We start from the raw sequence: 143,004 nt of genomic DNA on the forward strand, positions 1-143,004 counted from the left end.
CTCTCAATTAAATATGCAACTTACATATACTACTGGCACTTGGTGCTTTTTCCAGGCTGCAGCATCTCTTCGTCGGGAATGTCCTTGACTGTCCTCGGCCTGTGCCCTTGCTCAGCAGCACTCATACAGCAACAAAACAGCCATCTCTTTCTGCCATGTTTTTTGCATCCATGGTGTTGGGATCCATGTTAGGATTTTTCCTTTTTTTTTCCTGTCACTCAGGGAATTTTCTCCCATTTGTTGCCAAGAGATGCTAACGACCCATACTTTAAAGACAAAAGAAGTGGCCGAAGTGGGGGGAAGGGTGCAGATGCATTCGTAGCTGAGAGGCTTTCTCTTGGAAGGGCAGAGATACCTCGAGATTTTGGTTGGGGGATGAGGGGCTGGGCTTGGCCCAGGTCGCACCCTCTGGCTCTGAGAATCGGAGGGGAGACAGGCTGTGGCTGCTGTGGGAAGAATTCACTACCACTGCGGAGTTCCATCTCCCAGTATTTTCCTCCTACCGTGAATGAGGCTTTGTTCATAAGAGCGGCCATTGAACTGAGACCCTACCTCACTGGAAAGGAGCCTCACCACCTAGTCGGGTGCCTCAGAGGAAAACAGGGTACCTGGAGCCCCTCCCCCCTCCCAGGGAGCCTCTCCAGCTGTGTTGGTGAGCCCAGCTGCCGCTGCCCGGCCCCACTGTTTTTTCTGCCGCTGCTCTGGGTTTTTTCGCTACACTGTAACCCAGCACACCGTGCCTGCTGGGGCACCCCGCGGCTCCTGCTACAGCTGCGGAAGGAGTTCTTGCTACCTTTTGTTTGCCACTCTGGCGTCTGCTCGCCTCTGCCAATCCAGTTTACTGCTTCCAAGGTTCCTGCTACAGCCCATCTGACCATCCGGAGAGGCACCAGGACTGACTGCCCCTGTGAGGCTGTAAAGGAAGCCCTTTTCCATCTCTCCCACTGGCTCGCCTGCAATTACCCACTTGAAGAGGTGGTCGAACTCGTGCTGCAGCGCCCCCTGCAGCCGCGGAGGAATCACTGCAACTGCCCGGCCGGGAGCCAACAACGCCCCTGCTGGCTGTGACCATAACTGCACCAAAGGGGAGGGTGCCGGACAGTCCAGAGCAGGCTGTTACTGGGGTTTTGGTTTGTTTGTTGTTGCTGGACAGTCCAGAGCAGGCTGTTACTGGGGTTTTGGTTTGTTTGTTGTTGCTGGACAGTCCAGAGCAGGCTGTTACTGGGGTTTTGGTTTGTTTGTTGTTGCTGCCATTGTTGTTATTTGTTTGCCTTGTTATACATATACATACTAGTAAATAACTCTTATTCCTTTTCCCATATCTTTGCCTGAGAGCCCCTCATCTTGGGGTGATGTTATGATAATCCTGTATTCCCTATTGTCTACTTTATGCCCAGAAGTGGATTCCTGTAGCTTTAAACTGCGTTCACCAGCTGGGAGAAGCTCTGCTGGTGATTTAGGGTAAAATAGAAATTACTAATGTAAAAGAACTAGAAGCTGGATAATAGTAATAATAATATTTTTGAACTGATTTAGAGAGCCAGAGATTGGATAATGATTTACTAAGATATGCCTGCTGCAGTCCATTTATTATTCACGTAATGAATTTGTGCCTACCTGGTATCGGGGAGGATGGAGAGAAGAGAGCCAAATAATTGAGAGAAACCATCTAGTGTAACCAAGCATCCCGCCCTTGGACCCCAGGACCGGTACAAGTTGGCTTTCAGGCTTGGACGTGGACCAAGAACCAAGGGAGCATGTGCAAGGGAACAGGGTGAACAGTTCATTGTGAGGAAGAGTATGGATCATGTAGTAATCAATCATTTGGGACCCTTGCCCACAATTAATCTGGGACACTGCGCTTGCGCAGGCATGTGGAAAGCTGGCTTCTAGAGAAGGGACACACCGATGTAGATAGATTGCTACTTAACAAGCCACTTCTTAACAATAGCCATATTCAGCCAACTATTAATTAGAGACCTGCGTCCAATCAGCGATCTAGGTCACCATGACTTTCCTTCAACATGGAGATCGTAGGAGCCGTCGAGAATGCGTTAATTGGTAGCAAATATGCAGAAATCAGGCACTATAGATAAACACAGATACATGTTAAGGCAAGTAGCCAAACTTAGGGCGTGGAAGTATATAACCAATAGTATTGTATGATTACAGAATATGCATGAATTAGTTAACTACACTATAAAACTGTATGCTGTAAATCAATAAATCAAAGCTTGTGGTAAATTCATATTGGATTGTCAAGCCTCCGTTTCTCAGCACAGGCATATTTAAATGAACTTTGAACTCATTATTATATGAAGTGGGGATAGATAATGAATATGTATAGGGGCTTTGTCTAACTTTATGCATATGTAATCTGTAACCTAATATAAACCTAGTGAAGTGCTGCTGTCGGTGTGCATGCCTTTGGAGGGGCCACCCCCCATGCACCGCAGCTGGAATAAACACATACCTACTTCATAACTATTTGAGTTGTGGAGTCAATTCCGTGCTTCACTGGTGTGGGTTGTTTCGAAACTCTCCCCCAGGTTTCTCAGCCTTGGAGCACAGGGGCGGTGAGGAACGGCATTCCTTCCTGCTTCCTGCTTCCAGCTGCTGCAGCGGTGAGAAGCTGTTTCCCTGGGACTGCTTCTTCTTCATCTTCTTTTTGGACCTTTTTTTTCAACTTGCTTTCTCGTCCAAGAGTCAGAAGTTCCCTGGGAGGACGGTAGGCAAGAATCCTCCAGGGAGCCACTGGAGCGACTCCGCCCAGCCCCTCGGGACTCCCCGGAGGGGGAAGCTATGTCCAAGGAAAAAAGGACACTAAAATCCATCAGCTGTTAATTCAGGTTTAATAAGTCCTTTTCCCTTTCCCTGTGTCTTGTAGGCATTTTGTTCTGTTTTGTTAAATAAACGGGTCTTTTCACTTTCCTCTAAAGAAATTATTTCCTGGTCCGGGTGGGGGAGGGGCTCACTGGAACTTTGGGAGCGTTCGCCCCCCTCCAGTTTGTCTGAAACCGAGACAAACTTTCTGGTGCATTGACCGGGAAAGTGAAAAGAAAACACAATAATTACAATCTGGTATTTAAATACTTTTTATTGGGGTACAGCAGTCAGTGATCACCATGCTGCTTGATATGCTAACATGTCTCCGATCTTTAGGCCTGTTCAACTATTCAAAGATAGGGGCAAGTTTGTGAGAAAAGGGGGGATTGAGAAAGGAGTAGTCAAATAGAAAACCCAAATCTATTTGCACTTCAACCATTCTTGTTTCTTTGAGCTTTTAGCCCTTCCACCAGCACGGCACCCGTTGGTTCTGGCCTTGTGGATTCCCTTAATCTTATCAAGATAAAAGGGAGCAAAAGGAATCCTTATGCCATTGAGCACAAGAAATCGCTAATAATATTAATGACTTATGAGAAGTAATTTGTATAACCAATCCTATCCTGAAGAATGTAATGAATATTCATGAATTTTACCTATAACACTGTGCCTTTGGAGGTACTGGTGTGTGTTTGGTGGAAACAATTCCCCACACATCCAGTGCACCGAATAAAGCAAATACCCACTTCTCTGACTTGGTCTCTGAAGTGTCTCTGAGCTCGACTGGGGCAAATCATTTCTCCCTGACATGTAACTTTTACAGGGCAGGGACCCGAATCAGGCTTGTAATATTGATGGGTCTGGTAGCACTGATTTACAAAAAAATAACAGAGGTACTGGGAACTGTTACAAAATGTGTGTACTCTGTTGCTTTCCCATCCTAGTTTCAATAGCTTGTTTCGGGGTTTTGTTAGTAATATTACCCAACCTGCTAGAGGGGAAGCAGAGGATGAAGCTTCCTGGTTTTTCACCTATTTCTTTCCCTTTAAATACGGTACATCACCTTTTGAGAATGTTCAGTTTCCCCATGATATTAAAGAGACCTGGTATTCCTGGTGTTTGATCTGGTAGGTTTCATCTATATAGTGTTCAGCTTGTCTAGGATCAGTACTGAGATTTCCAGAGAGGCTGACAAGACACCTGCCCCAGTCATGGAGAATGTTGAGTGGTGTGGAGTATGGGAAGACATTGGCCAGACGCTGAAGGAATTCTCTGCCCCGATAGCTTGGAACTTTCTGAACAAATTCAGAACCCAAGTGAGGTGGGGAAATACCTGAAAGAGAGCTGCAATGACAGCTCTACTGAGAAAAAGCTCATTGCAATATGCTGGGCCCTGGCTAATGCTTATCGCACACTGCTAGATACTGTAAGGCTGCAGGTACAGCTAGAGGGGCTGGAGCCTAAGCCAAGAGAGGCTTAGGCTCACAAGAGGGAAGAAACACAAGTTCAAAGCCGATCCCTAGCTGATGATGGGGGGGAAGGACCCTCAAAGCCAGCAACTGAGTCAGCAGTCATTGTTGAGTCCATGTCTGTGAGGGACCTTTGCGGCCTAAGAAAAGATTATGTTCAATCACCTGATGAATCTGCAATTAGTTGGTTAGTCCATCTTTGGGATGCTGCAGGTGATGTTACAAGTCTGGATGGTACCGAGACAAGGCACTTGGGGTCCCTGTCACATGATGCAGTTATCAGCCAAGGGATATTAAGCAGGGTTGACCCTTGCAGTCTCTGGAGACAGCTTATGAAAAGTGTGAGGGAAAGATAGCTATGCCCCAAGAATCTCTGTATGCAACAAACCCTGTGGAAGACCATAGAACAAGGGATTCAACACTTGAGAGATATGGCAGTGGTAGAGATTGTCTTCTCAGAGGACCTAGCAAACCCAGCACCACTTATGAATCCAGATGCAGTTAGCATGTACATCTGTGATGTGGTGAAAACTCGTACAACTTGGGCCACCAGAATACACTTCTGCTTTAGCAATAATGAAGCAAGGTGATGAGCATGAAACTGTGCTCGACATGGCAAGGAAGCTCCGAGCGTATGCAGATGCCGTGCATGGCAACAGATACCTGTTTCTATTGCAGGTGTGTCAGGAGGGTCACAAGACTTGACCCTGGTGGAACCTGAGGTGAGCCTGACTGGAAAAGAGTGGAAGAAACATCCCATTATCACTGGTCCAGAGGCTGCATGCATTCTGGGCATAAACTTCCTCCAAAATGGGTATTTCAAAGACCCAAAGGAACTCAAGTGGGCATTTGGGATAGCTACTGTAGAGACAGAGGGCATTAAGCAATTAAACACTTTGTCTGGACTGTCAGAGAACCCATCTGCAGTAGGACTTTTGGAGGGGGAAGAGCAACGAGTGCCAATTGCCACCTCGACAGTGCACCGCCGGCAGTACTGGACAAATTGAGATGCTGTGATTCCCATCCACATGCTGATCCGTGAGCTGGAGAGCCAAGGGGTGCTCAGCAAGACCCACTCACCCTTCAACAGCCCCATTTGGCATGTGCATAAATCTGAAGGAGAATGGAGATTGACTGTGGACTGTTGGGCCTTCAATGAAGTGGCCACACTATTGAATGCTGCTGTGCCAGACATGTTGGAGCTCCAGTATGAGCTAGAGTCCAAGGCAGTGAAGTGGTATGCCACTATTGACATTGCTAATGCATTTTTCTCCATTCCTCTGGAAGCAGAGTGCAGGCCTCAGTTTGCCTTCACCTGGAGGGGCGTGCAGTATACCTGGAACCGACTGCCCCAGGGGTGGAAGCACAGTCCCACCATCTGCCATGGACTGATCCAGAATGCAGTGGAAAAGGGTGAGGCTCCAGAACATTTGCAGTACATCAATGACATCATTGTGTGGGCGAACATAGCAGAAGAAGTATTTGAGAAGGGAGAGAAAATCACCCAGATTCTCCTGGAAGCTGGCTTCGCTGTCAAAAAGAGCGAAGTCAAGGGACCTGCTTGAAAGATCCAGTTCCTGGGAGTGAAGTGGCAAGACGGATGGCATCAGATCACCACTAAGGTTATCAATAAAATAACTTGTTGGTCTCCACCAACCAACAAGGAGATGCAAGCTTTCCTAGGAGTCATAGGCTTCTGGAGAATGCACATTCCTGAGTACAGCCAAATTGTGAGCCCTCTCTACCCTGTTACCTGTGAAAATAATGATTTCCACTGGGACCCTGAACAACAGCAAGCCTTCGCCCAGATCAAGCAGGAGATCCTTCATACAGCCCTTGGCCCAGTCAGGACAGGACCAGAAGTGAAGAATGTGCTCTACTCTGCAGCTGGGAGCAATGGTCTGTCCTGGAGCCTTTGGTAGAAGGTGCCTGGTGAGACTCGGGGCCGACCACTGGGATTTTGGAGGTGGAGCTATAGAGGGTCTGAAGCCAACTATACTCAAACAGAGAAGGAGATCTTGGCAGATCAGCCTGTGAAGGTGTCCAACCCACCTCAGAGTTAACTGGCACTGAAGCACAACTCCTCCTGGCACCCTGACTATGGGTGCTGCGGTGGCATTAAGATCCAGATATTAAGGTTCTTTGGAAATACCTCTGCCCAAATTAAGGTGCAAATGAGACCATATGCAGTCAATAGTATGGGTTTTATTTGATAGTAAATATGAGAGAGCGAGAGGAGAAGGGAGAGAATGAGAAATAGGAAAAGAGGTGGGGGGGACAGAAAGAGGGAGAAAGAAAATATCATCATCTGTGGATTCCAACAATGTCGCGCCAATCCTCTCCAGCCACTCTTCTCGGTGGTGATGGTCCCTCCGAAAGGCACAGAATCCCATGGGTTAATATACACTCAGGCCAGGTGGTAATGTCCAGGCATGTCCCCCTGGGGGAGGGGGCAGTCTCTTGCAGCAGACTCTGCTTGCATCACTTGCAGTCCTGTGGTGCAAGGCCTCTGGGGAGTGCTTTGGGGGGTCTTTGATGGATTGTGACTCTCCCTCAGCTGCCTCTCACGTGAAAGTCCCATGGATGTGGCTGGTGGGGTTGGGGATTCCACAGCTGGGCCAGTCTGTGTAATGGAGGATGGGTGTTTATTGCCTCTGACCAGAGGTTACGCCATGCACCCCAAACCTCCTCCTCCTCCTCCCTCCCCCCCAGCTGGGGGAGAAGTCTGTGCAAACCTGGCTTCTGTAAGCTGTGCTCTCCCCCCACCCCAAACTCTGCCAGTGATGATTCTCAGTGCAGCTGGTGGCTTTGGCCTTTGTGTATGCATACCTTTCCCTCAGCCTGAGATGACTGAACAATAGGTTCCCCTATATCTAATCTCAGCAGTTTGACTCTCAGTCCAAAGTCCCAGTCAGGTATCTTCAGGGAGGCTTCTTTGATTGCATCTTCTTTATACACTTTTCTGTTATAATGATCAAAACTTTATATCAATGTTTGAGGCATGAACTATTTCAGTCTCTGACAGGTGGATGTTCAAAGCAAAGGTTCCCCCTACCCACCATGCCACCAATGCCACATGGAGCAAATGGATTGCCCTCATCACACAGTGTGCCCATATGGGAAACCAGAATCGCCCTGGGATCTTGGAAATAATTACAAATTGGCCCCAAGGTGAAAACTTTGGTCTTACTGATGATAAGGAGCAAGAACAGGTGACATGTGCTGAGGAAGCTTCACCACACAACCAACTGCCAGCAGAAGATAAATGCTATGCTCTTTTCACTGACGGCTCCTGTCGCATTGTAGGGATTAAATGAAAGTGGAAGGCAGCTATGTGGAGTCCTATGTGACAGGTCGCAGAAGCCACTAAAGGAGAAGGTGGATGAAGCCAATGTGGGGAATTAGTTCATAGAAAAAGAACATACAGACTTAAATAAGCTGTTTCTTAACACTTAGACAAGCTGCTTCTTAACAATAGCCATATTCAGCCAACTATTAATTAGATGCCTGTGTCCAATCAGCGATCTAGGTCACCATGACCTTGTGCAACATAGAGGTTGTGGGAGCCGTGGAGAATGCGGTAATTGCTAACAAGAATGCAGAAATCAGGCATTATAGATAACATGTATCTATGTTTAAGGCAAGTAGCCAAACTTAGGGCGTGGAAGTACATAACCAATAATATTGTACGATTACAGAATATGCATGATCTAGTTAACTACACTATAAAACTGTATACTGCAGATCAATAAACTGAAGCTTGTAGTAAACCCATATTGGATTGTCAAGCCTCCGTTTCTAGGCAAGCCAACTCGCTGAACTCAAAGCTGTTCAGTTGGCCCTGGACATTGCTGAAAGAGAGAAGTTCTACCTCTACACTGATTCATGGATGGTAGCCAACGCTCTGTGTGATTGGCTGGAAAAGTAGAAAGAGGCTAATTGGCAGCATAGGGGAAAACCAGTCTGCACTGCTGAAGAGTGGAAAGACATCGCTACCCAGGTAGAACAGCTAACTGTGAAGGTCTGCCATGTAGATTCTCATGCCCCCCAAGAGTCAGGCTAATGAAGAATACCAAAACAACGAGCAGGTAGATCAGGCTGCAAAGATAGAGGTGCCACAGATAGCCTTAGATTGGCAACACAAGGGGGAATTGTTTCTAGCTCAATGGGCGAATGATGCCTCAGGCCATCAAGGCGGAGATGCCACCTATTAGTGGGCACAAGACCGAAGGGTGAATCTAACCATGGACAGTATCTCACAAGTTATCCACGATTGTGAAATGTGTGCTGCGATCAGACAGGCCAAGTGGGTGAAACCCCTGCGGTATGGGGGAAGGTGGTCCACATACACGTATGGCAAGATCTGGCAGGTTGACTACATCACACTGCCCCAGACCTGTCAAGGCAAGTGCTACATGCTCACAATGGTAGAAGCCACCACCGGATGGCTGGAGACTTACCCTGTGCCTCACGCCACTGCCCACTGTACCACCATCCTGGGTCTTGACAAGCAAGTCCTTTGGAGGCGTGGTACCCCAGAGAGAACTGAGTCTGACAACGGGACTCATTTCAAGAACAGCCTTATAAACACCTGGGCTAGAGAACATGCTATTGAGTGGGTGTACCATATCCCTTATCTTGCACCCGCTGCAGGCAAAGTGGAGTAGTGCAATGGATTGTTAAATGTGGCTAGCACAGGTTTTTCCCATGAGAAGTTTTCTTGTGTTTTGTAAATAAAGATAAAGTTTGGATGTTGTTGGAACAGTGTCCCAGAACTTGGGCAGTGCAAGCCTGGCCAATCAGGCCTGGGGGAAGGCTTCTGACTGACCAATCTGGGTGACTTTTGAGAACTCTATATATGTGATGAAATCAAAACAATAAAGGTCATTCCTTCTTGCCACTGAGAACTGATGCATTCATTACTCTGCTAGCTGCTCAACAGCGACAGTTAAAAACCACCTTGAAGGCACTGGGTGGGGGATCTTCCAAAAATTGGGAACGGCATCTAACAAAGGCCATCAGGTTAGTCAATATCCAAGGTTCCATAAACAGAACAGGCCCTGCCCAATCTGAGCCCTTGCATACAGTAGACAGAGACAAGTACATCAGAAGTTTGTTAGGAAGGACTGTTTGGATTAATTCTGACTTGAGTAGGGACATACCCATCCGTGGGGTTGTCTTTGCCCAGGAGCCTGGGTGGACATGGTGGGTAATGCAGAAGCGTGGAGAAACATGATTGTACCTGTTGATTTTGGGTGAGAACCCCGTGTAACATTAGGATGTCTATGTACCATTGCTTGCTGAATGTCACTATTTGTATGTAGCTATATGTATCTATGTATCTATGTATCTATGTATCTATGTATATATGTACAAATGTGTGTGTTTAGAGTTTAAATGTATTAGTTTGGGCATTAAGCTGACAATATGGAATAAGGGGTGGAATGTCTTGGGGTGAATGTTATGATAATCCTGTATTCCCTATTGTCTACTTTATGCCCAGAAATTATTCCTGTCCTGAATTATTACGCCGACCGCCGGCCTCGGGGACTCGGGATCCGCAGCATCGGGCCGCCGCACCCCCACACTGTCCCTTTAACCTGTGTTCACCAGCTGGGAGAAGCTCTGCTGGTGTGGGTTGTTTTGAAACTTTCCCCCAGGTTTCTCAGCGTTGGAGCACAGGGGCGGTGAGGAATGGCATTCCTTCCTGCAGCGGTGAGAAGCTGTTTCCCTGGGACTGCTTCTTCTTCATCTTCTTTTTGGACCTTTTTTTTCAACTTGCTTTCTCGTCCAAGAATCAGCAGTTCCCTGGGAGGACGGTAGGCAAGAATCCTCCAGGGAGCCATTGGAACAATTCTGCCCAGCCCCCTGGGACTCCCCGGAGGGGGAAGCTACGCCCAAGGAAAAGGGGACACTAAAATCCATCAGCTGTTAACTCAGGTGTTGGGGGTTGAGAATTTCTTCCCATTCCTGTTACTAAGCAACAAATAATCCGATGTTCAGAGCGATCAGGTCTTTTGTAAAAGACAAAAGCTAGGTTTGGGCAGGGCACGGTAAGGGAAGAGCCGGCCCTGGGAAGGCGCTCTCGTGGTTCGGATGCTGAGGGTAGAGGCTGCTGGCTCTTTGCTTTCCAGCTGCTACCAGAGGAAATCCAACTGTGCCCTGTTTCTCTTCTCTCCTGGCTGGGTGAGCTTTTTCTTACCACTGGGAAGGGCGCGTTTTCCCCGGGCTGCGTTTTCCCGCAGCTGCTGCCGGGAGAGTCCGGCTGCCTCTGCTGCCTGCCCCTGCCCTCTGCCACACGAGACCGCGGCATCTGCTGTGACTGCAGATATCTTTGCTACCTCGCTGCTAGCCGGGAGGGAGCCAGTGCCTGATCCTGCCTTCCTGCTTTCTGCCGCTCCGAGCTGCCTGGCTGCCTGCTCTTCAGCCTGTCCGCCATCATCCAGCTGCCCGGGGCTGACCTGACCCTGCGCCACAGCGCCACCTGCAGCCGCTCGGGAGTCATCACACCTGCCCTGCCCGGCCGGGAGCTCAACAGCGCCCCTGCTGCTTGCAACCGTGATTACACCACACGGGAAAAGGCTTGGCAGCTCCCAAGTTACCTGCTATTGGTTTTCTGGTTCTAGTTGTGGTTGCTATTGTTATTGTTTGTTTATAGATACTAGTAAAAAACTGATATTCCTTTTTTCCCATACTCTTGCCTGACAGCCCTTGATTTACAAAATTAAATAATTCGGAGGGAGGGAAAAAAGAAAAATCACATTCTCTGTTCTAAGGGGGGGTTTTCAACCTCTTTTGGGAGACACCTGTCTTTCAAACCAAGACATCAGGTTTAATAAGTCCTTTTCCCTTTCCCTTTCCCTTTCCCTTTTGTGTCTTATAGGCATTTTGTTTTGTTTTGTTAAATAAACAGGTCTTTTTCTTTTCACTTTCCTCTAAAGAAATTATTTCCGGGTCTGGGTAGGGGAGGCGCTCACTGGAACTCTGGGAGCTTTCACCCCCCCCCCCCCCAATTTGTCTCTAACCGACACACCCCTTAATTTCAAAGTTATAATAATTTGGAGGGAAGGAGGTCATATTTCCATTCCAAGGGAGGTTCCCACATTCCTTGGTAGACACCTGTCTTTCAAACAAAGATACATGGATTGTAAATCCTTTACAGAAATGTATTGCCAGCTCTTTTAGGATATAGGAAAAAACTTGGATGCTATCTTCCTTGCTTCCTGGCTCCTCCTTTTTTGGACTTGTCCTAGGTTGCAATATAGATGTAGTTAAGTATTCTATTACCAGCAGCTGTGGGCCGTTAGCTGCTATCACCTGCTAATGACCCACCCCGCATGACAGGCAATGGGCCATCAGGGACCCACTGTGTGACTCATGGACTTATCTCATCCCATTGTGAGATGCTCTGCCGAGGAGGGAGGAGCCAGGTGTTCCCATCTGGATATAACCTGGCCCTGGAACTGCCTGAGGGAGCCCTGTCTACTGGGTTCCCAGAGGACGAGAGCTACACTGGATCTTCAGCTGGAGACTAGACCTTCACAGGATCACCGCTTCAACTGGACTACTTCAGTCGGACTGCTACCACCACCCTAACAGGGTGTTAGGTTGTATCTGACTTTGTCAGTGCTTTTTCCTTGTATTATTTCACTTATTTTTAATTTCAATCTTGACTTGTGATCTCCCACTGGTTTGTTTTCAAACCAACACAGACTTCAAATAAAATTCTCCACTATTAGAATTACCTGAAAGTTTTAAACTCTTTTCAAATAGTAGGTGAGGTTTGCAGGTGATAGATTGATCCAAGAGTGAGACCCCAACAAAATTACAGGTGACTAACAACACCACCCTGAAAACTGGCCATGCAGACGAATTTCAAAGCTACATTTAAAGCTATATTTCAAACCTATGCGCAGTGTGATTCGTATCCTCCTATTTTCTTTTTTCAAGATGGGCAAAAATTTCTGTCAAGAATAAAACACTTGAGGCTTTCTGCAGCAGATTTCTGGCCCTGTGCAGTGCAGGGTCTCAGCATCTAAAATATCTGTGCAAGAATGGCTGGACCCTGGGGAACTGTGTGGCTTTTTTCTATAGCGAGCCATGAAGGCACTGGCTGGTCCCATGGGTTTCACTGTCCTCCAGCAGCTGGAGGGAGAAAAATTCATTTGAAATTTGCTTGGAAGAAATTTCCAGCCACAGAAAATCTATGGGGCTCAGCCTAATGTGAGTGTGGGGTAGGGGGTTAAAGAAGATGTTATATCCATCACCTTGGTTTTCAGAGGTGGCTACTACCCATTCACATGAGGTCCTAAGGTGCCACAGCTGGGCAGTGAAGCCCAGGGTGAAGAAGGACCAATAGATGCTGCCAGATCCATGTGGTGACTGTCTTCTACTTGATGTCTCTCTCCCCCTCTCCCTTTTTTTTCTCATCCCCCTGCCCACCTTGCTATTTCTTTACCTCACATTTACTGTTATAAATAAAATCCATATTAATGGCTTTCACATATGGTCTTGTTTGCAGCTTAATTTGGGCAGAGGCATCTGGCACTAATCAGATCTTAACAAAGCTCATGCCTGAACAGTGGCTTCAAGAAAGTTTGTGACCCTCTGCTCCATCATCCCATCTTGGCTGCAGAGGGAGAGGATAGCTCCAGCAGCAGCCATTGAGCTGTCCCCACACCAGCTTCCAGGCCAACAAGAAAGTCCCCTTTTTCAGCTAAAACTCTTACAGGGATACTTACTGGGAAAAGACAGGTTTCGGGGACAGGAGGCTTTTTCCAGCACAGCTGGAAGAAAACAGCTAGTTTTCCTGAGCTATGCAGGGGCAGGAAGCAAAGGCCATGAGAACCACGTCCCTGCTCAGGGCAGGTGACTCCAGCTCCATCTTTTGTGTAGCCCCACTATATAGTGCCTTAATGTGCATATTTGCAATCAAGTGCCCAAATCCTGCATTTTTCAGAGATAATGCTGCAGTGCATGCCTTTGTTTGCAGACATCACATTTTGATGCCATTAATTGTATGGTGAGGATTAATGAAACATAAAGTTTAAAGATGCCTAAATCACAGTGGGGGAGCTGATAATCTCTGCCAGCAATAATATTTGCACTTTATTTTCATTGTAACATCCAGCCATGGAGTGGAGCTTGGGCCAGGGAGCAGCACTACTGCAAATGGACAGGGTGATGATGGCACAGGGATCCCAACCTGCTCCTTGGGCATCATTTGGACATCCTTGGGATGCTGTGCCTGTGCCCACAGCTAGACTAGTGTTTTAAATCTAAGTTTATACCAGGACTGAGGCAGGGGAGAGACATGAAGTGGCCTTTCTGCTTGTAGAGGTGGTATCTTTGCATGGATGTGTCTGCCCTGCTCTAACAGCATATCCTGTGGCCAATCGTGGTCCACGCTCTGAGGACCCACCACCTGAGGGCATGTCCCTTTGGGATATCCCCTCTGGAGAGGGCGAATGGTCCAGGTCTCTGGTGCTAGGAGATTTGTGAACTACCAAAGGTGTAATTTGGCTTTTGCAGAGGCTGCCTGTGTCCCCCTCCCTGCTACACTCTCAATGCCAGTGACCTGGCTTGCTGGGGCACTACAGCCTGGCAGCCCCAGGGCTGAAATTGAGGCTGGAAATGTGCTGCTTCCCTGGCAGGGCTCTTTCGTCTCTATCTCTTTGCTGTCTAACAAGCATCCTTGTCAAAATAGCTTACTTCCTTCCAGAACAAAGTTACCTGAATACATTTGGAAGTTGTACTGCACTATCAGGGTAATCAGAATTTAATTCAATGCAGTCAAGGCTCTAAAAAGATGTTATCAAGAAGAACATCAAAGCTAGATTACTGCACTTGGAAATACAACTGGAATGCTTAGTCCAGATTTCTCATTTTATTGGAGACTTTCAAAATATCACTCGAAATGTGTTGGTTTTGCTTAGTCCAGTTTCTTGGGTTTTTTTTTTGGGGGGGGAGCACAAAGATGGATCCTGTGTGTTCTGTGTGAAGGTTCTGGAAGTTTTTGCCATGTCCAGCAGAGCCAGTCTCTGATGGCTCTGAAGATGATGGACATGCTGTTGGCCAAGCCTGGGCCAATTAGAGATGTTGGTTATGCCTCTGTGATAACATATTTAAGAAGAAATCAAAACAATGTGAGCAAGTACTTCTTTTTAGCCACAGAAGGAGGAGGAGGTAAAAATCTGCACGGGAAAACAACATGGAGACACCAAGGTCAGTGGAGAAGGTGGGGGAGGAGGTGCTCCAGGTGTGGGAGCCAAGAATCCTCTGTCAGCCATGGTGAGGACCATGGTGAAGCAGGTTGTCCTCCTGCAGCCCATGGGGTCCACGGGGAATGCAGAGATCCACCCACAGCCAGTGGGGAGGTGCCCACGCCAGAGTGGGTAGATGCCTGGAGGAAGCTGTGATCCATCAGGAGTCCCAGCAGAGGGAGAGGCCTTGCTCCCAAGACGAAACAGCCTGTCCTTGGAGGTCTGCACCCCGTGGATGAGAGACCCACGTCATAGCAGTTTTGGGAGGACTGTCTGCCCATGGGGGGAGGCTCATGTTGCAGCAGATTCAGGCGGACTATTGCTCATAAGAGTGAAACCATGCTGGAAGAGTTCACTGAGAACTGCCTCCCATGGGAGGAACCCCACGGCAACATAGAGAACGGCTCCTCTCCCTGAGCAGCGGAAGATGATCTTGGTGATGGATCAAACCAAACCCCATACCCTGTCCCTCTGTGCTGTTTGTGGGGAGGGGGGTGAGCAGAGAAATGGTGTCTTAAGAGCTTATTTTTACTTCTTATTATCTTTCTCTGTCTCTGTTAGGTTAACAATAAATCACTTTGCAACTTTAAGTTTCAGCCTGTTTTGTCCTCAGTGCATCTTCTCCCAGTTCGTTACGTCAACTCATGTGCCCTTTGTGTGTTAACTTTTCTTTTCCTCACCACTGCCCAGCTGTGGCAGGGGAGAGAAGAGAGAGCAGAGAGAGAGTTTGGCCAGGGTCAAACCACAACACCAAACAACAAAAAATTAATATTGAGAGTATTTGCAAATTAATGTCTTTTGTAGTTGAACAAAGGCCCACTTCCTTTGCATATCTGGGATAGTCTCTTATTAAATCTTACTAATTATACCAATTGCTGCATCTAATACTTTCTGCACTTGCAGAAATTAAAGCTGAACTTCATTTTCCTATATGTTGAACTGCTCTTTGGTGTCCCAATCCTGCAAAGTGAGGATGCTCCTACTCAAGAAAATGAGACCCTGTAGGTATGAAAATGGGATAAAATCTGGGATAGGGACCTGGGCTGTTTCTTTTGTGACTGTGTCTCTGTTACATCCTTGGGACCTCTTATCATTCCCAGCTCTTGGGATAGCTGGTGGAAAGCTCCAGCTCTTCTTAGTGAATGCAGTTGTGTGACAATTCCAGTTTTCATTTTCAAAGTACAATTTAAGGAGGAAGAAAAGTGCCTCTGGGTCTTCTGAGTGCCAGGAGGGTTGAAAATGTGACCAAACCATGACCCTGGAGATGGGATGCTCCTTTTTGGGAGGTTTTATTTGATGTGGAGTGACAGTGTGTTAGAGCACCAGCTGGTGCTGGGGTAGGGTGTGGTGGAGCAGTGCACTTGACCATTTTCACTTCAAACACCACAATTTCTGTGCCAAGCTCAGGCTGTTGGCTGCCCAATGTATGCCAAGCTGGTTGCAGGGTTGAGTGATGGTAGCCACTGCAGCCATCTCCTCCTTTAGCTCCTGTTTCTGCAGAGGCTGATCCCAAATGCCATCATCCTCTGCAGAGGGGACACAGGAGACAGCCCCAAACCCAGCTTCAGCCCTCAGAAATGTGTCAAGGGAGCTTAGGGGGAAAGGAGGCTCAGTCAACTTCATTAGGGAAATAGTACGGATCTTGTGTTCAAACCTTTGAAGTGTTAATTAAAAAGAATTATGCAAAGGAGCAAGGATTTGAAACATTCATTTGAATCTCAATAAGGCATCTGTATTAAAAATAGCAGTGGGATCAACTACAGATACAGCAGTTTTGGAGCAACACAGCCTGGGCATCCTTGTTGCTGCTGGGCAGAGGGCTGTTGCCTGCTCCCTGCCCTGGATGGAAGCTGTGGCACAGCACAGGAAAAACATTTTGTGCCTAATATTTAAAGACCTCGAGAACATTTTACTTAAAAAAAGACCCAGTCGGGTCTGGCGTGGCACTTAGATGTAGAGCATGGGTAGGCAGAAGAGATGTATGAGTTGGTATACTGGGTGCAGGGGTGGGATCATCCCAGAGGCACCCAACATGGGCCACTGGACACCCAATGCAGACTGGACCTCAAACCTGCACCCAGCACAGCCCCTTCCAGGGAAAACTGGGGGAAAGTGCCTCTCTAGGCCGGCTCTTAATTAAAACCCTCAGCATGTTCTGGTCCTCGCTCATTCCAATAAAACAAATCCAGGGTATTAATTGCCAGATCAGTGGATAACATTGTTAAGTTTACTTTTGCACTGTGTGAACCCTGTGGGAATGTCAATGCCTCCTGCCCTTGGCATTGGCACTGCAATGGTATGAGCAGGTGGGTGCCCCAACCAGCACTGTGGGGGGTGCCAGGCCAGCAGCACCACTGGAGTACCAGCACCAAGACCCCAGGCCAGCAGAGAACCGACACTCTTGGCTCATTTGTAGCATGGGAGCAGGTGGATGGTGAGGGCATGGGGACTTCAGTGGGGATGGCTTAGCCAGGTAGAGTGCCAGGGGGTTGCAATCAAGGGCTGAAAGCAGCCTCGAAGGGGAGAACAAAGAGCTTTGCTGGGGTTGCAGTCCCATGGGAAAGGGGACAACAGGCAAAGCTGGACCCACACTGTGAAATTCTGCAGTGATTTCAAAGGCTGAAGCTGTAACCTCAGCTGCGGATTTGATTAAAAATGGATGAATAACAGCCTGACCTTGGGCAGGGCTCAGGCAGGCACACACCCTAGCCTCTTGCTGTCAGGAGGAGGTGATCCTCTCAGCCATAACATGGCATGTGGATAACCCTGATGCCTGCCTTTCCACTTCACAGAGTGGGATTTCCATGGGTTGTGTCTTACCTGTCCCTTTACAATGCCTGAAGTCTGCAGAGGGGGACCAGAAACCAAGGGCTGGATTGTTGGCTCCCCCCGGGACATTGCTGGTACTCGTGTGAGTGTGTGCAGGATTCTCTATCTCTTCAACTCCTGAGCCAAAACCAACCCCAGTGAAATCAGCTTATGAAAGGGCCTTTTACTCCTGCCAGATGACATGAGGGTGGGAACGATGGGGGAAGCCAGAACATGGCAATCTCCCTGCTCTGCTCTCCAGGATACTGTTCAGAGGCTCTGGTTCAGTAGCACTTCACCGGCTTGCCATAGCATTGAAATAATTCAATGGACTACCAGACCAGTAGAAAAGCCTTTTATCTATTGCACTGGAGCAAATTCTTTGAAAAGTACAGCTTGCAAAAACAGCATGGCTGTGGGCACTTAGTGGGCGGTGAGGTGTGTGAGGTGCAGGTAGGCAGAGCAAATAGTCACTGCAAGCCATCGCTGGGCCCCAGTGGGCAGGGGATGGAGAGAAGGTGGGCATTTTTTTGGTATTTCTACAAATATATTTGGGACCAAAAACTATCAGCTCGAGTTTTGCAGGGAATCCTTGCTGTTTTTTATTCAGTAGCATATATCTTGCAAAAGAATTAACACTGCATTGGGCTGCCTTGAAGCACAGCTCTCCTTGTAGGAGCTGGTTTGGCTGGCATGATTGACTTGCTACAAATACAGCCCCAAACCTGGTGGTCAATTTCTGAGTGCAAAGTCTTGCTCTTTCAAATAAAAGTGATGGTTGGAGAAGCTCCTCCCCCCTCCGCAAGCCTCAAAGCCTCCCATCCAGTTATGCAGATCCCAGTATTTACTCCTATAGGCTTTTCCTGGTGTGATTTTTGCATCTCCCAGCCCTGCTCTGGGTGATGCCAGCCCCCTGCAGCCACACTGCTCACCAGAGACCTGCCTGGGAATGTGAGTTGGGGGTAGGCTTTCAGAAACATCCTGCTCTTTGATCTATAATTTAAAAACCATTTTGTTTTGTCTTGGTTGCTTTAACCAGCAATTTGCTACAGCAAAAGAACACAGTACTCCTTCGGGAAAGAAGAAATATACTCATTCTTTCAATTAAATTTCTCCTGACTTTACTAAAACTTTTTCCCTGTTCCCTCTTCTGAAGAAACAGCTTTACTTTTTTTTTTTCAGTTTTACTTTTGTGATCTCCAATTCCACTGAGACAGAGGAAATCAGCATATCAGAGAAAACAACGATCCTTGTGATGCCCAGCAGTCATTAATTAACAAATTATGTAAAAAAACTATTTCTGCAGATAGGATTGTTTTCTAGTGATGTTGCCTTTTCTTTTGTTGGCACTCTGGCAAGGAACTTCTTTATTGCTGAGATAGAACAGATTAAACCATTCCTCTCACACTGGATGGCTTTGTGTGGCTCATCCTTTTTGGTCCCCAAATAAAACGTCCTGCCCCCACTTTTACCCTGTTGTGATGGGTTCCTGCTTTGGTGGGAAAGAGGTGCAAGAGCATGTTTGAGCCATCACATCTGTCTCCCAGCTGCACCAGGTGTCCTTTTCATCAGCATGGGCATCCCCAGAGTGTGGGGGGGCTCAGCTAACCTGAGTGGATTCAGTTTCAGTGGAACATCTGTGGAACATCTGGAGTCTCCCACGAGATGGTCCACCTCCTCCCCGAAGCCACAGCCCCAACTGGCAACAGCCCCAGGGGATCTCAAGAGGCCCTGCTCTCCTTCCCACCATCTTCCCAGGCTTCTTCTCTAATTTCAGGATTATTTTGGCCTCTCCCTGTCCCTAGCTCTCGTACCCCTACTCAGGCAGGAGTAGGCTCTATTATTGAGCTGTTAGGACTGAGCTCCCTGTTCATTCACTGATAAGCAAAGGTGGCACCCATGGGTCTCTAACCTCATTTCAGTTCATGGTCTCCAATGGTGAGACTCCAAAGCCAGCTCATACAGAGCCATCCCTCAATGCTGAGCATTGGGGTCCCAGCCTTGTGACCAGCTCTGCTGCAACAAGGCAAAGGGCAGAAGAGTTCCCTGGGCTGTTGAAGCAAGCCAGCTGCTTGTCTTTGGCCAAAGAACCTTGGACTCCCTCTTTGCCAAGATCCCCTCCAAGGGCCAGCATCCTTTCGAAGGCTCCAAAAAATGATGCCTGCAGCCTGTTTGCAGTGGGGATGAGTTGAACACATGCTGGGGGACACTTAATTCCCCCAGTACAGACACCATCATGTTCCTTTGACTGATCAATAAATGGTCCCTTGGGGCTGCTGGCATTAGCCTGACTCAAGTATGGCTGCAGGCAGGAGCTCCATGCTACCCAAACCTTTGTCTGCTGCCATGGGCATGACAGGGACATAGCCCTCCTGGGAACCCTAGTGCTGCACATACCTCTGCCTGCTGCCATGAGCAATGTGGGGCCACAGTTCTTCAAGGGCACAGAGCAGGGGACATGCGGAGTCACAGCACAGGGTTGTTGTATGAAAATACACTTTTTTTCACCCTCTTTTGATAAATCATGCAGATCTCCCCACTCAGGGGCTTGGGTTGGCAGTGTGCCGGGGGAAGTGATGGAGGGCCCCAGCAAAAGCAGGACATGGAAATCTGCTTGTTCTGCTCAGACAGCTCCTCCATACTGTTCTTGGTGACCTAGTTAGATTAATTTCGGCGGGTGATTGTTTTTCTTGTGGGGTTCTGGCTTAAAAATAATTAGCCAAAAGATGCCCTGATTTCTTTCTTCCCAGTAAGATCTGTCATTTAATTTGTCAGCTAGTGTGTTGTCATGCACCATTCATGATCCCAGGCACCACAGGTATGAATCAGGGACCAGCTCTGACCACCCCAGTGGGACCTGTCCCGCCCTGAGGATTCCTGCTGGAAACCTACTGGGATTTGCTGGGCCCCTGTGCAACCCTCAGCCTATGGCCATGAGTGCAATGAGTTTGACAGAGTTGATGACATGTGGAGTGACACACATGAGGTGCTGGGTGCTTGCATATTGCTCAATGGCACAGAAAAGCTCCCTTCTATACTCCTCCAGAAACTGGAAAAAGAGTATTTTCCCTTAAAATTTTTTCTTCTTCCCATAGCCCTAGAGAGGGCAGATAATGGAGCAGCAGCCTGACACATGCTTCCAGGAAAAAGTGTCAGTACTTCTGAAACTTCAGAGGTTAAAACATTGTCAAATTATTTTTAGTAATTTTTCATTTGTTTTAATTTGCTATTCATCAACATGCAGCTAGGACTACAGAAAAGCATCGCTTACTCCTGGTGAGTTGCCTTCCCCATGCCAAGCTATGCTGTGCTACACCAAGGTGTGCAGACCTGAGCTGTGCGGGGACAGACTGTGCTGAGCTGAGCTGTGCTATGCCTCTGAAGCACCTCTGCTATGAAGACAGGCTGCAAGAGTTGGTGTTCTTCAGCCTGGGGAAGAGAAGGCTCTGAGGAAACCCTAGAGAACTTAGAGACCCTTCCAGAGCCTAAAGGGGTTTCCATGAGAGCTGGAAAAGGACTTTGAACAAGGGCCTGGAGTAAAAGGACAAGGGGGTATGGCTTCACGCTGTCAGAGGGCAGGTTTAGATGGGATATTGGGAAGAATTTCTTCCCTGTGAGGGTGAGTAGGCCCTGGCACAGGGTGCCCAGAGAAGCTGTGGCTTTTCCATCTTTGGAAGTGTTCAAGGCCACGTTGGATAGCGGCTTGGAGCAATCTCGTCTATTGAAGGTGTCCCTGCCCATGGCAGGGGGATTGGGACGAGATGGTCTTTGAGGTGCCTTTCAACCCAAACCATTCTGTGATTCTATGATTCTATGCCATGCCCGGCATGTCCCGGCGGACCAAGCCATGCCAAGCGATGCCAATCCATATTATACCATGTCAAACCGAGCCTAACCCAGCCGTGCCAACACCAACAGGTGGCGACACGGCCCCACGGCACCCCCAGAACCAGTCGCGTCGGGGACGTGCCGGGGACGCGCCCGCATGGCTCCGGTGCGTCTTGGCGCGTCCCCGGCGCGGCGTGAAAGCACTTCGCAGAGCTCGTCCCCGCCTTCACAAGCCCCCCCTCTCTGTTTTCGGGCTGGTTAATCCCGTGTGTAAATGGCAGCCAATGGATGCGGCCGTTGCGCGGGGCTGGGATTAGCAACGGGGCGAATAGCTGGCACTTTTACTGGGATTACAGAACAAAGAACTGCGCTCCCTGCCCGATTTGGGGTGTGGGGAAAAAAAACCAAAATCCCCCTCGGCTTCTTTTCGTTCCTTTAGGCCCCCATCGGTTTGTACCGGCTCCGCCCGGGAAGCGGCGGGAGGCGGCGGGAGGCGGCTCCATCCCGGCCTCCGCCCGCCCGCCCCCGCCGCTCCCGCCGCTCCCGCCGCTCCCGCGCAGCCTCGCCGGGGGAGGCAGCAGCGCCGCGCCCCAGCCGCCCGCGGTAAGGAAAAGTTTTGCCCCCCACACCCCCCTCTTGGCGGGTTCTCCCATCACCCGCGGTCACGGCCCTGGGGGAGCAGCGGCGGGGGGCTTGTAGGGGTGGTAGATGCGATGGGACGCAGGGGGATATTGAGGCTGTGGCAATGCTGGGGGGTGATAGGGCTGGGGGCGGGGGAATAGAGCTCAGGGATGCAAGGGTGCATCAAGGTTTGGGGGATGACTGGGAGTGTAAGGGCTGGGGGTGTGCAGGGGAGCATTAGGAGTCCTGGAAGAGGATAGTGCTGAAGGATGCAGTAGGACATTAGGGCTCGGGGTGAGTGCTGGGAGATGTAGAGGGGCAAGAGGACTGCTGTGGGGGTGATACGGCTGCAGGGGTGCAAAACGACATCAAGGAACAGGGGTTGTTAGTGGGCAGTAAGGTTGCTGGAGAGATAATAGGGCTGCGGGGTTAGGGGGGGCATTAGGGCGGGGGGCATGCTGGGCTCTTTAGGGCTGAGGGATGCTGGGGGCAATAGGGCTGCTGGGGGGATGCAGTAGGGCTGGGGGATTCAGAGGGACATTAGGGCTGGTGAGGGCTGATAGGGCTGTAGGGGTGCAGTCTGGCATCAAGGCATGGGGTATGTTGGGGACCAGTGGGGTTGTTCAGGGGGGATACTGAGATTATTAGGGCTGGAGGGATACTGGGGGAGGAATGCCAGGCTCATCAGTGTGGGGGAGTTCAGGGGGGTAATAGGGACACTGGGAGCTGGTGATGTTGGGGGATGCTGTAGGGCAATGGGGTTGGGGGATGCTGCAGGGCAATAGAGCTTGGCAGGGATTCTGGGGTATTAGGGTTGGGAGGGATATTGAAGAGCTGTAGGTCTTGGCGATGTTTGGGATATTAGAGCTGATGGGGGTGTTGAGCTTATTGGGACTGAAGAGTCATTAGGGCTGCTGGGAGGAATGCTGAGGGTGGTGATGGGCCTTGGGGTTGGTGGGGATCCACGGGGGCTGTGAAGGGATGCCAGGAAGCAATAAGGCTAGGAGAGTATTGGGGATTGGGCATGATAGTGCTGCAGAGAGGGATGCAGGGAGCAATAGAGCTAGGGGGGTTGCTGGAACAGTCGGATAGGGGATGTCAGGCTGGCCCTCAGTGTGCACCATCTCAGTGGTGGCTCACATCCCAAAGGCAGTTCAGGGGCCACCACCTGCCCTGGCTGCATCGGACAGTGCCAGGCAGGAAGGAGAGCTGGAAGCAGGGCTCTGCCATAGCTCGCCTTGTCTTCACTGGTGTGGGGATTGGTGGCAGTGCTGCTGGAAATAGAAACACCGTGTTGAGCTGACAAAACGCTTGGGGCTTCAGCTGGGCTGGTCACCGGTCTTGTCACTGTGGCCTATGAGCTGAAGGAACAAGCGTCCTCTACAGGGGCAAATGGAGGATTTTCAGTGCCAAGGGATGACCATGACAGGGAGAAAGTTGCTTCCTGAGGAGCGGGTGCCCTTGTCCTTTCAGTGCGTGGAACTGGCAGTGGGTTTATCTAGGATAAGCTGTAAATGGGAGTGATCCTATTAATGCGTCTTGTGCAGGAGTGAGCCTTTGACCTGGCAGTGCTGTGCAGGTAATCCTGGGTGTTTTCTGCGGGCTCTGGGCACAGCCAGGCAGGGCACTTTGGGAGGTGATGATGCACCATGGCAGAGCCGTGAACTAGGTGCTATGGATACTTTCGGATTGGTCACCCAGCCTACTGCTGCATCCATGACCCATCAGTGGTTACGGGCATTGGAACTGCGTGGGGATATCATCATATAGCTTTGTGTAAAGGGAGCCCTCAGCTTCAGGGTGTCTGCTCTTCATGCTGCTCCCACTGAAGGAGCTGTTGGAAGTGGTGCAGTTGGGGAATAATCTTGTCGATGTGAGAGCCTTTAATTCCACAGTCCCCAACAATGCATCCAGACCCATTAAGTTGGTTGTTGCCCTTCTGAGCCCATGGAATCCTCTTCTGTGGAAACTGCTGCAGCATATTCTAAAATGAGAAGGCAGTATGGGGACTACCAGCATGAGACCTGACCCTGCTGGCAGCTGAGGTGCTGGGGTGCTGAAGGCTGCCTTCCAGTGCCTCTGCCGCAGCCCCTGCAGGCAGAGCAGCGGACCCTGGCACAGCAGCACGTGCTGCCATTGGAGCAATGTCAGCAGCCAGTCGCGTGTCAGGGTCACATGTCAGGGCAATGTGGTTCTATGAACACCCGCAGGTCCTCTGCTCTTCTTCCTTTAGCTCTGCAGAGCCAGAGTCCGTGGGACTGCCAGGGTGGCGGTGGCCACCAAAGGACAGGGTGCCCTGCTTTGGGGCTGTGCCACTGGTTTTCCCATGCACCCTGGCTCTCCAAGCTGGCATTGTCTCTCTAGGCCACATTTTTGGGGTGAGACTTACCAGGGATATATCATCACTGTGTGGGCAGGAGAACGGATTGGGCAGCTGCCCTCACATGGTGCTTACAGAAGCCAAGTGATGATGCCAGGGATATGATCTGGTGGCCACTGCTGCCTGTTTCTGCTGTCCCTCCTGAGAGGGCTTTCCCATCTCTGAAGGAGCTGCTGGTGCTGACACTGGTCGCTGCTCGTTCAGGTTTGCTAATGAGAAGCTGGGACAGTGAGCAGGAAGCTGCTCAAGGACATGTTTAGCAGCCTGGCTCTGCCAGCCCAGGCGGAGACACAGTGCCCTTACTGGCAGCCCGGCACTTTCACAGGAGCCCAGCATGTCCTTGCGTGGGGCAAGGAAGTGACAAGGAAGGTGGGCTTTGGGGCCAGCACAGAGGGTACAGGTCTGGCTGTCCAGCATGGTGTGCATCACATATAACTGAAGTGATGGTCTGATTAAAGGAAGGAGAAAAATACCAGACCCCCAAAGTCCCAGGCCAAAACACATGACCTCTCAGTGCTGGAGTTAATGGGGGATTCCCATCTGCTGCTCCCACAGGAAATAGCTCAGATTTTTTTTGGCAATTATCAATGCCCTGTACTTTCTTCAGGAATTTTGGCAGCTGCACCCCAGCAGCCAGGCTGGAGGAATGCATAGGGACTGTGGCCACATGTTCACTGCAGGGCTGACCCCTGAGGTGGGTGCAGGACTTGGTGCTGGCTATCCCCATCTTGGGCAGTGGTGTCCTGCCCTGCCTGTCAGGGCGTGGTTATTCCGTGTTTTGCCAGCATCCATTTGCAGATGCTTGTGGTGAGTGGAGGTGGTGGTGGTTTGTCATGGAAGAATATGTGTGAATGAATCTTGAGGCTCCAGAATGACTGGGCTGAGGTGCAAGTGGTACATGATGGTTCGGGGAAGGGGATGATGAGTGGATGAAGGACTATGTTATTCTTGCTTTGCTCTTTCAGCCACGTGTGTGGCTGTGTTACACCTTGCAGGTAATGACAAAACTTCAGGTGTTTGAGGGGGGAGCAGAGGTTTGCCACAACCAGAGGCCTTCTCAAGGACAGGGAGGAGGAGAGGAAAGGACCTAGTGGGACCCCCTTCTGAGATAGAGATATCTATCCAGTAGCTAAATATGTACTTATTGGCACATTCGTTGGGAAGAGCCCAGCTGGGAGCTGTGGGGAAGGGCCTCTGGTGTCCATCTGAGTTGTGGCCAGAGTGGTGGGGATGGGGGCAGAGAGCAGCTCCAACTGGAGGTTTGCAAAGGAGGTGGCAACTCTTTGCAGACTGGAGTGCGGCTTCCCAGGACTTTGCTCTGCCCTGTGGCAGCCCATCTCTTCACAGGGCATGTCGTATTTACACCTCTTGAAGTGTTGTCTTTAAAAAGCAGTCAAGAGCTGCAGGAAGCTGCGGTGGCCCCAGGTGGGCTTTAGGAATTGTGGCCTTAGGCATTTCTAGCTTGCCATTTTGATGCTTCATTTCTTGGTGCAGCCCCCTTGGTTAAATTTGCTTCAAGCCCAAGAGTGGTGGAGTGGTGGGCTGAGCTGAGGTGTTTCTAACAGAAAGAACCCCCCCCTCCCCAACCCATCTGGGACATGTGGGACCACCTCATGTCCCTGGTCTAGGAGCTGCTGCCAAATACTGCCTTAGGTACTTAACTAGAACATAGCAAGGCTCTCCTTGCTGTGGGAGCAAGGGAAAAGCATCCATTTGAGGTGGGATGCTGTGGAGAAAAGCACTGGGTACATGGATCCCCTCCTTGGGAGCAGACTGTGCTGAGCAGTAATTACATTTGTCCATGCGAACGACTTCTGTTGGAATTTTTTGGCTTCATGTTGTCTTGTGTCTGCTCTATGCTGGTCTGGCTTAGTTTAAGAAGATAATTAATCTCGGTGGAATGAGCAGGGGACCAGTGAGGAGCATCACTCGGCTGCTGAACAGCCACGTGGATGTCATCGTCCTTTGCCAGTGTGTCGCTCCTCAAAGCCCATCTCCACTTCTTGCATTAGGATTGAAATGTCCATCTTCATTTTTTTTAAATCTCTAATGTCCAATGGAGCAAATGCCAGTGGGTAGGTTGGTGTGGACCAAGGATGGGTCCTGCAAATGTGTCATCTATTGTCCACCTGCATGCTGAGACTTCTGCCCCAGGAGATTGAAGGAACAGGCTCAAATGTCTCCTGCCCATGGGTGACATCCAAATGTCTCCTGTCACATGGGTGACATGAGTGTACTGGGGTCTGGCAGTGCCCCTGAGCCATCCCAGTGAGTGCAAACAGATGGATGCAAAGGCTTGTGGTGGGCAGCACAGACCTGTTGATCTGTTCCCACAGCCCCATGAGCAGATCAAAACCTGGGAGCCCAGAGGATGCTTTAAAGTGTAGATCCCTCTGGAGATGGCTGGGAAGAAAACGCGTGGGCAGGGTGTTTTGTAACCATTTTTAATTTTTGGATAATTTCTTGAACATTTTGTTGATGTGTGTGAATGCTGGTGGCTGCCAGGGTTGTGTGTCCTACTTGGCTTGGATGTACCCTAGAGGAGAAACTCCCCCTGCAATGGATAGACAGAGGTTGGAGGGACTGCGTGCTTCTGAGAGAAACACGTGGTGCCTGAGTCTTGATAGCCAGCAGCAGACTTTTCAGTCCCATTTCAAATCCCTGGACAAGGCAGGATAGATACATGGGATCCTGGCCATGGGTTGTGCCAATGGTGTGACTGTATAGGAGCCCTGGGCTTCCTTCTCCCTTGCTTAAAAAAAAAAAGGCAAAAAACCTTCAAAGTTTTTCAACAGGTAACTTATTTGGAAGAACATAGAGGCAGTTGATCTGGCTTAGGGAAACCTTACAGAGTGGGAGTCTTCCAGAGCAAGGTGACACTGGAAAATGAAAACATTGCTGTGGGTGAGAAAGGTCTCCATGGTTTTATCTGGTTGCTGTGCTGGAAGATGCTTCACCTACCTTTAAAAGGATGCATGCATCTCTATGCCCAGGTTTTGGCAGAGCTCACTTCCTACCTTTAGCTCCAGCTGTGTCTGTGTGGACATGTCTTCTGCCTGGGAAGCCACCTACTATTCAGTACCTGTGAGAAGTGACCTTGCCTTGGGGCACTGGCTGCCAGGTTGCTTATTTGCTTCTGGGCTCCAGCCTGGTAGCACCAGAGGGTCGGCCCTGGGCCGTGGAGACAGCTCTGGCCATTGCACCAACCTGGAGGTGGCTCCCTGTAGGTGGGCAGAACCCCCATGCTGACAGGACACACATAGATGAAAGGAACAAACTCAGCCCTGCTGCTAATTAGCAGCAGTCCTTACGCCAGAAATTAACCCTGTCTGCTTCAAAAGGGCTCAGCGCCTGGAAGCATGCATGGCACGCCAATGGCACAGTGACATCAGGACTAGTGCCAGTAAGGCAGGTGGTGCCCTTCCCTGCCTACTCACTGTCAGTGAATGCTGCAGCATGCTGAAAGGTTTTGGATGAGGCTTTAGACAAGCTGCTGGTCCATACCCTCCTGCAGTGCTGAGATCCCAGAGGGACATTGGTGGGAACGGCAGGGTTTTCCCTGGACGGATGCTGCTGCTTGGACTTTCGCAAGAGAAACCATGAAAGATGGGTTGCGTTCATGGTAGGATGGATACTGAGTCCAGTGGGATGGGTATTTTGGCATGTCTCTCCTGGCACCAGTAGGATGGGGCTTTGCCCACTGTGGCTGTGCTTTGGGATCTGTTTGAGGCTTCCACCAAAGCCCCACTCCTCCCCACTGGGCTGGATTTCTGCTTGCTTCACTGCAGGGTAGGAGACAGGGACGAAAAACCTGTAGGAAAGGCAGGATTATATCTCCCTAATTAGTAGGGGCCTGATTATAATTTCTTCCCGGAGCTCTGGTAATGATTAAATATGTTGGAATTATCTTTTATTATTTGTATTGCATTATTATTTAGAAGGCTGGGACCCTGTTTGCTATGCAGACAGGGAATGACAGTCCTTGCCAGGAGGAACGCTGTCTCTGGCGTCCTGGGCTGGGTAGATTGAGGGTTGAGCTCTGTGTGCCTGTGGCATTACCCAAATTGCTACAGCAACTCTCCACCCCGGCACTTGAAAGGAATTAAAGCATTGAATTGTACGTCTTTTTGCTTGCATGTGAGTCACATCTGTTTTAGTATGGGGAAAAAAGAATTATTACTGTGACCTCTAAAATCATTATCTATATAGAGATTTAAAATTGCATAGATATATTATTGGCACCAGGATTGTCAAAGTCCAGGAGTTGGCCACTGCTTTTAGATGCTCTGGCTTTATTGTTGGAGGGCTACAATAAAGTAATCTTGTTAGGTAAACATAACGATGTTATGAGCCACCATCTGCTGAAGAGCTGCTGCAGGGAGCAGTAGGAGCTGCCTGCAGTACTGCTGCTCCCCTGCTACTTCCTGCTGGCTGGTGTCAGATGCATCCTAGGAGAAACACGAGTGGCTGGTATGAATGGAGAAAGGGCTTTTCTTATGGCTTCCTCCCTCTTAATCAGCTGGGATATGAGTGGTTGAACCCTTCCAACTGGTGAGGACCAGTTCCCACTGGAGCATAATGAGGCTTTTGGACTGATGGTAGGGTCACTGGCAAGTTTCCCACAAACCGGGCCACCACATTGCTGAGGTGTGGAGACTCAGATGCATGGGGTTGCTCTGGTCTGTGAGGACACCACAAGATGTCACCACATCCCTGAGTCCCACAGTATCATCTCCGACCCGACCAATGGGACAACCCCATCCTGGTGGCAGCAGAGACGCCCACACCCCCCTGAGTGCAAACTTAAAATCATTGGCATGAAGGATTGCACTCAGCCGGCAAAATATGTGAGGAACTTTGCTTGTTTTAAATGCCTTTGGGGTTTGGGTCTTAAATAAACATCCTGGTTGGGGTTTGGGTTGAAGGTTTTCATCCTGGGAAAGGCTAGGCGTGGGGGGAAGGGAGCTGCACCGGTGCCCCAAGCCTGCATGCACCTTCTGACAAGGTTAAAGATTAGCTTCATTAGAAGAGGATCACTGGAAATAAACTGTTCTGCACCCTTGAGGGGAATTTCTGGGCTGTAATTTCATCTTGTCTTTCTGGGGAAAAATGTCTAGAAATTCCTTAAGTGAAATTACAGCATTTTGCCAGGAGCTAGAGTTTGGTATTTTTGCCCCCAAAAATGTGCACACCTCCATTCCCCAGATGAAGCTGATCCAGGATCTTGAATCATGGAACCATAGAATGGTTTGGGTTGGAAGAAACATTAAAGATAATCTTGTTCCAAACCCCTGCCATGGGCAGGGACACCTTTTACTAGACCAAGTTGCTCTAAGCACCATCCAGCCTGACCTTGGACACTTCCAGGGATGCCCAGACAGCTTCTCTGGGCAGCCTGTCCCATCACAGGTGGGGGGTTAGCTAAGGTTCACTGCACATGCCAGTCCCCTGCCATCCCTGCCCCAAAGCTTCTTGGGAGATGCTGGACTGGGAAAGGAGCATGCTGGACATCAGGACCCCCATGAAACAGCACTGCTCAAAGCAGAGTGCCCCAGTGCTGTTACTACAGGTTGAAGCGAGTGGGTGGTGACCTTTAGTGGGACATTAAACGTTTATTAAACCTGTTAGAATTAGTGTCAGGCTGTTTGGTTTTTTTGTTGTTGTTGTTGTTGTTTGTTTAAAATGAGAGGGGAGAAAAAAGACATGTAAGAGAGACGAGCATGACCTGTCATGAGCTGATCAGCCTGGTGCAGTGTGGCCCCATCTCTTCCTATATGAGCTCTCAGAGTGAAGATCTGGCTCTGTGATAGACCCAACATCCACCTTTCCGTGGCTCCTTCCTGGATCCTGCTGCATCCATTCCCCCACCTCCATCCATGCCCCTCAAATACTTATCAGTTGGGCTAATTTTTCCCCCCACCTGTCTAAAGGTTTATTCCATTGGAGGGTGGAAGAGTGTGAGATCAGCCCCACTTCTCACTGATGTTGTCTTCCCACAGGCACCTGCCAGCTTTCTCTATGCCACCCATCTGAAGATTATGTGCCCTCTTGAAAACTTCATAGTTTCCCCACATTTTCCGTTGTAATTTATGTACAATGCCACTGCTTGTTGGAAAACAAGGTCTTTATCTCTCTGGGAATTACACCTGCAGAAATCCAGCCCCATTGCTGCCTGCACGAGGCTCTCCATGATAAAAGACAGCTCCAACGTCACTGCAGTAATGCAAATGTTACCTCTACTTTTGCATCTGGCAAGGGTGATGCTTGGCTCCCTTCTGCACCTCATCTCAGCGCTCTCTGAACATCAGCTGCTTAGGTTAGGGGTTGATCCCCAATTAATTTTCTCCTCTCCTTGATTTATTTCTCTCTCCACTAGCAGCATGGGATCCTTGAATATTTTTTTTCTCCTTTTGGCTAATTTTTTTTTCCTGCAAGCAAGGTGCATATTTCAACCTTTGGGTGCGCTATGGACCTGACATGGTGATGCCGATGGACAGAGCAGAGAGTATGTGTTCCACAGGGCCAGGGTGCCTGTGGTCAAGGCTGGCAGTGCTCTCCTGAAAGGGCTATTTTTAACTGCTGGGCTGGTGCTGGGCTGCTGTCAATGCACTTGAGCATGTAGGCATCCTTTATTATTTTAAACATGATCATTCAAAATAATGTGGAATTCTCTCTGCTGTGGGGAGCTGCTGCTGTGGATGCTGCAGAATACGGCTTTCACATGTTATGGGGGTCTCATCCATGTCCAGACTGGTGGGTGGACTTTGCTGTTGCATTGTCCCCATAGGGCATGGAAGCTGGTGCCTGTTGGCAGCTTGAACTGGCACTTTGGAGGTGCAAGACCAGAAGAGCACGAAGGGAAATGTCTCACATCAGGGCTGCAGGTGGGGAGAGTAGTGAGAGGGTGACTCTTCCTAGTGCTGGCTGATGGCTGGCATGTCTACATGTCCACATGGCTCCACACTCCCCAAAACCAAAATGACAGCTGCTGGTGCATACAACATTGCTTGTCTGTGAGCCAGGACACATTGCTGGGGTCTCTCTCTTCTTCCTCCTCCCCATTAACGCTGTTTGTGCCTGGATCTGGTTCCGGGCATGCCAGGCTGAATCTATAGCCCCACTGTGTGCTCCCTGTCTGAAAGCCATTGTGATACCTATGGAAAACCTTCCAGCAATCACCATTCCTCTCAACCCTGTTCTGTGGGTGTGCCGAGAGGTTTTCTGTCCTTCCCCCTTTACTAACCCACTTTTCCCAGTGATGCTATGATAGGCATTTAAGCCCAGAAGCTTCCTTCCCAGTATTGATTTTGCTTTCTGCTTGACTCTGTGCAGTGCCATTGATACTTGGAGTAGCTTGAAGGATGCTGTAGAGAGACAGGCTATCATTTTGGGGTGCTTTGTGTCCTCAGTAGCAAGGCAGTGGATGTGGGGGCTGGGGGAAGTGTTCGTGGGGATGGAGCAGTATCCCCCCTTGGAGGTGTTGGTATCTGGGCAGGTTGTGGTTTGGGGCTGTAAGAAGCTTGAAGATGCTGGAGTGATGCAAGATCACACTCAGCTCCTGGGGAAAGCCTCTTCAGGATGGCTGGGCTGGTTTCTCCTCCCAGTCCCAAATCACTGGCCTTGGGTGGAGCTTAAGGTGCTTCCTCCCATCTTGGGGAAAAACATCATTTTGCTTTGAATGAGGTTTTGGGGCTATATCTGGATCAACAGGTTATCAGAGGATGAGGCAGAGTGGCTGAAATGAACCCTATTTAAATATTTTCCTGCCCACTATAAAGTAGTCCTGTGTTTACCTGCTTTGCCTGCATGTGGAGTGAAGAGCTGTGCTAAGTGCTCGCCAGCTCCTTGGGCACAGCATCCGCACCCTTGCTGCACCCCTTGCCTAATTACTTCCCACCCATTTAAGAGGAGCTGATTGAGAAATGAATTCACAATCCCAAGCTCCGTGGGTCCAAATGTAGATGCTGTGATCACTGTGGAATGGCGACGGATGCAGGCAAGTGCACTGGTTCCTGTACCTCTGGCTGAAGGGAGAGGTAGTTAGGGGATTTTGGTGTTGGGGTGATTTGATGTTTGAAAATTATCATTTTTTATCAGTTTCTACAAGTTTTTTGGCATATGAGGCTGCGTGGGTCTTGGCAGGGTTTGAGGTATGAGTCTGTGCTCAGCAATGTCCTGAATTAGGGTGATGGAGGGGCTGAGCTAGTCTCTGGTGGTACATCCCCTCATTGCCCACCTCATGGACGATCACATAGGAGGGTGCCCATTTTCCAGCTCAACAAGCCTGTGTGCAAAAATATGCTGTGAACCCCCAAAACAAGCCACATGCTCTCTGCTTTCACTGTCACAAGGTGCTCTTCCTTTACTCAGCCCCCAAAATCTCTTTTTTTGAGGGCCCAGACCCACCCTCCCCAGTGTAACCTCTCTAGGAAGCATCACCAGGTGGGAGCTAAGTCAGCATCAAGCCGACTCTCACACACACTCTCATGGTTTCATGATGCAGATATATTTATTTTCTGTTTTTTATGAGGTGCCTGAGCTAAGCTCTTCCTTTCCCTAGAGGCAAGGAACCAGGGTGCCTTATGGCTGCTTTGGCACCTCAGTCCTGCCCTGGGCACCCCAAGAGGTAGTGGGTACTGAACTTTGGGTGCTTATTTCCCTGCTCTTGCATCTAAAGTATGCTCCAAATTTAGGACGCTGCTTCTCTCTGTGCTTTGTCGGGTGCCAGAGCTGCCGATTAAGGGAAACGTGCCATGAGGCAGGTTTGCTTTGCTGGATTAAAAGCAAATAAATATTTATGCATTATGCAAAGCAGCTCTGATAAGATATGTGTGTCATTGGGAATTTGAAGCAGTTTCGACTTGGCCCTGAGATGAAGGGGTGTACATGTCGATGCAGTTGGGGGGTTTAAAGGGATGTTTCTTCTCCTACTGCAGAAAAATAAAAATAGAGAAAAACAAGGGGTTTCTTGATCCTTGGGCTGCTCTGTTCGTGGGTTTCACCATCTCCTTCATCCTTGTGTCTTATGCTGTGATGGAAATGGAGAAAGAGCCAGGGAGAGAGGGCAGTGCAGGCAGCATTTCAGATGCAAATATAATGCTGGCCCTGGTCCTAATATTCACTGTGTTTACATGTAAATGCAAACAACTGTTGACTTAGTTTCAACAGATAATGTATTTCATAACACAATGGAAATGAGAATTAAGCTGGAATTTAGCAGGAGGGAACACGTGTTTTTGCAAGACCTTGGGCTCTGCTGGTCCCATGGTGTTGGGGGACACCTCTGCCAATGATTTCCCTAGCTAATCCTTTCTGATACAGTGTGAGTAGGATAAGGGCAGGTCTGGGTGGATACAGGTTCAGGGAACTGAGCTGACTCGCTGGTGAACATGGGTTATCGGGGCCAGGGCTGATCTGGTTCAGTTTCTCCAGGGAAACTGGGGAAAGAAGGGGCTTGTGGGCTCTGGGGTGGATCAAGGTGTCAGGGAAGGGAAATGCTGTCCCAAGCTGCCATGTTCTAGCCTTAGTGATAAGTCCTCAGAAGGAGGAGGTATCAGCAGCTAGGTCACCTTGTCCTAGCATGACTCCAAGCAGAAACACGTGGGAGAGGACCTGGCTTGTTTTCGGGCCTATCCTGGCCAGCCTGGAGCCATCCTCACAGGGCTCCCTGGGGCCAGCCCAGGCAGCCTTTGAATCAGGGCTGTGATCAGAGCCACTCCCACTGCATCTGCCCTAGGCTGCCACACTCCCCAACCCACTGCAGCCCAAATTCCTCTGGGAGCACCCTGGCACCACATCAAACCCCTCAAGATGCTGTGCTGTCCTTGCCAGGTGAAGGTACCAATGTGTACACACAGTTCCTCAGAGCCGTGAGAGGCGGAGACATTGCTGGGGGTTTGGAACCAGCAGGTATGTAATCACTGTCCCTGGACGTGGGTCTGTCCCATCGGTCTGTCCCTATCCCTGGCTAGCTGCCATCAACACAGCAAGGCTTATGGTGCTGAGGGCTCAGTGTTAAAAAAAGCCATGCTCCTGTGAATGTGGTGGGGGGCAAGCTTGCGGTGTGCACCCAAAATGTGTTAGACACTGGAGAATCTCCCCACAGGAGCTGTGGGGATGGTCACACTGGTGGGGACACTTTGGCTGGAGGTGGCATGGCTCCACCAGCTAGTGGGGACCCTTGAGCTGCAAAGCAGGACCTAGGGTTGCTGCCTCAGCTGGGATGCTGGGCAGCCCCGGTGCCATCCCCAGTGGCTTCCCATGTGTTGCCTCACCATGGGAGGTGATATCCCTGCCTAGGGTTGTTGGGGACCATGGCATCCACAGCTGTTTGGGTCTGGCAGCAGCTGTGATACTGATAGTACTGCAGTATTGGCAGGGTTTGCATGGGAAATGGCAAACTGGAGCTGGTGTCGTGGCCAGAGGCTCCCTGGGGAGGAAATGGGGATCCTGGCTGGCCGGTGCTCCCAGGTGGCACTGTTGCTGCCTGCCTCACTTGACGGGTTATACCAGGGCGGGTGCATGCTCGGCTTCACCCAAGACTCCTCCATAGCCAGTGTGAGTCACCTGCTTGTGCAGGATGCCCAGTTGTGGGCAGGCATTAAGGTTGTGGGTGACAAGGAGCCGCTGGCGCTAGCTCTCCATGCACATGCTCCCACTGTGGGGTCAGGGTAACCCAGGACCTGCTTTCACCTTTGTGACACATCCCATAAAATAAAATTACAGACAAAGGAACAGGGAGCAGACATGAGTGGGAAACTCAGGGCATGGGATGCTCCCATCTTTGAGCCTTTCTTCATCCCTTTAAGAAAGCTTTTTTTTGTTTTTAAATGGGTTTGTTTATGTAGTGAGCCTGGATTAGGAAACCACCTATCCTGTAACACATGGAATACTCAGTGCTGAGACACCAGTAACCAGAGAGAAATATTAGAGATAAAATTAAATATTATGAGATTATATGGTATCTCTCTATCAGGGACCACCTTATGCAGAGCTAACTAATTGCCTGTGCAGAGCAGAAAGTGGGTGATGAACAGTGTCTGGGAGCTGGGGAGGTGCTGGTGCCATCAACAGCAGCTTTGCAAAAGAAAAAGGCATTGGGGTTGAGTGTCGAGGAGCAAGGCGAGGCGCCCAACAGCATTTGGGGGACTGGGGTGGAGCATCTTTCTCTCAACCCTTGTGGATTCATTGTCCCCAGCAATGAGTTGCTGCTTCTGGGTTTTTGTATATTTGCAGTTTGAGGAGCCTTTTGCTAGGTAATTAATATTAATAATAGTAGAATAATAATAATAGTTATTATCTGGAGCAGTGTCTGGTTAGATGGATGAGGTGGACATGCCAATTGAGGCAAGAGCCAGGATAGGGCATCGAACAGAAAGCTTGAGAGAGAAAGCAAACTCCCTGCCAGGGTGTGGGGCCAGGGCTGCAACAGCAGGGGCATTATGTATGTGGTATTTTTCCTTAATTTAGCAGGGAGAAAAAAATCTTTTAAAAAGGAAAAAAAATCATGTGTCCATGTAATACAAAATTCAAGTTAGGCTCTTAGTGACTTCATGGAAAACAACAGGCTTTTTATATTGGCTCTTGGGGTAGGAGGAGAGCAGGCTAGAATAAAGATTTACAGTCTTTGGGAGATTAAAGGCCCTTGGTACATTGTTCAAATACCACGAGATTAGTTTCCAAGGAGACGGATACCAGTTGCCATAGGCACGGAGGGCCCAGGAATTAGGATTGCGATTTTTTTATCCTGATCACGCAATGAGTAGCTGAATGCTGCTAAAACTGGGCTTTAAATAACCCCAGTGTTAGTTGTATGCACTGCTGAACCAGAGGCAAGGAACAAAATCTGCCTGCCTTCCCCCTGCTCCAGCACCCACTCAGGCATGCAAGGTGGGATCCAAGTGCTGATGGAGGGGTGCATGGAGGTACAGGGCTGGGGACCCAGGTTAGTGCAATCCCAAGACTGCCTTGCAGGTTGTCCTATGGCTTCTGAGTTAATTTCACCTCACTTTTTCACTGAGCAAGGGATTGCCAGCAAATTCTTGCAATAACCAACAGTCATGGTGGTACAGGGGCTAAGAATCATCATAGAATCATGGAACGGTGTGGCTTGAAAGGGACCTTGAAGGTCTTCTAGTTCCACCCCTCCGACATGGGCAGGGACACCTTCCACTAGACCATTGCGATGTACCAAGAAGTAGAATTAGCAGCCTGCTAATTTTGGCTTCCCCTGGCCACATTCTTCTGGGAAGTGCAACCTGAGCCCTGGCGCTTGAGATGCCGGATCTGTGCCTCTCCTTCTAGGAACTGCCAAGCAGCATGCTTCTGTATGGGAAGGGGTGCTAAGCTCCCTGACACAGGCAGAATTTTGGGGCTGGGCATCCCCCTGGGAGGGAGGCTCAGCTCTGGGAGCCATGCAGGCACTCAGGTCTCTGTGGCTGGGTGGTTCTGCTCACCAACCAGCCACCATGAAGCTCTTCTTGGCCTCACTGACCCCAACCATTCATGCGGGGCTGCTGGGGCAGAATCCAGCTTTCCATGCATGGTGCTTGCAGCATCCCTCCCTGCTATGGTGGGAATGTTCCAATTAACATTTTCTTTCCCCTTGTTTTTCTTTAAAATTTCTTTAATAAATGAAGAGGCAGTTGCTGAAAGCAAGAGCTTCTGTGCCTGCCTGCTGTGAGACTGCCGCGCGGAAACTTGTCTGGAACTGAAGGCCGTGCTGCTGGAGCTTTGCAGGCAGAGTGATTCCCCAGCAGCTGCCATGCCATGGAAGTGTTTATCCTGGGGGAGATGAGATACAGCTTCTGAAGGGCACTTGATCCTTTTCTATCTCTCTTTTGCACTAGACAGAAGCCTGCTATAATTTTACTATATTGTATTAAGGTATTCACCTAGGCTGGGCTTAAGGAAATCAATGTGGCAGCAGAATGCAATGCCCTGGTTGGAGACGGAAAGTCCTGTGGCACTTTTCCCTGTGAAAGCCCCCGGTTTGTTCTTTGCTTCTTTTATAAGTGGGACTAAACCACAGCAGGTGCCAGATTATCCAGGAAAGGGGAGCCGAGGCAGTGATGCTGGTGAGTGTTGTGGTGCCAGTGTGTATGTGAGGATGTTTTTCAGCAGGTGCCTTGGGTTTTGTGGGTAAAATAAAATGGGCAAGGAGGTGTTTGGTCATGGGAGCTTGCTCTGCCTGTACTACCCAGTTGGGAGAAACTGGGCAGGGGAGATACAGGGTTTAGGACAGCCAACAGAGGGAGCGAAGTAAGAGCTATTGGCACCGTGGGGATGCAGGCACAAGTAGTGCCTGCATCCTCACTGTATTGGCAGCACTGTGGCCCAGACTGCATCAGAGTCTGTTTGCCCCCTAGCTCTGCTGCTTTCAGTCTTTGGAAAAAGGTATCAGCTTGAAAAGTAGCAAAATAAAAGGAAATTTGTGGATGTGTGGAGAGATCTGGCAGCAGTTATGGGGCAGCAGCTGGACCAGGTTTGGGACTGGGAGTGTACCAATACCCAGGTTTAGGGGGTGTCCTCAGCAGATGCTTCTCACACTGGTGATATCGGCAGCATGGCACCTGGGGTCCCTCAAAACCCAGAGCTCCTTGCTTGTCCCAGGAGGGCTGTGCTGCAGGGGCACCCACACATAAGGCATGGATTAGGGCTTTTTGGGATGTTTAGACATTTGAGGGTATTTCTGGGCATTTTGTGAGTGCCATGGATCATAGTTATCTGCTATACCACTGACATTGGTGCTAATGGTGCAGCTCACCAGTCACCTGTTAGGGATGCAATGAACCATCCTGGCATGGGCGTGAGTTGCATGGCTTGAGATGGAGGTGATGTGGCCACAGAGGCTAAAGGCTGGCACTGAATTAGGTGTAAGGGATTAGGGTTTAGCTGGGCAAGACAGATGGGTTAAAGCAAATTGCCCATGCGGAGCAGAAATCTCCACCACTGCAGTGAAAAACCCAAGGACAACTATTTGGCAAGCATGGGACTGTGTCATAGTGCTCCTGTGTCCAAGATGGGTTTGGTCATATCTGCTCCACTTTGCTTAAGCAATTAGAAAAAAACCACAAATGGAAATTCAAGCCTGGTCCCTTACCCTAGCTTTTGCCCTTGCTGTGGCTGATGTGGTTTCTAGGGCTTTTTGCTCAAATGGCTCCAGCTCACCAGGCATCTGGCTGATCACAGCTACCTGCAAAATAGGGACGTCCAAAATCCCTGGGATGGAGTGGGACAGGCTAATACCCTCTGAGTCACTGCCCCTTCCTCATTGGTGAGATAACCCTTAGTGTGGGTCCTGCCCCAGAGCGATGTCCCTGGATGGGACACAGGGATGGGCCCCTCGCTTGGAGCGGGGGCACTGTCCTGGTGCTAGCAAAGGAGATTATTTCTTCCTCTGGCTCCAATCAGGATGATTCCCAATTGATTTTAAAACATATTTAATGACAGCCAGGGCTAATTGCTTAAGTATCTTCTAGAGCCAGTGTAAGCTTTAAAAATTCCTTTAAATGTGCCCTCAATGGAGTAACAGGCAATTAGAAATAAAATCCTTGTCATCTCATAATTATTTCCATGGACTGGTAGTGTCCTCCCAGCAGATGGGCTTGAGGGCATTGGTCATGCTCCATTGGTCCTGGGAGAATGGAGTTGGCTAAATGTCTGGATGGCTGGATGTTGGTGCCCAACATCCCGTGGCTCATCAGACATTTTGGGTGGCCAAGAAACCCAAGAACCTTCAAAAGTCTCCCACCCCCATCTGCTCTAATATACCCCCAGGCTGCCCGTCCACTACCCAGGAGGGTAAAGGACCTTTAACCCATCTGAAGACCTACCTCTAAAACATATATATAAAAATATATTTCATCAAGATTGATATATGTATTTTTCTTTTAATTTTTATGGAAATGGGGTTGGTTCATTTGGGCCTTCCACCATCTCATAAGAACCACTGTCAACAGGTAGAATTTTCCTGGAAAAATGAATAAGTGGATAATTTCTGCCACTATTGTGTGGAGCTGCAGGCAGGACTAATGTGATGGTCAAATTTTTCTTTCCTGGTTTTATTTCTTCACTTTTTTAACCCCCAGTGTGCTGAATAGACAAAGCTCTCATTAATTTTAATTCCTGATTAGCTCCCTGAGTGGGGAACTGGTCCACATCATTGGAGGCTCTATAAACATTCCGGGTGGGCAGGCATAGGGGGATTTTCATGGTGATGTTAGGATCTCCATAGGGCAAGCAGACAGCAGTGACAATGTCTCTTTAGGGCTCTCTGTTTTTTGCTTCTCCCTTGCTGGGTGCTGGGTCTGAGCCAGTGCTCTTCAACTTGTCACCCTTGGGTGTAGTTGGTAGCTTAAGGGCTGAGCTGGAATATGTGACCATGACATCCACCAATGGGTTTGGGTTGGGGCACCAGCCTGAGAATGCTTTGCCCTGAGGTGGTTTCGAGGTCTGATATCCTTCCCAGGTCCTCTGTATAAAAGATGCTTCTCATGGTGGGAATGGACAGAGTTGTATTTGTAAGACACAGCAGACCAACAGGAAAAAGCAAATTAATTAGTTTAAACCCAGTATTTTCTAGGCCAGGACAGGGCTTTGAACATCTGGTCTAGCAGAAAGTGTCTCTGCCCATGGCAGGGGATTGGAATGTGATGGACTTTTAAGGTCCATTACAAACCAGACCATGCCATGATTCTATGATTTAGTATTGGTGGCAAAGACCCACTGGGGTAGAAGTCACTGTAACAAGCAGCAGTTGCAGGATGTGGCCTGTCCCTCCTGGGCATTTAGTTGTTCCCGTCTCACAGCATCTCCCATTCTGCACTGGGTTTGGCCCTGGGTAATTCCCAAAAAAAGGGTGATTTCCTTGCCTTTTTTTGGCTGGCAGGGGTGTCCCAGAGGAGTGAAAGTATGGAGAGCCAGTAATTCAGTCCAGATTTGCAACTCCTGGACAAATGTTCAGCTTCCCTTGAGGAATGAGATTTTTGGTATTACTCTGTATAAGTCTTTCATGTACAGCAAGGTGAGGGGCAAGGGGAGGATGGTGGTGTAGGGTCTGTTACAAGGACCCTGTCAGTGTGGAAACACCAGCTCAGCTTAGTAAATAAAATGTTGTTGCTTCTGGCTGGGACACAGGGTTGAAAATCACTGTAAGACTTGATAAGAAAGGACAAGGGGGATGGAAACTCTCCCATTCTTAACACCAGGAGCACCCTGCAAGTTCAGTCCTTGCGTGGGCCAGGGGCATACTTTGTGAGTTGCTGGATGACATTACTCCCTCTACTTCTCCTAATGGGACCTCTTTATAATTTGAGTGGTATAATAACAGTTATATATATAATAACAGGCTGGAAATTTCCTTTGGAGGGTTGTCATTGGCTTACTGGTAGGGTTTTTTTAACTGTTTTGTTAGCTCCATGGGGGTTTGGAAATGGTGATATGGGGTGTATGGCTGGAGGATTTTTATCTTGGTGAAATGCTGCCCCGTGGAAACATTCAAGGGATTGGTGAGGGGATGTACCTCCTGTGGGCATAAGGCTGGGGGTGCCCCCAGCCCATTCCACAGGAGTTCATGAGAGTCCCAACATGCCTGGTTTTTCCTTTGCTGCAGCTCAGGTGATTAATGAGTGAAACTCCCCCAGGGCCAAGTTTCTAATCTTTCCCAGGATTATCAAATGAGATGTTGTAAGAGCCAAGCAGGAGATGACATCCTGTGCTGTCTGTTGCACAGCACCCTGTTTCCCTGAGATTACTTTGTGGACGAGAAATTATTAAAAAATAATAAAATTTGATAACTTTTTTTTACAAAACCCTAAAAAATGTAAAAACAATCTGCAAATATTTGCTTTGGCCCCATGACAGTGGTATGATGGTCCCTGAGCTAGCCTTTGCTCCTGGGGTTGGGATTCAGTGTGCAGAGCTGTGATGGGGCTGTACCTGGAGCAGGACCTCTGTGGAAGGTGACATCAACCCCTTGGTGGTGTCCCAGGAAGGGATTTCAGTAGGACAGGAGGTGGGGCGGGCTGCTTGCTCCCTGTTGCCAGCCTGAACTGCTGTAAGAGTGGTTTACCCTAGTTTTCGTAAAGGGTACTTTACCTTTAATTAGACAAGCAATTTCAAGCCCTTTGTCTTAATTTGATTTAAATATGCCTAGCACTTGCAAGTGAAGTTTTTTTTTCCTCCGTTTTATTCCACCCTTTTCTAAATCCACTCTCTGCTCCTTGTGACCACAAATTATTAAAAGCTTTACTGGAATATTGTTGTCTCCGCCCCCCCACCCTTAAAATCCCGTTGTGTTACTTGCGTCATTTATTTGTTATGTTTTTGGTTTTGTTTTTTTCTTGTGGGGTGATTCTTGCTTTTACTTATTAAACGATCATCCCAGGGAAAGGGATTGTTTTTGTCCTGATCTCCCGCATGAAAGGAAGGGGATGCAGGGACCCTGCCCCATTTCCCATTGGTGTTCCATTCCCTGTCTTTCCCATTGGTTCCCCTCTGCAGACAAATCCAGCTTGTGGCTTTGCTTTTTGCATCCAAGAGAGGAGCATCTCTTCCCTGGAAATACTTATTCCTGTGGGAGGCTATGGCTGTGTAGGTTAGTGCAGCTAGAGCTCTCCAAGGGGCTGCAAACAGCCCCACCAAGGCAGGGATTGGCTCTCCAAAATGCTGCCAGAAGGCAACAGAATGTCCATGTCATAGCAGCCATATTTGATAATAAATGGGACACTCAGAAACATGCATGGGCATCAAAGTAAGGCTGTTTTCTAAGCAAGTGCTGGGTGGGGTTAAGAAGGGAGTGATGCTCCCTGGAGCAAGGCAGTGGCTGGTCCCCAGCTCGGCTTGGCGGCCAGCATCAGCACCATCAGCACCTCGCTCTTTCCTGCTAATTGCAGCAAGACACCTCTTATTAACACAGCATCCATGAGAATATGGAATCTCAAGTTCCCTGCTTCTGGGAACTGTGCTCAGGAAGCTGCTTGGGAGCTTGCAGATGAAATGGGCTCTTATCTTTCTGCCTATCCATCCATGCATGCACAAACTGCGGGACTGGAGCAAGGCAGATTGCTTCCTGATGTTGTTGCAGCTTCTTGTGATGGTAAAGCTGGATGTGCCTGGCAGAGACCTGTCCCCATTATGGGGACTTCTGGGGTCTGGTGCTGCAGGACCATATGTTCAGTTTCCTGCTTTATTTTCCAAGCTGATGCCTAGTTAGGCCAGGTTCTTTCCTCCCAAGATCATCCTGAAGGAGATGTCCATTAGCTTTGTTAGAAAGTGTCAAATGGGTGGAAAAGGATTTTCCTGGGTGACTGTTAGTGTGGCTGAGGTTCTGGCTCTGCCGTCTCCAGATGCCAGTGGAGCCCCAGGTCTGCTTGACTGCTTTCAAGAGCTCGCAACATGGGGAAAAAGCCTGGAGGGCTCATCCAGAGCAATTCCTGAAATTCAGTCATTAATGGGATTTGTCTCCCCTCTTCATTAGCTTGTTGCAGATGCTCATAAAAGTTTGCCCAGAGAAGCTGTGGCTGCCCCATCCAGGAAGCGTTCAAGGCCAGGTTGGACTGGGCTTGGAGCAACCTGGATAGTGGAAGGTGTCCCTGTCCATGGCAGGGATTTGTAACGAGATGATCTTTAATGTCCCTTTCAACCTAATTCATTCTGTGATTCTTTGATAACATGTGTGTGCTCAGGCACCCGCAGAGATGCCAGTGTAGGGGAACTTGTTATTTTGGGCTAAAATCCACCATTTCTCAGTTTCATGGGGCAGCACAGCTGTGCTTTGCGCTCTAATTTCTTCTGCTTGGACACGGGTGCAAACTAGGGCAGATGGGTGAATTTGGGGGTTTGCTGTTGCCTTTAACCCATGTTTTCAGCACAGCTGGGCAGATGTGGTTATCAGCTGAGTGGCAAATTGAGTTATGTGCAGGCAGCTTCATTCATATTCCCCACCTTCTGCCCATTCAGCCTTGTTAGGGATTCTCCACCCTCTTTCATCTGTTTTAAAGCACATGATTTATGATCTGCTTCAAGTGGCTCCTGAGCTAATTTGCCACCCTTTATTCTCAGGATTAAAGCTGGGTGGTGTGACACTGCCCTCCTGATGGAGGAGTGATAGCTGGGACGGACATGTTAGGTACTGGGGGTGATGCTGTCTCGAGTGTGGGTGTCCCAGAATGATGTTTAGCAGGCTGTTTTGAGCAGGGTGACACCTTGCCTCAGTTTTCCTGCAGCATTGGCATTACCATGAGTCGTGATGAGGCATGAACACTGAGGCAAAGAAACCTGGTGCTGTTGCTGCGCTTGTAGCTAAGTTCCAACATTTTTCCCCATTTCGCTGTGAGGGCTGGAGATTTTGGGGTTGAGCTTCTTGTCAGATGTGTGGTCCCTGCATGCCACCTCATCCTGTTCCCCGTGACACCAGGTACTGCAGAGTGGGGTGATTTGATGAGGGAATCCCTTGCCATGAGTTACATCTCTCCCTTGGGGTGAAAGCAGAGCACCCTGTGGCTTGGACCTGTTTCAGGGACACATTTTGGTAGCAGGCTCTCCTCTTGCCCAGGGTTTAGAGCAGGAGGCACAAGGACAGTCAGCCCAGTGTCTTTGTGGGGACAGAGCCATCACTCCCTGCTCATGGCAATAGTCAGAGCTTGGGAGCAGGAGTGCTCCGTGTCCGCTTCAGCGCCACATCCTCTGGTTTGCATGGCCGCAGGCTGGACATCCAGGGTATCCCACCATGCAGGTGGTCCAGTGCACCCTGCGCAGTGGTGGCATCTCCTCAAGGGTGAGCTCCAAAGGCAGACATGACCTGGCCACTGCTGGCACACACAGCATTGGCTCCAGGGTTTGATTAGAGCTCAACAGTGTCTGCAATTATCTGCCTCTAGGAGAGGACTCATGGGGACTGTGGGGTTCAGGCTGCTATGGCCTCTCTCCATGCCTCAGTTTCACCTGTGTCCCTGTGCCAGCATTGCTCCCATGGCACATGATGGTAGTGGGGCTACTGTGGTGATGCTCAGCTGCAGCTCGCCAATAGTAATAGTGATGCATAGCTCTTTTGTTTTTTTCTATTTTCAGGTGAATATGGCCTTGGCAGGGAAGCCGTTAGATGTGACTCTCACCACCTCCAGAGCTGACCAATGGAATATGGTTTATCCCCAGAGACACGAAATCATCACCAGCTTAGTGTCTGCCTTAGACTCCATGGTAAGAGGCCAGTGGCACCCCAGTCCCCATCCTCTTCTCTCCTTTGGCCTCCATTTAGCAAGGCTGTCTGGGTGCAGGGCTGGCACAGGATGCCTGATGAGCTCATTCTGCTCCCCTCTGCTGCTGGAAAGCTCAGGGAACTGCTGGAGCTGGGAAATAAAAACCCTTTCCTGCCCTCACAGCCATAAGGACCATAAAGTCAGCAGAAGTTAACCTCAGATGTGTGTTGTTTTCCTATTAATATTTATGTTGGTATGAACTGGCTGTAGGATGGGTGGCTTTTTTTTTTCTTGCTGTTTTACCAATGTTACCATGAGCATTTGCACAACAATAGCTTTTTATCTCTGAGAACAAAGAAAATAATTTTCATATCTTTTGACATAGAATTCCCAGTGGAAACCTTGCCTAAGTCAGCCGTGCTTACATAAACAAGATAACTGTCTGGATTAAGTCTTGTGGACCAGAGCTAATCTCATTTTTAACTGTGAATGTGATCAAGAAGGGAAAGTGGATATGTAGTAACAAATGTCTAACATAATGAGATGTGCTAAATAGCTCACTCTTTTTAAAGTCAAGTCATATATAATGCAATCCTTTATGCCAGCACTTCACCAATGCCAGGCTTTGGGCTCACTGAATCCTAGCTGCCTGTGTGCCTGGTAAAAAAACTATATGCCACCAAGCAGGGTTATGGTTTGGATTTGTTCTTCCTTCAAATCTCACATACCTTAGTTTTTGTGTTTTTTCTTTGAGTATTTGACTTCTTGAGAAAAATACTTGCCTTTGCGACTGGGTTTTGAAAGGAGGTTTCTTAAAAATATCTGTTTGGTGGGATTTGATTCAATGCCTCCTTGAAGAAGGTGAGCAGGAGATAAAATGACCTAGTATAGAAGCTGGTTTAAGCCCACACATGTGAAGCTCATTGTGCGTGCATGCAGGGAGCTGAAGGTAGCTCAGGGGGGCTGGTCCATGTAACGCCCCTGCTCTCCTGCTCCCTCCCTGGCTGCAAGCATCCTCCATCTCCTCCGTGGGGTTGTTGATGTGTCTAACCAAGGCTGCTGCTGGGAAAATCCCCCTTTTTTTACTCATTGAAATCATGACCTGGGGATAGCATCTTCCTAGCACCAATGCTGTAGCTATAGGAATATGACTCAGGGTGCCGGCGTTAAAATACTAATAAAAATGCATATATGTATATATTATGTAGAACAGGAAGGGTATGTTATGTAAAATGGATTAATGGAGGAAGTTTTTTCCATCTCTTTATTGTTTTGCGTAACTGTGCAAGAAGAATTGTTCAACTAATCCGGACTTTGACCATACTAGTGTTCTGCAGCTGAAATAAGATTCCTGTGTTCCTTATTCCATTAGAGAGGGTGGAAAAATAGAAATTGTTATCGGTTGCGGTGTGGGTTTCTGTTGGATTTATTTTTTTACAGGAATGTTTTCTTTTAAAGAAATGAAATAAAATATTTATTTTTAGGATAAGAAAAAGTGAAATAAAATGATGGGTAAATAGTTCTTGTTTTCCAGCTGGATATTTTTGTAGAGCTGTAAAGTCACTGATTTTCTGGGGGATGTCATAAACCCATGAAATTCTGACATAAACCAGAACACTGCTTTTGATGGAAGAATCTTTTGATGGAAAGAAAAAATTCCCACTGGGAAATGGCAAGGGTTGGGAAGCAGGGATGCTCTCCCATCCTGTGCTGTGCTGACCTGGTGCCTCTAACAGTGCTCGGCACTCTCCAAGCTGAACGCAGAGGTGGCCTGCATCGCCGTCCATGAGGAGAGCACCTTCGTGGTGGGCACTGAAAAGGGACGGGTCTTCCTCAGCACTCGCAAGGAGCTGCAGGCTGACTTCCAGAAGTTTTGCAGTGAGTACCCACACCGGCACCATCTTCCATGCCAAGGTTGGTGCTCCAGTTGTGCCAGCTGTGACTCCCATTGCACATGGAGGGGTTGTGGTTTGGGGGCACCGCAGTGCTGTCTGTCTGTCCACGGGGCTGAATGGTGTTTGAAGTGATGGGGAAAGTGGGAGGGGACTGCAGCCAGACCCTCTCCCTGCCTGGGTCTTCTCTCCTCAGGCATCTCTGAGGTGGCTCAGGGCTGGATGGCTGCTCTGCTGCCCTGGCGCTGGTAGCCTCCAGCAATGCTGCCAGAGTGCTGGAGTATTTTTCAAGGCCTTAGCGGAAATCGTTTGTCCTAGTGATCCCCCCAGGAGCAGAAGGACTTTCTTGGTCCAAGGCTTTTTTCCTGGTTTTGAAAAAACAAGAATGGATTTTGCAGCTGGAAGTGTTGGTTGTGGAGCTGCTTATATTTTTGAGGGATGAACAGTGATGACTGGATACCTTAAGCAGGAGTTGTGTTCCCCTGGTCTCAGGTCAGATTCACCAAGTATCTGAGGATACCTGGGTGTGGCAAGCCCTCCAGCCCGTATGCCAGCTCTGTGCCTCTGCCAGTTTCCAAAAAACAGTCTGGGAGCTGAAGGGAGGGTGGGAGCTGTTCTTTGAATGGGGACCTGTGTTTCTTGGATAGTACCATCCCCAGCATGCTAGCTACTGCTTTCCTCACTCAGTGCAGGAGCTGGAATGGGATCTGGTTTTGGTGGTGCTGAGGACACCAGACCCAGATCTGTTCTATGTGCTGCTCATCGTGGGTTGTCAGTGGAGAGAAACAACTCAGCTGTATGTGCACACACATGATGTTGACAGAAACCACAAAGGTGCTCAATCCATTGGAGAGATTGTTCAGGAAGGGTTTGCTCTGGTGACAACACCAGCATAATGAAGCTGCCCAGGCCACTGTCTGCTTGGGTTGTTCACTGCATGGCTCTACAGGAGCAGTTCTCTGCTGCGGCTCTGCCCAGCCCCTCATCCTGCTGCCCTGGGCAGCTGCTGGCCAACTCCACTATCCCACTCGCATACAAGAGATGCCGTTATTTATCCTCCATTGCATTCTGCAGGACAGGAGGCATTTCAGGAATGTTTCGTACATTCATGGGAAACTCTGCCTTCCCTTCCCACCACCCACAAGATGTGGATGGCAGTGAGGTGGCCAAAGGGAGGGAACCCTTGGATTTCCTCAGGCTAAGAGAAGTTGTTCAGTCTGGAGAAGAGAGGGTCCAGAGAATCCTGAGACCCCCTTTGAGTGCCTAAAGAAGACTTATAAAAAAGAGGGAGAGTGACTTTTTGCCCAGGGAGGTAATGATAGAAAAAGGGAGAATGGTTTTAAACTAAAAGGGGAGAGATTTAGATTAGATGTTAGGAGGGAATCCTTTTGAGCGTTTTGAAGCTACTGGGATAAGTTGCCCAGAGAAGCTGTTGCTGCCCCATCCCCGGAAGTGTTCAAAGCCATGTTGAACAGGGTTTGGAGCAACCTGGTCTAGTGGAAGGTGTCCCTGCCCGTGGCATTGGGGTGGAATGAGATGGTCTTTAAGGTTTCTTTCAACCCAAACTTTTCTCTGAATCTGTGATATATCCTTGTTGATGACCTACCACTGTGCTGGGGCAAAGCACCTGGCACTAGATCCTGATTCCCCTCTCAAAGGTATAAGTGGTTTCACTTATACCTTTGTCAAAAAGAAATAGTCATGTTCGGTTGAAAATGGAAATGGGGTTTGGGTAAAGCAGCTGATGCTGCAGACAGGGTGAAACGTGACAACTCTGTCTTGAATTATACGGGCCCAGGCTCAACTCCACTTCATAAAGCTCTTACAACTGGCACACAGTGGAAAGTATCCCTGGAAGTGCCTCTGATTTACAGTCTTGCTGCCCTCTTAGAAAGGTCTGAATTAATCTAAAGCAGACATCACTTAGAGATGTAAGAAGCATCTTATCTCTCTGGGACGCAGACCTTGCTTGAACACTCTCCTTTATCTGAACCTGTGGTTCAGCCTTTCTTGGTGCATGGGGGGAGTTGACAGTGATCAGAATTAATGTCAGTGGAGGAGGGAGAGGCAGTAATTGGAGAGTGTGGATGCAGATGCATTTCACCACCTTGGTAAAACACCCCAAAAAAGTTTTCCAGGGCCTGTTTTGCCATGCTGTGGGAGGCATGTGGAGCTTTACAGGGGTGGCATGGTGACTGTGTACTTTCTTATGTCTAGTTTTGTTTGTATCCCATGTTGCTCTTTACCCCTTCATGATGTCTCAGCCACGGACTTTTTCCACAGAAGGATCTATGAGCTCCTTCTTGAGGACCCAGGCAGTATCCAGGGCCGATTGCCAGTAGTAGTCTGTTGAGGATGATAAAGGAATTAGTCCTTTGCCACCAAAAACCCCTTGCGAAATGCTGTGGATGGAACAGCAATAATGCATTTGTAGTGTTTAATTTTCTGTGCATTTAGAGATGCAAAGAAGTCAGTGCTGAAGATATGTTTTATTTGAGGTTTAATGGGGGAAATTAACAGGAAATAGCTGGTATTACTGAGCTATGTGATGCTGAAGGGTAAAAAAGCCTCCAACAAAGGCAGATTGTCTTTTCCCGAGAGATTGAAGGCTAAGCTGATTGAAACCAGAGACTAGAAATGGACTGCCCAATTAATCGTAACTGTTTCAGTCTGGCTGAGTAGGAAAAGCCAGGGAAAAGGGGGCAGGCACAAGATGACTGACCCTGCTGCTGGTGTTTCTGCCCATTGCCAGTACCTTTCTCTGCATGTTGGGGATCAACCCCATCCTGCTGGGATCAACCCAGTCTGATCTCCTCTGAGCTAAGGCCTGAGGTAGGTGGGAGACCTGGGTCACCTGCATGCTCAGCCAGAGGCATCACCCCTTCTCATCACAGTGACTCCTGTTTTCTCCTCTCCCCGCACAGGAATCCAGCAGAGGAAGGAGCAGGATGCAGAGGCGCAGAAGAAGGCAAAGGAGTGCGGGCGAAGGGTGCTCAGAGTCTCCCCGGAACAGGGATCAGATGTGTACCTCCTCAGGAAGATGGTAGAGGAAGTGTTTGATGTGCTTTATAGTAAGAACCTTCATGCTTCCATTTGGGGATATGGAATGTCCCTGGGGCTTGCTGAGCTTCCTGGCACTGCTGCCAGATGTGGCTTCCATTGCCAGCCTGGCACCTCAGCAAAGGAGCAGGTGCCTGGCAGGGGTAGCATGATGGAATGTGCTCCTGCATAGGGTTACTGCTGCATTTGAGATGGCATTTGGACACTGCATTTTAGCTTTCCAGTGCCCCAAACTGAGCCAAAAAAATCCCTATTCTGGGTGAAGCATCCTTTGTCTCCCCTGACCAGGGGAAGCCTTTGCAATGCCCTGAATGTGATTTCCAAGCACACCTTTATCCCTGCCACTGTATCCACAGCACCTCTTTCATAGCACTGTGTTAGGGTTCTGCAGGTTCACTCCCTCTTTTCCCTGGCAAGTCTATTTAAAAGGAAAACATGATTTTTCTAGCTGGTGGCCCTGCAGCCCCAACTTCAAGAGACAAGGTGGTGCCATACTACATGCATCAACCCAGCAATAAAGCTTCTGCAATTAAAATGTAGATAACCATATGGCTGTTGATATGGAACCCAGTGGGTTGCAGAGCTCCCTCCAGGCCCAATCTGCAGTGGCTTGAGTGGCAGCAGCACCTTCTTCTTGCTCACAAGGATCCACTGGAACCCCCATGGAGTGGCTAGCGGTAGTGGCCATGCTGCTAGCTCATCCCCTGGCAGTACCTCTACAGCTATGCTAGTCAGGGTAGAAAAAGCAATGTTGGCTTGGGAAAATGGAGCCCAAATATTCCCCCATGGTGCTCAGCAGGTTGTGTTAGTCCTGCATTGATGCTTTGGGGGAGTTCAGGCCTTGTGGCTGGACCAGTTGCAGAACTGGATGTTTGGCTTTTCTGGCTGCAGCTCCCCATCACAGTCTGAGATTTGAGACCTGGTAGAGCCCTGCTGGGGCTATGTGGGTCTCACTGAGTGCAAAGTGCAGGCTTTGCCCTGTTTGTGTGTGTGATTTGGGAAAGGGCGTTCCCACACAACAGAAGGGGGATAATGGGAGCTACCACCAACTGTGCTGGGCTCACATGCAGGAGTTGCTGCTGCTGGCTATTGCTAGCACCTGCCACAGGCTTCACAGACAGAAAAGGGAGATGGCATCTCTTTCTCCCTGGGACAGACAGTCACTGAAATTCTCTGAAGGCACTTAAAGGACTTGGGGAAAATATTCCCGTTGATGGGGGCAATCAGATCCTGTTGCTGCCTTCCAAAGGCTGGGCTCAAGAATGAAGGAAGGGATGATGCAGAAGAACCAACAGAATAGAGTGGAGAGGATGTTTTTGTGCTGGTGAATTCCCTCTCCAAGCTGCAGGTCTCATTGTCCTGCTGCAGGGACACTTTGGGAATATGTAAATTATTTTAATCTGACATACTATAAATATATAATTGCATCAGAAAAGCTTGATCAGGGTGCATCTGCATGGGGTTTATGAACCAGGCAGCCCATCCATTGGGATGATTAGCAATGTTCTTTGCCATGTTAAGGTGTGTGGAGGTGCATAGGGACACACTGGCCATGTCCTCAACCCAGTGTGGCTGGCATTGCCATAGCAGAAGGTTGGGCATCCCTGGGACAGTGGTTTTGACTTTGGCACTGGGTGTAATTCTGCCTTTGCTGCTGCGTCAGTTATATCAGCTGTTTCCATCTTTGAGCTGCTCTGTGGTGAAACCTGATGGAGCTGCTTGCTCCCCTCCCTTCATTTCCAGTGGGAAAAGCCTCTCCTGGTTGAGTGGGGAGAAATACCACAGGAGACAGTAGATACCCCAGGGTGATTCTGTTTCTTACTCTGAGAGGACTGTGAGAGTTTCATTCATTTGGTAATGAAACCAGTTATCATTTTTTTAGGCTTTGTTTTATCCTTTCTTCAATAAGGATTGGAAACAAAAGATATTAAGAAGTGCTCAGTCAAAAATACTTCCTCCAGAGCTGGATAATCACTTTACCAACAGGATGACTGCTTACCACTGGCTTCTGTTAAACAGGCATTAGTGATGATTATTGTCTCTTTAGCCAAACCAGGAGTCTCTGCGCAGCAGTGCAAGGTTTCTGAAGGTCACCTTGATGATAACATGGTCCCCATAGAGATATGTTTGAGGAGTTCTTGAGCACTGGGTTGATAAGGAGCCACTGTGGACATTGGGAGCTTCTCCCAGTCGTGAAGAGGGGCAACGAAGTGAGGTAGAGAGCTGCTAGAACCAGCACATTGGGGCCGGGAAACTGTCAGCTTGCAGAAAGTAAACTCATAGTGTCATGGTTCAAAGGCTCATTTTGAAACTTTGGTTATTGGCTTGATTAAAATATTATCAGTCCTCCCTATAAGAAACCTTAATGGCTCATGCAAGTTGCGCATCGTTAGTTACAATGGATTCCTTCAAAGGGCATGTTGAAAAAATCACTTTTAAAAAGGACTTGCTGACAGTGTCACAAGATTTGGAGTGTTTCTGTAAGATCTTTTGGTCTGTTTGGTTTTTGGGTTTTTTTGTTTGTTTGTTTGCTTGTTTGTTTTTTTAAGAAGAGAGGAAAAAGAAAAGATTTAGAAAAAAATCCACAGTATAAAATCCCACAACCAGGTCTCATAATCTTCTCTGTCTGCCCCTCAGCCTGAAGATGAAGGTGCAGACACTGTATCGTGCCACCAGATGTTCTGCATGTGGACACTGCTTTGCCAGACAGGTCGCATTCCTGAATGGCCGTTTCTTGTGCTTCATGTTTTCAGCACCATGTTTATTGATCACAGTGGCTTGGGTTGGTTTCCAAAGTAATTTTTCCCCAGAGAGTAGCTTGAGAGTTTTGGCCATTCCTTGAAATCCTTCAGAGCGGGCTGTTTTTCTGATGGTGTTTTGCCTGCAGAGCATAGTAGGGCAGTCCTGGTTTGGGCACATAGGCGCTTTATCTGGTTTAGAAAATTCCGTTATAGTGGCAATGCTCGCTGGTTGTCTGCTGCTGCCAGGGAAGGGAAAGCACTTTGTACCTGACTCCTTGGGGAGATTTTGGTGCCAGAGGTAAAATGGAGCCAGATGCACATGGTGGGGACATGGTGGGGCTATGTGGCCAGTGTTGAGGGGAGCAGGTGAGAGTTCTGGGCTGCAGGAGGTGATTGTGCAGTCAAATGTATTGATCTTCAACTGTCTGTTTATAGTGCGATGGAGAGAGATTATTGGTTTTGGCTTTTTTCCTTGTCTGTCAAAGTGCATCAAGGCTGCTTGACAGCAACAGTAATGAAACTGCTTTCCATTCTTCCAGGAGGTAAAATAAGAAAACTGACTAGAAATAAGTTTACCAGAATATCTCAGTAAACATGAGATAAAAATCCTCATGAGCTCTTCTGCCTTCCTTGTCAGCCCTTGGCTCCCACCTTGCTGATGGCTATGTACCTCACTGGCATATGGCTGGGCACTCCCAGGGGTGGGCTTGTGCCAAGGGACCCCAACTGAGGATTTTACTGTGCAACCTGAATGATGAGACATCTGCTTATTGGCTTTTATGAGCTTTGTATTAATTAGTGCTTGTAGAAAGGAATTGGAGTGCCTTGCATGCTAAATGCAAAGGTAGTAATGGTTTTTTTTCTCATAATGGTTCTGTTGGCATTTCTTGCTCTTGCATTTACTCCCCCAGCCCAGCTCAGCTGTGGTCAGGGGCACAGGGTATTTGTCAGTGTGTAACTCTGTCCCCCCTCCAGGTGAAGCCATGGGGAAGAGCAGCGTGATCCCTTTGCCATACGAGAGGTTCCTGAAAGAGCCAGGCTCACTGGCAGTTACCGGCTTGCCTGAGGGGATCAGCTTTAAGAAACCCATAGAGTATGATGTGAAATCCCTGATGGCCATCCTAGAGCACAGCCACAGCATCCGCTTCAGGCTAAAAAGGTAATTTTGGAGACCTCCAAGGGACAAGAGAGCAGCGAGTCCTTGGGGTGATGTATCTTACAACGCTGGCAGATCATGAAGATTTCGTGTGGCACAGGCAGGAGGGTCCCTCCCACGTCCCAGCTTCTCCTTGAGACCCACAAACCTGGGTTCAGCCATGCCAAACCCAGCCTTGCACACAAATTTGTTTGTGTCAGGGGGCTTGAGACCATTTCAGACTAATTTCTTTTAAAAGTGCATGTAAACATGCATATTAACTACATCTTTCTATGTGTCTCTGCCAAAATTTCCACTGCGGTAAGCTAAGTGCTTTTCTGTCTCGAGAGGGATATCCAAGGTAAATGCTGCAAGTGCCTTCCCAGGCTGAGTTTTTTAATGCCAGACGAGGGAGGTGGGGGACTGCAGCAGAGCAAACTCCCCCTTTTGGCCACATTTATGCAAGGGGTTCAGTAGTTTTAGGTGCATTTCGCCTGCATTTGCCTGACTGGCAGCACCTCAGATACATTCAGAAAAATGCTGAATGTGACCAAATATCTCCTCTAAAGGCTTGATGCTCCTGGAAAATCAGGCTGAGACAGCTAAAAGTAGGACACGCAGAATTTGAACTGTCTGTGATCTTGTGGCTGCCTGTCTCATGTGAAACACATTGGTTTCTTCAGTCTGAAGCTCATCCCTGGGCTGACTGAGCTCCCACTTGAATGTGCCATGCATGCTGGGAGCTGGCACAGGCAGTGGAGCCAAGTGATTATGGTCATTTTACCCCGTAAATGTTCTGGGGATGGAGCTGGGCAGCTTGGTCCTAGCTAATAAAAATGCTTTGAACTACTGTAAGACTAATCAGCTCCACTTAAAGAAGATAAGAACCATTCAGGTGCCTGAAGATGCTCAGGAGTTTGAGTGATGAATGTAACTTCTGAGTCATAGAATAGAACCATAGAAGGGTTTGAGTTGGAAGGGACCTTAAAGACCATCTAATTCCAAGCCCCTGCTGTGGGCAGGGATACCTTCCACTTTCCCAGGTTGCTCCAACCTTCCAACCTGGCCTTGAACACTTCCAGGGATGGGGCAGCCCCAGCTTCTCTGGGCAACCTGTGTCAGGGCCTTACCACCCACACAGGGAAGAATTTTTTCCTAATATCCAATCCAAACCAACCCTCTTTCAGTTTGATGCCATTCCCCATTGTCCTGTAATTCCCTGCCTCTTTAAATGTCCCTTTCTAGCTCTCCGGTGCCTTTGGGTAATGGAAGGCCAGAGTTCTCCCCAGAACCTTCTCCAGGCTGAACAATCTCAGTTCTCTCAGCCTTTCCAAATAGGAGAGGTGCTCTAACCCTCTGATCATCTTCATGGCACTCCCCAGCAAGGAGCCTTGCAGCTGGTGGTGCAGCGTGTCTCACCCTCCTGGGCATGGCTCTTCTTCCCCCTCCACATTCTTTCTTGTTGCAGCTTAGCCGTGCCAATGACCCAAAGGAACCTGTTTTTCCCTCCTATTCTCCCTTCCTTCCCCTCAGGCCAACAGATGAGCCCAGCCGAGAGCCCAACCCCAACATCGAGTTAACTTGTTCCTCCCTCGCCTCCAAGGGCAGCCGAGACTCTGGTGCCAACGGCCCTGTGGCCAAATCCGCCACCCAGGATGCTCCCTCCGCCATTGCTGTCACCAACTTCCTATACGGTGTCTCGCTGCCCACCCCTGTCGCCATCGACCTCAAGCAGGAGGTGTCCTCGGGGCTGCCTGGGCCGACTGCAGTGGGCGAGGCGCTGCTGGCCCGGCCGGCGGGAGAGCTGAAGGTGCCTTCCTCAAAGGAGTACAGCGACTGCTGTGGTAATAGCCTGGAGTTTGCTCTCTTATGAGGGCCCGGTGCACAGCCCACCCCTGGCACTGGTAGGGGACAGGCTGGGTGTTTTGGTGTTCCTTGGATGAAAATTAGTGTAGAGGTTGGCCCGTATGGAAATGAGCAGAGTCCTTGCCATGCTGCATTGCCCCAGCCCTTCCCTGGGTGCCTGCAAGATGCTGACAAAGCACACCTCTATTTTTGCCCCAAAATGACAGCTGCACCACCAGGCCAGAAGGGCAGCTGGAGTGGGGATGGCAGGGGTCAGTCTGACCAGCACTGTGCCAAGGTGCCACAGGCCAGGGTGCATGAAGGAGAGACAGAAGGGTTGGATCAGCATCACTGGTGGGGGACACCCAGGGTCTTCTTGTGGTGCCTGGAGCACTGGTCAGGCTCTCATCAGCCCTTTCTCCTTGTCTCCCCTCTTGTCCAGGACAGAAATCATCAGTCGCCGGAGGTCCTCTCATCCAGAATGTGCACTCATCCAAGCGCATCCTCTTCTCCATTGTCCATGACAAGACAGGTCTGTGTCCTGCTCCGGCATTAAAGGCAGCTGGCAGCCTTATGGAAAGTTTTCCCCTGACCATGTCTCTCCCCAGCAGTCTCCCAGCCCTCTCCATGCTTTGCAGGGACCTGGCAGTGCTGGAGGCAATACATCTCATATTGCAGCCAAGACCTTCATCTCAGCTCTGGTCCATCTCTGCCATTCCGAGATGCTGCTAGTGGTCCTTGAGCACTGCTGGCTGGCTGGGAATTCCCATTTCTGCTTCCTGCACAGGCTTTGGGAGAGGCTGTTTGTCCCAACTCCAAACAGCACATACCTGCTGAAAACTTGGCATTATTCCAAAATAACTGAAACCCACTAGTCCCAGTGGGACTCTGCAGCAGTGCCTGGGGGGATCAGCAGTGGGGAGGAGACTGCCATTTTCCCACCTCCAGTTCACCCAAGGGAAATACAGCCTAAAAACCCATGCCTGCCTTAAAAAGGAAAAAAATATGGGTGGGAAGGCTGAGAAAGAGGAGAAGATGGAAAAGCTCCGCTTGTGGAATGGCTATGCCTTTCAAAGGTTCATTGCAGGTGGAGTCTTTCTGTCCAAGAGGGTCTTTCATTCCAGGGCTGAGAAATTTTATGGGGTCATTTCTGTGCTTTGCACATGCCAAAGAGAGTGCTTGGGTCTGGTGTTGGAGAAGCCCAGACCTTATCTTCCAGCCTGGCAAAATTCACTCAGGAAGAAGGAAATACTTTTTAAAGTCTTGTTCCTGCTTCACAGCACTTTTCAGGAGAAAAGTGCATCTGCTGTGTACGAACCATATGGAAGTTTCTTATTTCTTGTATTTTGTTTTGATAGATAAGTGGGACAGTTTTATAAAAGAAACTGAAGACATCAACACCCTTAGGGAATGCGTGCAAATTCTGTTTAACAGCAGATATGGTGAGTAGGAGTTAATATCCCATTATGCATCTGCAGTGCTTGTGGATTGCATATCATTATATAGCAATCATTTTTGTTCCCTAACACAGCAGCAGAAGCCATATGCTAGAGCTCCCTGCTCTTCCTAACACATTTAGCTCAGCAGCTCCCAGTTTCTGGGTGTCTCCTGAAGGTTATGTCAATATTTCTGTTTGGGGCCCCATCACCACTGTCAAGGAATTTATCACTGGTCTGTAAAACAGCCCTGTCTGGGAATGTGGCATACTGGAGCATAGCACACAGGCACTGGGAGTGATGTCATGTGGCCCTTTTACATTAATGTGGCAGGCAAAAAGATGGTTGTTGTTACTGCAGCTGCTTTTCTCTCCATCTGCATGGCTTGCGGATGTTGTTGGTGCTCCCTTTGCCATGGGCAGTGATTTTGGGGTATCCCCTGGTTGTTTGGGCTTGTGGGAAGCTTGTGAAATCACTTGGGGCTGGTGGGCTCTTTGACTGTTCCATGCGTATCAAGCTGTGTAATTCATGGGTTGTGGATGGGCTGTAGATATGTGCTGTGTCACCTGTGAGTTGTATATAGGCTTGAGACAAGCCCTTTAACTTATGATTTATATATGTGGTGCTGGAGTGTGTCCAAAGGGTAACAGAGCTTAGGAAGGGTCTGGAGTATGAGTCTGATGAGGAGCAATGGAGGGAGGTGTGGGAGATCAGCCTGAAGAAAAGGAGGCTCAGGGGGACCTTCTTGCTCTCTACAGTTAGCTGAAGGAGGTGGTAGCCAGGTGGTGGTCAGTTTCTTCTCTCAGGTGAGAAGAGGTAGAATTAGAGGAAGAATTAGAGGAAGTTGCTTCAAGCTGCTCCAGGGAAGGTTTAGATTGGATATTGAGGAAAACGTCTTCAATGAAAGGATGATCTGGCACTAGCACAGGCTGCCCTGGGCAGTGGTGGAGTCAGCATCCCTTGAAATGTTAAAAAAACATACGGATGTGGCACTTGGGGACATGGATTGGTGAACATTGTGCTGCTGGGTTAACAGTTGGAATCAATCTTAGAGGGTTTTTCCGACATGAATAATTTTATGATTCCGTGTGCTGCGCGGATTGTGAATCATAGAGCTCACAAACCTGCTGTAAGTGGGTCACAAGGAATTTGGGGATGATATCTGGGCCCGCTCACCCCTGGTTTGAGCATCAACTGGGCATGTTTGGGAGTTTTGGAAGACACTGTTAGCTGTATTTACTGCTGCTTTCTCTCTCCTTTTTGTCCCATTTCCCACAGGCTCCTGGGGCTCACTTTCTGAGACAAGTGGAGAAGAGGGCCTAATGCATTTGCTCTGCTTGAGTTCAAGCCTTTACACCTTTGTTTTAGCATCTGTAAAAGTCAAAGCAGTTGTGTAAATGAAAACCATGTGTTCATCTTTCAGCTGAAGCCTTGGGTTTAGACCACATGGTCCCTGTCCCATACCGGAAGATTGCCTGTGACCCTGAGGCAGTGGAGATCATTGGCATCCCAGACAAAATACCTTTCAAAAGACCTTGCACCTATGGTGTCCCCAAACTCAAACGGATACTGGAGGAGAGGCACAACATCCATTTTGTCATCAAAAGGTGGGTAGCGAGGAAAGCAAAGGGGAGTGTGTGGCTCAAGGGTTTCAGGGATTTGCGCTGTGTTCCGTCCATGCTCACAGAGTTTGTTTTGACACCAAAAACTCATTTTGCTCCCTTTTATTAAAGACAGCTGAAAGCTCTTTTTCCCTGCAAACCTCTGGTTTTCATCTCCCTCTCTGTCTTTTTGCAAGGATGTGGCAGAGCTGGCTGTACCATGATTAACCCCAAGCTCTGCCACCCTGTTTGAAGTGGTCATGGGCACCAAACATTGCTGATGCCATCCCAGACATTTAGGGTGGTTACAGCACCTTCAGTAATTTGGCATTTGGTGAATGGGAGCGATGCCCTTGGGTGGGGGGAGGAACATCCGTATTCTCGCAGGGATTCCCGTTTTTCACTGATTACCTTGTTTTTCACTGATCACTCGTGTACAAATCCTCTGTGTCTGGTGATGAGAATGTATCACCTAAAGGTCAGGCACTGTGTCTAGGTGTCTGCCTTTCCACTGGAGTAGGAGGAGTGGATATATTCCCAGTTATCACTGTGCTGTGCAATCTCTCTTTACTTCTCTGTCAGGAAAATCTGCTTTATGAGACATTGATTTATTCAGTCCCTGCCTATGCAGCACTTGTATTGTTCCCTTCCTAGAGATGTGAAACTACAGCACAGAAAAATCCTGGGTAAGGCTCCCAAGGGGACTAAAATCATCAACATCAATGGAATTCAGGCATCCTAAAAGGAATTAGCTTTCCTGATGTCAGTTGGTAGAGGAGCCACTTCGTCCTGCTTTGCACAGGCTGCACCAGGTTGGATCAAGCTGTGGGATGTGGTACCTGGAAATAGTTTGCTCCCATGAGCCAAGTTGCAGGTAGCACCAAAATACAATATTCAGGAGACAGGTGACATCATGGTCAATGATCAACGTTGGAAAACAAAGGTCTAGCAACAGCTACTTTGGTCACACTGTTTCTTTTGGTGAAGCCAGCCAATTGCAGCCTCATTTAATAAGTTAATTTAATTAAGAGAATGACTTATAAGCAGATTGAGAGGTACTTTTGTTAAAAAGCATGTGCTATAAGGTTGCTTGGCTGCACAACAGGCCTTTTTTTAGCTGAAAATTTATTTCCCTTCCTTTAGAGAATGAATGAAATTACTATTTTGACATTTTTGATGCTGTTTATTATGCTATTTATAATGCTATTCATTAATTAAACCTCCAATTCAGTCATTAGCAACATCTATTTCTAATTCTTTTTTTCCTTTGCTCATAGGATGTTTGACGAAAGAATTTTTACAGGTATGTTCTCCACATCCTTTGATTCACTGCCCACAAAATTGAAAGATTATCCAGAGAAGCAGAGTGCAGGACACATGCAGTTATGCTCAGTAAGGAGAAGCTTTGTCTGTTCCCTACAGCAGGACATGCTGAGATTGCCTTTGCCTGGGATTAGTGCAAGATCTGTACTCCCCTTAAAAATTGAGTTTTGAAGGTTTAAGGGAGAATTGCTGGTGTGTGAGGCTGGGCTGGCTCCTGAACCAGGCTGAGCCACAGTATAGGCAGTTCATGGCATATATCTGTACTTTCAAGAGGAATAAAATCTATAATGTGTTCCTCACAGGTAATTTTTTTTTTTTTTTTCTCTGGGAAGTGCTGGCATCATCCAGCTGCTGACTGTTTAAAAAAAAAAAAAACAACAAAAGTTCATATTTTCGGTGACAGAATGGTGAGGAGGGAGTTTTTTGACTTTCTTTGCTCTGTATTTTTACTCCTTTTTTCTCTGGGCTGGAGAAGCCCAGACTAAGTCTTTACTGTGAGGGTGGGGAGGCCCTGGCACAGGTTGCCCAGAGAAGCTGTGGCTGCCCCATTCCTGGAAGTGTCCAAGGCCAAGTTGGACAGGGCTTGGAGCAACCTGGGATAGTGGAAGGTGTCCCTGCCCATAGCAGGGGCTTGGAACAAGATGATCTTTGAGGTCTCTTTCAACCCAAGCCATTCTGTGATTGTGATTGTGATTGTGTGGTAAGTGCTTGGCAGATAAAAGGAGACAGGTACCCATGTTGTCAGACTCAACCCTCACTGCAGCAGTGCCCTCATCCCATCACTGTCATACACACATGGAACATGGCATTGCATCCAAATTTATCACACCTATCTCCTGGATTGCCTGGGCTTGGCTCACAAGTAAAGACATGTTTTGGGGTGGTGTTTTGTTGTTTTTTTTCCTGAGCGTGCCAACTGCACATGCTGGCAGCTCTCCAGACACCTTCTTTCCAGATATCTCTGCCGGCCAAATTATCACTCTGGCCTCACAACAGCCCCAGCCCTAAGAGTTCTTCTTGGGCATGATGATGCTGGAGCCATCCAAAGGGGACCTCCAGCAGAACCTGGAGGGGGTCCCACCTACATGGGGGATTTCTTTGTCTAAAGCTGTTAATGTTTTTTCCTCAAGGAAATTATTTATTTAAGCTCTAACCAATCCCCAGGGGATGGAGCACTGAACTGTGTTTTGGGATGCTTGGATTTTACTTGCATAATGGCTGCATGGTGTCTGGGGCAGGTGTCATATACATCTGCACATCAGCTCTGGATCTGCTGATGGAGAGCACTGTGCTATGAGCTTGGGGATTATATGGCAGGGAGGTGCAAGTGGATATTCAGAGATGAGAAGGCAAACCCAGCAGAACAGAGGTGGGTGGCCAGTCCTACTCTCCTGACAGGTCCCTGCAGGGCTACCAGAAGCAAAACCCATTAAACCTGGCTTTCTGTGTTTTGCATCAGCACATTGGCTTGTGCAAAAAAAAAAAAAAAAAAAAAAAGCTTCTGCTGAGTCAGGAGGTGCCATTTCTGCAAGGACATTATTTTCTGAGTGGAGCTGTATTTTAAGTTGCCATTTGCGAAGTATCCCAAAGCTTCCCCATATAGTTTTGCTCACCCTTTAATTAAAATACCCACCACTGCTCAGAAACCTATTTTTGTTACTCCCCTGGGTAGCAGCTTCAGGCAGGCTCTTCTGCTGCAAGAAAAAGATTTGGTTCGTAGAAATCAAAAATTAAAAGGAGCCTTTTGGACTGTCAGTATGTAAATAGTGTCTTTAAGGTTCAGAGCCCTGCTCTTTCTTGCAGGCTGGAACCAAAAGGAAAGGGGCATCATGTTCCTATAGATGGAATATGTTTTAGAAGGGTGGGGATATTGTGATGGTGCTTTGAGACCAGCAAAGGGCCTTTGGCAACAGGTGTTAAACAAGACACCTTGTGGTTTTTTCAGCGTCACAATGTAGTCTCACTCCCTCCTTCCCCCAGCCCTCATTCTTCAGCTCTTTGCTCACCTTCCCTGCCTGATTTTATTTCCTACTCTGCCTTCAGATTACTCTTTCCATCTCCAAGGTCATTGCTGAGGCTTCATTTCAGCTCCTTTCAGGCTGCTGAGGAACAGGGAAGGGAGAGAGGAAGTGTTTCATGGTGACAGGATACTTCTGTCCCTCTTTGTGTCACTGTGGCAGAGATTTCTCCCACTCCTTGGTGGGCTTGGAGCTCTGAGACAGGGCTGCCTGTGTATCTGCTACTCTGTGCTTTGCCAAGCTCCCATCCAGTGCAGCACATCCCCTCCCATAGGACAGGGCTCTCCCCACTCTGGGCCTGGCTCCTACAGCAGTGATCCATGGCCCTGGGTTTTCTGACCTTAGTCCCTATCTCTTGGAACCCTGTCCTATCAGCCAGCCTTTTCTGGAGATGCTCTATCCTGGCAGGCCTTCCCAGCACACACATAGTTTTGGAGAGGTTTAAGCAAATGTCTTGCTAATATTTTAACATGTGAACCCAATGGAATCTGCATCCTTGTCTTTGCAAGCAGGTGACACTTGAAAACTTATTTCCCTGCCCTGACCTCAGCTCTGGGACTAGGAGGGGAACAAGCTGCATCACTGGCATCTCAAGTTGCTAATCCTGGTTTTGCTTTTCTCCCAAAACCCACCATGCACCTGGCAACAGGAGGCAAATTTACCAAAGATCCAACCAAGCTGGAGCCCTCCAGCCCTCCCCGGGAGATTTCCCCTGAGCCACACCGTGGGGCTGTGCTTGACCTGGTGGGGACCTCTCAGGCCAACAGCAGGTAAGTGGGACTTCTGTTCTTGTTCCCAGCAAAGTGACATCCCTCAGAGGCTTATTTGGGGGTATTAATGTGTGCAGCAGGTTACTGCTGTGCTCATCAGCAATGTCCAGTGGGTGCAGGAGGGTGCCACAAGAGCAATTCAGTAAGCTGCAGGGGAGATGTTGTGAGTTCATAATGGGAAGGTGAGTGGCTAAATTGGTGTTGCTTTCCTGCCTCCCTAAAATCCCACTGCAATGGCACAGCTAGTCAGCACAGGAGGAAGCCAAGCAGCCCCATCCTTTTGCAAGCCAAAAGTTTGGAATCATTAATTTGGAGCAAAACTGGTGAATGAGGGCCATGCCTGGTGTGCTGTTATGCCACACCATAACATATGGTGTGCTGTTATGCTACACCATAACAGCATCCTGCTAATTAAGTGTTGCTTGTATAGAAAGCTCACAGGTGCATTTAATAAATGTGGGGTTATAGAGTACAGCAGGGCAGGAGGCTTTTTATGAGAATACCTGTTTCTGTTACAGCTGTGCCACAAGCCAGACAGGTTCACAACATGGTGGCATCACCTGTGAATCACACAGCGCATAGCATACAGCCTTCCAACCCAGACTGGGAGATCCAGGAGGTGTTTTTCTCTTTGTAGCCCCAGTTCCCTTCATTCTTAATTCAGTGGAAGCAAGGCAATTTAACCTTTAAAATCACTTTAGGAAGAGAGGCAGGGGAGCAGTTTATAGCATTATGAACTGCAATAAGACAAGGAACCTTCTCCCAGACTTGCTTCACTCAGTGGGGTAAAAAATGCTCCTCTACCTCTCTGGCACAAAGCCTCACTGTCCAGCACTGACAGCTCCATCAGCTGGGGCTTCAGACAGTGCTGTGTGGTTGCTAACTTTTGCAGGTCAGGATGGCAAAATAAAGTAACTTGCCCTTGTCCTATCCATGACATCTCTTGGGTTCATTTCCTTTCTTGGCTCTTTGATGACATCAACCTGTGGCAGGTTGGAGTCTCTTTTGGTTCTCCCCAGTGCTGTTTATGGTTTGTCCCCTTGGATGTGGCTGCTGCCTGCCCCTAAAACATGTCCGGGACAGTGGAACCTGCAGTGTTAGGGCAGGCAATGAGTGAGCCTGGCAGTATGGCCAGCACTGAAATATCACAACTTTGGAGGGCAAAGACCTCTTGAGCTGCCTGATCTGCAGGGCTGTCATTTGTCTTCAGCTCTCTGGGTATCTTCAGTTTCAAAGGAGGGTTTGTGGGAGGTTGTTTTTGTTTCTTTCTACAAATGAGGAACCTCTGTACCTTGGTAGGAATGTTCCCATAGGAATGGTCCCCCCAGGTCAGAGTCACACTTGGGCAAGTGTGGTGCCCAATGCTCCAGGAGAAGGGCCAGACACTGTGAGGGGTAATGGGGAAGCCCTCCCACCAGATTTCCTTGGTGAAAGGTTTACCTGAAGTGGGAGAGTTTAAAATCCTTCCCAAGGCTCCCAGGTGGTATATACATGATCTGTTCTAGACCCATGATCCATTTTGCCTTTCCACATTTAGGAAGAACATTTCAAGAGTACTCCTGGCTTGTTTTGTGGTTGGTTCTGCTGATGCTCCTGAGTGGATTTAGGCAAGCAAGAAGTACTTATAAATATCCCTCGTGAGCCAACAGTCTCAGAAGGATTTTCCTTCTCCTGAAGGACCAACGTCATTGAGGAGTGCGTTTTCCAGAGTGGTTCCTGGGGTCCCTTACTGCCAAAGAGCCCTGGTTATTCTTGTTCAAGAGAGAGACAGGAAAGCACATGCATCCTGAGAATGCAAAATAATCTAATTTGGATGCAGAACAACTTGTGTAAAGTCCTGAGCGTGTGAAGTTAATGGTAAATGGGAATTTGGGATAGTGGCCAGTTTTCAGTGAAAAGCTTTGAACAGAATAAATATTTACCAAATCAATTGATTTTTCCTTTCTCCCTATTTTTTTTACCTCCATGAGTAACCACATTGTTGCACTGCTCTCTGTCGCAAAGGGATGGAGCCAGCCAAGTTTCGGGCTTAAAAACCTCTCTTAAAAAAATGTGGGTTTTCAGGATCTCTCTGCTGCAGTTCCATGCATGGGTGTTTAGGGGCTGCCATCATCAAGGGTGCAGGACCAGGGTGGGTTTGAAAGCAGGACTTACATGCAGAGGAAATTTGCAGACCATGGCTTTCCTTGCAGCCATGGATGCTGTGCCACTGCTGGGATCATGGGCATAGTCACCCTGGGGACCCCTCTGTAGCTCTTGCAGCCCTCTGTGATACCAGGCAGCATTTTCCCCTCTTGCCAAGATCAGTCCTACACACACCACTGGGTTTTAAGCGCTCTCTTTTCTTACACCATGACCACCTTTCTTGTCTGCCTTTCCCTTCCAGGTCTGAGAAGTGTAGTGTTTCTGAAAGCTGTGAACCAGGTGAGGCATAATTAATTTTCTCTTGCAAGACTGTTGTATTGGGGGCACACTAGAGAAACATGCCTGCAAAGTAACTAGGATGTGTGACGTCTGTTGCCTGATTGCACTACAGCGCAGTTCTCTAAGGACTTTATGCCTATTTGATTGATGCAGAGATGAGGGCTCTTATCCTCTGACCCTTCAGCTGAGGCCTAAAAGTGCATAAATTGAAATAATGAGACTTAAGCATGTGCTTCAATGCGAAGCTAAGGGAAGTCTTCACTCTCTGTGACCCTTTGAAAGTCACCACAGAGAAGTCAGCAGTGTCGGTATTCTGAGCACCATGAATGAAAAGGAAGTGCTTTTCCACAGATTTAGGGGGTTGGACCCATTAAAACATCACATCAAGCCTCGCTGTCTTGTCTTTCCAAGCTGCAGGCTGGAATTCAGCCCCTTGCAGTGGATCTGTCCCATCCTAAGTGAGGGAGGTTATCATGAGAGTAGAGGAGGCTTGTCTGAGTGCTGTGAGCAGCCTCCTCTTGGGGCAGCCTCCTCCTAGGACAGCCTCCTGCTGGGGCAGCTGGTCAGCACAGGCTTTCATCTGCTGGGGTTGAAACCACACTGAATTTCACTGGTCTTCAGCTGGTCCCATCTTGGTGTGATGCAGCTGTGGCCAGCCCTCTCAGAATAGCGACAAGTTCCAGGCATGGGTTTGAGAGCATTAAAATTGCTAGGAGCTGCCCACTGGAGACAGCTCTTCGGGTGTCTCCACCAGTGCCTGTTGGTGGCTCAGTTTATTTTAAGTGAAGAAAGCCAGAAAATGATCATATAACAAGGTCCAGTGGCAAGTTCAAGGGCACCAACAACTCCTGCTAGCCAAGCTGTTTGCAGAAACCATGCCGACAGGTGGCCCTTTGGGTACCTCCATGCTGTGGGCTTGATGCCACTGGGCCACCTGACTGAAGCTTTGTTGTTTTGGCATGCTCAGCTGGCACTGGAGTCGCAGCTGGTCACGCTTTCCCTGCATTGGTGCAGTATTGGGCAGGTATGACATTGCTGGGTTCTGTTGGCGACTGCCTTCCGTTGCCTTTCCCCATAGGTACCTCAGGAGAGCTAGGTGGGATCAGGCAGATCAAAATCGAACCAGACGAGCTGAACATCATCCAGATCACCGTACCAGGTAGCTGCTGGGGTACCATCTGTGTGCAGTGGTTGCTACGCAGGCAGTGTTGCTGCATCATGTTTCAGCATTTTGCTTTGAGAAGAGGCATTTGCAGGGTATTTCCTAGCATGTAAGGTTCCCTCATGTACATGCAATGGTCTTCCTTAGCGGACATAGGCGTGTACTGAGGTTTCCTGAGTGCACTGGAAAGTGTTTTAGGGCTCTTTGTTGTTTTTCTCCTTCACTGCTTTCCTATCTTGCCTTTCCCCTGGAGAAAACAAGCCTTGTTTGCTGCTTTGCTTCATGTGGAGGATCCCAGGTATTGAGTGCAGGATACTTTTGATGAGGTCCTTCATTATAGAAAGCCAGCCTGGTTTTGAAGAGTTCATAAAAACATGTCTAATTGTAGGTGGGTTTAATATTAAGCATATGTTGAAAATGTGTTGGAATTGTTGACACTGGTGGGGGAAATTCCCCACCTTTCTGCCCAGAGAGGTCAGTGGCAGTGGGTTGTGATAGAGATACTTGAGGGGCAGCTGGGAGAGTCTGTTTTCGACTTACCTGTCCTAGCCAGTGAAGCAAATGGTAGGATGATCCTCAGGGTTTAATGCATGGATTGTTAGCAGTTTGCATTTTCAGTGTGCTTTAAAATCATTAATAATCTCACCAGAATGAGGGAAGCAACAGGACTGTTAACATGCCTGAGGGTGAGTGATGCTGGGGACAGCAGTGACACCTGGCCCCACCACACCAATGCAATCTCTGTTGCATCTGAATTGTAGCAGTCCCCTTAGTAAGGTGATAGCTGAGAAGTCACTCCAGGATTGGTGTAGAATAGACTCATCTATGGTTAATATAGGGGAAGGAGAAGGAACAAGGTATAGTGGTAGATCAAACATTTTAATTTTCAACTTGGCAGCTAATGAAAGAGAAGATACATGGTGAGCTGGAGGTCCATGTGAGGAGTGGGAGGAATTACCACTTGTCCAGTGCCAGGGAGATCATACCTCAAGTGCAGAGTCCACCTTTTCTTATGTTACTTGAAGGTCGAGTTCAATCAGGGGGAATACATCTGAGAGCAGGGAGGAGGATTAATAGAAAAGAGGTGCTCACCTTGAGGGAAAAATTGATGAAATTGGGATTATTTATCCTGTGAAGGCAGAAGTGACCTGACTGAAGTGTATCAGCTGTCTGAAATTTCATTTAAAGCTGAATTTGGATGGCTCTTTGGGGGCATTGGACAACCTAGAATTTGGGGAGACAGGTTTAATATAAGGAAAACCAAAAGAGGGTTGATTTTATTGAGGAAGGCAGCATTAGTGAAATGATTTCCCCCCCTGTGTAGTAGGTAAATCAAACAGCATTAACTTTTTAAACCAAAATTCAGTGTTTAGATGGAATTAAACCAAGAAAATAATTTGAACTAGTTTTGCTCTTCACCTTCTGTGGAGACTATGAAGAGATTTTTGCTTCTTTCCCTCAGACCAAGAGGTCAGGTGTGTGTCAGGGATGAGCTCTGGGTGGTTCTGGGAGGAAGAAGGCAGTTGCATCCCAAGAGCATCTTCTGGTCGTGTGTGGGGCTCCTGGGACTGGGGGGTGCTTCGCTCAGTCCTTGCTTATGGCCAGAACCCTCTGAACACTGTTTTGGGGACAGTGTCCTGCTGGCCTCAGACCAAAAGGTGCCCATGGGTTTTTTTCCACAGACCGATCACCTGGTTCAGTTGAAATCCATGACCCAATGCCCACGCACATGGCCTCGGATGAATCGAGCTACATCCTGGAAACAGTAGCAGGTACCAGAAGTGAAGCATCTGGGAGACTGCATGATAGCATGGGTGTTTATACATGTGTCAAAAAAGAGAAAATACCATTTATGAGCCAAAGTGGCGGAGTTCAAGACCCAGTTCCAGAGTCTTGGCCTCAATGAGGCCACCTGGGAGCTGTGATAGACTAAGTGGTGGGTTTTCTGGCACTGCTTCTCCTTCCCATCCTCTCTTTAGCCCCAGCATGCTGCAAACCCAAGCCCCTTTGCTCAGTTCACACCTGGAATTTACGTGTGGGATGTATGCCAGTGCAGTGGCTGCCCTTGTTCTTGCTGGGTCTCTCCTGGGGAGCCCATGCCAAAGAGTGAGCAGCCCTCTTGTATGGAAGCACTGGCTTTATTCTGCCGATGCAGCTCTTGGCATACGGGTACCAGCCCAGCCTCTGCTGGGACGTGCTCGGAGCTTAGTGAGGGGAGGAAGCAGTTTAGTGGCTGCAGGGCACCTGGAGAACTCCTGCTCATGTCTGGTCTGGTTTTGCTGGTGCCTGCTGCTGCTAACCCTCTTCTTCCTCTGCAGGGACAGAGAAGGGCTCCAGTGAGGAGTCTCGACTTGAAGAAAAGCAGATGGAGGGATCAGGTGAGTGTATGGTGAACTCTGAACATCACCCATCATTGCAGATTTTTGGAAGGATGGATACACACAGATGTATTTTAGGTTGGGTTTCATGAGCTTCCTAAGTTATCAGCAAAGCCTTTAGCTTTTAGCCTTTAGCCTCCAAAACTTCAGCCTACAGAAGGGCACCCTTGTGTCCCTGGGCTCTGTCCTCTCCTCTTGTGCTTGGATTTACTTTTCCACCTATTTTTTTGTGCTCCTGACTGCTAGCACGGCTCTGTGGCAGGTGCATCTTTGCCCTTCCTTGTTAGGGGATCAGCTTGGAGGCTTCTGTCAGAGGACTAGCACTGATTTGAGGGCATGGAGAGTGCATGGCTGTCTCTGCCAGAGGTCTGCTCAGGCAGGGACTGCTCACCTGTGCTGTGCTTGCCCTGGAAGCAGCTGGTTGCTCAGAGCATTTTACAATATTGTTTGGTTTTTGGTTTTTTTTGCAGATGGTATAGGAGACGTTTTAAGTCATTTAAGGAAACAAGTTGAAATTTTGTTCAACTCACGATATGGTAAGATGGTCATTAACACATACTCATCATGCCAGGTACTGGCATTGTCACCTACCATTTCCAAACCAGCAGCCGAGTGAAGGTGTTCATTTGCTGTCTGCTGAGCTCACAAATGCATTTGAAACCTCTTCCAGCCTTGTTATTGCAGCTCTTCCCCTTGGTTTCTTTGAAGTTGTTTCACTGGCTGCAGCCCAGGAGTTGCTGTCATGAACTTCAGCCTTCCTCCTGCAGAGGGAAGGTCCAAAGTGGTTCCCCCAAAACTTGTTTGAAGTATCAGAGAGTGTTTTCCACCCGTGGTGATCATTGCATGGCTCAGGAAGGCTGGTGGCACCTTGGTGATTGGGGCTGGCACTCAGCATGCTCTGCTCACCTTTTCTTAGAGAGGTTATTTAACTGAGAAGAAATACAAGTATGGCCACACATGCGTTTTGAGAGCTGGCAGAAGGTTTTCGCCACTTTTAGGACCAGGAGATGTGGCTCTGCCCTCTTCTGAGGACCTCAAAAGTCCTCAGAAGTTGGGGGCATAGGTGATCTGCTAGAGTCCATTGAGACCAGGTAAAGGAGAAGAGCCAGGATGCTCTCAGGTAGGGCTGGGCACAGGGGATGTAGCTGGAACAGCCATTGAAGCAATGGCTCTCACTGCCCCCCATGTTGCTGTTGTAACAGGTGAGTCATTGTCATTGTCCACACTGATGAGACAGCTTTAACCTGTTGTTTCATCTGTCCAAATAGCACTGCTTGGCATTGGCTGTTTGGTTGTCTTTGGCAATATTTAGCAGAGCAAGGGGAGTCCTCACCATGCTGGGCTCCACAAGCTGATGGGGCACCCCCAAGCACATTCCCTGTCCCCTCACTTAGCAGAGAGATTTCCATGGGGGTCTGGATGTGGGGTTCCATTGTGTTGTGGAGATATGCTTGCAGCCTTTATAGGAAGGCAGGCTGTGATAATGTAGCAAATGCAAAAGCCAGCTCCAGGTGGCTGCATGGCTCTGTCCCTCATCTCATGTCTGCCAGTGTCAGGGGCATCCCCACCAGGCACAGAGTGGCCACAAACTCCCCCAAAACCTCTTCAGTCCCTTCACTAACATACCATGTTGCTGTTGCTTAGACCTGACATGGAGGTCTAACAAACTAATGAGATTGGGTCCTCATGCAGCAAAAGCCATAGGAATATCAGAGCCAGTCAAAGTCCCCTACTCCAAGTTCCTGATGTACCCTGAGGACCTATTTGTTGTGGGCTTGCCAGAAGGCATCCTGTTGCGCCGCCCCAACTGCTTCGGGATTGCAAAGCTGAAGAAGATCCTGCAAGCAAGCAACAACATCCAGTTTGTCATTAAAAGGTAAGGCAGGTGGGGTGGCTGTCCCTTGGGGAGGGTGTTTCTGCTCAGATCTGCTGCTATGCAGCATCCTGGGGAGCGCCCATCACTTGGTCACTTCCAGTAAATTTACTTGATCAGAAGCAGACAAGATGTTGCCTTGTTGGAGCCATCTGTGGGAAGCAGTGATGGTGTTGTCATCTGTCCCTTGATGGCTTTTGGGTTTTTAACCTGCTTTTGCAAAGGTTTGGACACCTCAACAGGATGGTTGAAGAGGCCTTTAAACTTCAGGGTGCCCTGATGTGGAACAAGGGCAGGGGCTGGGAGCCCTGGAGGGCTTTCCTACAGAAAGTGGCTCCAGTTGAGGTCCAGATGTGCACATGGGATGCTGCAGACATCAGGAGAAATGCTGGCCCTGTGCTTGGCAGTGAGGGTGTTAGAAGATCTGTGGGAGGGCTGTGAAAAGCCACAACCAATGTAATGCAATAGCATTGCCCTGAAAGACGGAATAGATCTAGCAGAGATGGATTTTGAGATGTCTTAGGTATTTTGGGGGCAGTTTCTTACCTAAATGCTGACACAACCAGTGCTGCAGGTGACCAAAACAGAAAATAAGTATTGGGAGCCTGGAGATTTTGTGGTGTCAGAAGAGCAGCTATCACATCAGGCCAACCATTTTTTGGGGTTTCCTCCTGTCCTGATCTCAGAGCCATTCCTTTGTGACACAGCTTCAGTGCAGCTTGCTAACAAGCCCTGCTATTACCTTGCTATGCACCTTTAGCATTAGGTACATGACAATTTTTGGGCTCAATTTTATGTTGAAAGGAGCCATGCACGGCTTCTCCCATCCTTAAGAAATGTTCAGGACCATATCTGCTAAAAGTCTGTAGCTGCTGACTTAAGCTGCTCAGTCATCACCTGCTTAATCTCATCCCAAGGAGTGACACATCAGCTCATTAAAGAGTCTGTCAGCATGAAAACTATGTCCAAAGTTTTCCTGCTGTGTTTCAGGAGCTCTTAAATGGCATTAGCCAGAAAAGGTGAATGCTTTGTGGCTGAAGGAGTGGTGTTCTGAGAATGCTGGAGCAGCAGGGTGTCGCTGGCAGGGAAGTCACTCATGTGCCCTCTGCTTCTCCCTGTTTTCCAGACCAGAGCTGCTGGCAGAGGGCGTAAAGGAGTCGGCATCAGACAGCCCAGCAGCCAAAGGTAGGCTGAAATACACCCAGCAGCTGGGCTGTTAAGGTCTAGGTAGGAGAGGAGTGAGAGTGGTTTCCTACAGCCTTCCCTCCCCACCTTGTTTTTTGGCTGGAAATCCCCTCCCATGCATTCCCCTTGGCAGCACTGTGAATCCTAATGCCTCTTGTGTCCCCTGTCTCAGCGGCCGACGAGAGGGACTCGAGCGAGGTGCTGCTGGAAGACGCTGTGAAGAGACAGGGCTTTCAAGGTGGGGAGCTGGAGGCATATATGGGGGCTGAGGTAGAGCCCCTGGCCCACTGCAGAGGCTGCATGGGACAGATGTGGGAAGGGAGTGGTGCAGGTGTTGGGGCTTGATGGGTTGGCAGAGGAGCAAGACAAGGCTGGGAGGAAAGAGAGAAGGAGGTGGGATGAAAGGATAGAAAGCACAGGCAACTAGAAGACAAGATGCATATCCAGGACAGGCAGTCCTGCAGGTCCAAGAAGAGGCTTGAAGTGCCCTGCATGGTGCCGTAATTAACCATCTTAGCTTTTATCCCTGTCTGACCTTGTGAGATGAATAATTAAGTTTCCAAGCCTAGGGGTTTGCCTTTTGTGGGGCTTTTTCCACCTGTGTGATGTTTGTATAAATGCCACTCGAGTTCAGCTGGCAGAAGCATGGTGGCTCCCTTGGGGGACGGAGTGATGGTGAGAAGCCTGTGGGCTGGACAGGAAAGGGCTACCCTTGCTGCAGCATCTCTTCTTGGGCCCTGGGGGCCTGTGAGGGTTTGCACAAGGATGGGGGATTTTTCAAAGCCTTTGGCTTTTCTGAGAGGCTTTGGAGTGTGTTTTATTTTAATGCCAGTAATTATCACTACTGAATCTTCAATTCGTGGCTTTTATTCTTAGCAAACAGGCAGAGGAAAAAAACCCAACATATTTCTGTTTAGATTATTTTTAAGGCCTTTGAATGACCCACTCCAGAGATTAGCTAATTGCAAGATAAGGGCTTTCCTATAATTAGAAAATGGCATTACTTAAAAGTCACAGAGTGCCTTTTAATTTACCAGTAGAAATATATAATTGTTTCTTTATTTTACAGAAAATTATGATGCCAGGCTTTCTAGAATAGACATTGCTAATACGCTGCGGGAACAAGTCCAGGACCTGTTCAATAAGAAATATGGTGAGCCCTCTGCTCCTGATTGCTCCTTGCAAAGTACTTTCTCTCATCTCCCCTTGAGCTGCTGATACTTAGGAGGGCCAGGAGGGAATGGCTGACCTGGGAATATGTGCTCTTTGCTGCAGGAGCTGTGGGAGCACAGGGAGTGGTGGGAGGTTGGGAAGGCAATAGGAATGGGCTGTAGTGAGTGCAGGGGGATGAGAAGGTGCTGCTTGTGCTGTTCCTAGAGCAGGGAAATGCTATTTTCCCCCTGTTATGGTTTAGGAATTTTATACCCCAGCTTAGTGTTCACACTGAAGCACTACAAACCATGTACTGCTCATTCACTTGCCTTTTTCCCTTTCCCTCCCCTTGTGGTGGGCTGGAGCGGAGTCTTGAAGGTACAAAGGTAAAAGTCATGGATTGGGATAAGAAGAGTTTACGGGAAACAGCAATTGAATAAGAAAACAAACAGCAACAGATACAACATCAATAACAGAGGGAACCAGTGCTACCTGACCTCTCCCTCTGCCACACTTACTTGACCAGAAGGGACTCCTTCCTTCATTCCTGGAAAATGGTGTGAGGTGATGCAGAATAACATCCAGGTTCCCTTATTCTATATGACTTACATCATGCTGAAATCTACACCTTGCAACTATATACATATGTGTGCATGTATGTATATATACACACAAGTACAGATACAATTTCTGTTGTCAATGCCATCCCTCCAAGATGTTTGTTGAGTTCATTTAGTCCATGATTGTGGGTTCTATCCATCCTAGAGGTCTTCCAGGGTAGGGGGGCTGCTGTGCTTTTGATTGCTGCACCACAAGCTCGTCACTGGTGTATCTGGAGCAGTCCATCCTCATTGGCCATGTTATGGCAAACAGTGGCAGTGTCATTGAGCACCCAGTGTTACGCAATACAACATTACAGACTGTTCTTACCCAAAAATCAAATTCCCTGGAGGGACACATCATGTTTCCCTGCCGCTCTGCATCACCCACCAAGTGCACCCAGGTTCTTGAGCAAAAACAATCCCATGGATGGGTTTTCCTTTGCTTTAGGCCAGACTAATCCAAACTATCTTACCTAACACATTTCTTATATACACCATGGGGACTTTATCCTCTTCTATAGTATATGGGGGTTTTGACTGGGCAGGGCCAGCTTGATCGGTAGAGCCTGGGGTGTTGACTAACCAGCTTGCCTTTGCTAAATGTAGATCCCAATGTTTGAAGGTTCCCCCACCCATTGCTTTCAGTGTGGATTTTAACAGTGCATTGTACCATTCAGTTTTTCCAGAGTCTGGTGCATGTAGTCAGCACTGTTTAGGCCACACCTTGAGTGCTGTGTCCAGTTCTGGGTCTCCCAGTATAGGAAGGACATTGAAATGCTTGAATGCTTCCAGAGAAGGGCAACAAGGCTGGCAAAGGGTCTAGAACACAAGCCTTATAAAGGAGTGGCTGAGCAAACTGGGGTTGTTTAGCATGGAGAAGAAGAGGCTCAGGGGAGACCTTATCACTCTCTCAACCACCTGACCAGGAGGGTGTAGCCAGGTGGGGGTCGTTCTCCCAGCAAAACAGAGACAAGACAAGATGAGTCTTAAGCTTCACCAGGGGAGGTTTAGGCTGGACATTAGGAAAAATTCTTCACAGAAGGAGTGACTGGGCATTTGAACAGGTTGCCCAGGGAGGTGAGGGAGTCACCGTTATGGGGGCTGTTTAAGAAAAGACTGGATGTGGCACTTAGTGACATGGTCTAGTTGATAAGGTGGTGTTAGGTCATAGGTTGGACTTGATGATCTCAAAGGCCTTCCCCAACCTAGTTAATTCTGTGATTCTCTGATAGGGAATATGATACACCCACTCAATCCCGTGCTTTCTGGCCCAGGTGTTGATGAGGGTATTTTTGGAATGAGTCCCATTGTCCAGCTCAGTTCTTTCAGTGTGCCCTGTTGCCGCAGGACTTGCTTTTCAAGGCACAGGATGGTGTTCCGTGCGGTAGCATGAGGCACAGGGTGCGTCTCTGGGCATCCAGTGGTGCCTTCTACCATTGTGAATACATAGTGCTTGCCTTGGTGGGTCTGTGGCAGTGTGATGTAATCGATCTGCTAGGTCACTCATACTTATATTTAGACCACTACCCCTCACAGGGGCATTACTCACTTGGCCTGCCTTTATCGCAGCACCTAAGAGAGGGAACATCCCTGTGGAGTTATCTCGAAATAATGTCCCAAAGCAAAGAGCAGCAGCTTTCCATCCCTCCCACTGTAGTATATGGGCATCATCGTGCAGAACACGATGCATCTCCTCAGTCCCATCAGCCCTCCTGCACATGTGCCTGTCTTTGGAACCCTCCACTGCTGTCATGGAGACAGCCTGGAAATGTTGGTCCTTGATCTAATGCTGACCTGGTGCCTTGAGCAGCCTGCCCACACTGTGCTGTGCCTTGGTAGGGCTGGGGATGGAGCCAGAGCCACAGCAGAAATGGCATCCCTGGCATCCTGCACACACAGTACTTAACACTCACTTCTCTCCTAGGTGAGGCCTTGGGGATTAAATATCCTGTGCAAGTGCCATACAAGCGCATTAAGAGCAATCCAGGGTCGGTGATTATAGAGGGGCTGCCTCCTGGGATCCCGTTCAGGAAGCCCTGCACTTTTGGCTCCCAAAACCTGGAGAGGATACTGGCCGTCGCTGATAAAATCAAGTTCACTGTGACACGGTAAGTGATGAGAGGTGTCAGCCATCCCATGGAGCCAGAGAGGGGGAGAGGAGGGAGCCCACATAAATGTACTCCCTGCTCTGCAGACCCTTTGGGGCAGGTCTGTAAATGCCTCCAGCCCCCAAGACAGCAATTAATCTGGCAGCTAATGGCTCATTAGAAAGGAGGGGAGCATAAAACAGACACTCCTGCTTTCTTCTCAACTGCTGCCTGAGAAGATGGTGGGGAAGGCAGTGGCAGGAGAAAAAGGTGCTCAGTGTCATTGATATGCAGGCAGAGAAGTCCCAGCCCCTTTTTAGGAGGCTTGGACAGGTTATTGCTAGTGCAGGGCAGTGCTCAGAGCCCTGCTGTGCTTTAGCACCGCCTGTTCGTGGCAGGGTCCTCTGCATTTCACAGCCAAAGAGGATGGACAGAAGTAGGAAGGGAGGGAAAAGCTATGTATCACACTAAAGTGAGAAAATGGGAAAAAATGGGCTTAAGAGTGGCTCCGTCACCCTTTCACTGGACCATGTTTTTTCTTATCAATGGGGCATGAGGTACATGCTGCCCCGAGCAGGGATCATTGCCCCAAGCAGGGACCTCATCCCCACAGAGCTCCTGCTGGTCCCACATGAGTCGTGGCATAGTGTGTGAAGGACAGGCTGATCCCCACCCTTCCCTGGGCCATGGGAGGGTGTTCAATCCAGGCATTCTGGCTTCCCAGTACCATTTCATTTTAAATCTCCTTTTTTCTTTATTTTTCACAGGCCTTTTCAAGGACTCATCCCCAAACCCGGTAAGAGATTATGCCTTTTTGCCTAAGCAATGCATTGGCCAGGAGTTTAGTGGTGGTCAGGGAGTTGTAAACTGTGGGTGGCAAGCAATAATTTTATCAGCTGGAGGAAGGTTGCTCTGACTTCACGTTCCTGGGCTTCCCACTTATGGTTTTGCTGTTGTTTGGTGCATTTGTTGCCTGAGACAGCTGGCCTTAGCATCACCCATCAGTACTGCTGCTGTTGCCTTGAAAAGATGACATTTTTCAAGAGCTCTTCTAGGGTAGGGATCTGTTTTCTATATTTAAGAAAGCACACACTTTTTAAAGTGTTTTCTTAAGGTAAATCTGTATTGTAATGAGCTGGTGGGTTGGGTGGTGAGAGAAGGTCGTGGTAAGGGGTGATTAACCACTGGGGTCCATGTTGGGCTGCAGTAGTATAGCAGTGAAAGTCCACCCCAGCTCGTGAACATTCCACAGGCAGATACACCAGGGAAGACATGGCAGAGGAGAGGACAGGGTGTCCAGGGTGCACTCCATACACAGCTGCTCAAATCGTCATCCCAGAGCCGTGTCCTTCACTGTGAGTCCCCTCAGTAGCTGTCTCATTTCTTGGCTGCTCAGAAAAGAGAGCTGCTGTCAGAAACATGGGTAAAAACCTGTCTTGATTTTAAATGTCTGTAATTACAACTGTTAGAAGAGCACAGATGGGTACAAAGAGCCTTGTCATATTTATTCATGGCTTCTAATTTCCTTGGCCAGCCTCCATGGCAATGGCACAATTTAGGAAAGACAAATATGACAGGCAGGAAAACATTTATATGCCGTTATTGGGAATAGCAGAAAGGTGTTAGAGCTGTTACAAAAGGTGAGCTGTTAGGAAAACTTAGACATGGTCCATGTGTTCACTTCTGTGTCTCAGTGTAGGGCCCAGCCAATGATGGGGAGGTCGCCGGACCTCTGTGGAGCTTAGCCTTAGACTTGTGTCCTTTGGTCCTAAGCAGCAACGTGCCAGTTTGCACAGCTGGACCTTAAATGAGCCCTCACTGAAGTACAAATTTTGCAGAACTCTGGTTTTCCACAGAATTACATGCCTATGTATACACTGCTCCAGCCACATCTTGTCTTCCCATTCCCCTGCTGTAATCAGTATAATTACATTAAGAGATGTTGATCTTACAGAAATCACACCATTAACAAAGGAACACATCAGAAGGCAAATACTTCGAGCTGCTACCTGGCTGGGAGACGAAGCCTGAGAAATAGAAATATAGAGAAAATAATTTTTTTTTTCAATGTGCATTTTCTCCCTCCTTCTCCAGCTGAATGCTTCCCCCACAGACTGGCCTTTTTGCAGAAATCCAAAGACATATTTTATTATGTATATTTCAGTACCCAAACGGGCTCAGCAGGTCACAGTATCCCTGCCAGGCTGGGTGCTTCACTCCCTCTCCTCCCAAAGATGTTTTAAGTAAGAGCAGTTACAGGTGAGGAGTTTTTCTTACTTGACATCTCAATTTGTTATAGACAATTTCCCATATTTGCCAAATCTTCAGAGATAGTTCCAGGACTCATAAGTATTTTCTAGTAGTCAAATTACTACTGGAATGTCTCCTCCAGAAATGAGCTGATGTATTTTGCCCCTCCGCAGTCCCCATTGGCAGCAATTAACGTGTTGTTTGTTTTTCCACCCCACCAAAGTGGCAATGTAGTGGTGCAGTCACTGCCTTGACTTTGATTGCTTTTCATCTGCTTTAACAAAATGAATGATTTCCAACTAGCCATAGGTTACAAAAAATTTAAATTAAAGAGTCTTCTTCTTACCTCAGTATTGTGTAGTGAAGCCAGTCATGTAAAATGAAGTGCAGCAGCATGCTTGCTATTAAAATAAAATCAATGAAAATCACTTCTAAATTCATAGAGGAGGGTTAAAATGAAAGCAATAGTCATTCCCAAGCAGGATGGCATTGCAGAGGTCTCTAAAAGCTGGAAGGCTCAGGAGGTGACATCATAAAGGTAAGGGAAGCTAATGGGTGTTGTGGATTGTTTTGGCTAAAAATTAGATGAAGAATACACATAATAAGGAAAAAGGGAAATTTAATGTAATTCTAAAAAAAATCACTTCGGACTGATTTTAGTTGCCTGTAGGTTGAATTATGGGGTTTAATATGCTTTAAAGTTGCGCACCTCCTGCATTGCAAAGAGCGTTCCCAGTAATTGTAGGACTGCAGATCTCTTTCATTTGGAGACACCCACGTTTTAAGTGTAAAAGAAACACGTAAAAGGATTTCAGTATAATCTGAGTGCCTTATGTGCTTTTTTCTCAAGATAATCTGTAATTTGTATGTTGAGATGGCATTTTTCCTCAAATGGGAGATGGGGGAGTTGCCAGTGCAGAAGCAACGGGGGGCTGTGTGCCTGCAAGGATGCTGTTTGCAGAAGGAGGTGGATTTTGTGGGGAATGAGGCTGGTTTTTGGGAAAGAAAACCTTCCGCAGTGCAGGTTTGCAGCCTTTCAAAGGTGGGACAATGGCCCTGAGGCCACCAGTGCTTCACCTGCATGACTTCCCCAGGGCCTTTAACACAGGAGCACAACTCTCCTGGCATCCAGAAGTTTTCCTTTTGATATCCAGCTGTCTTTTCCACACTGATGGTCTCTGCTCTGCAAAAAAGACCTTCGAAGCCCCTTTTTGAAAGTGGCATGATTTTTCAGCATTAAACAGGAGTGAGCGAGCAGCAGTGAAGCGCTAGTGCTATAAACACTACCCTTATCCTTTTGTTTTTTCTTTCCTGAGGCACAGATACCAAACTGGCTTAATACAAGCCTTTGAAAAAAAACTATCAAGCGTAACTAATCTAGCATACACACACATACACACACAAAAATCTTTCTGTATGTTAATTTTTATGTGCTTTGATTGAAAATGTACACAGCTCCATCTGTCCCCAAGTTCCCTACCGCCATGATAGATTATTTCCCATGCTCCAATTAATAAAGTAGGGCAGGCAGTGTTCTTTAATTAAAACAATCACACATCCAGGCATCCTTTATATATCTTTTTATTTTTTTTTTAATCACAAGAGCACAATCGTCCTCAGGACTTTGATGAGATGTGCCTCGCACTTGAAACTCCTAGCAAGAAAAATAGAAAAGAGGAAAGCTGTGATGAGGGCTGAGCACATCTTGCTCCATCACCAGGTTGCTTTTCAAGGTCCATGTCCAACTCCCTTCACCCCCCAACCCTTTTTAACCCCCCAGCCAGGCCCAGGGGGATTATTTTTGAGTGTTCAGCTGGTCATTCTTGCTAGTCTAAGGTGAAAATTCAGGCAGGTTGAATATATGTGTGTCTGTGTCTGTGTCTGTGTCTGTGTCTGTGTCTGTATAAAAATATATTTTTAAATATTGATAATTATGAAGGTTAAAGTTCAAGCAGGTGTGAATAGCTGTGGAGCTTCAAAGCCTGTTTATAAGCAGGTCTGTAATTCCAATCACCTTTTTCTTTCCCTAATTTTGGTCTCCTTTTGCCTCTGTGTGTGGCATCCTCTTGCTGTCAAGAAGGCAGCAGCATCATCCAGCTCATCCAAGCTCTTGTGTTCACTTTGCTCTTTTCTTCCTGCTCTCCACCACCCTCATATCCTGTTGTGTCCCCCAGTGACCCCAACCCTCCTCATTTTTCAGGGTGCTTATAACACAGTGGGATGGGTGCCATTCCATCCTGGCTGTAGTCTGTCACATTGGGATGCACTCCGTACCTTGCAGCACAGTTGCCCTGAACCTGGTGGGATGCTTCCTATGGTTAAGGATGAGTGGGACGTTTGGTTTAGCAGGACAAGAAATTTTATTTACCTTTCTTAAGGTGTTTTCATAACAGCACCTTGAAATGCTGCAAATGCCTTTCAGTTGCTGCCAACCAAAGCAAATGCCACGCTGCCTTTTCTAAATCAGTTCTGACCCATATTGTAAAGATCCTGCCATATGTTGCTCTCCCTTGCTGCCTGCAGTCTGCCTGCGCTCCTGCCTGCATTCCTCCTCGATAGAAGCCATGCCAGGACCTTGTTCCCTCTTGGCTTGGACTCTAGCTTGGCTTTCCCAGCACCAGCATGACCCATCTGTATCTCTTCCCCTTTGCATAAGCATTTAGTGCAGTGGGTGCTGCCCACAGGGTGTCACCAGGGATTTAGGGGACCAAGCTGCAGAGATCATAGCTTATTTTGGGGCAAGGTCCTGCAGCATGGCAGTGAGCAGCACTGCTGCAGCCACTTACAGCAGAATTTGTCTTCCTGCAGCTCAGGAGTGAAGAGCCCCCAGCTCATGTGGATCTACACCCAAATGTCAGCTGCAGCTGTCTTAGGCAGAACCACATGTTTTTTCTCTTCCTTTGTGCTGCTGAACTGAAGGGCTCTCCTTCCCCATGCAGGGTATCAGCAGAGCTCTGTGCTGCAGTGGCCGCTTTCCTGAACTTACTTGAAACAGGGAACACTTATTTTGAACTAGGTATTTGGAGCTACTTCAGATTGCTCATGCCTCTGCTTAGGAAATTTGGACACATGCTCCTGCTGTCTCCCCAGTCCCCTTTAGTTTGCTGGTGTCAGTGCACTTCAGTTTGGCATCAAGAGCTTCCCCTCTCAGCTCCTTCCTTGCCCTGCCGCTGCAGCCCTGACATCCCCACCAGCTCTCCCTGTAGCTGTGACTTCAGTAGGATGAGCTTCTTCGTTCCTCATTTTGCCCATCATGCAAATACTGGCCATAGTCCCATTCCTGCTGTTTTTTCCACAGGAAATTAATTTCCTTTTATGTCACTCATCACTTTGGAGTCAGTGGCAAGCACCAGCCTCTCCTTGGGGATTCCTTTTTCTCCCATTTTCCCCTGTTGCTGCAGTCATGATTTCCGTTTGCTTTTCATCTGCTCCTAACCTGAGATAATTTTTTTGTCCTCTGGCACTTGAACAGCTGTGCAGCACAGCTGCTGCTGTTCTGGCACATGCCATAAATGCTGCCATTTGGCCATGCATCCCTAGGCACATGTGAACCTTGAGCTGCTTAGGAGAGTGGCATAGCCAAAGGGATGCTTGCAGGCTTAAGCAAATTCCAGTAAAGCAGGTCCTGGTGCGAGGTGGAGAGCCCAGCTCACCAGTAAATAATTTGCCCAGCAGTTATTAGCTACTGAAAGTGTCTCTGTACCAAGGAACCTCAGGACCAGAGAAATTTTAAGCTGCTATAGACAGTATCATCCTGGGTTTTGCTTTTGTTTATGACCAAGAAACCAAGCTGCAGCACTCATGGATCTCTTTTTCTCTTTCTTTTTTTTTCTTCCATTAACTTGCGCTGTAGCCCCTAGACGGATAACATCCTTGGAAAAAGCCTATGCTGCCTTGAATGGTACGTAGCTCAGTTGATGCATCGTAGATGGTAGCAGACAAGAAATGCACTTGTGTTTTAATATGGGAATGAAAATGTCTAAACCCCCCAAATTTCAGCTATTGTTTTTTCCTCTCTGCTCTGTTTCCCTGTGATATACAGAACTGAACGATACAGTGGTTTTTTGTTTTTATTAATCCTCTCTGCATTTCTAAACACCATTGAAGTAGTCCCTGGACATCAGTGCCATCACTTCAGCCAAACCAACCTGCCACATTCTCCTCATCCTTCATCCATGTGTCCCAATTAATTTGTTATAAATCCACTTGCTATTCACAAGGAGAGTTTGCATGGATTTGGGTTGGGTTTTTTTTCTTTTTTTGCTTTGCTTTAACACATACTCTGGATCAGGGTTGGTGCATAGCCATGAAGGCTTCAGAGATATAGATATAGATATAGACTGATGTACAGGAGTAAGGAGGAGCTTGCCTGCCAGTGCCTGGGGCAGGGCATGGCATAGCTACAGCAGACCTGGCATTAGTGCCATCAGCTGGGATTTTGGCTGTGGGTCTAGGTGTTAATTTCTGCTCCCACAAGTTTATAGCACTTCTCTGAAAACATACATAGGTTAAGCTAATTCTAGCTACATTTAAACCTGAGTTACTGCAGAATAGCCTCAGTAAAGTCAGCAGGTTTATTCCGGATTTACACAGGGTTATAACTGAATTGCAGCCATGGAAGGTGGAAGGGGAAAGAATCCTCTTAGGATTCAGGGCCAGATCCTGGCTGCTGTAAGGAGCCTGCCCTGGCTGAGTATCTCTTTGATGAGTCTGGGATTGCCTGCAGAAGGGATCTGAGCCATATTCTCAGTGGCATGTGTTGGGCAGTGACAGTTTTCCTGATGAAACGGGCTTTGTGACAGGTCTTTGGGTAACAGGAGGTTGTTACTCCAGGAGCAGTGGCTGAGTGGAGAACAGGCATCCCCTTGAGCATCATTTGAGGATACAGATCGTGGCATGGGAAAGAAGAAGGCTCCATTGGGTATCCTGCCCAGCTGTGCTGTGGCTTCACCACTGAGATCAAGGCTCTGCACATGACATCATGAACACAGACAGAACCATTATTTATCCATGGGATACCTTGGATTTGGTTTTGTGTTGGTTTTTTTGAGTCAATAGCAGAATAAGCAGTGGTTTGGATTCTGTTGCCCAACAGCAGACACCTAAACCTCAGTTTCAATAATCACTAAATGCAGTTTGGTGTTTCTCAAAGAAATGTTGATGTCTGACAAATTCTATGGGAAAAAAGCAAATGGTGCTTTAAAAATGTGACTACTTGTATGTGAGTACCCGTGGAGGTCAGGGGTCCTGACTTCAGGCAAGTAAGATTGGGGGGAAAAAAAAGCTACTATTTTAATAAAATAAAAAAAAAAAAGATAACACAGAGCTGAAGCCAGCAGCATGGGTAAACCTGCTTTATGGGAAGGACTCAGCATATTTCAGGAGCTTCCTTGAGCTGATTAATTCCCAAACCCAAATGGGTAAAGTCAAAGGTAGATGGAGATCCCTCTTGCCTGGCCATGGAGGGATAGGTCCCTGGTAAGCAGTGCCACCAGGCAGAGCCTCCTCTTTGGCTTCTCTGTTATGCATGCTCAGTTCCAGGATTCTCATGACATTTGTTTTTGTCCTTAAATGGCAATTCAGGAGTAATGCCCACCTCAAGGTGGAAAAAAACCCCTTTGGGATCTTGCTTCTTGCACTTGGCTCACTTGGGGCATGAGTGGAAAGGAAAGAGCTACTGCGGTTTTCAGTCGTAGAGAATTAAGTGAGTGAGAACACCGAATTTTGGTGTTTCTTTGTCTGCTACCATCTACACATCCATACGGGTACATATATACAGCCCAGAAACTGAGCATTGATGACAAGGAAGTCACAGAGGGAGCCCACAGGGCTGGCCCCTCTGGCCCGCCATGACCTCCAGAGTGGCACTGCAAGGCATCACCTAGAAATCAGAACTCCTTGGCAACGTTTGAGTTTCATGTATTCTATTTATGTTTTGCTCCATGCCATTCAAGCTGCTGCTTTTTGCCATTTCTGGATTTGAAGCACAACTTGGCCCTGAGCTTTCTTTGCAGAAAGTTTGGGTTGTGGGTTGTTTTGGTTTTCTTTGGGGGGGGGGGGGGGGAGGTGTTTGGGTTTTTTTGTTTGTTTGTTTTGGTTGGGCTTTTTTGTTTGCTTTTGTTTGGATTTTTTTTGTTTTGTTTGGTTGGTTGATTTTGGTTTTGCTTGTTCAGTTTGATTTTGGGTTTTTGGGGGTTTGTTTTGGTTTTTTGGGGTTTTTTTTTGGTTTTGTTTGTTTTGTTTTGTTTTGTTTTGTTTTGTTTGTGTAATATCCAGGCAAAACAATTGTTTTCCAGGTGGAGAAGAGGCTTTTTTGAATCTGTACCCTGCAGTAGTAGGGTGCAGAGGTTTGAGGTTGCCAGCTTCTCTCCATCACCCACAGCAGCAGAGTGGCTGAGTGTGGGATGGTGGTCTTTCTGCCTGGAGTGCTGAGCACTGAAATCAGTCCCATGCAGGGGGGCAGGGACTTGCAGTGGATTTTTACATTGCTTTTAAAACAAAACTTCCAGCCATGTGTTTGCTTAAAACTGTAACAAACATCATATGATTGTTCAAAATAATAAAAGATCATAATCATGTGATTGCTCAAAATGAAACTAAATAGCTACAGATTGTGGGCAGAGGATGCTTGGAGTTTGCAAGGCTCACCTTGATGCTGTAAAAGCCCACCATGAATAGCCATCTGCTCTTCTGAGACCCCACCTGAAGCACTGCATCTGGCTGAGGCCCCCAAGAAAAGAAAGACCCGAACCTGCTGGAATGAGTCCAGAGGAGGCCACAAATGTACCCAAGGGCTGGAGCACCCCTGCTCTGGTGACAGGCCAGGACAGCTGGAGGTGTTCACCTGAAGAAGGGAAGAGAAGGTGCTAGGGAGACCTTAGACCCACTTCCAGTGTCTAAAGAGGCTCCAAGAGAGCTGGAGAAGGACTTTGAGCAAGGGCCTGGAGTGAAAGAACAAAGGGGAATGGCTTCACACTGCCAGAGGGCAGGGTTAGATGGGATATTGGGAAGGAATTCTTCCCCGTGAGGGTGGTGACACCCTGGCACAGTTTGACTAGAGAAGCTGTGGCTGCCCCATCCTTGGAAGTGTTCAAGGCCAGGTTGGATGGGGCTTGGAGTGACCTCATTTAGTGGAAGGTGTCCCTGCCCGTGGCAGGGAGTTGGAACTGGATGGTCTTATAAGGTCCTTTTTAACCCAAACCATTAAGTGATTTTATTTTTTTTACTCAGTGGCTTACCAGCCTGGGTGACAGTGGCTGCCTTGGGTGGTGAAGATCCTCTTCAGCAGGATAGAAGTTGGGGAGTCCACCCCACTGTGCTGGTCCTGCACTGTGCATCCCAGCTGGTTGGTAGCTGGAGCGGTGACCACAGCAAGAGGCAGATAGAGTTTATTCACTTGGTTCTTTATACCTGCGGGGGCAAATAAACATCAAAAGGGACGGGTTAGGGTTAGGGTCATTTGACCGTGGGTCAAAGGTTAGTGTCATGACCCCAGTCATTTTTCCTGGAGCCTCCTGAGGATGCTGAATAGCTGAGGGTAAAAATCTACTGACTTAGGCACATCATTTGAAATGAGAGAATGAAAGAGAAACTGTTTAGCACAATGAGGATAATTAAAAAAACTAGTAAAGCCAATCTGATTATATGGCATATTATAAAACAATACTGCACTTAGGAGCTTAGCCATAAAAGTGCTCTCTCATTCCTTGATATCACTTGTGGGAGCATTCATGGCACTGAGTGCCTGAATCTTTGTTACTTTGCATTTTTCCTAGTGATTTATAGCCCTGCAAAGTAGATATAAAGTGCTTTTAGCTGTGGCAGCACATGGCAAATGGACATCTGTCAGCATTTTAGAGCTGCTTTGCACAGCTCTGAAAGGTGCCACAAGGTGCAAGCACAGAGCAGCACCTCTGAGATGTTCCCATTCCATGCTGGGGCAGAGGCACAGGGATACTGTCCTGCATTATTGCAGTGAGACTGGTTTTCCAGGGACTCAGAAGGAAACAAGGTAAGTTCACCCCTGTTCTTTCTTGCTTTTGCAGATGAGGACGATGCCAACAGGCTTGGAGAGAAGGTGATTCTCCGAGAGCAAGTGAAAGAGCTTTTCAATGAAAAATATGGTGAGTCTCCACTTGCGCACATCACATAGTGAGGCTGGTTTTGCTGAGAGCAGCCACAGTTAAAATTGATTCCACGAAGGCCTCTATTTATAGCCAAAGCACACGGCAGCTGCTGCAGTGCAGATATTGTCCTGCTGCTCCACATTACAGCCTATCCCCAGGGACGTCCCTGTGTCTCACTCCTGGCAGGTGGCACCATGACCTTGTTGACAGCTCATCCTTGGAGAGGAGAAGGAGGATGGCAAAATGCAGCACAGTAGCAGGACTTGTTCAGTCTGATGTCAGCCTTGGATGGGACAAATTCCCTGGGAGGAAAGCCAGAAATGTGGCTGTGCAGCCACTAACACCTTCAGGTTTTGGGGCTGCAGAGATGCACGGTGGGACCAGACTCTTAGTCAGAAACAGCGCAGGAGTAAAGGATGTTCTCTGCTCCCCACTGAGCAGGAACTGAAGGGGTACCCAGAGAGGGGAGCAGCAGGTTTAATTGTACAGAAGGAAGGGTTTTAAATGCAGCAAGGAATTAAATTGAGGTATATCACTGCCATAGGTTGTTGTGGAGGCCAAATAGATAAACTGATTCAAGAAATGGGCAAGAGTGATGATGTGATGATGTGATTGATGTGATGTGATGTGATGTGATGATGAGGATGGCTGTGATCTCCACTCCAGTGACCCCCAAACATGCTGACATACAGAGGCAAGAGGAAATGGGCAAATCTTTTCCATTTCCTTTCTGTTCTGGGCTGTCCTGCATGCTGCTGCTGGTCCAGCCATGGGCTTGGGCAAGTGCAGCACTGGGTGTCTGCTGAACTCACTTGAGGCTCCTGGCAGAATTCTAGATGGAGACTAACAGAGCAGACAATAAATTGGGCAGGTAGATGTAATATGGCTGGGTGGGACATGACTGTAGGAAAGGTTGGGCACTGCAGCAGCCATGGCTTCCCAAAGTCCCCCAGGGCTCTTTCTTGGTCCTTCAACTGGTTCTGGAGCTCTGTAGGGTAAAGCTGTTGCGCTGTCCTCTGCTCTGCTGTTACAGGAGAGGCTCTGGGCTTGAACCGGCCTGTCATGGTGCCCTATAAACTCATCAGGGACAGTCCAGATGCTGTGGAGGTTACTGGGTTGCCGGACGATATCCCTTTCAGAAATCCCAATACCTATGACATTCATCGGCTGGAGAAGATCCTGAAGGCACGGGAGAGCATCCGAATAGTGATTATAAACCAGCTCCAGTAAGTTTTCCCAGCTTTGTGATGGGGGAAGTTTCGGTTTTTTAAGTGTTGTCCTTGCTTCTTCAGCCATAAACGGGGCAACTCACCATTAGGCCACTGGACCCACCACATATGTGTAGAGGACCTGCTCGATCCCTGGCATCCACTGTCCTGTGCTGCAGAGAGGTGCTTTCCCATGGGTGGGCACAGTGAAGGGTTAGCGGGGCTGATTTGTCCCCTCTTTCTTGTGTGATTCGAGATGATGATGCTGGGAAGGGACATGACATGGGGTCAGGTAACTCAAGGGCCTGCCTGAGTTTTTTCATGTTGCTTCCCTCTGGTATGCACTGAGGATGCTCCAAGTCCCCTCTCCACACAAAGGGGTGCTGGAGGAGTCAGTTCAGGGTCTGGGTCTGGGCTGGGTCCCAGCACAGGCAGGTGCACAGGGTGAAACAACTGACTCACCCCTTGTCTCTTCCACAGGCCATTTGCTGAAATCTGCACTGAGGCCAAACAAACAGGTAAGGGAAGGGCTAGGACATAACTGTAGCTTTCTTGGCACTGTGGGAGAGAAAATGGATGGGAATTGTGAGGTGGTGTTTGAACCTCCCACATCCACGGGGCAGGATGGGGAGAAGATCCTACTAGAAAAAGTCAGGCTCAGCATCTGTTCCAGGGTAAACCATCCTCTTAGATGATTCCACTTCTGTGAACTGGTGTAATACTGGGTTGTTTGGCTCAAACTTCCAGCATCTTCTGGAGGAAGTGATTATCTCTCTCCCATTAGCAATTTACTCACCATGAGCAATTTATTCTCTGGTTAAAGCCCTTAATTTGAGCCATTGTTTAGCAGTTGGGACTTCTAAGGAAACAAGGTTTCTGTCATCACTGGGAATGTGTTTCTTTTTCTATCTCATCATCCCAATAAATCTCAGACAGTTTAAATAAAATGTGTCACAATTAGAAGTCCTAGAGATAATTACAATTAGTTTTATGAAAAGAGGTGGCTGAATAGAGAATGGAGATCTAGCAGCAAGAGCAGGCCTGTAGCGTGAGGAAAGCTGACAGCTCTGTGCCAGGTCATGGAGGCCAAGCCTCTGTCACCAATGGTGGCACAGCAGATGACTGCAGAGGAATGCTCTGTGGAAGGCAAGATTAGAGTGGCAGGATGAGTCTCCATATTTAGGGATCACTCTCAGGGCTCGGATACCTCATGCCTTCCCTCTGTCCTTGCAGAGAAAGACATCAGTGTTCCCAAACGGAAGCGGAAGAGGATCTCCGAAGGGAACTCTGTATCTTCGTCTTCCTCATCTTCCTCTTCCTCTTCTTCCAATATGGAGTCTACATCATCAACAAATCAGATCTCGCTTGTGGTAAAGCCTTCCAAATATTAAGGGGGTTACTGCCTACCTGTCTTTCTGCTTCAGGATGCTGCTCTCTGTTCTCGAACTGTCACCACCTCCCTCTGCCTGACAAACACTATAAAGTATGATTTTAAATTGCACAAGCAGGTTTGGCGAAGGAGGGGTCACACCTGTGGGGCTATCTTTTCCTGCAGGGTTTATCTGGGGGTGGTCAGCAGAGCAAAGTGTCCAACACCCTCTGGGACTCTCCTGCATTCCTGCAGTGTGCTTCAGGGGTGCTCAGCTTTAGTGGGTGCCGTATATGAGACAGGCTTGAGCAAAGCCCTCCACCCCAGTGGAGGTGTGCTGGTGACAGCACCTCAGGTCTGTTGTGTGTCTCAGCAGGACCCGATGGTTCCCCATGGTCCAAGCTGTGCTAGGAGTACTTCTAGCTCAGTTCTGGGAGCAATGCAGAACTCTAGAATGCCACAAAACTGGAAAAATAGGAAACAAAGTCAGGGAGATGCATATATCTGTGCTCCCTCAGGGCTTGGCTTCAGTTGTGGCTGATTCCAAATAAAACTCGCCAAAAATGTGCAAGAGAAATACAAACTTGGAAGGTTTTGTGTCAGGTTTGTTAGTGGTGTTTTGGTTTGGGGTTGGTTCTTTTCTCTTACTTGGAAAGTGGGAGCAACAGCCAGCATTGGAACATGCCAGAGATTTGATGTATGCATTGTTTTGTGTCATGTCCTAACGTAGACTTTTGCCTTCTTTTTCTCTCTGTCTCTTTCAGCAATGGCCCATGAACATGTACATGTTAGACTATGGTGGTCTAAACGTCCAGATCCCAGGACCTATTAACTATTAGACCTCAATATCGAATAAGAACCTCAAATGAAAGAATAAATAAATAAATGTAATTTATGTAAAAAGTGTATATTCCAATATGTATCGATGCCTTTTAGTTTTTCCAATGATTTTTACACTATATTCCTGCCATCAAGGCCTTTTTAAATAAAAACAAAAAGTGTTGCCTTGCTCTTAAAAGTACTTATTTTATTACATATAGTATTGAAAAGTAACATTTATAGGTAAGAATAAGGGCAGAAGGGCACCCCTGGACAGACCTTATTGGGCTTTTACTGCTCAGTAAATCCTTAGTGTCACCAGTGCTTGAAGCCAAGAGGTCTGAAGCGTTTTAATGCTTCATTTAATTTAGCTCAAAGGTGTAAATATGTACAGAGCTGCTGGAGGAGTGGTACCAAAGTGCAGTGGTGACAAGAGGAGGGAACCAGCCCTCCCAACCATCAGGCACCTTCACCCATGAGTTCTATTGGCTCTAGAGCTAAAGTGATTAAGGGGGAAGGAGGTTTCAGACTCCCCAAGAGGTGAGATCCCCCCAGCTCCTCCCGTGTCAAGCCTTCTGCCATCCAAGACTTGGAAAGGCAGAGAAGCATTAGATTGCATGCATTTAACTGGCATCTGAACCAGGAAAAAATTTTCAGCCAGTGAAGTCCTTCACAATTTATGGTTTTATGGTTGTCATTCTATGGTTCTGTGATTTTATAGGAGGCTTTGATGCCTTTTGGGGGAGGAAGCTCCCACAATAGAATCGTGAAATTTCTTAATTTGGAAAAGATTTGTAAGATTGAGTCCAGCCATCAACCCATCACTGCCATGTTCACCACTACACCATATCCCTAAGGACCACATCCACATATTTTTTGAATGGCGGTAGGGTGATGGTGATGCTTGCTTTCCTGGGCAGTTTATTTCAAAGCCTGACCTCCCTTTTGTTTAAGACATTTTCCCTAATACCAAATCTAAACATCCCCTGGCAAAACTTGAGGCCATTTCCTCTTGTTCTATTACTTGTTACCTGCGAGAAGAGACCACCACCTGCCTGGCTACAGCATCCTTTCAGGTAGGTATAAGCAAGAAGGTCCCTCCTGAGCCTCCTGTTCTGCAGACTGATCCTGCCGATGCTACACAGGTTCCATAACACTGGACCACAGCAAGTGTCAATGCTGTGCATCCAGGGATGCCTCTGGAGTCCTCCATGTATCCTGGGCTGCTTTTCCCCATATAATAAACAAACCAATACATTGAAGGATATAATTTGAATTTCCTGCCCTTATATTTCCATTCCATTCCTGGAGTTTGGCAGCAGAAGCAAATGGCCCCGACTGCTATTACTTCCACTGATTGTGTTTAACTGGTGCTTTGTGCCCACTGACAGCTGTGCATGGGTGAGTCACAGTGGGAACTAATGTCAGTGTAAGAAACCAAGGAGAAAAATCCTGGCTTGTGTGTAGGTAAATGCAGCCCAGCATGAGCCACCAGTGAAGCAAGAGTGCTGGGGCTTCTAGCTTTGGAGTCATTCTAAGCAGTGATACATGGCATCACTGTGAGGTGACCATTGCTAGGTGTCCCTCCAAGACTACAGGATGGGTCGCAGGCTTGTCACATGAAACCTGCCCCAACAGCAGTGGCTGTGGTCTGCCAGTGGGTAGATGGTGGCAGACACAGGATCAAAGTCACTACTGACCGTTTTACTGAGTAGAATCTGCTGCTTTATTTGTTTTACATGTTTTCAGTCTGCTTGAGTCTGTATCTCTTCAGACCATGAGAAGGCTTTTGACAGTGGATAGAAGTGTTATTTGATGGTGAGTAGTCATAAATCAAGGTAGCTGCAGTTTCCTGAGTCTGTACTTTAATTTTCTCTGGACATAGATGTAAATGATGACATGAGATAACAAAATCCCAAGCAAATGTAGGATATGGCACAAAAGTGGCAAAGTCTGTATCAGTGACCCCAATTGGAAATACAATTTAACATCTGAGGAGTTGGCATCAAAATCTGAGTCTTTCTGCAGCATCAAACCTGTAGCATCTCCAATTAGGAAACATGATTTAGAGATAAAAAGTCAATTTTTTCTTCCCAAATGTCTGAAAGGGGCTTGTTCACAGGTCATACCTCACCAAGTAGACATAAGATGTCACACTTACTATTTTTTTTTCTTTTTTGTGTAAAGAACATAGAATTCAGATGCCATAACACTGAAGGTATTGGCATGGCTTAGTAATGATGGGGATGTTTGAGCCTGCCTATCCCAGCATCCCTCAAGCATGCTGATGGAGGCTCTGGCAGGGTGGGGGGCTGGAGTACTGCTCCCACATGGGCCCTGATGATGCTGCCAAAAGGCAGAGGTGAATGGAGGAAATGGTGTTAAATTAGGGCATAGGAGCTGTGCTGGGGTCTAATGATTTGCTTCAGATAGCTGAATGTAATCTTAAACGCTGTAAATTATGGGGGGGTATGGAAACTGAGCAAGGAGACTCTTACACTCCACCAGCATCCCCAGCTCAGAGCCTTGATGAGCAAGACGGGGCAGGGGAAGGCTGGCTGTGCCACTATGCCATGGGCTGAGTCAAAACACTGGGCTCAGGTTTTCTTCCCTAAGTTTGCTGATCCATGATATGGAGTTCTGCATGCCCCTGAGCCCCACTCACTAAGGCACAGCTTGTGCCCTGCGCCATCTGCTTAGCTGGGAAGCTCTGCATCCACTAAGCACCTCCAGGGCCCTCCAGGTGGTTTTTGAGGCTACTGGGTTCTGGTAATAGATATATTTTGAGCAGCGAATAGCAGTAATTCCTGCTGCAATTTTGAAGAGTTTCAGGGCCACAACATCCACCTTCCATATTCTGCAGCTGGGGTGGGAAACTCCTGCCCTGGTGCCTGTGACTGCTTGTTTTTGGAAATGATACAACTTTCTTAACTAACTTTGCTAACTTAACTTTAGTTGTTTTAATTAATTGCAAGCAGTGCCCACTTTTAGCCATCACTAATTAAGTTTCTTCACAAGCTTTTATTGTTACTTTGATCATTAAATCACTGAAACCTTAAGTTTGCTCAAACTAACCCTGACAAGCTTTAATAAATAAAGCCAACGAGAGTTGAAGATTGGACATCTGAGATCTTAAATTTATGACCCTTCTAGGATGTTGGAGTAACCAGAAGATACAGAGGAGATTAAGCCTCGAAAGTTGCAGACACCCACCCACCCCCCAATCTGAGAAAAAGGTGATGAGAGGACTAAAGAATGTGGATCAAATTAGCATGAAGAGTGAGAAACCAATAACCAATAGAGAAGAGAATGCTAATTAATGAAGAGAATTATGTAACTTAGAACCCATGAACATTAATTTCTTTGTTTGCTAAAAATATATAAATAAGTGAAAAGGTTTTGTATTGGCATCTGTGTGGAGGCTGAAACTTTGTCAACCACACACACACCTCTGGGCCAAGAATTAAGTAATGCCTTACTCTCTAACACTAAAATGACAGTGTTAGAGAGTCTTATTTATCCCAATGATTTTGGAGGATTTTGGTATCAATTTACTTGCGACCCCTGATGGGACAATGCTTTTGATGCTTCACGGATTTACAGGATGGAGGACTCCAGTGCACATCTAAGACTTTTTCAGGGAAATCTTTCAATCCTATAATCCACTGAATTGAAGGCAAAACCTCTGAGTTTCTTTAAGGCATTATTACTGAGGGTATAAAATTATATCTAACCATAAGCTACAGTAGAGAAGCTCCCCAGAAACTGAGCTCTATAATACAATTGTGTTATAAAAGTGATAATATGATATAATTAGTTTTTCTCTATTAAAAGTGGTGAGTATCAAAAGAGGATTCAAGTCTCCGGCTAATCAGAAAATTTTACTTTTAAGGGAGTGCAAGCCCCCAGCTAACTGGAAAACTGTAAGTGGTTAACAGAAGAAATGCAGGGCTCAGAGGTTTTTGTAACTGTGCTGGCTAGTGTAAGATCGTGCGCTAGCTAACACAGTGTGGTAGTTTTGATTAGCTCAAAACATCAGTAAAGTATTTTTTAACATCTAAGAAAAATTTGAACCCCTCAGAAGCTGTTGTAGTAAGCCTGGAGAAGTGTCTGAGGGGTGGGGACTGGCACAAAGATAGCTCCTGTGTGTCCTGAGTAAAAGTTCTAGAAGTTTTTACATCAAGTCCAGCAGAGCCAATCTCTGATGGCTCTGAAAGTGATAGACATGCTGCCAGCCAAGTTTGAACCAATTAGAAGTGCTAGTTACACCTCTGTGTAAACATATTTAAGAAGAAATCGAAACAAGGCAAGCACGAACTTCTTTGTAGTTAGAAATAGAAGAAGTGGAAGTAAAAATATGCAGAGGGAAAACAGCATGGAGATGCCAAAGTCAGTAAAGAAAGTGGGGGAGGAGGTGCTCCGGTGCTCCAGGCACTGGAGCTGAAAACCCTCTGCTAGCTGTGGTGAAGGCCATGGGGGGGCAGGAGGTTCCCCTGCAGCCTATGGTGTCCACAAAGATGCAAAAATCCACCCATAGCCCACGCCAGAGGAGCAGGTAGATGCCTGGAGAAAGCTGTGATCCAGTTTGAAGTCTCATCAAAAGAGTTAAAGCCACAAAGCCTTGCAAGAGAGAGAAAGGCCTTGCTCCTAAGATGGAAGCAGCATGGCCTCGGCTCAGGAGAGTCTGCACCTTATGGACAAGAAGACTCATGTTGCAGCAGAATTCAGGCGGGATGTTGCTCCTGAAATTAGACCCACACCAAAGAAGTTTCCAGAAGTCTGTATCTCATGAGAGGGACCCCTGGCTAAGTAGAGAACCCCTCTCCCTGATTGAGTTGACCAGAGAACCCCTCTCACCCTGCCCCCTGTCTGTGTTGCTGGTTTAGAAAGAGAGAAGTGGGGTGAGTGCAGAGACTGCTTCTTAAGAAGGTGGGGGGTGAGAGCAGAAAAACTGTCTAGAGAAAGAGAGAAATAAGTAGAGATAAACAGTATTTGTAGTAGAAGAATTGTAGTGATAAATAGATTTATAGACCTGCTCTGTAAACTGAGAAAATACTCCATACCCTGCCTCCCTACCTGGGCTTGTTGGTTAAAAATAGGAAAGGGGGTGAATAAAAATAGATTCGTAAGAGAGAGGGAGGAGAGTGAACAAAATAGTGTATGAAAAGTTTATTTTTGCCTTGCATTTTATCCTCCAACTCTGTTAGGTAATTAAATCACTTTTTGCAACTTTAAGTTAGAGCCTGTTTGCCCTCTTTCTTTTTCTTCTGTGCGTCCTTCTACCAGTGTCCTATCTCATTTGACTCACGAGATTAGTGTGTATTTTTACAGTTTTTTTTCCTTGCAGCAAGAAAAAGTCGAAGTACCTGGCGTTTAGTCAGGGTCAAACCCCGACACACAGGGATGCCCAGAACACAATTTCAGTCTTGGGAAAGGTTGGAAAAAATTGTAAAAAGTTATAAAAATGTTGTAAAATGTTATTTAAAAAAAAAAGTCATAAGAGGTTTTAAAAGTATTTTAAAGGTGTAGAAAGCTTTTATGTAAGGTGGTAAATACGGCATAGGACTATCATAATAGCTCCCAGAAGAAGAGATCCCAAAAATCTTCCCTTGAGTTGTGTTTTAAGCAACTGGAAAAGGCTTGGGAGTGGGGGGGTGTGACCCCCTGACATGAAAACAACCTGTTGAATATTGTTATCTTTGGTGGCTGATGTATGAGCTAAACAATCGCAAAAACTGGCCTGTTAATGTGACTGACCATTTTTCAACTAATGCTGTTTTGTAGAAGGAATGGAACGGAGTTGTATGTTGATTTTTTTTTTTTTATTTGTGGAATAATCCCGAGTTGTGGAAGGAATATATGCATGTGCTTAGATATCTGATGGTGTTAAAAGGATAAAAAAACACTCAAAAAGTGTTGTTTTGCCTGTAAGTATAGGTAAGTGTTTTATCAAATACAGGGAGACATGGAGTACATTGATTTATTAGTGTATAAGGGGAGACGGAATCGAGACAGAAGAACACAGGGGGTACAAAGATAGGGAGTGCATGTGGAATTGGAAGATGAAAGTGACCATGCTGTCACCGAAACTGCGGGAAAAACAAACAGCCTCAAACAACATTTTTAATGTTAGAGAGTCAAGGCATTGCTTTTTTTTCTGGCCCAGGATGTTGTTCTGGCCAGAATGTGCCACAGGAATCATCTCATCCACACATAGCCTGGGTGAGCGGAGAATATTCATTCCATGACATAGATTTTACAAGATTTTCCCAAACTTTATGCAGTCAAAATCCATAGAACTTCATTGGTTTAATGTTCATCGATCTAAAGTTGCATAGCCTTAAGTATTTGTTTTCTTATTGGATCCAGATTTCTTCGCCTCTGACGCTAATTAGGTTCTCACTCCTTGATTTGCTTATCAGCCTTTCCCAACCGGGTGTCTCCAGCCTTGCTAGGGGGCAGCTTCTGGGTAGATGTTTGCGGATGGCCGTTATCTTTTGGGCTACTCCCAATCTGTTGAAATGTCAAAATCATCAGGCCTCGCCTAAAGGAGCAATGTCCTGGAAAGAAACTTCAGTTCCCCTCCCCTGGAGCAAAGGAGAACAAACCTGATTAAAGTTATATAAAAATTTTTAAACTGGTATGTTTTCCAACAATGGTAGTGAAAAATTTTGGCCCCATAACAGGGTGGACAAAGGAGGGACCTGGAGGGTTGTAGCAGCTTCGCTGCAGTGGGGCGAAGGCGGTAGCGCTGGGAGGGGTTTAGTCCGAGAGCGGGGACCTAGAAGGATGCCTGTAGAATTGGATACGTTGTTGCTGGTACTTTGAGTAAATTGTTAAGAGTGTGGAAAAGCGTACAATAATTGGGAGCAAAAGCCTTAGTAGAACAAAGCCCAAAAGCAGGGAGGGGCACCGCAGAGTAATTACTGGAGGCAGATGCAGCAGACAGAGATCAGTGAGCTCTCTGTAGAAGAGAAAGGCCGCTGAAAGTGGGAATGACTGGGAGACAGGGACAAAGATGGGGTAATATCCTCGGATGCAGCTGGATAAGAACCACTGTGCAATTTGTTAACAAATGGATTACTGGAAAAGAGAGTGTCCCAAAATAGAAAAAGGAACCAGTAAAACACAAATGCCAAAGAAAACTGTGGAAATGGTGAATAACATTGAGGACTGAAGGGGACTGGGGAAGGATTTGAAAGATTCCCTACCAGATTCCCTAGTTACATTACGGAACAAGGAAATAGAATGTCTTGTGGATACTGGAGCTACTTACTCTGTTTTAAATACCGGTAAAGGACAGATAAGTAGACAAACAGCCTCAGTCAGTGGTGCGATAGGGCAAAAGGAAAATCAACCCTTCTTTCAATGATTAAAATCCAGAATTGGAAAATGGATGTTAGCCCATCAATTTCTTTATATAACTGAATATCTCATAACATTAATGAATTATCATCATTACTAGGAAGAGATGTATTAAGTAAATTAAATGCACAAATTATGTTTGAAAAAGGAAAAATAAAAGATCTTGGAAGCCCTCGTCGTTACAGAATTCTGAACCTAAAGCAGAAACACTGGAAGAAGTAGGCAGCGCAGTCACCCTGCTGGAAAGGGCCACTGGAATTTCAGGATGAGCTCAGAAGGCAGAACTTGTAAAGACCATTTTGAAACCAAATGCCAGACCAGTTAGATGTTAACAATACTCTTTGAAATAGGAGACTAGGAGAGGACTGGAATCATAATAGAAAATTCTCTTGAATGCAAACCTCAAGAGCTCTGTGTTGGATAATATACCAGTTTAAAAAATTTTTAATCAAGGGTTTTGTTCGCCTTTGCCCTAGAGGAAGGGACCTAAAATTCTTTCCAATGCAATGTTACTCTATGAGGAACAGACTCAACAGACTGGGAGTTGCACAGATGATACGCAAGAGATAACAGCTCTCAACAGTCGTTAACAGACCATCGACTCCTAACAACACTCCTGGCTAGTCGGAGACAGCTGGTTTGGAAATAGATAAATAGGAAAGAAGACTTTAATTAACATTGAAGGCAAAGAAATATGGATCCAATAGGAAACCAAATACTAAAAACTACACTGCTTGGGACCAATGAACAGTGACCCAGTACAATTCTATGAGTTTTGACTGTATAAAATATCTGAAAAATCTAGTAAAAGCCATGTGTCATGGAATGAATATTCTCTGCCCACCCAGGCTATGTGTGGATGAGATGATTCCTGTAGCACATCCTGCCCAGAACAACATCTTGGCCAGAAATAAAGTAATGTCTTGACTCTCTAACATTAAAAATGTTGTTTGAGGGTGTTTGTTTTTCCCGCAGTTTCAATGACATCTGTGAGCAATACAAAAAGAAGTATCAGGAATCAGGCTTATGAGAACTTTGTGCTGCAAAATTAGACAAAGGCAAGGTCATGCCGGTGGCTGAATCTCAAGTTCCAAGTGTCTGGCTGTGGGCCGTTCTGCTACTGAGTGAGTTTGTCCTGCGGCCAACGGACTGGTGCAGCAAACAACAGGCCTGGGCCTGCTCAGGTGAACTGTTATGTAGAAAGGCTTTGCCTCAGAACTGGAACGGTACTTGCGCTTTAGATTTACTATTTCACAAGGACAAAGGAGTTCTGGCCAAGAAAGAAAAGAGACTGTCTGTCAAACTCCTGAGCCCCCTGCTAAATGAGAACTGAGCCAGAATGCAAGAAAGCCTTTCAGGAATTGTAACATGATTCAATGACTGCTCCAGCACTGGGACTGTTGGCCTTAGAGTAAGCTTTTAAACTGTTTGTATATGAAAGGTCCCATGTGACACTGGGGGCGTTGACACAATGACTGGGACCCAGGAAGAGCCGACCTGCCTTAGGGCAGCAGTGGCAACAGCCCTAATCCAGGAAGCAAGAAGATTAACCCTGGGATAGCAATTGACTGGTTTTGTCAGTCATAGCAATGTTGGAACAAAAAGGAGGCCACTGGTTATCATGAAGCAGGATGTTAAAACACCAAACAATATTGTCAGAACAAGATGATGTGCAGTTAAAAGTAACTAACCTTCTGAATGAAGCAGTGCTCTTAACAGCTGACCTGGGAAAAAGGGGAACTGCTCCATGACTGCAGACCATTGAACAGGTGTACTCCAATTGAGATGACCTATAGGATGCTCCCTTGGAAGAAATGGATTGGGAACTCTTTGTGGATGAGAGCAGCTTTGTGAAAAATGGAATCTGAAAAGCTGGGAATGTGGTGGTAACTCAGCACAAGGTAATAGAGGCCAAAGTTCTGCTCCCCAACATGATGGCTCAGAAAGCAGAACTGATTGCATTTGATGACAGCATTACGTCTCTCACAGGATAAGACTGTAATTATATGGACTGAATCAAAATTTTCTTTTGGTGTGGTCCACATGAATCCATGTGGAAAGAGAGAGAACTTCTCAGGGGTCTCCTGTGAAACATAGACAACTAATACAGAGATTGTTAAGAGGGGGACAGCTGCCTCAAAAGGTGGCAATAATGCATTGTAAAGCTCATCAATTCAGAGAGACACCAGTAAATATTGGAAATACCCTGGCTGACAAAGTGGCCAAGGAGGCTGCTGGTTGGGACATCCTGTTGTTCTCACCCAAGAAATACCAGGATTTGGACAAAGAAGCTGCTAATTATCAGACTGAAGATGAGAAATTGGCAAAAATTTGTTAGATGCTGAAAAGATCCTGAAGGATGGTGAAATACACCCAGCAAACACATAATAATTCCCCAGCACCTTATGAGGAAAATTGCAGAGAAACAACAGAAGGTAAGTCACTGGGGAATAGGATCTATGGCAGAAGTATTGAAACCACAAGTTTTGAGCATATGAATGACTGATATCATAAAAGCATTGTTAAAAAGTGCCAAACCTGTTTAAAGAAGAGGCACATTAAATTAGACAGCCTACACTTGGAACTGCATCTAGAAAGGAAATTGTCCAGGAGACTGTTGACAAATAGACTTTGCAGAGCTTCCTCCACAAAACAGGTACCAGTAGATACTTTTTCGGGATGGCCAGATTTTTTTCCTTGTTGCACCAACAAAACTGGCAAGGTGGTAATGATTTTGTTGAAAGAAATTATCCTGATATTTGGACTACCAGTGGGAATGTCATAAGACAGAGGTTCACACTTCATTGCAGAAATAAGGCAAAGCCCAGGTAAAACAGTAGGGTTGAAATGAGACTTGCATACTCTGTGAAGACCTAAGTCAAGCAGGAAAATAGAAGGAATTAATCAAAGCTTAAGAGTAACATTGTGACCCAGGAATTCTGACCCACTGTGGAAAAATGACAGATTGCACTTTATTACTGGTTTCCCTCAGCTGTAATTCTCACAGCTTCCCTAATCTTGATCCTGCAGTGGCAGAGTATTTCTGCATGTGGGTTTTGTGTATAATGTGATTATCTGCTGAATGGAAGCCACTCCATTACAATTAGATGAGTAAAGATGCAGATCTTAACACTTGAGCCGTATTTCTCTTTTATTACTTTTCAAAGTTTTTGGTGTTTTGGAAGGGGTGGGGGTGGTTTTTATATGTTTACAAATCCAATAACAATCCTCATTAAGAGCTGCAAAACATGAAGCCATTTTGATCCCATGCAGATGGCAACTAAATGAAGTTTAATTAAAGAATGAGAGCTTGGATTCAAATAATTTTTTAAAAATATAGTGCACCAAGATGCTAGAGAACAGCATAAACAGCATCTGTGCATTTATTCAGAAGGCTGAATGCATTTTTGAGGATTTCCTTTGCAAAGCCTTCCAGAGCAATCCCAGGTTGTAGAATGCAGCTTGATAGGCAGCATGGCTAGAGGGTGCCTCCTCTGGCATGGCCAGAGGGTGCCTCCAGGATCTTCCTTCCCCTGACACTAGGGAAGGGCTGGGAAAGTAATAATGCAGTCAAGAGCGAGGTCTTGCTTCCTTCTTTGGGTGGGTTTTTTCCTTGATGTTTGCAGCAGTGCAAAACCTGAGGGCAGCCCCCCCTGCTGCGGGGGAGGGCTGCTCCAGAACCGGAACACGCAGGATGGTCATTCCATGGCCACGAGCTGTGGGGCTGGTGAGACGCGGTTCTTGTAGAAGCGTTGCAGGTTTAGAAAGGCAGCTGTTTGGTTCCTGGTCTGCATGGTGTTTTTATTGAGGAAAACAGGGGAGGAATGGGGAGACTGGGGAGGGGGAAGGGAAGGCAAGGGAGGGTGCAGGTTCCATATGAGCCCAGAACCAAAGAGGCTGTTCCGGATCTTGCTGGGGATTTTATCTCTAGGGATGGGGGGCGGTCCTGACTCACATCCAGTCAGAAGGGGTCAGGGGGGCGGGGTCAGGGACAGGCAGGACACACGTTACAACAAATCCACTTTTTCTCTTATACAAAAGGAAAAAAAAATTTTCTAGTTCAGAGTCTTTTGGAGCTGGTAGAAATTTCTTCAGTAGGGCTGGAGTTGAAGCTGGTTGGCTGAAATCAGGTGTCTTGCTGCTCTGCTGTGCGACGGGGCTGTGCTGTCTGCTGTGCCCCCCCCAGCTTGGACGTGCAGGGAGAGGGGCAGAGCTTACACACAGCCGGAAAGACACAGGGATTTTGGGAGAAGCAAATTTTTAGAGAGCATGGTAGAGGAGCTATTTGGGGAAGAAGAGGGTAGGAAAAAAGGGGGTGAGGAGTGATTTTTTAAGGGTGATGGTACAAGGGGGGAACTGGCAAGGCGCCTGAGAGAATCAGTAGCAACTCAGCGTCTTTTTTGACGGGATGCAGCCTTGTTAGTTACCTCCTTATCAGAATGGGAGGGAAGAAGGGACATGGGAAGGAGGAAAGGTATTAATAGGGGTAAACAAAACATACTGTAACTCGAAAAAGGGTTTTAACTAAAGAAAATACCTTTCTTTTTTGAGGATTGGGCAGAGAGGGCCTTTTCCGGAAGCCCTCTCTAGCCCAATTCTCAAAATGCAACACTTGTTAATCTGTCTAAGGTTAAAATAAAAAAGAATGAGCTGGGTTTTAAAACAGAGCCCTACACCCTGCCGTGTTCTATGACTCAACCATTCACACCTCTGCACCCCCTCCCCTGGGGGGTGCCTTCAGCCATTCACACGTTTCCCACCCCCTCCCCTGGGGGGTGCCTCCAAATCACATTCATACAAACATTCACTCCTCCTCTGCTGCAAACTACACCTTTAGCAGAGGTCCAGGGTCGGAAAATTTCCCTGAATAGGCACTGTAGGCGCTATCGGCTCACCACTAGAGTCTCTCTTACTCTTGATAGACTTTTGCCGACTGACAAGACTGGTCACTGCTTTCCGGTCCCTTGCAGTCCTCTTCATCACTGTTTTATCCTCAGCAACTCAATACAGACTTCACAAGTTTTCTACAAGTCCCTTCAGGGTCCTCTTCTTGGGACTCGCCTGTGTCTTTAAAGAGTCTCACAGCGCGCGGCCAACGCGTGTGCTGCACAGCAGAGATGGTGTTTGGCTGTGCAGAGTTGGTCTCGCCGGGGGAGGGGCGCCCGCGACACAAAATGGCGGCTCACAAGATGGCGGCGCCCATGTGCGGGCCACGCGGCCAGGGTGGTCTCCGTCTGCAGCGCAGGCAGCGTCCCGCTGCGTCGGCGGCTCCCCGCCGTGCGTTCGCCGCTCCGCCACAGCCCCGCGCGGCCCGGCGGGGAGGCGTGGGGCCCGCGGGCCAGCGGCCAGCTCGGCCCTGCCCAGCCCGGCCTTTCGGGCCGGCCCGGCGTGGCTGCGCCGCCGGCCCCGCCGTTCCCCGAGCGCCGCCGGCTCCCGCCGCCCCCCAGCTCCCGCGGGCTCCGCTGCTCCCCGGCGTGTCTAGGCAAGTTCTTACCGCTGCCCGCATTCTCCACCAATTGCAGCAGTGCAAAACCTGAAGGCAGCTCTCCCCTGCTGCGGGGGGGAGGGCTGCCCCAGAACCGGAACACGCAGGATGGTCATTCCATGGCCACGAGCTGTGGGGCTGGTCAGACGCGGTCCTTGTAGAAGCGTTGCAGGTTTAGAAAGGCAGCTGTTTGGTTCCTGGTCTGCATGGTGTTTTTATTGAGGAAAACAGGGGAGGAATGGGGAGACTGGGGAGGGGGATGGGAAGGCAAGGGAGGGTGCAGGTTCCATATGAGCCCAGAACCAAAGAGGCTGTTCCGGATCTTGCTGGGGATTTTATCTCTAGGGATGGGGGGCGGTCCTGACTCACATCCAGTCAGAAGGGGTCAGGGGGGTGGGGTCAGGGACAGGCAGGACACACGTTACAACAGATGTTTTTTGTTTGTTTGTTTGTTTTGGGTTGGGTTTTTGTGTTTTTTTATTATTTATCTTTTGAAGAGTTCAGCTGATTCCAAAGTAAGACTTTGCCTGAGCTACAACCAAGTTTTGGACTGTTTTCCAGCAGTTGTTACAACCCATTCTTCACGCAGTATCCAGACCCTTCCAGCAGTGCACGAAGCAGAACAGCTGCACAGACATTACCTGTAGCCCTTTGTAGCCTACACAGTTTAAAGCAAGTTGCTTATCCAAGGCTAAACCTTATGGAATGGAGGCTCAAGTGTTAAGAGAGGTTACATTCTGACGGTGCCAAGGCTTGGCTGCCCTGGGAGCTCTCAGGAAGTTCTAGCCAGGTCTCAGTGCTGCCCTTCAAGTCAACCCCCACCTGTCTAACTGGCCGTTGTGGTAAATACATATCATGACACTGGCTTTTTGCAAATATTAAAATGGATACTATGTGTATAATTTAAATTTTTTACAAAGGTAGCCTTGCTGTGAAAATATAGTTGTGTAATGATGACTAATGCCTTTCTTTTTGTTGCTAGCTCAGCTAGGACGTAGTAGTGAAATAGCTGATACAGTTATATTAGAATGCTTGAACTGCCTGCTTGATTGGATAACATCCAATGAATGGAAATTCCAACTATCAGCACCTGTCATCTGCAGAAACTACAATCTGGGAGTGATAACAGGACTAATGAACACCACAGCCAAGAGGATGGTGCATGCTCTGGGGAGGCGTATCCAAGGAGGAGCTAGGCTAAACAGTTCCTGGAACATATAAACTAGTTTGGGGGAAAGTTTGAATATGCATAATTGTTTATAAATATGCATTAGGCTGAAGGGTTTGTAAAGGGTGTCTCTGTCCATACCAGGTGTGCTTTTTGGCTGAATGCCAAGCAGCCAGTGCTGTAAATTTTGCTTTATTACCTTTGTCCCCTGCTGTCTTTTATTAAACTCTTAAATCCTAATGTCATAAATTGGGTCTCAATAAATCAATCAGAGACAATTCCAATTCAGTAATTTGTAATTTATACAAGCCAGTGGATACAGGTCAAAGCAGTGCTGGGTGGGCTAGGCAGGCTCCCTTGCTCTGCCTAAGACACACCGCGCAGAGGTTTGTGTGTGCCGAGGTTTTATGCAGTCTCTTTTTCTGGGTTATGTGTCATTTGCTGGAGATAAGGCTGTGTCTGCGTAGTCTGTTGCTGTTGCTAGAGGGTCCGCCGCTGCCTTCCGAAGGCTCGTAGTCACGTTCGCAGCCTGCCCTTCCCCCTAAACCTTGCCGGTTACTTTAGATTGTGCAAGTTTTGTATAAGCCTTGTGTAAACAGGATGCTTAAGTTCTGCTTATGCCAGCAGGAGGTCTTTGGCCCGTGGGGACCCTGTTTTCCTGTTGCGATTTAGCGAATCAATCCCTATCTATCACACTAACAGGAGAGTGAACCTTATTTTTCACAACCATGACAGGGTTTTTCCACACCAACATTTTTATGTGATCCCAGCGAGAAGCGCTGGTATCTATGCAGGGTCTTTCTGTAGCCCAGTGCACACTAGAGCCATTCCAAGGGGTGGCAGATGCTTGACAGTGCACTTTTATTTATTTCATGTGTCTGCAAGTTGTGTGAGCTTCAGACAATGGCTTTTCTACCTCCACATAACTTTTGCATATATTTCCAAAACTTGGGTGTATATATATATCTCCCCCATATAACTTCTATATAACATATAACTTGTGCTTTGCCCATTCTTGAATTATTTTCTTCCATTAATGGCTCAAACACTGCTCAGTCTAAACTGGAAATTTTATTGATTAGGATTATCTAATCCAGACAAAGAAACACCACTGGTGTGCTTTTGCTGCTGGAGAGGAGAGCTGATGGGCAGTGGTGATGTTGGAGGCTCTGGGGTCAACTGACAGATGGAGCTGTGGTGTTGTAATTCATGGAGAAGCTGCCAGTGGAGTACCTAAGTCTTTTGTTAAACAAATGTACAGCACAGTTGTCTCACACTCAGATTTACAGGTGTTACTACCTGCCCCTGATGACAAAGGTAACTCCTTGGGGGAGATTATAGTGCATTGACACTGTCAATAAATGATTAGTATCTATAAATATACGTATATGTATATGTATATGTATATGTATATGTATATGTATGTCACCGAAACTGTGGGAAAACCAAAAACTCTCCAACAACATTTTTAATGTTAGAGAGTGAAGGCATTACTTTATTATATATGGCCAGGATGTTGTTCTGGCCAGGATGTACCACAGAAATCATCTCATCCACACATAGGCCGGGTGTGCAGAGAGAATCATTCCATGATACATAGCTTTTACTGGATTCTTCAGATATTTTATACAATAAAAATACTTAGACAAGTATTGGGTCAGTGTTCATTTGTTCAAAGTTGAGCAAACCCCTAGTATTCAGTTTCCCATTGGATCTGAATCTCTTTGCCTCTGATGTTAATTAGATTTTTCATTCTTCAGTTTTTCCTATCAGTCCTTTCTGGATCAGATGTTTTCACCCCTGCTGGAGGTGGGGTCTGGCATCAGGGTTTTTAGATAGCCCCTGATGTCCTGCTGATGTTCTGTTGATAGCTCTTTATCTTTTGGGTTACTCACAGTCTGTTGATATGCTGAGTCCAACCAGACCTCACCTGGTAGAACAATGCCCTGGAAAGAAACCTAAAATTCCTTTTCCCGGGGTAAAGACAAACAGAACACTTTGACTAAAGTTATACAAAATTTTTAAACTGGTATATTTTCCAACATATATGTAGGGTTTATTTTTGAGCAGTCTAATTGCAATGAACAGCAGGTATGTAACAGTTTTAGTTATTATCTATAGTAATATAGCAATATAAAAACATAAGAATAACACTTCAGAAAAAAAAGGAAAGGAAAGGAAAGGAAAGGAAAGGAAAGGAAAGGAAAGGAAAGGAAAGGAAAGGAAAGGAAAGGAAAGGAAAGGAAAGGAAAGGAAAGGAAAGGAAAGGAAAGGAAAGGAAAGGAAAGGAAAGGAAAGGAAAGGAAAGGAAAATTAATCCACAAACACCAGAGGTTTATGTCCAAAAAGGAGACAGAGGAGTCCTGTAGCTTTATTCATTAATAAAGGGAGAGGTCATGGGCATTTCCCATGGGGTCTCTCAAACTGCTAGAGGATGCAGCCTCTTTTATCTTACTTTCCCGGCCACAGGTCTTCTCTCTCTTTGCCCATTGGCTGAGGTACTCAAGAGGTACAGGCTTCCGGAATTGCCTAATGCAGACCCCTCTAATATACATCTCCCCTTTCCTCTTTTTCTTATGTCTCTGTTCTTGTAGTTTATTAACACAGCCTTGGGTAAGTCAATTAGTGGAATTCCTATGGAAATCCTTCCCATTGTTTCTTCTATCTCCCAGTATTGGCCTTATCTTATCAGCAGACTCAGGTTTTATCTTACCAGCCATTTGTTTGTAAAGACACTCTCTTACTCCTTTTAAAAGGAAAGAAGGATAAGAGTAGAAAGATACCACCACCTGTGGATCCAGGGATGAGACTTGATTGTTGCAAATTCGATGTCTGTTGGTCAAAGCAATTGTCAGAGTGTTGACTGGCAGCAGTGGGATAAAGGCTGCAAAACACAAAGTTCAATGGGTTAATACATGCTAAGCTGTAGGTGGACTGCCCAGTTACCTCCCCTGGACTGGGTGGGACATTTACACTGTCTATTGCAACACTGTGGATATTGCACTATGGATCATGTGCAGTCCTCTTTCAGAAAGTCTCAGAAATTAGTCTGGGGGTCTTCAAAGGTCTTTGGTATTTCCTACAAACCAATTCTTGTTTTGGACTTTGTAACGCTATGTCATATCTCAGACCTTTGGATCCTTTCTTTCAATTGGTTGACAACACAAATCATCTTCATTCAACAAACAATGATACTGAACACCACCCTTCATGGGGATAGAGTGTGCTACCGTGCCCTTTACCTCTGCACCTAATCTTAAGAAAAATTCTTTTCTATCTTTTTCCCAGCTCACTTGCAATTTACTAGAATTAATATTTGGAATCTGAGTAAAATCACACCTCAGTCTCAATGGGTGTTCATATTTTATTGTTACTTCTTGTTGTTCAGTTTTTACCTCATCCCAGTTGATTTAGGGTGAGCTAGAATTTATTAATTTAAGAGAACTAGAAGCTGGATTATAACAATAATTTTTTAACTGATTTAGAAGGCCAGAGATTAGATAATGATTTACTAAGATTTGCTTGCTGAGGACAATTTATTATTCGCTTAATGATTTTGTGCCTACCTAGTATCAGGGAGGATAGAGAGAAGAGAGCCAAATAATTGAGAAAAATTACTGAGTGTGACCGAACATCCTGCCCTCAGACCCCAGAACTGGTCCAAGTTGGTTCTAAGGCTTGGACTTGGACCAAGAACCAAGGGAGTATGCGCAAGGGAACAGGGTGAAGAGCTCATCATGAGGAAGGCTACTGACTTCGCCCTCATTAATCATTTGGGACCCTTGCCCACTATTAATCTGTGACACTGCGCTTGCGCGAGCATATTTAAATGAACTTTGAACTCATTATAATATGAAGTGGGGAGAGGTAATTAATATGTATAGGGGCTTTGTGTAACTTAATGCATATGTAACCTGTAACCTAATATAAACCAAGTGAAGTGCTGCTGTCGGTGTGCATGCCTTGGAGGGGCTACCCCCCATGCAACCCAGCTGGAATAAAAACATACCTACTTCATAACTATTTGAGTTGTGGAGTCAATCCGTGCCTCACCAGGCTCCCACTAATACTAGTTTCCAAATTAATATCCATTCTCCCCAGAATTCAAGATGATGTACAAGATTAGATGACATATTTCAAAGTCAGTTTTGAAGTTTTAGGGCCCCTATTAACAATCTTCCATGTTGGTAGATTCACTCTACAGTAATGTATCCATGCTTCTGATTCCTCTATTTTAATGGCAGTGAAGGTAGTCAACAATACTTTCCAGTATTCCTGGAAAGGTTCAGAAATCCATGTCTTCACATACATATAATATCCTTGTTGGAAGTCATGAACTGGATTTTCTAAAGTTAACGGTCAGTTCCAAATCAGGAAGGTTCTCAGAGCTGTTAAAGTTTTTTCCACTTCCTTTGCTTGATTGGTGTGACATGGGAAGGCTTCAGGCCATCCAGAAAAGTATCTACCAATATGAAAATGTACCAGTCCCTGTTCTGCCAGGGCAACTCTGCAAAATCAATATGCCAATAGTCACCTGGTGGATTTCCTTGTTTTATTAGCACTGGAGGCAGTCTTCTTCCTTCCTTGGAATTCTTTTGCAAACAAATCACATATTTTTCAAAAACTAGTCTATTAATTTCTGTCATTTTTGTGCTTACTATATTCATTTGCAAACTAGTCACCATATTCTGTATTTTCTGATGTGTTTCCTGATGTTTTAGTTCTGTTATACATTAATTGCAGAGGCACAATTACCTGCCCACATAAGGTTACCAATCACCTGCTGGGATTTTCCTTAGATTCTAATGATGGCGCTAACTGCCTGTCCTGATTACTACAGTTTGGCCAGACATTCCACTTTTTGCTAGATACTATTGCAAGGATACATTTTCAGCAACCTCTTTAGCTGTTTTGTCAGCTATTCGATTCCCTGTACTAACTGGGGAGTCTCCAAACTGATGGGCTTTACAGTGCATCACAGCCACTTCTTTTGGCTTTTGTACACTTTGTAGTAGGTGACTTATTTCTTCTCTGTACTTAATAGGAGACCTCTGTGCTGATTAACAATTCCCTTTCCTTCTGTATGGTTGACGTGGTTTAGACCCTGGCCAAATGCCAAGGTACCCACAGCATCTACTCACTCACTCTCTCCGCTGCCACAACTGGGAAGAGGAGAGGACAAGGAAAAAAGTCAATACACTCAGGGCTCATGACTTGAGATAAGGACTGGGAGACACTCCAAGGACAGAACAGGCTCCTCTTAAAGTTACAAAGTGAAATTTTATTACTACAGAAAAAGAGGAGGATAATGAGAAGTAAAAACAAAGCCCTCAAAGACACCATTTTCTCCGCTCACCCTCCTCCCTCCTTCCCACAAGCAGGACAGCAGGGAGGGCATGGGGGTTTGGTCAGTTCATCATCAGGATCTTCTGCTGGTGCTCCAGGAGAGAAGGCTTTTCCTCTGCATAACCATGGGGTCCCTCACACGGGAGGCAGCTCTCCATGAACTGCTCCAGCATGGGTCCACTCTCACAAGCAGCAGTCTGCCCAAACCTGCCACAACGTGAGCTCCCCCTGCAGGCAGACAGTTCTCCCAAAAGTGCCGTGGTGTGGGGTCCCTCATCCACGGGGTGCAGAACTCCAAGGCCAGTCTATTCCATCTCGGGAGCAAGGCCTCTCCCTCCACTGGGACTCCCACTGGATCATAGCTTCCTCCAGGCATCTACCCACTCTGGCGTGGGCACCTCCCCACTGGCTGTGGGTGGATCACTGCATTCCCTGTGGACCCCATGGGCTGCAGGGGGACAACCGGCTTCACCATGGTCCTCACCACAGCCTGCAGGACCCTCCGCTCCGGTGCCAGAAGCACCTCCTCCCCCACCTTCTCCACTGACCTTGGAGCCTGCATGTTGTTTTCTCTCACATATTCTCACCTCCTCCTCTTTCTCTGGCTAAAAAGGAAATGTCCCTCTCTTGTTTTGATTTCTTCTTAAATATGTTATCACAGAGGTGTAGCCAACATCTCTAATTGGCCCAGCCTTGGCCAGCAGCATGTACATCATCTTCAGGGCCATCAGGGATTGGCTCTGCTGGACACGGTGAAATCTTTGAGAAGCTTCACACAAGAGCCATCTTTGTGGCTCCCCACCACTAGCAAAAACTGGGCCAAGCAAAACCAACACAATGGCTTCATGGGTGTGTATTATTCCAAAAACATATTTTTAACCAGTCAATATGTTTACCCCTTTTCCTTCATTGATTTCTAGGTAAGGTCATTAATTCTGCTTTTTGTGCTGATGTGTTAAAAGATAAAGGCTGAGTTTCTATTGCCTGGGTTAGGGTTCCCACTGCATACTCAGCTGCCCATCTTCCATTTCATGCCTTGCTGCTCCCACTGGTATGCAGGTCCAGTTCTGGATCCTGGATGGGATCCCTCTTGAGATCCCATCTGCCAGAACACACTTGTTCAATGATTACCAGGCAGTCATAGTATACAAAGGTCTCTGGGCTTCCTTTGAAGCCTGGAAACATGGCTGGGTTCAAGGCAGTGGTTATCTTAAGTTCAACATTGTTCTGCTCCAGTAGGGCAACTTGGTATTTCAGCCTCCTGCTGGTGATATCCAGTGTCCTCCTTTTTGGTTCCAAACCAGCTATTCCATATGAGGTAGTGTCATGGTTTGGACACTGGCCAAATGCCGGGCACCCACAACAGCTGCTCATTTGCTCTTCTGTACCTCAGCTGGGCAGAGGAGAGGAAAAAGAGATTAACAAAGAGGTCATGAGTCGAGATAAGAGCCGGGAGAAAACACTTCAAGGGCAAAACAGGCTCAATGTAGAGTCACAAAGTGAATTTACTACAGACAGAGTCAGACGAGGATAATGAGAAGTAAAATAAGCCCTTAAAGACACTGTTCTTTCCCCCAACCTCTCCCTCCTTCCCAATAACAGTGCAGGGGGTTTGGTGTGGGGATTTGGGTCAGTTCATCACCGAGGTCTTTCTTCCGTCACTCAGGGAGAGAAGTCCTTCCCCTGCTGTGCCATGGGGTCCCACAGGAGACAGTTCTCTGCAACCTCCTCCAACATGGTCCAATCTCACAAGCAGCAGTTGTCTCAAAACTGCTGCAATGTGAGTCCCCTCACGGGTAGACAGTTATCCCCAAACTGCTGCGGCATGGGTCCCTCATCCACGGGGTGCAGACCTCTGAGGACAGGCTGTTCCAGCCTGGGAGCAGGGACCTTTCAACCAGGTCTCCCCCAGGATCGCAGCCTCCAGGCATCTACCTGCTCCGGTGCGGGCACCTCCGCAAGGGACCTCTGCATTCCCATGGACCCCATGGGCTGCAGGCAGACAACCTGCCTCACCATGGTCTTCACCACAGCCAGCAGAGGAATCTCAGCTCCAGTGCCTAGAGTACCTCCTCTCCCTCCTTCTCCACTGACCTTGGTGTCTCCACATTGTTTGCCTCACATGTTCTCACCTCCGTCTCCTCCTCCTCCACCTCCTCCTCCTCTGGCTAGAAACAACTGCATGTGCATATCGTTTTGATTTCTTCTTAAATATGTTCTTGCAGAGGCATTACCACCATCTCTAATTGGCCCAGTCTTGGCCAGAGGCATGTCTATCTTCAGAGCCATCAGGGATTGGCTCTGCTGGACATGGTGGCTTCCAGCAGCTTCTCACAGGAGCCATATTTATGTGCCCCCCTTCACCTCCCTGCTACCAAAAGCCTGGCCAAGCAAAACCATCACAGGTAGTTACATTATAATCTTTTGTCACGATATCAACTTTTGTGCTTCCTGGGTTAAAAGCTCTGCAGCTACCATTGCTCTTAAGCATCCAGGTCTTCCTTGACTTGCACTATCCAGTTGTTGGGAAAAGTACCTCACAGGCTGCTTGCATGACCCCAAATGCTGTGCCAGTACCCCTAGTGCCAGGTGCATCCATTCATGCACAAATAACCAGATGGTTTGGTTAAGTGTGGGAGTCCGAACACAGGGCTAGGCATTAAAGCTCTTTTAGGACTTCAAAGGCCCTTTGACACTCAGGAATTCACACCAAGTATATCTCAGTGGAGGACTATACAAGGGTTTTGCCATACACCATAGCACTCATAATCCACCCACCATCCTGCCATACCTAAGAAGGCTTGTAGTCCTTGGCTCTGGAGTCTGGCAAATGAGTTCTTTTCAGCTGCTTCACAAGATTCTTTCTTCCTGCAAGATCTCTAAGATATATTACTGATTCTTTGCCCATTTGTGCCATTTTCTTTGACACTCTGTATCAAGATTGTCCTAGGAAATTTAACAGACTTACAGAAGCATCAAGGCACTCACTTTCAGTCTTGGTTGCTGGCAGAATATCATCTACACATTATAGTAAAGTTTTGTCCAGATTTTCTATTTCCAGCTTTCCAATTTTTTTCCTCAACTGATTGTCAAAAATAGTGGTGCTCTTTTGAAGCCCTGGGGTAGCACAATCCATGTTAGCTGCACCTTCTGCCCCATGTTTGGATACCCCTGCTCAAAATCAAACAATTTCTAACTATCTGAGTCAAGAGGTATTACAGAAAACGCATCCTTAAGAGCAAGCACTGTGAACCATTCCTATTTTCCTTTCAGTGCTGTCAAAAGTGTGTATGAATTAGCTATTACTAGATGAGTATCAGGTACTTTTTAATTAATGGCCCTTAAATCTTGTACCAATCTATATTCCCCATTTTGCTTTTTAATTGGTAATATTGGTGTGTTATATTCTGATTCACACTCTTTCAACAACCCGTATTTTAAAAATTTTTCTATACCCCTTCCTTGCCTCCCATTTAATAGGATATTGTTTTTGCTTTACCAGTCTGGCTTCAAATCCTCACTGGTTTGGCCACCTTTGATCATCCAGGCATCTAAGTTGCCTATACCAACAGGGTTACAGCATTCTCTACCTCCTCTGGCATTTCTTCCAACTCTTTTGATTTATAAATTTATATTTCCCTATCTTGGAGACTTATTTGAAAATTCAAGTTTCCCAATAATTCTCTTCCCAACAAGGGGATTGGGCATTCTGGCATATACAAATTAGTGTGTCCCCAACTGTTTTCTTAACTTAAATAGTAATGGGTGTAAAAAAATAAAAGGCCTGTTCTCTTTCCTCCCTGTCACATCCACAACGCTTACAGATTCCAAGCTAAGTTTTCCTCTGTACACATATTCAGTACCAAATAAGTTGCTCTTGTAAAAAAGCAAAAAAATTGGTAAAAATTTACTTTTTCATTCCCTAGCAATAGTGTAGCCAATTATTACAATGTAGATTGCCAATGTATACTTCAGCCACCAATTATTACAATACTCACTCAATTGTTTCTGAGTGAGGGGGGTCCTACTGCATTCCTTTTGCCATTCTGGATAATTTCTTAGAGTGAAAAACAAGGTGACATAAAGAACTTCATCCCACTTATTCTCACTTCTAAAAAACAACATTAATTGCAATATGATATTATAATTTAATGTGCCATTTTCTTGCCATTTTTCTTGATCCTCCTAAGTATACACTGGCCACCAATGGTTACAATATTCAATCATTTTTCACTTAAGTAATTCACCTGCTGCTTCTGTCCAAAGCTTCAATATGCATTTCAATGGCGAGGTTTTAGGAATCTGACTGTTAACAGACAAATCACCAACACCCTTAAACGTACTCTTAATACGCACACTAAGTTTCTTAGCCATGCTGTGTTCAAAATAGGAAGTAATACAAAAACACCAACAAATACCAAACAATACACAGACACTGACAGAAACTTTTAGGCATATTAAGTTTTCAGTTTAGCAATTCTGACTGTCCAACCCAGCGATAGTTTTTGTTTATGACACTGTCCTGATATTATGAAACAACTTGACTCAACCGTCTGTTTAATGCCCAGGGCTTCTGTGCCTTTAAGATGGAGCCGGGGGGCGAGGCCGGAGCTGGGGGATCAGTTTAACGGCCGATGGAGCCCGGGGGGCGAGGCCGGAGCTGAGGTCAGTTTAACCGAACTGGCATGTGCAGATCCGTTAAACGGCTTGGCCTAACAGCCCTGGCTATAAAAGTGGCTCGGTCCAACGGCCTGGAGAGACTTCGAGAGAGATAGCTCTCTGTGGAACTTCGTGGGAGAGATGGCTCTTGGAGAGACTGGGGGGAGACGATTCTCTGCCAGGCCTCGTGAGGGGAGACAGTTCCCCTCTGGGGCTTCGTGGGGGAGACGGCTCTCCGCCGGGTTTTGTGAGGGAAACGGTTCTCCGCTGTGCTTCCCACTAGCTTAGGAAAAAGGTTTTGCTTTTTTCTTTTCCTCCCCCTGGCCTCCCTACCTTTCTTGACTTCTCTCCGGGCCGGGGAACCTGTGGGGTTGCCTCGGCCTGTCCTGTCTGAAATCCAAGGAAGACCACGCCCGTGAGTGGAGGCGGGGAGTCACTGGAATCCAGCAGCTTCACCGGCTGTGTCATTGGCTCCTCTGGGCATCCTTTTCCCGTTTTTTTATCTTTGTTTCATTTTGTGTTAATAAATAGTTAAGTTTTTTTCCTGTGTTAATAAATAGTTCAGTTTTTCCCCCACTTTCACTTGCTGTAGTTAATTTGTTTCATTGGCAGAGGAAAGAGGGGAAGGCCTTTTCCCCTGGGAGGAGGTGCTCATCCCACAGCGATTCCTCCTGAAACTTTGTCTCCCAAACCGAGACACCAAGGCTTTCAACCTGGGTACTCTACTTAGTCCAGCCCTGAAAAGCTTTCACAGACAGGCAGTCTGGAAGATTCTAACCTCCTCTCTTTTCAGAATAGCAAAAGAAGTGTCTTTTCTTACCAATTCCAGGGGACATCACCAAGAGCCTTTTGGATCGGGGATCGATGGGTGTCCCGGAGAATTCCTTGGTGCTGGCTGGAACCAGTCAGGTCCCTAAGTCCTCTGGTCCCTCTTAATGAGGTCCCATCTGAGCTGCCAAGAAACTGTCACCAAATGGGGTGAAAGAAACTTATATAACACCAATCTGATGTGAATAAGCACTTTATTTCAGCACCAAGAACACTGGGGATAGTTTAGTAAATAAAACCCGTTCATTTAATATACTTTTTCTGATGAATCATTGTTACATAAATTCTTTTACATGCTATGTATAATATTCCTGCTCTTAAATTTAACCTTTACAATTACTGGTTTCACTAGTTGTAAAACTTCATTAATATTCCTACCATAAGGCCATCACTGGTCACTTCTACTGAGCTCTACATTGGAATCCCTGATATTCAAATTTAGATGGGAAGGGTAGGAACTTTCCAAGCAGCATCACTGGTGGGCATTATGGTCTCCATAGTTTCTTGAACAAAACATTGGAACTCCAGTAATTTCTTGGTGAAGTTTCTATGGTTGCATATTTTAAACACAGCACTCCTAACATTCCGATACCTTATACTTCACAATTTTCTACTTGTAATCATAACTAAATCTTTTATATGATTAAATATATTATTTTATGAGAATATTTATAATATTGTTCTGTCTGCTACCTAGGACCCTCTGCAGGGCTGTCTGAGCCTGGTGATGGCTGGCACCTCTTCCACTCTGCCAACTTGTGCACAACCTTTTTGGTTTTCATTTTAGAGACACTTGGTCCCTGGGTGGTGCAGCTGGGAAGAAAATTTGTGAAGCACAAACTGCTGCAGCAGTGTCTGTACAAGCTTGCAAGGGCAGAGACTGTTCAGAGTACTGAATAATTACTCAGCAGCCATGAATGCTTTTAAAGTCCCTGTTAACCAGTATGCTCATTGAAGGATCTCACCACGCAAATTTGCCAGATTTTCAAAGTGGCACCTTCTTTCATGCTTGAAGAAGACGTATTTAGGGGTCCCCATGACCTATAGCTAGTGCCTGCAGTTTTGGGTAGCATGTTAAGTTGAGTGGTTTTATTTGTGAACTTTGGAAAAATGCATATTTACTGTCACTGTAACCCTCTGGCACAAAAGGTAAATTATTTTTAAATGCTTCTCTCTTCTTTTAGAGGAGTTACAGTGCATGAGCCAGTGCAGAATTCCTGCATGCTCTATAGACTTTATATTGTCATTAAAATGATGGTAATAGAAGGTTCTTGATTACTTGATCTAAGATCATCAATGTGAGGGGACATGGAACCAAGGCATTCTAGTAAACATTCCTTGCTAAACTCCACAGAACATGCTTAACTGAGGACAAAGGAATAAATAAGAGGAGAAAACAGTGCCTGTGTTTTTACTAGCCAAGTATCTGCACTGCCGTCATGTTCATCAGTCTTATTACATACACCATGTTCAAAGTAAATATACAGAATGCCCTTACTTACTATTTGTCAGAGAAAAAAAGAACATAGTGAAAGCACACTGCAGAGAAATCTGGACAATTGGACCAAAAGAAAATGAGTTTAAAAAAAATGGAAAAAATGTGGATCACTATAGTCTCTTTCTCATCTGTAATCACTCCTGTGCTGTGACAGAAACAGCGTGTTGCTGTTCCTGGGCTGAATTGGAGCTACACTGGCTTGGGAGTTGTTATTAAAAAATAATTTGGGAGAAGGTGACAGACAACACAGAGAACAGAAATATTCAGTTCACCTTGAAGTTGCAAAATAGAGCTTAAAGACTAAATAGCAAAATAGATAAAAGAACTTAAAAGCAGATACAAGATGATAAACACAGCTGGAACCAGTGGAGAAACAGATAATGAGGAATATAGTGGCTTATGTGGCAAAGCCAACAAAAAAGGAGCAACAGCACATGCCCTAAGAAAAGTTTAAGGCAAGGCTATTTACAATATTGGTGGCACTCAACAAGTACGACCAGCAGACACCCCTTTAGACGATCCTCTAGGACATAAAAGGACTTCCAGTAGGAGGCAGATGCATGTAAATAAGTTCTAGGAAAAGTGATGTTTATGTATTATCTAGGAAGTACATTGTAATATATATGTATGAACATGATGGAATAAACACCTTACTGTAAAGTTCCAGGACACAACTGGTTAGAGTAGATATCCTCCAGGTGTGTTCAGTATGCTGCGAATAAAGAATGCCTCCTTTCTAATACTTCCAATTGTGTTAGGAAGTTTGTTTTCTAGCCAGTTTTGGTATCAAAGCAAAGAGATTACAACTACATATAAAAGAAAAAGTGCACAGGGGGGAAACATGAACCCTGTGTTCTGAGGGTCTGATAGATTTGCTCATAGCTTCCAGACTCTGCAGTCTAACTGCTGCACAAAATATAAGAGACAATATAATTCTGTGTTATTAATTATCTGAGAGGTTGGGGCTTCTTTCCTCTTCTCCCTCTGCTCTTCTCCTCTCTTCACAAGTTATATATGTGAATCCTGGAACTAAACCACTTACAGAAAGAAATGGCAAAAGACCAAGTTAAAGCTGGGTAATTGAGGCACATGTCCTGTACTGGACAAAGATAACACAGTAATGGGGTGGAAGAATGGGGACTGAATTGGAATCCCCCATGGATGAAAATTTTGCATAGGTGTTGATGTTTTCCTGCCGAGAAATGCAGGTCAATGGTGATCAGTGTAAGGCTGGTTGTTTATTACTTTCCCTCACCCCTTCACAAATTTTTATGGAGTCCACTAGTTTCAACAGGCATACACTAAGGTTTTCTGACTCCCAGATGTTACATAAAGGTTGTAAAGGATATTTATATTTACCCATAGAAATTTCAATGGCAAGTTGACTGAAATCCCCTAAGCTACATTTAGCTTGAGGTGAAATTTGTAACTGCTTCCATATAGTAAAGCAGAGCCTTCTGATCAAGATAGCCTGGCTCTTCTAAGTGCTAGAGAATAATGCATATTTCTGGGAATGAAACAGAATAATTCCCCAAACTAATGAGTAAGTAAAAAAAAAAAAAAAAGATGTTATGTATTGCTCTCAATTTCTTTCCACAAGACAACTATGACCTTGAAATGGAATTTCTCTTTTATTTAATGATTATAAAAATAACTCTGAATTCAATTCCTCTCTGTTTTTTGTTTTACAGTCAGGCTCCCTTGTTTAGAAGAAACATTTTTCTTGCCTTCTAGTTATGTGAAAAGCTCAGTCAATCTGTTGTTGGAGCCCCGCTGGTTAACTAGTAGAAGGAGAAGAGCAAAGTGATACTAAATAATTTAAACCAAGGAATTTAGATCAAAATATTTTCTTCCAGAAGAGTTGTTATTGAATTTTAAATCTAGACAGAATATTAAGATTGATTGGTCAGGTGTTTTTTATATATATATATATATAAAACACTTCATTCAGGAATCTTACAGTAAAACTCCATGGAGGCTGTGTATTACACTGAATGTCTTTTCTAGAAGGAAGTTTCTGAATTTCCAGGCTCTGAACTGATGGAGAAATTGTTAGGGTCCATGGTAATATATTACAGTTGTTAATTACTCCAGCTGCTAAAAACCTGTAAATTACTTCTAGTCTGAACATTGATTTACAACATACAGCAAATATCTCTGATAGATTTAAAAAGCTTAAGGAACTAATTTTTCTGTTAGTCATCCTGAAGTCATGCTGGATAAGCACTATTCCAGTTAAGTGTCACTTAACTCTATGACTTCAGTTAACTTTATTCAGCTTCATAGCTCATGTGGCTGGAGGAGGTGAGAGAGAGTGTGTTGGGAGGAAAGGATTAAAACTGGAAGGTTTGGTGAGGAGGAGAGAATAGTTTTGCTCGAAGTGATCTTGCAGGTGGGAATGCTAAAAATGTTGGTGTGAGAAAACTCCATTTATTATGCTTAATGTTGTCCATTCTTTGCTCATCAGATGTGGGAACCCTTTTGTTCTAGTGAGGCAGGCAGCTAGCACCCACTCCCCCTCACTGCTGCTGTCTGCTAGAATTAATTAAGCCAAATAGAGCCTGCATCCTCATGTGTCTTCCACAAGGTGTTATTAGCAAGGTAATGAAATAAATTTACTCTTTGCATTTTGGCTGTGGTTTGATGGTTGCCCTTGGTTACTTGTATGTGTTGATTCACACAAAGGGATACAGAAGAGTGGGAAGAATCCTGACCTGGAGAAATGCCAAATTTCCACTCTTCTGAGGACCCATGTTGTAGCAATAATGGTCTTACCAGCAGGAAGCAGCTGGCACATATGACCCTCAAAATGCATCATGATGTGATATTGTGTAACCAAAAGGCATCTTCTCCACCCCCAGAACAATCCATGCCTGCTGGGTAAGAGTCTGGACATAGCCTGTGAACAATGTCCTGGCAGTGAGCTTCCATTTTGTAGGCATGTAAACTCCTCCTATCTTCCAGAAGGATTTGCCTGAGTAACTTTCGAGCAAGGAGTACTTATGACATCTAAATCTGTACTTACTACATCTAAATCTCTACGAAATGGCCAGTATCAGCTGTGTTTGTGTGCAGTAAGATGCAACTGGAAGATGGCAGCATGAAGATACAGTGGAGCGTGAAGTTATAGATGCCTTCCACTGAAAATACAATCTAAACAGCAAATAAAACAGACAAATTGATATAGTAAATAGTTGTTATAGTAAAAAGCTTCTTAGAAAGATTTGGTGTCCTTTGTCCTGAAGTTCTTCACCAGCTGTTACACCTTTCCCTGCACAGGGTCTGCAAAAAGGAACCATCCAAGTACCGCAGGGTAAAATCTCCTGGTTTATGTTAAGGTCCTCCTCATTGCCTGGTTTAGGCAATGAGTAGGGGATGGCTTTTTCCTTTAATCTTTGGGGATTTTGAAATGTTTTGGTGGTTTGGGCTTGGGATTTGTTTTTCTAGGCCACTGCAGAATGCTTCCATCTCCCACAATGTAAATGATGAGGACAGTTATGTCCAACTGAACAGTGGCAAGGAACCACAAGAGCCATTGTTATAAATTTAGAGTCAATAAAGTGGTGAGAGCCAAGCCAGTCGAACCAATTAGAATTTTATTGAGCAAGTCAGCCAGTAAGCAATTACAGCGCTGGGCTGCTGGAGGGTCTCCTGCCCTGCCAACAACAGCAGCTCCTCTTTCTCAACCCCCAGTTATATACTCCTCACCTCCCGGAGGGTGCTGCTTCTAGGGTACTCTGGGTCTGCACGGCTTGTTGCTGGGGTCTTGTTGCTGGGGTCTTATTCTGCCTCCCTGCGATTGCGAAGTCGAGGATTGGAGCTTTCCCTTTTCCATGCGACCTTCACGTGCACATCACCTGCTGGAGTGCTGCTCACCCCGGCGGCGTCTTGCAACATGGTAACTGACTCAACCATAAGCACTCTTCCCCTCCTCCCCAGTTAGTCAAGAGTGACAATTTTATTAACAAACACAGAAACATCTATTACATAAAGATTTGATTAACAAATACAAGCATGTTTATCACAGCCATGATATCTTGAATCACTCTGATCATTTGCTCAGGGTACTCTGGTCAGTGTTTGCAGCTGGGTATTTGTTTTGCACAAGTCCACAGTCTCCAGGCATGGCACAAGAATGGCCAAAGCATATCCTGCAGGGCCCTCTCCTAGCTTCTAAGCTTTATTCTGCAGATGGATTGCTTGCTATGTATTACAACTACGAGGAAGCTGAATGCTTTCAACTGAGTATGCTTCCATTTCCTTTACAAATGAGATTTACGTGAAGTTGTAGTGTTTGGTGGTTACTCTTGACCAACTCTAAAATGCACTGTGAACATTTTGAAAATACATTAGCAGTTTTAAGACTCTACACACTGTAAATAAAATGTCGATATTTATGAAAACGATAGTTTGATTTAAAATCTCTTGGTTTTAATAGCAGCTCTTTTGATTTGGATCAAATTTTGAAATGGATCATTTTCCTTTGAATGGAAAACTTTCCATTTACATTTACTACACTGAATCTAAAGTCAAAGGAAAGTAATAGTGATGTCAGACAAAACATTTGACTCTTTTTAGCCAGGAAAAAGGATCTCATAGATAGCATCCACTGTGCTTAACGTTTTTGAAAACGCAGTAAAAGACTGCTATGCTATGAAGTTCCTGGTTAACCCAAGGTAAGGTTTTCTGCTGGTGGAGGCTGTTGCTGCCATCTTTGGCTCTGGAGAGCAGCTCTGGGTGTTCAGAGCGCGGCCGATCTGTTGGGACAGGGGCTTATGGAGAGGACCCAGAACACCCCTCGGTCCCTGACCGAGCCGCAGGAAGGGCGCGGCTGGCAGAGCCCTCCGAGGCAGCAGTGGCCGCGCCCGGTCAGCGCCCCCGGCGCAGTGCCCGGCGGGAGCTCCGGCCCGGAGACTGCGTCTCCCAGCGGCCCCCGCGAGCGCTTGCGCTTCCGCGGCTGCGCGAACAAACCGTCCCCCGCCTGGTGCGGCTCTCGGGTCGGCCCGATACCGCGCTACAGGAGCTGGGTCACTCGACAGCGCCGAGAACCCGCGGGGAAACCGCCGTTGCCCCGGCCTTTCCCCCGCAGCCACGCGGCGTCTCCAGCCAGAGGGACCGGGCTGCCTGCGCCCGGGGCGGGTGAGTGGGAGGGCGGGCGAGTGGGAGGGCGGGCCCGGGCCTGGCGGGGCGGGGCGAGGGACGGACCGTGACGCGTGGCCCCGGGGGCTGAGGCGCTGAGGGGGCTGTGAGGAGCTGGGGGTGCTTCTCGGTCGGGGCCGGTGCTAGCGCCGCTCCCTTCGCCGGCTCCGTCCAGCTCATCCGCTGGCAGGAGGGGGCGCTGCCGCCGCTCCACCGCCTTCTATTGGCTGGCAGGGCGGCGCGCGCATGCCAGAGCCCTGCGCGGGGCGGTGGCCGTCGCGCGCGGAACGGACGGGGCGGGGGAAGGCGGGGCGTGTGATGTAAATACGGTGCCGTGAAGCTGGGCCGGCCCCGGGGCAGCGTGTCCTCCGGCAGGGCGTTCGCGGCCGCGAGCAGGGGAGAGGCCTGAGCCCAGCTCGGGCCTGTGTACGGCGGCGCAGGGCGGTGAGGTGAGGAGCCCTCACCGATTCCCAGGCAGGCACTGGCACCCAGGCTGCAAGCCGCTGGATGGAAAATTATGGAAGGCTCAATCAGAAGGCTCTGGTTTGAAAAGGACCTTAAATATCATGTAGTTCTAACTCCGTGCCAATGGGAAGCAGCATCTTCCACTATACCAGGTCGCTCCTATCGCTGTCCAACTTGTTCATGAGCGCTCCAGCCACAGCCTCTGGGCGTCCTGGGCTAGTGCTTCACCACCCTTAAAATATCCTGTCTAACCCTGCTCTCTGTCAGTGTGAAGCCCTTCCCCCTAGTCCTGTCTCTCCAGGCCCTTGTTCAAAGTCCCTGTCCAGCTGTTTTGTAGACTACCTTCAGGTACTGGAAGGCCACAGTTAGGTCACCTTGGAGCCTTCTTTTCTCCAGGCTGAACAATCTCAGTTCTCTCAGCCTTTCCTCGAAGGATAGTTATTCCATCCCTCTAATTATCTTAGTGGCCCTGTGTTCGACAGCATGACCACCAGCAAAGAACAACTAGCTGACAACAAAGAATTGCTGCAGAAGCCTGTCAGCCTGGTTTTAAAGAGAGGTTGGCCTATAATTGTACACCTGTATGGATGTATAACCTTATTAACCTCTCTTGGTTTCACAATAGTGTTTTTAATCACAAAATATTTTGGGTATTGATTCAGGAAAGAAAGACAAAACTTCACAGCCTGTATAATTTTAAGTTGTAAAAGCAGTATGTTTATTACAGCGCCAGGCGCGTGGGAGGTAGCCTTCCAAAGATGTGCACCGTTAGTCCCATATAGCTGGGTATATATCTGGTTACATTGTTACACATTCATGGAATTTCTCAATATGTTTAATGAGTTCAAAAGTAATTTCTATATCCTTGCACCTGCGTAGTTCCGTTTGGTAGGGGGGCTCTGGGGGTCTTTTTTGAAAAAGGACAGGAGATCTTTCTGTTTTGCACATACGTTCTGAATCTTTTCCAAAGTCCAAAAAAACATACTTGAATTTTTGCCAGCATGGCGATTTCATGAGAATCATAGTCCTTGTTTGGCAAACACAGTGAATGTTGAGTATAGAATACTCTATTTATTGAGTTTATCAATCTTGTCTATCAAGTACTCTCTACAAGTTATTTTTTAACTTCTGATTCTCTTGTATCAGTCCCCCCTTTTCTATAAAGTTAGTAAATTCTTTTACTAGTACACAGATTCTTCTTCTATCAAACTCCTGTGAAAGGTGTCTCTCAATGCCTTACCATGTGCGTTTGACAGAGAAGTCAAAATTGCTACTTGTAACATTCTCCAATTCTAAACACATAACACAAAGGATAAAATAAAACTGATACAAACTAATATTAAAAGAACAATGATAGGGTGACATAAAGTATTTAGAATGCCAGTTGCAGTAGATGACCATCCAAAGAGCACATCCCACCAGTGATGACTTGCATCTTGTCTCACTCTTTGCAAGACTCTGCTTATTTTTTCTGTCATGATGAATAGTAATTAAAGTTTTCTTTCCATTTTCTTGAACTTCCTTCAAAATTTTTATCATGTCTTGATGCTTTACTAACTGTCTTACTAATGTAAGGTAAAGTGTGGGCAACAATTTGTGGTACATAGTGTAATTAGACTTTATCAGTTGGTAGGATACAACCGGGGCTAAATACAAAAAGTCACACCAAACGATCTTAACAAAATTACAGATACAAAAATTAGAATGATTTTTAACATTTATGGTTATTATTATCATTATTTCCACAAAAGCACAAACAGTCCTTAAGCACACACAACCTTGACCAATAGACACAAGCACAGTTTCTTGGTTAGCATTTGAATGGATTTTGAAGTGGCAGATGCCTTGCTCTGCGTCAAGGCATATGTCCTGGACATCAATTGTATTGCTTTCACAGATAAACCCCTGTTGTTCTCGTGTAATACAGGATTCCAAATTCACAGTCTGCCACTTCTCCTCTACTATCTGGGCCTGTACCCTATGTTTAGAGGGATAGAGCACTGTTCTCTCATGGTTTAGTCCTAGTGCAATAATGGGATGGATAATGTGGACGGTGGCATTACATATAGTGAGCACAAAGGCTGTGGCTATATTAGCAATAGGGTCATAGGTGAAGTTTACTAGGGTCCACCAAGATTGAAACTTTTTTTCTAGGTCAGTGACATTGTCCCAGATAACCTTGCGAATTTCAATGGGGAAAGTGCCTTCAGTACCCTCTCTTATAATTAAGGCAGCTGCTGACTGCATCCATAGTTGAGCTTGTACACAACTAAGGGCTAGGGATACATTGTCCTGGGCTGTATTAAGTGCATTTATTATTAATTCATGGTCCTGCTCTTCAATTTTTTCCCATTTTGGTAATACTTTTGAAACTTGCCACTGTTCATTTCCTAATGCTAATAGAGAAGACTGCAGGGGTTGTCTTATTTTTACTAAATCACTAGTTTTGGTGGCCAATTTATTCATTAACATTTCTGAGTCAATCCCATTTAGAACCCCCAATCCAGTCCCCAACACTCCAGTTAAGTCCCTCTGTACTCTACTTCTGAAGGGCACTTATTTCTGCAGCCAGGTTGTCCAGCCTTTGAAGAATGTTTGTAGGAAAGGAGAACATGTTGGTTGAATTTCAGAAACATTGATTTGCATTAACTGTTCAACACGTTTGAGAGACCACTCAGGGTTAAACAACTGTTGTTGACCCGTGTTCCTTATTACGTGTGGGCCAGTTTCATAGATTTTGTGTTCAAGTTTGGATGGTGTGGTTTGGATTTGGGCTTGAGTGCTGGCATAGGTTGTAACAGGTCCAGCTATGGCATTTATTTTAAATTTGAATGAAAGCCCATTTGTGTCCTTGGCCTCAACAGTCTGTACTAATGTAAAGGTGTACCAACAGTCCAATTCTCCTGAACTGGTACAAATCTCCCGATGCTTTTCAGTAGAGGTGGCTGAGGCACTTGGGTTGCTTTTCCATAGGTAGTTTCATTAATCATTCGGCATCCTATTTTAATTGCTTCTTCTACAGTCCCCTGAAATTGCCACAATGTTTGTTTTTCCCATTCTTGTCTTGCACACACTTGACTTTCATGCATAACCACAGTTAACAGATTTAAATTCTTTATATCAGAATACCTCCCCATGGATCCCGTAAAATGCCTAAAAGCTTGGGAGCAAGGCCACTCAGTATTGTCCTGGCTAGAAGTACTCCCCCAACCCTGGATTGTAATTATGATGGTGAGAAAAATAATTTTCCTGGTTAAACTTGTGTGACTTTCCATGGATAATTATGGGCTTTCTTCACTCATGTATGATGAATCCAGGCGTTCTGCTTCTTGATTTTAATTGCGGTGAAAGTGGTGAGGAGTACCTGAAACGGTCCTCCCCACTGTGGCTCCAGAGTTTTTTCTGCAAGAGACTTAACATATACATTATCCCCAGGCTGAATATCATGTACAGGACCATCCAACCCCTGGCTTTGGGTTCCGGCCACATGTTTCTCAATCTTTCTGAGTTGCTTGCTTAAAGCCACCATATAGGTGGTCATTATTTCTTCCCCAGTTTGGGTAGATATTCCCTTTTGTATTCTGTATGGTCTCCCATAGAGTATTTCAAAGGGGCTTAACTGTTCTTTAGTTCTGGGTTTGGTCTGAATTCGTAGCAATGCAAGTGGGAGAGACTGGGGCCAGGGTAAATTGGCTTCTTGCCCTAGCCTCACAATCTGTTGCTTGATCAGATGGTTCATTTTTTCCACGTGGCCACTTGATTGAGGGTGGTACGGGGTGTGGAGTTTCCATTTTATGCCTAATTGGCGGCTGATTTGCTGCACCACCCTTGCAATAAAGTGGGGTCCTCTGTCTGAGGGTATTGTGGCTGGAACTCTGAAGCGTGGAACTTGTAGCAATACTTTAGTTACTTCCCGGGCCTTAGCGGTTCTGGTGGGGAAGGCTTCTGGCCACCCTGAAAAGGTATCTGTTAATACCAACAAATATCGATACCCCCCTTTTCTTGGGAGTTCCGTGAAATCAATTTGCCACTGCTGTCCAGGCCCATGGCCCCTCCCAATTTGACCAAGTTTTAATTTGCGAGTGATTTTGGGTTTAGTGTGGAGGCAAGGGTCACACTGCCGGGTTACCTGTTTGATTGTATCTTGTAACCTCCTGGCAATAATCTTATAATTTAAATATTTATATAGAGCATCTACTCCCCAGTGTGTTTTCTGATATTCTTCCCTAATTAATGACCACAATAAATGAGAAGGGATTACTGTTTTTCCCTCTGCTGTACTAGCCCATCCTTCTCAATATGTTTAATGAGTTCAATGAGTTAATGAGTTTAATGAGTTTATATGTTCCTTTCTCACTTCCTATCCTTTTTGTTACATTTTCGCTTACCTTCTAGGTAGACCTGCCCATCTGGGATCAAAGCTCCTTCCGTTGTTATCTCACCTTTTGCTGCTTCTTTTCATTCTCTGTGCGCCAGCTCATTTCCTCCCTCCAGTTCAGTGCTCACCTTGTGGTGTGCCTTGATGTGCATGATTGCTACCTTCTCAGGTAGCTGGACCGCTTCCAACAGCCGCAGTATTTCTTGTGCATGTTTGATGTTTGTTCCTTGTGAGTTCAACTGTGGCTAGCACAGACCTTTCCCGTGAGAATTATTCTCTCTCTTCTTCCTGTGTTTTGTAAATAAAGATAAAGTTTTAAAGATAAAAACAGTTTCTCGAGATGTGGACAGTTTAGGCCTGGCCACTCAGGCCCAGGGGGAGCCTTCGAACTGACCAATCTCGGTGATCTTTGAAAAGTCTATAGAAGATGGAATTAAATAATAAAAGCTTCTTCTGAATGCCACATTTTGAACCTGGGTCTTCTCTCTGCTAGCGGCTCAACAGCGACATTCAACTATCCCCTTTCTTTCCAAATGGCTCTGTGTGCATGTACAACCCCAAATGCATATCTTGAATCTGTACAGATATTTATTTTCTTTCCTTCTGCTGTTTCCAGGGCACGGGTTAGAGCAATTATCTCAGCTTTCTGTGCAGAGGTGTTTGTTGGCAAAGGTCCAGACTCTGTTACCGCTTTGCAGGTGGTAACTGCATACCCAGCATGTTGCTTTCCACTGATGACGTAGCTCCTCCCATCAGTGAACCAGGCTTCTGCGCAGTCTAAAGGGCTATCTTTCAGATCCAGACGACTGGAGTATGTGGCCTCAATGGTCTCCAGACAATTGTGGTGTACCGGCTCTCCTTCATTCCCACTGAGAAAAGAAGCTGGGTTGACAATGTTAGTTACCACTATTTCTACATCATCTTGTTCCACCATGATGGCTTGGCATTTCAGGAACCTCTGTGGGGAAAGCCAGTGGCCACCTTTCATTTCCAGCACTGCGGACACTGTGTGGGACACTAGCACAGTCATTTTCTGGCCCAGGGTAAATTTCCGTGCCTCCTGAAGTTCATTATGACTGCTGCAACAGCCCTGAGGCACCCCGTCCATCCTTTGGCTGCTGCATCTAGTTGCTTAGACAAATAAGCAACTGCCCATCCATACGGACCCAGGTCCTGTGCTAATATTCCCAAGGCAATCCCCTGTTTCTCATGGGAAAACAGAAAGAATGGTTTACTCACGTCTGGAAGTCCTAAAGCTGGAACTGACATGAGAGCATTCTTCAACTGGTCGAAGGCCTGTGTGGCCTCTTTTGTCCACTGAAGGTCTCTCTGTCTTGTGTTTATGAGAGCATATAGGGGCTTCACAAGTAAACCATAACTATAAACCCAAAGTCAACACCATCCTGTCATTCCCAATAATGTTCTGAGTTCTTTCAGAGTTTGAGGTTTCGGGATCTGGCAGATGGCGTCCTTGCCATCTCATCCCAAAGTTCTCTGTCCTGCACTGATTTCATAGCCCAAATAAACTACCTTTTTCTTCATTACTTGTGCCTTTTTCTTGGAAACGTGATATCCCTGTAGTCCTAGAAAGTTTAGCAGACTTACTGTCCAGGCAAGACAGGCCTCTTCAGTCTGGGTAGCTATTAAGAGGTCATCTATGTACTGCAAAAGTTTTCCTTCTGATGGTGGGGCTTCCCAGGATTCTAAGTCCTTGGCAAGTTGATCTCCAAATATGGTAGGACTATTTTTGAACCCCTGAGGCAGCACTGTCCAGGTGAGCTGAGTTTTACGTCCACTTTCAGGGCTTTCCCTTTCAAAAGCAAATATTCTCTGGCTGGCTTCATGGAGAGAGAGGCAAAAGAAGGCATCTTTCAAATCCAGAACAGTAAACCAAGTTAACTCCGATGTTAATTCAGTTAATAAGGTATATGGGTTTGCCACCACAGGGTAGAGGTCCTCTGCTATCTTATTTACACTTAAGTCCTGCACTACCCGGTATGACCCATCAGGTTTGCGAACAGGTAGTATAGGGGTGTTAAAATCAGACTGGCATTCTTCCAATAGTCCTAGCTGCAAAAAGTTTTTTATTACTGGGCTAATTCCTTCTCTGTCTTCTTTCTTTAAGGGATATTGTTTAACTCTAACTGGCTGTTTTCCCTCCTTGAGTTTAATTTGTATGGGAGGTGTGCTCTTAGCCCTCCCAGGAACACCAGTGGCCCAAACCCCAGGAAATACTTGATTTGTTATTTCTTCATTAATTTCTTCTTCAGTCTCAGTGGTTGTCAGTATTAAGCTTAATATTTCTATATATTGGTGATCATTCACCTCCAGAGTAATTTCTCCATTTTTAAACATAATGGTTGCTTGCAATTGTTCCAATAAGTCTCTACCCAAGAGTGCTTTTGGAGAGTTGGGCATGTATAGAAACTTATGAATTCCCCATTGTTTCCCAAGTTTATACTTCAGGGGTTTACAAAAATATGCTTTTTCAGGTTGGCCAGTGGTGCCTTTTACCATGACATAGTCTTCCCCTATAGGCATCAAAGCTTTAGTCAAGACTGAATAAGTTGCCCCCGTATCTACCAGAAACTCTACTTCTTTCTCTTTTTTCCCCTAACTTTACTATGACCAGGGGATTTGCTAGGGTGGAATCCCCTGGTCCTCTTCAGTCTTCCTTAACGTATGCAATTTCTCTCTCCTCAGAGTTATCCTGTTTCTTATTGGGACATGTATTTTTCGTCTCTGGGCACTTATCTTTCCAATGTCCGAATTTCTTGCAGTTTGCACACTGGTCCTTGTGCAGTCTGGTTTTTCCTTGCCTCTGCCTCCCTTTTTGATTACTTCTTTCTCCACTCTCTTCCACTAATGTCACTAACTTTTTGACTCCCTCTTTATATTTTGCCTCTTGGTTACTGTACACTCTCCACGCCTCATCCAATAATACTTCTAAATTCCTGCTCTCAGTTGAATGCAGTTTCTGGAGTTTACGTCTAATGTCCCCCTGTGATTGGCCTAAAAAGAGAGACACTAGTTGTTTTTTCCCTACCTCTGACCCAGGGTCCAGTGTTGTGTTTTTGCGCATAGCATCTTTTAATCGTTCCAGAAAGTCAGTTGGAGACTCGGAGGGGCCTTGCTTGACTGCATACAGTGCTGACCAGTTAATGGTTTTCAGAATTGCCTTTTCCATGGCTTTCACTATCCACTTCTGAGAAGCCTGCAGTTTAGCCATTTTGGCTTTTCTGTTTGGATCCCATTTTGGGTCCTGGAGTGGCAAATACTCTTTGTGATCCTTCAGTCGTGTTTTGTAATAATCCTCAGCCAAATCCTCTGCCTTTTGCAAAATTAATTGGTTTTCGGTTTCTGTTACAGCTTCCAATAACAATTGAATATCATTCCAATCAGGATTATGTTGTTTCATTATAAAACGTAAATGTTTACTTACGATTGTTGGATCTGCTCGATAATCTTTTGCAATCTTTTTCCAGGCTTCTATGTCAATGGTAGAAAAAGGTACTCTGATCAGCATTGTATTACTCTCTGGCCCTACCCTCTCGCAGAGGTGCTTGCAGCACATACTTGCCTCATGTTTGAGAAGAGACCGGGCTCCCTGGAGGGGAAGGCGTGTCCTCTGAGTCTGCATCATCCTCTCTCTTCTAAGGAGGGGGCTTAAGAAAATCAGTTAATTCTTGTTCTTGTGTTGCTACCTGATGAACCTTGTTGGCCTATGCTGCAAGCTGAACAGCATAGTTTGAGTCTATTTTTAGTAGTTTTATTTTCCCTTTCAAGGGCCAATACCAAGGGATCCTGAGGTAGCACAAGCCCACAGTCTCTCTGCCGTGTGGGGTGGTTGCGGAGAGAGAAAAACATGTCTGCATAAGAAACTTCATCCCACTTTCCCTCTCTTCTCAAAAACATTAGTTGCAAAAAGGTGTTATAATCTAAAGTTCCAAAAAGGGGCCATTTTTCATCACAATCCAATTTATATAAAGGCCACTACTGGTAACAATATTTAATAAGGGTCTTCTTATTTTTCCCCCTCTCCCGGCTATTTCTCTCCAATGTGCTAAAATGCATCCAAGGGGGCTCTTTGCCATTATTTCTTTACTCTGGCCACTTCCCATTGTACTTAAAATCTTTATTTAAATGTTATATTACCCACTCTAGGTCACTTGTATAATGTATTAACCACTCCTTGTGTGCGGGGGGGATGTCTCTTGGTTTGTATTCTCCTCCGTCTTTCTTCTCCCTCTGTTTATTATTCACAGCATGCGATTACCCAACACACCGTCACATCAAAGACAACTTACACAATAAACTTCCATGCACACTATCAAAACAATACACAAATCCAAATACTCATAACTTACTTCTAGGACCCAGGTTGTACAATCACATACACACACAGTGACTATAGGAGCTCCAGGCACACACACATAGAGTAATATTCTGGCTACCCTTTCTCCTGCCTCTTATACAGTCATTGGCAGGTCTGTCTTGGCTTCCAAACCTGGAATGTAGCAAAACCCTCGGATTTGCCCTGATCCCCCTCGGCAGATCTTGCAGAATCCTTTCCCTGCTAGCCCTTGGGCTTGCAAGCCCAAACAGGGACCCTTGCTGTGCACTCAGACGTCTCTAGTGCCTTACCAGCCCTCCCTGGCTACGCGTATGCCTTGTAGACTTATTGATTGATAAACATACTGTTTCTCCGTAGTGCCAGTAGATATTTCTCTGCCCGGGCAGTGGTTGAGCCGGAAGTGGAGATGCTTCAGGGAAAAGAGCCCCGGGGCGCGCCAAAGAGTCCGTTCCCGGCCAGCCCTGCACTGGACAGAGGTTCTCCCACCTGGCTTCGCCAAATGATTCAGGAAAGAAAGACAAAACTTCACAACCTATATAATTTTAAGTTGTAAAGCCAGTATGTTTATCAGCGCCGGGCATGTGGGAGGTAGCCATCAGTCCCATACAGCTCGGTATATATCTGGTTGCATTGTTACACATTCATGGAATTTCTCAATATGTTTAATGAGTTCAAAAGTAATTTCTATATCCTTGCACCTGCGTAGTTCCGTTAGGTAGGGGGGCTCTGGGGGTCTTTTTTGAAAAAGGACAGGAGGTCTTTCTGTTTTGCACGTACGTTCTGAATCTTTTCCGAAGTCCAAAAAAACGTACTTGAATTTTTGCCAGCGTGGCTATTTCATGAGAATCATAGTCCTTGTTTGGCAAACCCAGTGAATGTTGAGTAAAGAATACTCTATTTATTGAGTTTATCAATCTTGTCTATCAAGTACTCTCTACAAGTTATTTTTTTAACTTCTGATTCTCTTGTATCAGTAACGCCTGTTATGTTGCTAGTTCTTTGTTTCCAGGCGTCTTTTACCAGAGGTTTAGTATGTGAGGTGCTTGAGAGAAACATCTGCATGGTGACTATTTTATGAGTGCAGCTGCCTCCTGTTAGCTAAGCATGTGGCTGAGTTGTCAGTGCACAAGTCTTTCAGTATTTCACAATAATGAGCAGCTTTTAGACTCCTTTTTAAAATACACTGAATATTTTTTTCTGCTTGTCTAACTTTAACTCTGCATTTAAGATAATAAAATCCAGTAAAGCATTTTAAAGAAACAAAAATCAGTAACAAACTAAAAAAAAAAAAAGGACTTGTAATTCTGTTAGGTAAATCAGATGGCTTAAAAATTTGTCTCCTAAACAGCCTGGTATAGGGGACCCTAGGGACAACTGAGGTACCACTACTGGTAACCTTTTTTCTTATCCATCAGGACATGAGAACCTTTTCATAGAAGTTTGATTGAAACTTGTGTTACTCTGAAAAGATTGTGTATTTTAAATTTTCTGAGGAAAAGGTTACTGACACATTCCCAAAGTCTGGCTTGTTGAGCTGACTTTTATTTCTGGTCCCCGGACTTTTTATCCTGGGTGAAGAGAGCTTTGTAATAGGACTGAAATAAATGCCAGTGTTCTTCCTTTAATGCAAGGAAGAACACATGTAAGTGATTCCATGGAAATCGGTGTTATGGTTCATTTGGTTAAATGCAATAATAGGAGCAAGGAAGAGAGCTGCAGAGGGAATGAAGTGACAAATGGAGCCGACTGATTACTGCTGAAGAGTGAAGGGATGATTGGTTTCCCAGTGCCCTGATGTGTGCTGTGGTAGGCAGCAGTACACCAATGAGGACACAAGGCACTTGATTGTGTGAAGTGACCGTGCAAAGGTGTCCAGTTTGGACATCAGCTGTAAACTGACCAAATGTTGGGGGTTTTTTTCCCAAGGTGTTGGAACGTGAATGGGTGGTTAGTGTTGGATTAGCTCTTTATGAGAGTCCCAGAAGAATTTAGTTTGCCCTTAAACCTGAGTCTTTTGTTTGCTGTATGTAACCATTGCAGTATGACACAGAAATACAAAGGACCGGCTTGCACTAGTAAGGACAGCAATTTCTCTCTTTGAAAAATGTTCCAGCACCAATGCTGTTATAATTAAATATCAATAGAGTTGAGATTAATTCACTTCTCAAATATTCTGTGTGTTGATGGACACACAGAACTAAAGTAATTATTAGTGAACATCATCATCATGTTAACTAAGTAAATATAATTACACTGGTAAAGACAGGAATTATCAGATGGTCAGGTGTGCTGTGACTAATATTTTGTTTTGTTTGCATGATTCCAGTTAATTTATGAATGCCTAGATGCTGCAGTAGGACACTTTTCAAATAGCAGCTGCCGGAATTGTATTTTACTCTTTTAATGGTTCTTAAGAGTTCAGAGGTCATCTAGGCTGACTAAAAAGAAGAACTGGAACATTGCAGCCAACTTTTACCAGTTCACTGAGTGGTCAGGTATGACTTTGGGGTCACCAACCACCAGGGACCACCAAAGAGACCCCCAGGACAGAAAAACACATGCGTAAAGGGTAGGGAAAATATGTTAATGATTTGGAGGAAAATATTACCATATGTATGTTTTTTCTGGGAAAATCAATTAATATATATGTAAAATGTAGTATATAAACAGGAGCTTTTCTGTCATTAGCATGCACAATATTTTGGAGGAAATATCCCCTCATGCATCTGGCTATATAATGTGGCAGCGCAGTCTTGCAGTTCACGGGTGACCACCCCATACCACATAAAGAGGGAGGTCGCCCGGGGCCAAAACACGCCAGTGGGGCATGTGGCTGTGGCAAGCAGTGGAGCTGCTGGGGACGTGAGCTGCTGTGGAGGCGCGGTGATAAAAGAAGTGCAGGATCGCGGTCTGAGATTTCCAGGGAATTTATTAAGGTCCACAGGTGAGGGTCCAGGGACGGTGAAGAGGGACAGAGGGGCAGAGGAGGATGAAGGGGCTGGAAATCCAAGATGGCGAACCCCGAGCGAGGCTCTCGCAGAGGGTTAAGAGGAGAGGGAAGAGGGGCGTAGTTAGTTCCGAAGAGCCAACCAGGAAAAGCCAAAGGGGAGGAGCTAAGGAGGGGAAAAGAGTACACCAATAAGCTTACAGCATGGGAAGGTACACACTCCTGCTAGGGAGAAATTTCTGGAACATAAACCATATACTGAAATCCTATTAGCACACTGCAACAGTATAATAATAAATAAAGAATAAAGAATGCCTGCTTCTCAATGCTACATTGGTGTTAAGGAAGTTTTGTTGTTTTTAACGATTTTTGCTACTGTGAGTGCCCTTGCTCTCAAGCTTATTGTGTGTATGGATGAGCAGTGTAGTGGTTGGAAGAAGCTGAAAACTGTTGCTCAAAGAGTATAATTTTAAGATGATCAATGACATGTTGTATCAGTGAAAATAGATCATCCTAATGGGATTGCATAGCTCAACCATGGACAGATGCTGAATGGTGAAGGTGAGAATCTCCTAACTCTGTGTGTGCTGTGGCTAGGGTGGATGTGTCACGGAAAACCAGAAAAGCTGGTGGTGATAGATTTGCACCCTAACAGTTTCTATGCTAGGATATCTGAGAACTGTCAGACTGAACTTCCTCTGTAACATGGGATCACGGAAGCAAACTGCTGGAAAAGTAATGCAGATTATTAGCCAAGGTCTGTTTGAAAAGATTCATTTGCAATTAACAGCTTGTGAGTATTCATCTGTAGAATTTGTGTTCTTTGTATGATACAGAAATCAGCCAGAGAATAAACTTCTAACACAATCTGAAGTATTAAAAAGCAGCACTGGACACATTATTACAGCACTGGACACATTCAGAGGATTTTTCCTCTAATTGAACATGTGTTGTGAAATGTTACAACTTTATTCCATCATGTTCATACACATTTATTACAGCGTCCTTCCTAATAAATAAACGTCACTTTTCCTAGATTGATGCATCTGCCTCCTAGTGAAAGTCCTTTCATGGTCCTAGAGGGCCGTGTAAAGGGATTTCTGGTGCCGATACTTGACGAGATATGGAAGACTTGAACGCTCAATATGAGTTTACAGCAAGCTTCAGCTTTATTGAGTCTCAGCATACATACTTATAGTGTAGTTAATTAGGTAATGCATATTCTGTAACCGTACAACATTATTGGCTATTTGTTTCTACGCCCTAAGTCTGGCTATTTGCCCTATGTATGGATACATATTAACTTTTATGTCTGATCTTCTGCATTCTTGCGGGTTATTCTACGTTCTTTCTACATTCCTAAAGACTACAGTTATCCCAATGTTGCAGCAAGGGCACCATGTCCTTGCCGCTGATTGGGCACAGGGTCGCCATTCGGATAATAGTTAACTGCTACGTTAGTTACACTAGCTGAGTACAACTGTTGCTAAGAGACAGCCCGTCTAAGTCGAAATGTCCTTTTTCTTTTAGCCATCCTTCAACAGATACTCACTGAGTGGCGTCAGTGTTACAGATGACCTTGCCTTGAACATCTCTTAGAGCATGTGCTGTTGTTTCTTGTTACATAACTGTGCCACAAAAACCACTATGTTCCTCATTATCTATTTCGCCGCTGATTTCAGCTACATTTATGTGTCTACTTTTACATTCTTTTATCTATTTTGCTAGTTAGTCTTTAAACTCTATTTTGCAACTTCAAGGGAACTGAAAATTTCTATCCTCCATGTTGTCTGTCAGTCGGGACAATATTTAGCAGAGTTAAATATGCTGAATTATATCTTGGCCCAGAAGGCAAAGAAGCCAAGAGGTGAAAGCTGCAACAGCCATTAATTAGTCTAGCTTAGTTAGATTATTCTTTTATTAATGATATATTTTGTTGTGTTCCTTCTTTGTAATTGTCACTGAAAATCAGGAAATAAACTCTCCAACCAGTTTGTTAGGTTAGAGAGTTGACATGACTTTATGCAGCACTGAGGTACATGGGAGATTGCTCCACCAAACATGTACCCCAATGATCAAAACTTGTAACTATTTATACAGTTTAGCAAACAAATGAATTAGTATTCATTGGCTGCCAGTTACATAGTTATCTTGTTAATAATTATTAATAATTAATAAATATTCTGTCTTCTATTGTGCAATGATTTCTTGCTTCTCATTGTAATTAGCCCACAATTACAGCCTTTTTGTTACCTTTTTTCCAGATAGGGAGAGTTTCAGTAAAATTGCTGAATTGTCTTTGTTAATTTTTTCTTTTTCTATGGTTTCTGCAAAATGTCCTTGTAGTCTATAAATTCTGCATTCCTGGTGTCCACTTCTCAGCAATATATGTCTCTCCCGGGCTTTCTAAACTTCCTTCCCCAGTTCTGAGAGCATTGAAGCATGTTGAGCCCTAAATTTTTAATTTGTTTTTCTAACACATGGACATCACCCACAGCTTTTCCATCAGTCATTATCTGTTTCACAGATTAAATCTTCCCTCTTGTTGGTTTACACCTAAAATTTCCACCACTGCTGCATAGACTCCTTTTAAAAGAAATATAACTTGTTTGGTATCATCATGAAACATGTGCTTTTGTACTCTGCTGAAATGACTTTTTCTCCCCAAATTGTGGCCCATAGGGATCTAGCAGGAGCTGGTTGTCTTTTCCCTAGGGAATATATCTTCAGTGGTTTATAAGGATGAGTTCACACAAATTTGCATCTAGCTGTATTTTCGGGTTCTCAGGAATTACCTGCTTTTCCATCAGTGTGTCAGGATTTGGTTTAGGGTTTGTAGTACTGGTTGAGGGGGTAGCAAAGAGATGTATGCTCTGGCATCCACAGCTACTTTTCTGGAGAGTTGCAGAAAATGGATAGATGTATCATTTTGGGAATACCTGCTTGCATACCTCTGGTGGAGGGTAAAAACTATTTCTTATTAAGACTCTTCTCTAAGAAACATATATTCATTCATCCACCACCTCAGTTTTTGATACATTTTTTGTGAGTATCTTTATATGCTTAAATAGCAGTTTTTCTTCATAAAGGTCGAGTATTGTTTTGCTTTTGCTTTTTGTGTGTCAGACAAGCACTTCTAGAGAGAGTGTCTGTTACCTCTGGGTTTCTCAAGGTTGGTGTGTCTGCCTTGTGTGAGTACAGGAGAGATGGAAAGCAACTGTGTCTTGTTTTTTTCATTCTCTCTTGTCCCAAGTATTTCGAGGGGGGTTTTGTCCTGAAAAGTAGAAGCCAGCAAGAAACATGAAGAGTGACATACATGTTGGTTTGGTGCACGAGACTGGAATTTTAAGGGTTAATGACTCAAACAACTGGCCATTTGCAAAAGCAGCAGGTGCTTTGCTGAGGTCAGGTTTGCACCTCCTAACCAAAGGGAGGGAGAGTTTTTGGGTGTGTGGTGGTTGGAACCTCTGATCTGTATAAGAAAAGCCCAGGTGCAGAGGGAGTGCAGATCCACCACAGGAAGATGACTACAACAAATAGACCTTTGTTTAGCGACAAGCTGGATTTTGAGCCAGATGTGAGAGAATGCTGATAAGAGCCATGAAGGACCCTCAGAGTGTCCCCAGATTAATTTCTGGACAATAGGATTGTGGATGACCAGCAGTGTTGCACCAGACACTGTAAATCTCCTCCTTTCAGGGGAGGCATCTGGGTGCTCCCACCTGAACTGAACTAACACTAACCCATTGAGCTCTATGTTGTGTGGGCTTCCCACCACTGACAGATGAGGACTGTAACCATCACTTCAACCAATGGATAGCTAAATTGCAACAATTAAATCTTGCTGGATCCATGGGTGGTGATATTTTTCCTCTCCACTATCTAGACTCTTACCCTTTCTTCTTTCTTTCTTTTCCTTATATATTTTCTTAAATAAAATCTTTGTACTTCTGTGTTGTTATATTACTGTTGATAATAACTGAAACAGCTACATATCTCTTTTCCATTGCACCAAATTGTTCTAAAATAAACCTGCTATATACATACATGAATATATATACTGATCTTTCACTGTTGTTTCACTCTAATCTGCCCCAGGGGGTCTATTAACATGAACATTTGTCCTGCCTTCAGGGGTGGGTTGTAAAATTTGGTCTTTGGTTTTCTCCTTGTAAAAGGAAAATTCAGGGATTTGTTGTAGTTTCGTATCGTGGTGGTCCTCACCTTAGGCAGTGTGCTGGTTTTGACTGTGATAGTTACTTTTCTTAGTAGCTCGTTGTGTTGGTTGGTTTTGCTTGGCCTGGTTTTTGGTAGTGGAGGGACCACAAAGATGGCTCCTGTGAGCAGCTGCTAGAAGCTTCCACCATGTCCAATCCCTGATGGCTCTGAAGATGGACATGCCACTGGCCCAAGCCTGGGCCAGTTAGAGATGGTGGTAATGCCTCTGTGATAGCATTTAAGAAGAAATCAAAACAATATGCACATGCAGTTGTTTCTAGCCAGAGAAGGAGGAGGAGAAGGTGAGGGCATGTGAGGGAACAACATAGAGACACCAAGGTCAGTGGAGCAGAGGAGAGGAGGTACTACAGGCACTAGAGTCAGGATTCTTCTGCCAGCTGTCATGAAGACTATGGTGAAGCAGGTTGTCTGCCTGAAGCCCATGGGGTCCACAGGGGATGCAGAGATCCACTTGCCTCTGCCTGTGCCCATGCCAGAGTGGGTAGATGCCTGGAGGACGCTGTGGTCCAGTGGGAATCGTAGTGGAGAGAGAGGGCCGTTGCTTCCAGGCTGGAACAGCCTGTCCTCAGAGGTCTGCACCCCGTGGTTGAGGGACCCCATGCAGCAGCAGTTTTGGGAGAACTATCTACCCATGGGGAGACTCACATTGCAGCAGGTTTGGGCGGACTGCTGCTTGTGAGATGGACCCACTCTGGAGAGGTTCACGGAGAACTGTGTCCTGTGGGAGGGACCCCACGGCACAGCAGGGGAAGGACTTCTCTGCCTAAGCACTGGAAGAAGATCCTGGTGATAGTCTGACCCAAAGCCCCACAACCTGCCCCCTGCCCCACTGTCGGTGGGAAGGAGGGAGGGTTTTGGGGGGAAGAATGGTGTCTTTAAGGGCTCATTTTACTTCTCATTATCCTCTTCTGTTAGTAGTAAATTTACTTTGTGACTCCTGCCCTTGAAGTGTTTTCTCCCAGTTCCTTATCTCACTCATGAACCCTTTGTTGTGTTTTTTTCCCCTCCTCTGCCCAGCTGTGGCAGGGGAGAGTGGAGTGAGCAGTTGTCATGGGTGCGTGGCATTTGGCCGGTGTCCAAATCACAACACTGGTATAGGACCCTGCTTTGGATTTCTGCTGGAAGCAGTGATGATAACTCAGGATGTTTTCATTATCTCTGAGCAGTGTTTGCACAGAGCCAAGGCCTTTTCTGCTCTTCACCCCACTAGTGAGGAGGCTGGAGGTGCACAGGGAGTTGGGGGGCACACAGCCGGGACAGCTGAGCCCAACTGACCCCAGGCCATCCCAGACGGTATGGTGTCATGCTCAGCATACAGAGCAGGGGGAAGAAGGGGGAGGTGGACATTCAGAATGATGACACTTTGTCACGGTCCAATGATAAGCAGACGCGTGATGGTTCGTACCAGCTGTGATCTCAGAGTGCAAAGAGAAAAGAAAGCACAAAATCCAACGAGTCAAGGGAGTTAAATTTCAGTCCAACGGGGAACTTTATTAATTTAGCCTGTAAAGCAGCTTGTGATAGAGAGAGAGAGAGAGAAAATTGGGAAAATATGGGGAGGAAAGGGAAGGAAAGGGGACTATAGCTACCACCACGGGTCCACAGACGTCCGGCTTTCCTGGGGTCTTGTTCAGTCGGCGTTCCTTGGCCTCTGCAAAGATCGATGTGATCTTTCGGTGGGGAAGATCTTCGGAGTTCAGCCACTCCAGAGCTGTCTTTTATGCTAGTCTATACACCTGGTCCCTCCTTGCGACCTGCCTTTGCTCCCCCTTAATTCTTGTGGAGATATGCCAAACTCTTCTTGTCAGGGCCAAGGGAGGAGTGTCCGAGGCATGGTCGGCAGGTTTTTCACAAAGGGTGTCAGGGCAATGGGTGCAAAACCTTCGTCACATACCTGCTTCGGCAGCACAAGGTCTTTGTTCTGTACCAACTCAGGCAGGTACAAAGCATTCACTTCGTACCAGCTTCAGGTAAGTACAAAGCATTCTCTGCTTAAGTCCTGCATCTGTAGTTTCTGATGAGAAATGTTGAGACAGAACTTGATTCTTGGATCGACCCTTACACACTTGTTTTTCCAAGTCGCCATTAGATGGGATGGAGCCCTGCTGTCCTGGTGGCCTGGCTCAAGACAATTTTAAGAAGTGAACACTCTAAAATGAGTTACTTCCCCTTAGTTTCAACCTGTCCCTTTCCACCAATAAGGAGAAAATTAATATGAGCAGAGATAAGTGAAAAAACAACAGTTTACTAACAGGCAACAGGCAAAAAAATAACAGCGAATAATCACTAGGTACAAAATTGCTAAATCTCCCCAGCTCCTGGGGAAGAAAGAGACACCAAAATGGCAGAAATACCAATTCCAAGATGGTGCCTGCCACAGGTGACCATGTGTAGGAGGCAAAGGGAAAATGGTATCTGACCCTCCCCCAAGAAAGTGGCCTTCACAGGCAACCGTGTGATCTAGGAGACAAAGGGAAAGGATGGTGGCAAACCCTCCCGGGAAGGTGAGAACTTACAAAGCAGTTCTAGTATCTAGGCAGATTAGAACTGCTGGCGTGTGTGAGATCAGTGCTGCTGCTCACTGAACCTGCTGGACTCCACCAGTGTTGGTGCTGCTTCCTCAGGTCCATGCTCTCATGGCAGGTGGAGGACTGACTCTCCACGCTGATGAGCAGTGCCCAACCCTGGACCAGCTCAGGCTTGATGCACCAGCAGGCAGGTGTTGCAAAATTCACTGTGATACAGTTTCTGATTGCTAGTTGCAAACACAGAAAAACTCAAGGGAAACAGCCCCCTCAAAAGCACAGCCTCCACCTGTAGCAAATGCTACCCGGCAAGAGCGAGTTCTTTACCTAAACCAGAAACCATGAGGCCCAGAGTGTGCTTTGCTTCAGTGCTCAGACTTAAAAGCCAGGGCACCCCCACCCCTGTTTCCGGCCACAACACCAGGCCTTGAAGTAAGAATCTTGGGCACTGATAGATATGGAATACAATAACATTTTGTGTTACCTATGACACCTGGGGATGGCTGAACACCTGCCTGAGCAAGCAGCTGTTTGGGGCTAAGTTGTGGCTGGGGTTAGATCACAGGCAGGAATGTATTTTGCAAGACATTACATGGACAAAGGCACATCTTGGCAAAGTTAAACCAAAGAATTTATCAATAATTATAACTAATATTAACTGATCTGAAAGTTTTAAGATTATTAGATAGTGGTACTCTGTTTGAAAGATGTTTTTGAAATTGGCATTTTTGTGTAGCACATTGGTAATGGTGTTGGGAAAATATTTTAACTGTAGTAAGTAGTGCTTAGTCTTCTCAATTCCTTTAATAGACAGCACTTAGTCCTACATTCACCTGTGTGTGCAAGTGGATATCTTAGCCTTGGTAATATAGACTGTGTGCCTGAAAAGAAGGTATATTTTCACCAGATTGTGTAGCTGTAATGCAGTCAAAGAGAAGGAGCTGATTTTAGGAGGTTTGTGACCATAAAACGATAAATTTGAGGAATGGAATGTTCCTCAAATGACCACCAAAGACTCTCAAGAAACCCCAACTCTAATGTAAATGAGTTCTGAGGCGGGATTTAAAGATGTAAAGGAATTAATGGGAATGTCTGGCAATATATATGATTCCAGGGAAATGTAATGAATATATATTAATTGCCTAGATATAAACTGGTATGTTAGATGGCTGGGGGCACACATGTCATGAGGAGCGGTCCCCCACCTGGTGCTGAAATAGATGGCCACTTTCTAATTCTGAAATTACAGTGTTAGAGAGTTTCAGTTTTCCCGATGTTTTTGGTGACAATTTATAAGGTGTTACACTTCTCTCAAGGCTTTGCACTGGGGATTTACATTGAGCAGTGTTGTTGTCACACCCTTTCTAAGTGCTGAATCTTGGAAAGGCAGCCAGGTTCATTAGATCTACTGAAACACAGCCTACTCCTTCTAATAATAACCACTGTCCCAGTGGTTAAAAAAGGATAGTGGAGAAAACAGGTGTTTGAAAGGGAGAAACTGGCAAAATGTGGGGAAATAAATTAATTCTTTCATATAAGAACTACTAAGGTTTGAACAACAGGCCCTGAGCCAAAGTTGACCTCTAGATGAACCTTCCAACCAAATGTTACAGGTATATACTTTCACTCATCAATGAAGTGTTATTAGCAATATATGTATCCACTCATTGGCAAAACATGTATTTACCTGTCCATATTATAATCAGACAGGGCCACATCTGGCCTTATTTCAGGGTGTAGGATCAAAGATACCCCCCTTGGTTCCTCATTGAGCCTTGGCCAGGCTTTAGAAGAAACCCAATAGGGGACTGAAACCAGATGTTCCCACACGATCGTGGTTGTTTATTCAACAGTATAAAAACAGCACTGTGTCACAGCAAAGTCGGAAGCCTTGTTGCCTGCACGTAGATCCACTGCATGATTTCCCACTTGCCGGGAGTGATTCTCCAGTCCTTCGCCGTAACAGTGGCTTCCCCAGCTGTTGTGTATATCTGGATGAAGGAGTAAAGTATTGGGGTAACTGGTGACGTCTCTTTCTTAATCACTATAGGCAATCTTTTGTAGTAATAATTAGATGCATTTCTTAGCTGTTGGAGGTTGGGGAATTTTCCCCCATTTTGTTGCTAAGGAACAATAATGAACGGGTACTTAAGAGACAAAAGAAATTGTCAGGCTCAGGGGAGGGGGGCACCTGGCTGCACTCCTCCTATCCGAAGGTTTCTCTGGGGGGAGGAGAAATATCACGAGGGACTGGGCTAAGAAAAAAGGAGTTGGGGGCAGCCCCTGGCACGCTTTCACTCTTGGCTATTGGAGGGCACAGTCGACCTCCTGTTTGCTGCAAGAGGGTTCTCTGTGACCACTGGAGCCCAGCTCTGCACATTTTATCTTGCTGGGTGAGCTTTTGTTTGTGGGAGCAGGCATTTGAACTGGGATCTTATTGACACCAAATTTGGCTGGGGAGGACTTTTACCATCTGCTCGGGTGCATCACAGGAAACCCGGGACCCTTCCCCCTGCAGAGGAGTCTGGCTTGCTGCTCGCTAGCACGGCTGTTTCTTCTGCCACTGCCTCGGGTTGTTTTTCTGCTACCCTGTGACCCCGCACCCCCACCTACCAGGACACACTACAGCTTCTGCCACAGCTGCAGAGTTTCTGCCACCTCTTGCTTGCTACTCCTGGCTGAGCCATTCGTGCCCTCCAGCCCTTTCGCCATTACCAACCACGTGACACAGGGAGCTCACCTCGCGCCACAGCGCCCCCTGCAGCTGCACAGGCAGTCATTGCACCTGCCCTGCCCAGCTGGGAGCTCAACAGCGCCCCTGCTGGCGGTGAACGTAACAGCACCAAAGGGAAGGGTGTCTGGCAGCCCAGAGCAAGCTGCCACCAGGTTTCTGGTTTTGTTTGTTGTTGCTACTGTTGTTGCTTCTTTGCTTTGTTATAGGTACTAGTAAAGCACTGTTATTGCTTTTCCCATATCTTTGCCTGAGAGCCCTCGATTTCAAAGTTATAATACTCTGGGATTATAGAGGGAAGGGGGGGTCACATCCTCTATTCTAAGGGAGGTTTCCACCTTCCTTAACAGACCAGTCTTTCATACCAAGACATTAGCATATAGTTCTGTAATTCTTTGTGGTTTTGCATCATAGTTAGTTACACTTTTTCATTAAGTTGGTGTCTGTGTTTTTTGTGCTGACCCTGCCCACTGGGCAAAATAATATGTGACTCGCTGTCATGTGCGTAGAAAAACATGTTCTTATGCTTCCCTAGTGCGGCAAGGATGTCTCTTGACTCTGCGTTGAACACTGATCTGGCATCATGCAAGCTGCTTAAAGAATGGGTATCCAAAAAATATGAGACTCTTTTGTACTTTGGAAAGACTCTTTCAAATATTATTAGAAGATTTATGTGATGAAAACCTAGCTTGACCCAGCTTTGTATCCAGATGTGATTCTGAGATACTAAGGCTGTGACCCAGTCCAGTGGAGCACTTCCCTCTGTTCCTCTGTTCCCCGTTCCCTTTCTGTGCTTATGGATCAGAAGCTACCTTCCAGGGATGGAAGCAAATATGCATGGGGAGACAGCTTGAACTGGCACATCAGAGATGTGCTTGTGCATCCACAGCCTTCAAATGATTTCTAGAATTTCCTTGGTCTGTTTTCTGGATAAGGTAGCTTTGCAAATCAGAAAGTAAGTTTAGTCTTGTTTTTTATGTAGCATGATTTTTCACCTAGAATGGGATATGTTTGTGCCACCGCTAGTTTGGG

The 143,004-nt window shown here is 46.6% G+C and overlaps 2 protein-coding genes and 1 long non-coding RNA gene across 10 annotated transcripts in view; 2 read left to right on the forward strand and 1 right to left on the reverse strand.

The window, feature by feature from the left end:
• The first annotated feature begins 21,474 nt into the window (after positions 1 to 21,474).
• Positions 21,475 to 89,044, forward strand: GTF2IRD1 (GTF2I repeat domain containing 1). 8 transcript variants are annotated; one of them, XM_085078708.1, is made up of 28 exons: positions 21,488 to 21,793; positions 44,262 to 44,390; positions 46,126 to 46,303; positions 49,206 to 49,352; positions 53,058 to 53,241; positions 54,751 to 55,061; positions 55,505 to 55,594; positions 56,421 to 56,504; positions 57,922 to 58,105; positions 59,377 to 59,402; positions 62,090 to 62,210; positions 64,597 to 64,634; positions 65,713 to 65,793; positions 67,479 to 67,568; positions 68,115 to 68,174; positions 68,645 to 68,710; positions 69,867 to 70,050; positions 71,174 to 71,232; positions 71,405 to 71,470; positions 72,302 to 72,385; positions 74,911 to 75,094; positions 75,841 to 75,869; positions 81,177 to 81,224; positions 85,369 to 85,446; positions 86,483 to 86,675; positions 87,138 to 87,175; positions 87,891 to 88,027; positions 88,791 to 89,044. In XM_085078708.1, exons 2-28 carry the CDS (start codon positions 44,268 to 44,270, stop codon positions 88,863 to 88,865), a joined length of 2,958 nt encoding a protein of 985 aa, XP_084934834.1. In that variant the 5' UTR covers positions 21,488 to 21,793; positions 44,262 to 44,267; the 3' UTR covers positions 88,866 to 89,044. The 8 variants fall into 8 exon arrangements, with proteins under 8 accessions (XP_084934840.1, XP_084934836.1, XP_084934837.1 ...); XM_085078709.1 differs by having other exon boundaries at positions 21,489 to 21,793; positions 46,126 to 46,267; XM_085078710.1 differs by lacking the exon at positions 81,177 to 81,224 and having other exon boundaries at positions 21,486 to 21,793.
• A 19,079-nt stretch (positions 89,045 to 108,123) lies between these two features.
• Positions 108,124 to 113,373, reverse strand: LOC146428909 (uncharacterized). The gene is made up of 2 exons (XR_014855828.1): positions 113,202 to 113,373; positions 108,124 to 109,602 (listed from the first exon to the last, which is right to left on the reverse strand). It is a non-coding gene; the product is annotated as an uncharacterized LOC146428909 (long non-coding RNA).
• Positions 113,374 to 120,017: 6,644 nt separating this feature from the next.
• The window catches only part of GTF2I (general transcription factor IIi), a 124,193-nt gene continuing 101,206 nt past the window's right edge, over positions 120,018 to 143,004 (forward strand). Inside the window, exon 1 of the mRNA XM_085078707.1 lies at positions 120,018 to 120,333. The gene's annotated coding sequence lies outside the window, so the exon portion shown is untranslated. The remainder of the gene's footprint in view (positions 120,334 to 143,004) is intronic.

The sequence above is a fragment of the Lichenostomus cassidix genome, chromosome 19 (genome assembly GCF_008360975.1).
Source record: "Lichenostomus cassidix isolate B80296 chromosome 19, HeHo_3.0, whole genome shotgun sequence".
NCBI classification, from domain to species: domain Eukaryota; kingdom Metazoa; phylum Chordata; class Aves; order Passeriformes; family Meliphagidae; genus Lichenostomus; species Lichenostomus cassidix.

Coding starts and splice junctions, on each gene's coding strand:
- GTF2IRD1 (XM_085078708.1), top strand. CDS start 44,268: ATGGCCTTGGCAGGGAAGCCGTTAGATGTGACTCTCACCACCTCCAGA. Junction 81,225..85,368: donor AGCCTATGCTGCCTTGAATG/GTACGTAGCTCA, acceptor TTGCTTTTGCAG/ATGAGGACGATGCCAACAGG. Junction 85,447..86,482: donor GCTTTTCAATGAAAAATATG/GTGAGTCTCCAC, acceptor CTGCTGTTACAG/GAGAGGCTCTGGGCTTGAAC.